Raw genomic sequence first — 116,011 nt, forward strand, 5'->3', positions numbered from 1 at the left:
GGAAAACTTATTAATTAACGGAGGGCGAATAGAAGAAGCTCACCTGGTTGCTGGATGGGAGTTGCTAGAAAAAGGGAGAGAGACGCATTCAGAACTTTTTAATCTTTTTAATAGGACTGTTTTTGACATATTTACTGTTTAATGTTTTTTGCTAAATGCTGCCCAGTCACTCCTTGTGGGTGGCCTTATAAGTTTGATAAATCAGTAAATAAAGGGCTGGAGCATTTATGGGGTCAAGCACCCATTCTACAGCCTATAATATATTGCATTAAATCCCCCCCCCTTTTTTTTCTTCCTTTGAGTCAATGTTGACTCCTGGCGACTGCCTGGACTAGTCCCTGCAGTTTCCCTGGCAAGGTTTTGGAAGGGGGTTGCCATTGCCGGCTTCCTGGGGCTGAGAGACAATGGCTGGCCCTCGGTCACCCAGGGGGCTTTGTGCCCAGGGCAAGACTGGAACTCACAGCTCCTGGTTTCTAGCCTGGTGCTTTCACCACCATCCCAAACGGGGTCTCCTGTCCCTCGTGCCCCTCCAGGAAGAAAAATGTCTCCAAACCAATTTCCCAATGAGACCCTCAGCCTTGGGATTTGGGGGCCCAAGAGGACCCACCTTGCCATCTAGATACAAGGCCTCCCCTAGATGATCCCCTCCCCATAACTCCTCACTCAGCCCCCCACGGACTCACCTTTCTTGTTCTTCAGGTAGAGGGAGAGCCCCACAGCCAGGAAGACCACCCCCAGCACGGCCCCCACGGCCCCCGTCCAGAGCTTGCTCTTGGCAGCGTTGGAGGAACGTGGCTCTGGGGAAGGAGAAGGAGCCTCGCGTGAGCAGCAGGATCAGGGCCAGCTTCCTCCGGGGGGCCATTCTGGCTTGACGCACAGGGAGGGGCTTCCCAGCCACCCCATCGATGTCCCCTTCTCCGTGCAGGATGGTGTCCCCAGACCAGGAGGGCAGGGAAGGGGAGGAAGGGAAAGGCTTACCCCACTGGACGGTGACGGGGGCCTCCAGGCTGGCGTGCCCCACCTTGCAAGCGTAGACGTCCCCACGCTGGGGCTGGGTCTCCAGCAGCACCTGGAGCTGGTAGGTCCAGTCCCCGTTCTGGAGCTCCTCCCCGAAGGCGACGCCCTCCTTCTCCGGCCGCCCGTTCTTCAGCCACTGGACGTCGATCTCCAGGGGGTAAAAGCCCGTCGCGGTGCAGAGGAGGATGGTGTTGGGGGAACCGGGGTCCATCTGGGCGGGGGAGACGGTGACGGTGGGCTTGGCTGGAGGGGAGGGAGAAGGAGGGACGTGAGAGACCCACCAGGGCCCGGGACGGAAGAGCAGGTCGGTCAGTTCAGGCCAAGGTCCGTCTTAGTCTGGGAAATGGTCTGCGTTTCAGGTCCCCTTTCCAAGAGTTTTGTTTGCAGAGAGGGAGAAAAACTCCATTTTCCTCTTTTGCAGACTTTCCTGTGCGCTGCTGGGTCGGCTAAATTTGACTCTGGACGGGATGAGAATTAAGCAGATTCGGACCAGGCTCAGAAAGGCCATCAGAAGACTAAAAGGTCAGTGATACAAGATTCCAGAAAATGAATAAAATCCCACATGAGCAGCAGAAAAAACAGAATAAGATTTAAGGGGGAAAAGTGCCAACCGCAGCGTGGCTCCAACTGGCACAACTCTTGGATGGATGAAGGGAGGGCTGGATGGGCCCCCAAAGAGAGTCCTTCAGGGCTCCCTCCAGCCGGGAAGGGGTCTCGGGAGGCGTCCGAGGATCTGTCCTGGGTCCTTGTGCCCTTCCCGTCTGGGATGATGTCAGTGGGTGAGACAAGGTTGAGTCTCTCTCCCTCCTCAGCTGCAAAAATCAAAATGTTTCTGTGTCTTCTGTGTTTTGGGGGGAGGCGAATGGCTCATAAATGGCTTCTGCGGGGGCTGCAAGGTATGTTTGGATCTGATTTTTAATCTCGATTTTTCTTCTCAGTAATTACCTATTTAGGGTCTTGTGGGAGTAGTTTGTTAATAGTCTTCCTTACTGATGAGGTTTTTTTACTAACAGTTAATAACACTTAAGACGACTCAATTTTTAAAAGTTTTGCTTATTTGCAATGAAGACCTGGGCTCTAGTCTGGTTGCCGCTCAGATAAATAATACATTTGTGGCTTTTTCTTCACAGGAAGCACATTTGTGTCTTGGAACATTAAAATCTTTGCAAAAGAGGTAAAAGGAGGCAGTTTTTTTCAAATTGAAATTCATGACAATGCCTTTTTTCTTTTTTTTACAAGAAAATTCTCCTGAATGGGAAAATACTTTTAACAAGGAAATGGAAGGAACAGATTTAAATCAGCAGAAATTCAAACTCTAAAATCTGGCAATTTTAGTGAAAACATCTTCAAAATGCATAGATTAATTTTAGTAGTTAAGGAAGGAGATCCTCAGAGGGCAGGAATCATTTTTATCGCCTCACCAAAGATAAATCTAATTATTTACAAAGCTGCCTTGCAAATATTTTAGGGGAACAATTTGATCTGACAGGAGTTGCTGGGCAGGGACTTTAATTCAGTTCTGGATCCACTGTTGGGTTGGAAGAAGATTTTTTTTTCTTTTTAAAGGCCCCCCAGAGATACCACATTCTCCATCGATCCATCCATCCATCCATGGATTTTATTTAATGGAGATATGGAGACCTCTGGATTGAAAACAGCAAGAATATAAATTTAATCTCCCCACATCACACACGTTCCAGATTCATAGAATATTCCCCAAAACAGACTCGGGAGGCATTTTCACTGAATTAAAATAACACCTTTGATGGGAGATTCCTCAGGAACAAATTGTACTAATGGCAATGAAATTCATGGTCGGTGTTTTGAATTTTGTAAAAAATTATATTCTCTGCATCTGGACGTAGCTAGTGAGCAGATAAAGGCTTCTGAAAAGGTGCCAAACCTTCCAGAAATGGTGGGCGTGCAGCCGGGAGACGCGGCCGAACCCCGAAAGTCACAAAATCTGTAATTCTGCACATCTGGAGGAACCCAGAACGGCCCCTGAGCCAGATGGAGCCACTGCAGGACGGCGTAAAAATCCAGGGAGAAAGCGCTTTGGGGGCGTTTGGGCAGCGCATCCGGCGCCGTCTCCCCGAAATCGAAAGGCAGCCTGAAGCCCCCGAAGGAGGGACCCTCGAGAGGGTTTTTGACGCCTGGAGATGCCCCACGAGGCGAACTGGGAGACTGGAGCCATTTGCAGGCCATCTCGGGGGGCTTTCGGGGGCTGTCGAAGATCGCTAGATGGATCAGCGGAAGTGACAAAGCTCTGTGGTAAATGATGTGGGAGTGGGAGTTAATATTAGGAAATATAAACTCAGTTGAAAGATGTCATTTAATTCTGTGGCAAAGCATTATTTTTGGAAAACCTGGGCTCAGAAAGGGAATAGGAACGACTGTGGAGGTTTCACCGAAGGAAGAGAGTTTCCCCGAAAGGGCTGAACTGCAACACGTGCAGCTAAAACACTCGATTTGCACAATGTTTGAGCTCTGAAACCTTATCAAGTGAGAGAGATAAATAAGTTCATCATTAGGCCAAGAATTAGAATTACAAAAACCAATTTAGGCAATTTGTAGGAAATCTGGAGCAGAGGATCGGGCCTCCTGCATTAAACCATCGATGCCTTCCGGGTCTCTTATGACCGGAAACTCCATTTTAATGGGGTTTTTTGGGCTCCATCCCAAATCCGGGACCTTCCCGGCCATGAAGACGGGGCTGAGTCTGGCGTCTGGCGAAAAGCTGGTTTCGAGGGAGGCTTTTCTGCCGGACTCCAGAAATCGCCCTAACAAGGTTTCTCAGCCTTCGAATCGGCTTTTCCACACGGCGGAGGAGGAAGCACATAAATATTTCCATACGACTGAGGTTTACGCCTTGGTTGAAACGTCGAATCACGATTAGAAATTCTAGCCTGGTTGATTGTTTGTTTTTATGTTTGTTTGTTGGATTTAGAAGCTGCCGGACCCTGAATCAAGAACAAGAATCAAAAGAGGCAAAACGCCCTTCCGATCCCTGAATCCGTATTGGGGAGGGGGAGACGGGGCTGGATTCTGCCCCCCCCGAATCCTCCCTGGGGCACGTTCTGGAGGGGATCAAAAGGATCCCTGATTCAGGGCGGGGGAAGAGTTGGGATCCTGGGAGGAAAAGAGGAATATTTCGTAGATCTGACAGCGCTGAATAATCACGGAGTAAATCTTTATAAGGGGATCCTTAACGGATTGAATGAAAGGGGGGGTCCTGGCATTCCCCCCCCAGAAGCCCCGCCCAGACTTACTTCTCCGGCCAACCACAAGCCCCGTCTTGGCCACCTCGTAGTTGTACCGGCAGAAGGAATCCACGGCGGCCCTCTCGTCCTGCAGGATCTCCTGGCGGCTGTTCCAATAGTCGGCGTCCGGCTGCCCCAACGGGGTGACGGCCACAACCTTCCCGACGTCGCTGTCGAAGCGGACGTACTCCTGCCGGTCGTAGAAGTTCCTGTACAGGTAGTGCACCTGTTGCGTCCCGTTCAAGAAATGGCACTCATGCTTAGTCTGGTACAAGAAATGGGCTGCGAGGAGGAGGGGGAGGAGGAGGGTTGTCAGGAGGGACTCCAGGGCCCATCGTTCCCAGCCGTCAGCAGAGGAGGGACCCACGCAGGAAGGGGGAGGGGGAGACCTGCTGCGGGAGACCAAGGGGGTGGCCTTTGGAGGGCCCAGCTGGAAGGGGGACCGGAGGGGCCTTTCTCTCCCCCTCCAGCTCCTTGCTGGGGCTCCCTGGGGGAGACGGGGGGGCCTGACAAGAGACCCCCACCCCAATCCACTCCATGCCCCACCATTGGGGGTGTGGGGAGGAAGGGGCCAATCCGCCCCGAGTGGGAGAAGCTCCGACGCCTTCCTTTGGCAGCAGCAGCCAACACTGCAGGGCTATTGCTCCCTCAAGACGCCCCCTGGAGGAGGGAGGGGGAGGTTTCTCGGTCCCAGTGGGGCTCCCTGGGGGGGAGGGAGAGTTGCTCGGGGTCTGGGGGGGGAGGAAAGAGGGGGAGGGGAGGAGCTTCCCCACCCTGGAGAAAGGCAGGCAGAAGGGCAAATGGTGCAGCAGAAAGCCCTACTCTCTGCAGGGAACGTTGGATCTGGGTGGGGCCTCTTTGCCCCCCAAAGGGGCAGGAAAGATGCGGGAGGGGGTGAAGAGACCCAGAGACCCTCAGGGCTGCAGTGAAAGGAAGATCCATACCTCGGTCTCCCTCTTCCTTGGTGGGGGGGAATATGGGGAGGGGGCACAGTGAGGGTGTCTGGACCGATGATCCTGGGGTCTCCCAGCCCCTCCCTCACCTGAACCCCCCACCTTCCCTGCTTTCCCCAAACTTCTCTTCTCCCCCCAACATTCAGCCCTCCTGCCTGCCTTCCTCAAGAGCCCCCAGAAGCAACTCGAAGGGGGGGCTCCACTCTCCTTCCCCCCCTCACATCCTTCCTCTTCAATTCCTCCAGTGGTTCCCCCCTCCCCTCCAGACCCTGACTCCGCTATGGGGAATTATGGGAGGGGGCTGGGTCTCCTTTCCCAATTCAGAGGCTCCCCCAACTCAATTCAACTCTTGCCTGACCTTAAAAGCCTCTAATTGGAGATTTATATTTTAAAAAGTGAAGTTTCTGAAGGTGCAAAAAGGTTTTTCCCCAATTGCATCTTTTTCTTATGCGGCTTTTCCTTGCTCGGATTTAGGACCGAAAACGCCACAATTTCCCTCTTTCTCTTTCACTTTCTTCTCCTTCCTCCTTCAAGGCGACAAACTTCGGGGACTCCGGATCCGGGTCTCGTTCGGGGCCGGAAGGTCCGACTCTGACCCAGGTCAGCGGCCTTCCCACGACCCCCTCCCCGCCTCGGCCACAGCCAGGGAAGGTGGTCCCTCTAGGTCCTCCTGGGGGGTGTGGGGAGGGAGCGGGCAGAGGCCATGCGGAGATCGAGGGTCCCGCAGGCTCCTGCCTCTCCTGCCCTTGACCCCTTCCCCAAGGTCACCCCTGGGGGTCCCAGCCCCTTTCTTCCCCCTCCCCCACCAGCATCAGGGGGTCCCTCCCAGCCCCCCTCATCCCACCTCCCACCCCCTCCTTACCTGGGGGCTCCTGCCCCCCTTCGCTTCCAGGGATCCGGGACAGCGCCCCCACCAGCAGCAGCAGCAGCAGGGGGACCCCAACAGAGCCCATGGATCCTGCCCCACAAGCAACCCCCGAGAGAGAGGAGACAGACGCAGATGCTTCCAGCCCCAGAGGCGGAATCGGTGGGTCTGGACTGGGGGCAGGAAGCGTTTTTTCTCTCAAATGTCCGCGTTGGGAGAGCCCAGAAAGCAGAGGGACCAATGGGAATTCTCCCTCCTGCAGCGTCACTGGTCTCCGGGCAGAGCCTCTCTGGATTTTGCCCCATGGAGGAGATAGTTCGCAGCAGAGAAAGAAGCTGAGAAAGTGGGAGGGGGAACCCCTTCAGTCTTGGGGGCTGCAGCTCCAGGGGGTCCCCTGCCAACTCAGAGGGGCCATCCCTTCATTTGATCTCCCCAGGACTTTCAGCCAGGGTCTCCTTTTCTCTGGGGGCCTGGAGGGGGTGGACTGGATGCCCTCTGAAGCTTCCTTAGGGCCCCTGGAGACTCCAGGCTGGGGCTGCTGGGACTCCGAAGGGGCGCCAGGTCCTTCCTGGAAAGAGCCAGGGGGACCGATCTGGGCACTTCTCTGGGCCAAAGGGGTTTCCTCCTGACCTCCGGGAGGCGAAGGGCCTGGGGATCTGGGGGTGGCAGGAATCGGCCTCTTGGGGCAGGAGGGGGTGGCTGTGGGGCTCCCAGGACCGGCTTCGTGTGGCTAAAATGCCGGGCATCTGAGCAGCTCCCTATCCTAGGCTGGAGCCGTTTCCTTTGCCAAAAGGTGACTGTGACTGGGGTGCCTGTGGGGAAACTGAGTCCTTGCAGTTCATGAACCTGGTTTGGGGGCACGAAGCAGCCCTTAATCCGGCTTTTCTGCCATCGGCCTCATTCGAGGGAGAATTCAAGAGGCTGAAAATGAAGGGGTGAATAAAGGGGGGGGGGGATGCAGCCTGGCTGCCCTCCTTCGCCCGCCTGAGCCTGTTGGCATCGCAAGTTCCCTCCGGACGGGCCTTCCTGGCCTGCAGAGCAGCTCCTCGCCAGCACCAGGAGATTTTCTGGGATTCCCACTTTTCCCAGCACTTTCCACACCGAAGGCTTTTCCATCATCAGGGGAGCGCAGACGGGCTTCTTTTGATGCTCTTTGCCTTTCTCAAGTATCCAGCCTGCCTCAGCAATGAGCATACACCAAACAACACAGCAGCAACCACACAGAGCAGGGTGCCAAGGCAGCAGGTGTCTCCTGCACCCAGAAAGAGAAGCCACAGACTGCCTGCGCCAGCCCTTGCTGCCCAGCTGAAGCCTCTGGATGCTCTCCAAGGGCAGCCCCAGGTAGAGCGCCTTGCAACAGTCCAGCGTGGGCAGGAGTGGGTGGAGACTCCTTGAGCTGCTTTTCCTTGTCTTGGCCGCCCCCCCCCCCGCCTTCGGCTCCTTCATTCCCCAACTTTTTTTTCCCCAGAGCCCCCCTTCCCCCCCCCCACTTCTGACTCCTGACATTTCCTGACATCCGTCTGGCTCCCCTTTAGATCAGGACCTCCGGCACGAGACGGTTCCCCCGCCCCAAGTCTCTCCCCCCCCACCCCCCCGTCAGGCGGATCAGAAGGTTCAAGACTCGAATTTGGGCCTTTTCCAACAATCTGGATACGGAAGAGGAAGGAATAGAGGGATCCGGAGCCTCCAGAGAGCTGGGCCTGGCTCAGTGAGCCATTCCGTAATTTCTGAGAGTTTTTGTTCCTCCCCAGAAAACTTTTCCTTCCCCCGAGCCCCACTTCCCCCCCCCCCACAAGGCCTGGTGGGTGACGGACACTGCAGGAGGGCTCCAGTTTTGCTCTCGCAGCACCAGCCGGCCCCAGCACCAGCCCCCCAGGAGCAGGCTGGGCCTCTTCACCCCACCCCTTGGAACCCCCCCCCCACGGACACACAGGTTGGCTGTGCCAAGGGTGCTTGTTCCATGAAATTACAGAGTCTGGACTGCCGTGAGGGCCTCTGGGTCACGCGATGGGCTCCCCTTGACGACCGCAATTCCCAGTTGCGAGTCCCAGTTCCCCAGGAACGTTCCCGGTCGCTGCTGCTGAACTTGCTCCGGGGTCTGAATCCCAGCCAGGAATCGGGGATGAGACGCTGCTCAGAGCTGGCAGAGGGGAGCAGCCGGTCGGCCCTGCAAGCGAGTAAACCAAGATCCGGCTGCTCTCTCTGGGCCCGATCCAGGTTGCCGAGGACACAGACGTGCCTGGAAGTCGGAGCCCAGAATGGGAGCCAATACTCCAGGTGTGCTCTGAGCGACGCGGAGCAGAGACGGACAGGGATGCCTCTGGATCCTGACGCTGGACTTCTGCTGCTGCAGCCGAGGATGTCCTGGGTCAGTCCCTTCCTCAGGACTGCAGTGAGGAGTCAGCAGACAAGCTCTCCCTGTTGGACTCTCAGGAGGCTGAGGAAGAAGAGGCAAAAGAAGCACTTCAGCCCCAGCTCTCAGCCAGCATCCGGCTGAACCTACTCGGGCCCTCGGCCCTCCGGACCGCCGTGGGGAGATGCAGGCGTCGGCCGAGGGCTGCGTGAAAGGAAGGCGACGCACTGCTGGGCTCATGGCACGCAGACAGCTGACCCAGGACGCTGAGTCTCTCCAGGATGCCCCTGACGGTCTGCCAGCTGAAGAGACACACGAGGAAGACAGAGAGCCGCTTGTGGACGCAAACTCGTGCGTTCCCGAGCCGAACTGCTGACACGCTGAATCCGACTCCTTGGCTCCTGGACCCTTCGACTGGACCCCGACTTTCTGGCCTCTGCACTCCTGACCCACGGCTTGTGTTTGGACGCAGAATCTCAGCAGCTTCTGGCCTTGCAGCTGCTGTAATCTGATCCCTGGCCAAGCCAGCACAGAGGATTGCTTTGGCCCTTTTTGCAGCTCTGTCACGCTCTTGGCTCACACTCGGCTTGTGATTTGTTGAAACTCCCCTTGCCAGTTGCTGCCCTTCATTCCAGCTGGTCAAGATCTCCCTGAATCCCGAGAGTCTTCTGAGATGATTGCTACATCCCCGTCTCCTTCCATCTGCAAATCCTGCAGCTGGGGACGCTCCTCCCCCCCTCCCGAAAGAAGGACCAGGACCCTTTTCCAAGCCCACACCTCGGTTGGCCCACCGGCAGCAGAAGCCAACCACAATCAAAGGGGCCAAATCATGGCCAAAGAATCCCCTCTAATCCAGGTGCGGCTCCGGGTGAGAGAAAGGGGGCAGGAACTGCATGTGCAGAGCTGCGAAACATGAAAAGAGACACGTACAATGGGGGCAGGTTAGGTGGTAAAAGAAATGAGGGTGGGGGGCCAGGGGTAAGAAAAGCCTCCCCCCAAAAGGCAGGGAAGGGGGTCTGGGTCGTTTCCCCAAGAGCCCCCAGCGCCCTCCAGTGGGCAGGGAAGGAACTGCACCTAGAGTCTCCCCCCCCAGGTCAGCTGCTGGGGACGCCCAGGGTGGTCCAGCTCCTCTCACAGGCGCCCCTTCCCACATGCTGGACTCCATGGACCCGCCCGTGTCCTTGCTTGGGAGCATCGGGGAAGCGGATTCACCCCGGCTTCTCTCCAGGACGGTTTTGACAGGGGACCCCAGTGCACCGAGGTGTGATTTCTGCATGGTCTCCCATCCAAGAGCAAAGCAGATCCGACACTCCTTAGCTGAGATCAGCCAGCTCTGCCACGGGATGGGAGTTTGCGCAGAGCCAGGAAATGCCAATTAATCTGCCCAGGAAAGTGTGGGTCAGCCCCTTTGCAGAGGGGACAGGTTTGCCAGAGAGAGGGAGACGTTCAGGAATCAGCCCCAGCTGGACCTCCGTCCCGCTCTCTCTCCCGCCTGGAAGGTCACAGCCGCCCGGGGTTCAAGGTGGCGGCAGAGTCCTGCAGCCTCTGTGGCTGGAAAGTCCATGGGGGGGGAGTCACTGGTGGTTTGCACCCAGCCCCCCCCCGGCCAGTCCCGAGATCCCGGTCAAAGCACCCCACAGGCCTCCCAGTTTGGGAAGGAAAATCCCCAAACTCCTGGATGTTCGTTCGATAAAGATCAGCCGACATGAGGAGGGTTCCCTGGCCGGAAGAGGAGGACAGGCGGGTGAGGGCCGCGAGAGGGAGGGGGAACAACAGGGAAGCCTTGCGAGGTGTCTGCGGCTCTCGGCTTGACCCAAAGGCCCCCAAGTTCCTGGACCCCTGCAGGGAACCCCGTGGGGAGTGAGCAAAGCAGCCCCAAAGGAGGGGATGGCCAGCTGGACTCCTTTGCGTGCCCCATGGCCCCAAACCTGAGATGGAAGGGAGGACACCAGGAGATCCCTGCTCTCTCCTGCTGGGGGACACAGATTGAGCCCCCCCATCTCCCACCTCTCTGCAACACAGAGGTTGTGGCTGCATTCCAGGCGCATCGTCCATCGACCCCTTTTCTGGGCCGGGCAATGCTTTGAATGTGCCAAGCATTGTGGCCGAAACAATATGAAGCCGATTTCCAGCGCTTTATTCCCCCCTGAGCTTGAAGATGTGATGGGGGGAGAGGTTTGGTTCCCCTCTCTGCATAATCCTGTCAAACCCAAAGGAAATATTACTGCCCCTAAATGACCCCCCACCCTCCTTTCTGATTTTACACCACCCAGAGTCGCATCACGTGAGATGGGTGTCTGTATATATGTGATCAATCAATGAATCCATCAATATTTCTCTGTCTGAAAGCCTCTGAAATGCTTCCCACTGATTTCTGCTTCCTCTCCCTTTCCGTTGTCCCCCCCCCCTTAAAAGCCTTGCCCAGCCGTGCTCTTGATTCACCAGCAGCAGAAGAAAAGCACCGGGGGGGGGGGGGTGGATTGAGTTTTCCCCCTTTGCAGCCCTCGAGGTCTATAAAGAAAAGTTAAGGAAGTACAAAGCTATATTGCTGAATGACAGTGCAGTGCACTATTAAAATGCCACGCTTTAATTTTTTTCCAAAGGTCCAATTTTTCTAATAACGATAATCTTTCAACTTCAATTTTCAGATCTTGCTACTTTGCGATCTTCCCAGTTCTTTATCTTCTCCTCTACTATCCCCCGGTATTGCCACGTCAATTACCCACACTTGCTTCTTTTCCACCACAGTGAAATCTTGTGTGTCAGGTGCCAAGACTTTATCAGTTTGTATCTGGAAATCCCACAATATTTTAACCTGCTCTGTTTGACTACTTTTTCAGCTATATGTTCCCACCAATTTTCCATTCCTGGCACATGACAATTTTTACAGAGGCTCCAGTGAATCCTTTTGGCGACTGAGTTATGTCGTCATTTATGGTCAGCGTGTGCGATCTTCTTGCGTGAGCTGAGCACTGTTTCTTCTGCTTCCTTGCACAATCTGCCCTTTGAATCATTTGATCACTGTTCAGTTCTGGCCTCGATCGCGTTGGGTGGAAGAGCCTGCCCTCGAGCACCAAGCTCAAGCCTGCCTGGACTTGGATTCTTTCACTCGTTCTGGGTCTACGGACGTAAAGTGAGCTGTGATGCCAAATGAGACCCTAATTTCATCTTCATCTATGTCTAAATCTTTGATTTTCTGGAGTTGATGGAATATTCGCTCCTCTCTGTGAGATGTCCAAGCTCTTCTGTCCGTCCTTTCGCTGTGTTGTATGTTGGAGTCCCTGGTCAGGATGCAGCTGCTTGGAGGGGGTGTCGGGGCTGTGCGTTTTGGAGCATCCACAGAAGCATGGGAGGGGGGTCCACTTTTGTGATCCGGCCCTTCTTGGTTCGGTCATTGAGGGTTCTCTTGATCAGGTTGTTGAGTTTCTGCGTTGGGTTGGCGTTAACCGGATGAGGGTTTCTTTGTCCTCTCGTAACTTTTTCTTCTTCCAGCAGACAAAAGCCGAACCACAGCTATTATGGGTAAATCACAACCCAAAGATTTGCTTTTCACCATTTGCACACAATTCTATTCCGACTCAAGTCTTACAATATTCAAAACCATAAATTCTGCGGTCTACTTTAAATCTTTCTAATAATTGTAAATAAGAGCATCATTGGCAACTATATCCCTCTCCCACCGTTCTTCTCTTGGTTTTATTTTACATTCCCCTTGACACAATTCTGGTATCTCACGATGAGGTAGCCACTGGTGTTTGCCTATGATTTCTCGTCTATGAAATGCTTCTTGTGCTGACAGCCACAAAGGTGTTTTTGGGCACAGCCTGGGCTTGTATCTATTCCGTATTCTCAATACGGCACGTCTGACATGGTGATTTTTAAAATCCACTCAAGTCGGCTTCTCTTGATGTTGCTGGAGAACCAGCTGGACAAGACCCACAGAGCAGAGCCTCCAGGCTCCTGCATCTTCCTACAGGCAAGGGCAGGAGATGGAGAAGCCGCCCTGCCGAACTCACTGGTCACTTCCGTTGGGTAGAGGCATATTCTGTCTTCTGGCCTCTCAGGAGCTTTCGCAGGGCCTCCTTGACCTCCTTATTTCGGAGGCTGCAAATTAGGGGGTTCAGCATGGGGGTAATGATGCAATAGAGGGTGGAGATCAGGGTGTCCACCCCCAAGAAGCAGCCTGCGCTGGGCCGGTTGTAATTCACAACGGCCATGCCAGAGTAGATGCTGACCACAATCAGGTGGGCAGCACAGCTGGAGAAGGCTTTGCTCCTGCCGGTATTGGAGGGGATCCGCAAGATGGCAGAGACTACATATGTGTAAGACAAGAATAAACAAGAAAGGGCTCAAGCCCATGAAGATGCTGGCCAAGTGGAGAGTGATCTCATTGATGTAGATGTCACTGCAGGCAATTTTCAGGAGGGGTGGAACGTCACAGAAGATGTGATCAATCTGGTTGGCTCCACAGAAGTCTAAATTGGTGGCCAGAGTTGTGTGAATTGATGAATCAAGAAAGCCCCAGATCCAAGAAGCAATGGCCAGAGGAATACGTACCTGACCGCTCATCAGATTATTGTAATGTAGTGGTTGGCAAATGGCAGCATAGCGGTCAAAGGCCATAACAGCCAAAAGTGCACATTCAGATCCTGCAAATGTCATCAGGAAGAACATCTGAGCCATGTGTTGGTTGTATGAAATAGTGTGTCTCTGGTGCAAAAAATTGGTCAGGATCTTGGGGACTGTGACAGATGAGTAGCAAACATCTAAGCAGGACAAATGGCTAAGGAAAAAGTCCATGGGGCTGTGAAGACGTGGGTCCAACTGGATCAGGGTGAAGATTGTGGCGTTCCCAATTATGGTCACCAAGTAGATGGCTAGGAACACTACGAAGAGGTAGATCTGGCCATGGGGAACACCTGAGAAACCAAGGAAGACAAACCCGGCCACCTGCGTATGATTCCTGGCACCCATGGGAACCACAGTGTTGATCTGTGTAGGGAAGAACAAAGGATAATGGGGTGTAGTAGCATTGCAACAAGATGGAGGTTTCTTGCATTCACAGACAGAGGAACCCATGTCTCTCGTTCTCCCTTTTCTCACGGGAATTCTGGCTTCCTCCAAAGCCATCCAGAAGTGGTTTCACCAACTTGATTACCCCAAGTCTAGGTTACTGAAGCCCAATGACTGTGTGCACAGACCGATCAGACAACTTTAGCTTAACGGGATGATAGCCCACCCTATTCCCTTGGACTGGTAGGAAGGTTTGAGTAACACTGAGAACTGACTTCTTCATTCTATCTGAGGTGAGAGAAATGCTTAGTTTCAGATTCTTACGTCTCTCTTGATTTGGGGGTGGAATTGGTGTTTACCGCTGTGTTACCCAACCCCATCTTGGGAGTCTAGCTTGAGTTTGAGGTTCTCTCTGAAGCTATGTTCTCCGCAGACATCCTCTGCTCCTACTTGCAGATGAAGAACTGCAGAGTTGTGCTGAAGTAGGTCAGGTTGCTCCTTAAGACCGAAGAGCAGACGGACCTTGCTTGAAGCGAAGAGGCAGATTCAGTGGCTCTGCTCAGGGGATCAAAGGGAATGCTGATTGTATGGGGAGAGAAGGCAGAGGGGGCAGAGGGGCCTTTTTGTGGGAACTAGAACACAAAGTTGGAGGTGCTGAGGGCCCAGGCTGCTCCCACTGTCTTTGTGGAAAGGACCCTCTCCACAAGAAGTTCCCACTCCCTGTGAAGGCCAGCTGTGGGAGAGGCGAGTCCGTGCATGAATTTTGTGTTTGAGGAAGGCTGGCTGGCTCACATCCAACCACGCAATGAGCCATGTGGGGAGGCGGGGAAGGGATTCTGCAGAGCTCCTGACCTGGGGGAGTGGGCTGCTGGTGCCTTCCTCCAGATGTGGTGATGGAGCTCACCTCTGCACTGCTCCTTTGCTGTAGGGTCAGCCTTGAACCTCTGTCTCTTCAGCTTGATTGTGGGAGCTGAGTTCCAGCATCGGTCGAGAAAGAGGAGAGCCATCAATCCGCCTGTTCGCCCTTCTGGACTCTCTGCCGTGATCCTCCTCCTCCCCTTCCCTGGAGACTGGAGTCTCCAGAGGGTCTCCCGGCCTCACAGGCAGCTGCTTCGGCCCCCGGATCATTCCAATTGTCTCTTCCTGCGCCCTTTTCTTCACCAGGTGCCAAGATCCCATTTGAGATCCCATTGCAAGAAAGAGGCATTTTGAGGATTCAGTTTCCCCCAACCGGGAGGTAAGAATGTGCGATTTAGCTTAATTCGCTTTTTATCTAACCCATCGGCCAAAAACGTTTTCCAGCTTTGCTGATATTGAAAGCTTCATCTTAAACAAGGCCAGGTCCAGACACGGAAGACTGAACTTCCTTGTGAGGAGAAGCATCTCTTCCTTGCCACCGCCCTTCTCCACGCCAAAGTGAAGTGGAAGTGGTTATTAGCGTCCCGCCCCAGATCTATGGGTCACTCCCTCAATAAGGAATAAAAGAAGTTGCCCATGCAGCTGTTCCTTTCCTGCGCAAGAGGAGGAGAAATGGAATTTAGGATCCCCTGCAGTTCCTCTGGGCCAGCAATTGTGTGCAGAAAATAGTTCTCTCTCTGCAAATAGACTCAACAGCCCAGATCAAGCCTGGTTGTCCCCACTGACCATCTCAGCTGAAAGCCTACATCACGCTAACTGTCATTTATTTTATTATTTATTTAACCCTTCTGTCTGCAGGGAACGTTGGATCCAGGGGGGCCTCTTCGCCCTCCCCAAGTGGCAGGAAATGTGGGGGGCGGGGGGTGAAGAGACCCAGAAACTCTCCGGGCTGCAGTGAAAGTGAGATCCATGCCTCAGTCTCCCTCTTCCTTGGGGGAGGATATAGGAAGGGGGCACAATGAGGAGGACTAATGATCCTGGGGTCTCCCAGCCCCTCCCTCGTCTGCCCCCTGGTGCACCTTCCCTGCTTTCCCCAAACTTCTCTTCTCCCCCACTATTCAGCCCTCCTACCTGCCTTTCCTCAAGAGCCCCCAGGAGCAGCTCAAAGGGGGGATCTCCAGTCTCCTCCCCCCCATATCCTTCCTCCTCAGTTCCCCACATGGTTCCCCCTCCCCTCCAGACCTGGATTCAGCGAAGGGGAATTGGGGGGGGACTGGGTCTCCTTTCCCAATTCAGAGGCTCCCCCAACAAGTGTTGGCCATGGGGTAACCAACTGCTTCGGACATGTTTTCACCCGGTGCAAGAGAGGGCCAAATGACGCACAGAGTCAGGGAAGGCTTTCACCCTTTATTTCTGTACGGAGCAAAGAGGGCACTCAGGACCAAATTCCAAATCGGGCGCGCAAAGGGGCCTTCTCCAAGGTCTCTATGCCTTTCGCTAAGCAGGTAACATGCATCACAATTCTTATTGGCTAAAACAAGTCCATGGGCGTGTTACATCATGCACACGCGTCCTACAACTATGTACCCCATAATAAGCCATGGGGGGGCTCATTAGCGTCTCATCTTTACTCCTAGGGGTGTGTTTTTTACTATTATAATGAGGCAAGGGGTACTATAGTTCAACTTTTAGCCAGTCACATATCTAATCGAACCAGAAGAAGCAGGAGCAACACAGGAAATTCCTAATCGTCACAGATACAAACAGCTCTCAGTACACAAACAGCCGGTCAGGACCATGGGGAAGAGGAAGGGGAGGAGGAGGGAGGTCTTTCACCTAATCCAGGGCCTTCCCACTGTGAAAATCTACCCCCACCTTCTCTTCCTCCCTAACCAAGCCTTACTCTTGTGTAGGGTGTGGGGGGGGCGCCTTTAAGGTCCAGGGGCTGCCTCTGCCCAAGGGGGAAGGGGGCAGAGGCTGGTCTTGGCAGGGATGTCTCTCCCTGGGTTTCAGGCGAGGGAGGGTTGCCCTGTCAGTTTTCATCCTTTTGAGACCGCTGGTTGCCGGCCTTTTGTCTGGGGGGGCTTCACCTGCACTGCAGAGCCTCACCCACCTCTTCCCAGCAAAGACCACAGCAGGTAGCAACCTATGCCCTCAGAAACCTGCACATTGCCCTCCCGTTAGCCAGTACGGGTTTAACCACACCAGCTGGGAATAATAGGAGTTGTAGTTACACATCACACAGTTACACGAGACCTGGCTCTGGAGAAGGCTCTAATGCTGGGAAAGGTGGAGGGAAAGAGAAGAAGAGGAGGACCAGCAGCCAGGTGGAGGGACTCAGTTACAGCTATGATGGGTGCACCGTTGGATGACCTGAAGGGCCAAGTTGGGGTCAGATCAACCTGGAGAAGGTCTGTCTATAGGGTTTCTAAGAGTCAACACCAACTTGATGGCACATAATCGATCGATCAATCAATGGGAAGGGAAGGGAAGGGAAAAGAAGAGAAGAAGAGGACGACCAGCAGCCAGGTGGGTGGACTCAGTTGCAATGGCAATGGGGATACCATTGGAAGACCTGAAGGCCAGGTTGGAGACAGACCCCCCTGCAGAAAATCTATCTATGAGGTTGCTAAGAATTGACGCCAACTTGACGGCACATGATCAATCAACAGAAATCAAACAAACCATTTCTGCAGCGCTGCCAAGAAAATTACTTGGATCAACGGGACGTGAGCACCGAAAAATGTTGTGGGAACCCAGCCATTGTTTTAGAATGGTATGCAAGCCAGGTCATCACGTTAAGCCATGAGATGGCTTATTTGTCTCAATATTGCCTGCCCTGCAGGCACAGCGGTTGTGTTTTCTTAACCCATTTTGGAGTTCTGGATGTCGTAGGGAGCCGGTCTCTGTGCCTCCCTTTCAGTTGCCAACGAAGAGGCCTCGCATTCCCACAATCTTAATCCTGGAGACGGATTCCATGGCTGACCCATTTAGCTCCGATTAAATCCCAAATCTCCCCCTCTCAGAACGGGTTGCCTGGAAGGGTCTTCAGTTAAATTCCCAAAGGGACGGACATTTCTCCTGGACAAAGAATGCATGGAAATTAGATTAGGTCGTGACATGCCAGCTGGCCCCATCCATACTGCAGAAGGGCCTTTCCAGCTAAAGATGCCTCTGAAATTCTGGAGGTGGAATGAGAAGATCTGGAGGACCCCCAGTCCTGCCTGCAACACGGCTCAATACAAGAACGTTTTGTGAATGCAGCCCTGAGAAGCCCCAGGGCCACGAACCATCCACCTGGAACCCCCCCCCCCGGACTCTGTAACTGCTTTCACGCAGCGAGATTACCAAGCTACCCATTTTCTGGGTTGACAGAACGCCCCCCGACCCTCGTTCTTGCCACCAGCTAAGCTACCGAAAACGAATCAGAGTGAAAGCGCAGGAAGACGACCCGCGCGCTACGCATCTGCGGGGGCTTTGCCTGGCTGGCTGAAGTGTGTGGGGCAAATGGGTGGGTTCTGGAGCTCAGGCTGTGAAAGTCCTCCAATCCAAGGCGCAAAAGCAAGAGGGGATGGAGGGAGCCCGGGAGAAAAAGGGGAACAGAGGCTGCTCTGCAGCTGCTGACCAACCGAGACATCCAGCAGCCGAGAGAGAAAAGGCGGTTTTCCTTCGGAGGGACTGGACAGTCCGGAGACGAAAGGGTGAAGGCCCAGGGAGGAAGCGCCCAGCGTGGGAAGGTGCGAGACTTCTACCTGCCAGCCACTGAAAGTGTTGGGGTTCGCAGATGCTAGTACCCGAAGATCCCATGCACCATTCAGCTAGTTTTAGTGGTTTACGGAGCAGAGTAGAAGCGTTCAAAAAAACTTGCACAAAGGCTTGACTAAGTTCAGTTCAAAGCAAACACTCTCTGCCCGTTAGTTAAAGGAAATAAAAGACAGCTCACGGTGTAATTTGCAGGTCTTCATACAAAGCACTTTCACAGCAGAAACAGTCCTGTGCGCGTGAGCAATACGTTCGGATGAAACCTCCATGCGAATGCAGGCAACCCGCGTGCAGGTCAGAAGGCCACGAGGAGCAGGGAGGGCTCCCCCCTCGCCTTGTGCTGGGTCAGGAGGCGGAGAGGAGGAGGGGGGGGGGACAGAAGAAGGCGGGCTCCGAGCCCCTCCCGCACAGGGCAGGGAAGCTGGGCTGCCCCAGAGCTGCCCCTCCCTTCGTGCCCAGAATTTCCAACAAGCGTTAGTACCACTCCCTTTGCTTTCTCCTTACGAAGGTAGGCTTTAATCACTTCTTTTGATGTAAAATTGGCCAGAAGTATAAAAAATAAAGTATTATCCAGAGGAGCTGTCGGGGGCTCAACTTCTCACATTGCCGCCTTAACCGGAAGCCCCAAGGGCGAGTCAGTTCACTGCTCCAGATGAAGCTCTTCCCACACTCCGTGCGTTTATACGGTTTCTCCCCTGCGTGGATCACTTTAGGGGAAGCAAGCTGATAGCTCCAGAAGAAGTTATTCCCACACTCCATCCGTTTATACGGTTTCTCCCCTGTGTGGACCCTTCTGTGGGGAGCAACCTGGCTGCAGTCCCTGAAGCTCTTCCCGCACTCGCTGCATTTATGTGGTTTCTCCCCCGTGTTGATTCCGCCACTAAGGAAGGAAGGAAAGTCCAGCTGCACCTTTTTTCTCCTTCCCTCTCTGCTCAGCCATAAACACGAGGAAGGCCAAAGGATGCTTGATTCGCTGGGAAAAGATCCTGGGGGGCAAGCAGAGTTTGGGGGAGAAGGAGAAAGTAACCTCCCGGGAAGAAAATGCCTCTCTTATCTATTGAAAAATCCTATGGTCTTTGTAGTCCAGCCCTGTGACGTCCTAGTTTCATCCTAAGGGCTCTGAGCTCATGATGTGCTGAATCCTGGTCGCTCTGTCCAATGTTCTGTGCAGGCAGCGTTGCGTCAGCCTCTTCCAAGGGGGTCTTCGGTTAACTCCCCCCCCTTGGATGGTGCTGTGGATGATGGGAGCTGGAGGATGGCCAGCTGGGGAACAAGGTCGGGATGGCCTTTGGGCCCATCTGCTTTTGCATCTCAGCTTGAAGAAGGGTTGTGGTTTGACCCTTCTGTTAACAGCTCTGTGGCAGGTAGGAATTCCACTGGTGAAGCATGACTGGTAGAGAGCCATGGGCAAAGTTTGCAGTGGGGTGGGCCAGAGGAAGGGGCTGCCGTCTGCAAGCCAGGTGCTAGAGGTGGTTCTCGACTTGTGCCATCTTTCTGGACATGCCCAAAAGCCAAAAGAAGGATCTGCCCTGCAATCGCACAGGCGACACAGACGCAGCGAACCTCCTGAGCCTGTGGCCGCCCAGCCCGGATCCTGGGTTTTGCATGCAGGTGGTGGGGCTCAGCTGGCAGGGCAGCCCACCAGGGGTCTCGGTTGCGGTTTCGGTTGGGACAGCCTTGGGCCAGGCTGGGCGCTCTGGGCACTCTGGGCACGTGCTCTGTCTCTCTCTGCAGAACAGTGGATGTATAAACTTAGAGGAGCCAAACAAGGTACACGCAGTGGGAGCGGAGAGAGGCCCCCCTTGCCCCCCAGGAAGGGCTCCCAATGCCCCCCAATACCTTTCTCCTGCTTCTTCTCTCCAGGAGTTCGAGATCCTCACCTGCTGCAACTACGCCTTGGCCCCTGACCGGGCCCTCCAGTAGTGATGTCTGGTGGGCTGGGCAGAGCCCCCTCCTCCCCACTTCCCACTCTCTGCCAGTTACTGGCCGTCCTAGCCACTGACCCACCACCGAGGGAGCACCCCCCGCCAGACCCGGCAAGCCCCCCGTGGCGATCATGCGCTGCGCAGAGTGAGGGACCGGGGGGGACGGTCTCTGGGGCCTCTGCAAAATGTGGTGGGAACAAAACACCCACAGTCTTTGTGCATTGTTGTGTTTGTGTATCACAATTTCCTGGGATGAAGTCGCACTACCGAGAGTCATTCTTTGGCCCTGGCTGCTGAGCTGTTAGGACTCTCTCAGAGCATCGTCTTGGCCTTGCACTCCCCAACTTGCTTAAACTGTTACGCATGCAAGGAGAGTGTCTCGTCCACCGCCACCTTCATAGCTTTCTTACAGTCCGGTATCCATCATTCCCTGGCCCGGGCAGGTGGAAAATTTTCATTCAAAAGGGGTTCTTTTCCCCCCACAAGCAGGCCCCAAGGGAGTCCAAGAGACAGGGTTCCTAGATCAGGCCTTTGATCCCAGCTGCTTCCTGTCCCACCCGAAAGACCTCCATTGCTTTCTCCCCCAAAGTAAATTCCTCTAACTCTCCCTGGGGGAGACCCAGAGAAGATCACCCAGCAGCTTCCTGGTCACTCGACAAGTCAAGGACACTCCCTACAACTGACAGTTGGTCCATGTCCAGTGTGTCGCAAAGGTGAAGGAAAACCCAGGTTCAAGTCCTCCCTCACCCAAAACATCCACCAACGGATGATGGGCCCCTCCTGTCTCTCAGCCCAAACAACCTCACGAGAGGATGGGACACTGAGGGGTGGGGTTCCTGGAGAGGATACACCTAGTGGACAATGGGTAGGTCCCTGGAGGCCAATGCAGAAAAGCTTTGCTTGGTCGCTCTTCAGACCTCAGGTTGGACACAGAGCTTGGCTTCCTTCTCCAAAGACGCCCCAACTGCCTGCTGGCGCTCACCAGCTTCCAAGGGACTGAACCGTGGCTGTAGACAGAGATCAGCCTGTCCATGTTTCATGCCATTGCTCTTCCACACCAGAGGAACTAGCAGGGCTCTATCCGCTCTGATGGGCAAATCAAGATATTTCTGCTTTCCCTGTCATGTCCTCCGTGATAGATTTGAGCGTGGGTGCAGCGCAGATGTTTGCTCAGCTATGCAGAGACAGAGTTGATGGTTGGATGGATGGACTGGCTGGCTGATTCGGGAACAGAAGGCTCCTACTCTGGCATTTCCGTGTTTTCTTCAAATGAAGGAAGCTGTTACTCCCAGCTAAGCCCTTAATAGCCAAAGCCACGAAGTCCTTCAGGCTAACTGATAAACATCAGCAGAGGAGACAACACTAAATTAGAAACCCACGTTTATAGGAAGACAACCCACACAATCAAGTACTCTATTACCAAAGCAACAACCCGACCTCCCACAAGAGGAGCTGTGGAAGAGGATGATTCAAGCGAGCACAAATGCATTGCAGCAGCCCACAACAGCAGAGAAAGGAAACAGACCGCCTACACAACATCTTCCAACAAAATGGATCTCCATGCAGCTTTATCAAAAAGTGCCTGGCCGCTCAATCTACTGCAATACAACCAACACAAGCTATGAAAAGGACCACACTGCCACACATCAGAAACGTCTCAGAAACCACCCACAGACTATTACAACCACATCGCATCTCCGCAGCACACAAACCAACTCAAGCCCTCCAAAACGTCCTAAGCCAACCAAAAGACCCGCTAGCCCAAGAAGGAAAAACAGGAGCCATCTACAACATGCAGTGTGAGGACTGTAACAATCACTACGTGGGACAGACAGGCAGGAGACTGGCAGGGCGCATCCACGAGCACCAACGAGCAGTCAGAAGACGCGATGGAAACGCCTTAATCTCCCAACACACGGACAGACTCAACCACAGTTTCACCTGGGAAACGGTCAGCATCTTAGACCAAGCTAAATCCAAAAATGCGAGGGAATTCCTGGAAGGTTGGTGTGCAGACAAGGCGGCCATCGACAGGCACGCAGAGATAAACAGCATCTGCACACTATTCAAAAGAGACAATAGAAAGGAAGACAAAAGACCAGAAGATCTCCTCACCAGCCATCATCAAAATAAAATGAAACTAAACCCCCAGCCTCACCAACACTGGCAGGGCAGGCCACAGCAGATAAACAGAGAGCAAACCCCTTCCCATTTTAGCACCAAAGATGTGACCTAGGCGGGTAACGAAACGTTTGCAAGAAAAGAACGAAGCTCAGAGACCCCCAAGGACTCCACAGTTCAACCCCGAGCTACCCATATTCGCCTCTAGTGGTATCCGATTTCTTCATCAGACCATTGTCTGGGTTACAGTTCTTCCTCCTGTCCCTCAAGATTATTCCTGCTGCCTGTTACACCAGGGCGGGGATGTGTAAACCAGGCCATGTACGTGTCCAGTGCTTTGGTCCATACGCAGAAAGAATCAGCGGTAGTTTTTTCCAAAGACAGACCAAAACGGAATTGTTCAGGCAGGAGAGGGGAGGGTCTGGGCCGGTGGGTGGGACACATCACGCTGGACCCTTCAGTGACTGCCCTGTCACAGAGACGAAGCAGCACATAAGCTGAGCCTCCCCATCCTTCTCATTCCAGTGTGTGTTTGCCCTTGTTCAGTTTTGCAGGTAACCACGATGCTCATATCTCTTTAATCTTGATGTAATCTTGAATATTGCCCTTGCATGTTTCTGTTGACCTCGTGCCCCGGCCAGACTCCACTGGGAATGGAGAGGCTATAAATACTGCAAAGGGAATGAGTGAACAAGTCGGCGCAAGGCCAATAGCTGGTTCAGAGGGAAGGAAAGTGTTGAGAGGACGGGTGGAGGAACAGGCAACCTGGGAGCTACCGAGGGGATGGGGGGGCGCACACCAGCCTCGTCCTGCTCGCTCTGCAAATCCCCCCCACTTTGATTTGTCCAACATTTCTGCATTTTGCTTCTGCTGAACTGTAGGCGACGCAAAAGGGTTTGACTGAATTTCCCAAAGGCAAAGACTCGTTCTAGTTCGACTGAAGAACTGAGCCCATCTAACTTGCTTTGGGGATAATTTCCTAGGGGATTTTAAAGCTTCTCAGTTTTTATGATCAGTCCAGACTTCAAACGGGTGAGGCGACCCTTCTAGCAGATTCCTCCAGGTCAGTAGTGCCCACCGAACTGCAAATGCTTCCTTCTCCCACGCCAGCCAGCGCCTCTCCGTCTCCGTAAACATCTGAGAAATGTAAGCACATGGTTGCAAAGGGCCTCAGTTCTTCGTAGCAAGACTGCTCCTACAGCAATATCCGAGGCATCCGCCTGAATTATAAAAGGCTTTTCGGGGTCAGGATGTTTGAGAATTGGCTCTGCCGTGAACAATTTTTTCAACTGCTCAAACTTCACTTGGCATTCTTCAGTCCAATTTAGAGGCGCCCCTGGCTGTTCTGCTTATGCTTTTTCTTTTCCTTTTCTCTTTAACAAGTCGGTTTTTGGCAGAGCCACCTGGGCAAAGTTGGGGATGAATTGGCAGTTAAAATTTGCAAATCCCAAGGAACTTTGTAACTGCCAGCACATTTTGGCACCTCCCATCCAATTACATCCCGCACTTTAGCTGGGTCCATTTCAATCCCTTTAGGGGAAATGCGATACCCCAGATGGTCAATTTGACTTTATGGAATTCACATTTAGAGAGCTTTGCATACAACTGGGCATCTAGCAGTTTCCGTAACACTTTTCTTACCAAATTTACATGCTCTTCCATCATTTTGGTATTGATCAGGATATCATCCAAATACGTATACCAAAACCGCCTGGTATAGAAATTCATGTAGTGCTTCATTTATCAATTGCAGAAATACCCCCAGAGCCCCCGATAAGCCAAACGGGATGACCTGATGTTGGAAACCACCCAGCAGGCAACTGAACACAGTTTTCCATTCTTCCCCCTCTCTAATCCGCACCTGGAACTAGGCGTCCCTCAAGTCCAGCTTTGAAAAAACCTTCCCTTTGACAAGTGAGTCAACAAGTCTTTCATTAAAGGGAGAGGATATTTGCTCTCCTTGCAAATGGCATTTAACCCCCTGCAGTCTGTACACAGTCTCAACGATCCATCTTTCTTTTCTCTAAATAAGACAGGCACTACCATCAGTGACTCTGATGACTTGTATGAAACCCCTCGCCAGATTTTTATCAATGAATTCTCTCAACATCCCTGGTTCCTTAGGAATCATAGAGTACATCCTTGGCTTAGGGAATTTCGACCCGGGTTCAACTTCAATGGCATAGTCCGTTGCCCTGGGGGGCGGGGGGTAGCTGGTCCGACTCTGCCTCACAGCCTCCAAATCCCTGCATTTTCTGGAATCACGTCAGGGCACTCGAACATGCCCTTCTGGGGCGCCCCTATGCTTGCAGCCACTAACGCCACTGCCAAAGCCCTGACCTCAGACTCTTTTTGAACAGTATGAGTCCCATCTTGGAAGATCATGCTACCCGATTCCCAGTCCACTTTTGGATTCCATCATTTCAACCAAGATAACCGCAGTATTAAAGGATGGGCCGCGATCAGGGCCACCAGATATTCCAAAGCCTCTCGGTGAGTCCCTACTCTCATTTCAAATTCTTCAGTGTAGAACTCTACTGGACCCCCTCCCACTGGTGACCCATCCAACTGACTAAACACAATAGGGGTCTTTAGTCTCTGCACCCTCAGTCCAAGTCCATTCACAACGACTGGATTGATTAAGCAATGGGTGCACTTCGAATCTATTAATGCGGTTACATGCGCTCTGTGGGTGGTTCTTAGGGCCTTCAACGTCATCCCGACCACCATAGGACTCACCCCACCCTCTTCCTCCTCTGACTCTGGTTTCATCTCTGCACGCCGCACTTCATCTGCCTGCCTTCGGGCGCACTGAAGATAGGCGGTTGGCATTTCCCACCACCTGATTCTCCTCTTTGGAGGAGTTGCTTTCGATCACCATGGAGCTTTGGAATTCACCTTCTGCACTCGATGCTGCAGTTCCTTTCTTTTCTGCTTTAAGACCCTTCAGAGATTTGGCGGGTGGTTTACTTTTGCTAGTCACCAGGGAGTTTGGGTTTTCGGACAACTCACCGCAAAATGCCGCTGTTCTCTGCATTTGAAGCACGTGTGACCCCCTGGCCATTGATCGGGACCGCTCTCCTTCAGTTTCCCACTTAATGTCTTGGTTAAGATGGTGGGTATCTGTGGGCTGGCACTGGGTCATCGCACAGCCATCCAATCGGCTTCCATTACCACCGCATAGATGATCCATTCCTCCACCGTCTTTGGATTACCCCTGGCCAACATCAACTCCCACAGCCCGGGCTTCAGCCCCTTCTGGAAACAACGCACCTTAACCTGTTCAGGCCAATCCCGGAGTATCCCTGCGAGTCGTCAGAACTCCAGCGCGTAGTCCAATACTGAGTGATTGCCCTGCTTTAAGTCTTCGATGGTGGACCTCGCTTTTAGAACTGCACAGGGATCCTTGAAATGTCTACGTAGAGCCCACACAAACTTGCTAAATTTGGTGAGCTCTTATGTTCTGGCTTCGTGCACTTCCACTAGCCACTCTGCTGCTTGACCTACTAGAACATAGGACACTAAGCCACTTTCTGCGCGTCATTCAGGAACAAATGACCGCGGAGGGCGGAGCTGGCGTCGCGGCGATACGGCGGGCGATCCTGGGCTCCCAGGATCGCAGCCGATATCTCCCCCCCCGGATGGTCCTGATGGACCTAAGCCGTCCCGTAGAGATGGCGATGGCAAAGGGTGTGTCCTGTGGATCTCAGGGACACCGCAAGTCCCAGATTGATCCCAGGAGAAGCTCTTGAAGTCGGCGGAGGAGAGGCAGCCATTTAATGACTGCGAAAGCCGGGACAGCTCCAAAGGAAGAAGAAAGAGAGGGGTGTCAGCCGGGTGAGATGGACCTTTACTATTCAACTATTCTTAGAGAACACCTTAAGTAACTTAAAGAGATTTTTAAAAGTGAAGAAAAGTGGATTAAGCGGCGAGATTGAGCCTTATAAAAAAAAGGGGGGAAAAAATCTTTTCTTTCTAACTTTCCCTTTTTAGTGGAATTGGCAAGATGTTTTTCTTTTAAAAAAATATATTTTTAACTGGACTGGCTTTTTCTTTTCAATACTCAATAACTCTTTATCTTAAGCCTCTTTTTTGACTAAGATTATTGTTCTAAGAAACTTATATTTTTTGATTTTGAAATGGGGAAAGTGGAGTTAAGAGAAAGTAAATGAAAGAAAGTTGCACTGCCATCTAGAGGCTCGATATAGTGTCTTTTTTTTCATTGTGACGTATGCTCAAGGACCCTGGGCTTTCTAAAAAGATAGTGGGATGTGCATGTTTATACAGGTGCCATCCGAATAACTATAAACATGAAAGCGGAGTTGAAAGCCACTTTGAAAATATTCAAGATGGAAAGTTTGAGTTAGTCACAAGAGCCTTGATTAGTGGCAGTAGCTCTTCTTTCTGCTAGAAGCTCTGCTTTGCTCTCTACTCCCCCTCCAGTTGGATTTTTAAAGAGACCTAGCCTTTCCCCTCCTCTTCTTTTTTTTTCTTTTGCTTTTTTTTCTCTTTCTCTTGGCAAGAACAAAGATAAAGAATCCTTTGACTCAATGAAGGTTTATACAAGATAATAGACTATACGAGAAACACAATGCAGAAAAAGATTTTTAAACTATCGAGGATGACTATAAAAAACTGGAAGAAGAGCTGCAGAAATTCCCGCAAAAAAAAGAAAAAAAAAGATATTAAAGCTAAAATGGACTTAATTAAACATAAAACAGGATCAATGGAAACGGAAGAAATAGCACAAGAAATCAGAAACATTAAACAGAATTATTTTGAGGCTTATAAACTGAGAATTAAAAGGGTTAATCAACTGATAAATGAAGAGGGACAGACTTGTTCTTGGTACTGAGGGTGAGAAAAAGATTATGCAAGATTATAATGGAAAATTGTACTAAGAGAATACTTAAGAAGAAGGAGTAAAACAATATTGAAAGAAACTACTCCAGATGCCTAAAGAAAAAATGAGGGGAATACAACAATGATGGAACTGACAGAAGCTTCAAAAAGCAGAATGCTTGAAAGGACATTTATTATTGCTTTCTCTTATCCAATAATATAGAAAAAGGAATAAACAGCTAGATGTTTTGGGATATTGAATGAAAAGGGTGAACTTAAAACTATGCAAGCGCTGGAATAAGGTATAAAACTGAGATATATAGTAAAGAATTGTATTTGATTGTAAATGTTTTAAGAGATTAGACTAAAATTCATACATGGTTGGATATAGTAACATATAGATTTTAAACTAGAGATATTTTTGTTGAAACATGTAGTGAAGAATTATGTTTTGATAGTGGTTAGAACTGTAACTTTTAAGAATTGGAAGAATGAAAAAGTACCTATGGATTAGGAAATTTTATAATAGAAATTTGATATTAATTATTACATATATACACATATAATCGATGGATAAAAATGTACTACTAATCCTATTGAAAGTTAAAATCTCTTGTAATAAATGATTCTATAGACTAGCTATGAATGATTAATAATTGTTAATTGATAAGTATACAAGTATATTTTGAACAGATGATATGAGAATTTAAGATTATGAAAGGGGCACCAACGAGTTGGTAACTGGTTGACACACGGTATAAAATGGAAGATTTTTTTTTTATGCCTTTGTATGTTTTTGTTTGTTTATGTATGTTTTGTGTTTGTTGTAAAGAATAAAAAATTTTATTAAAAAAAAAAAAAAAAGGAACAAATGACCGCAACTCTCCATGCAGTTTGTCACGTGCGTTAAAATGCCCACCAGTTCATTTGGGTCCCCACCATGTTTCATCTCAAGGCCCCAGCACTGGAGTGCATCCCTAGCTGTTGCACTTGCTGAACCGGAGGACCCAACGCTTCCTCATCGCTGGATGCTGCTCCTCCGCGCCTCTTGTTGCTATTCCCCAGTTCTGAAAGGAAATCTCCGGATAGCTGGTCCCAGTCTCCGCCACTCAACATTTTCCTCAGCAACTATCCCAACGACTTCAGCTCTCCTCTCACGGATGTGACTTCTGCCCGTAATTCGCCCACGGTCCCCTTCAAGGTGACGATCTTGGACTTCTATACCTCACTGACAGTCATCGACCATCGATCCAAGAAGGAGACCTCCCGGAACGCCCTGGACTCTCGGGTCTGCTTCCACACCTGACCTTGTGGCCGTCCTTTATCAGATCCCAGTGGTAGCATTGCCACAGGTCTCGACGGCCTGTCCGTCCCCTCCTCCACTCCACCACCACCTCCAAATTTGACGATCTCGTCCTCCATCATGATCGCATTCTTGCCAGCCCTGGTCAAGTTGATACGTTGGATTTTCCTCATCAAGTTTTCACTTTGCATAAAATTCAAAAGAGGAGTTTCAGTAAAATGCGATGAACTGCAGCATTCAGTCCCCCATAAACGGCTCTTGAGACTCCTCTTGAGACTCAGATAAGTTCAAAGAAAGATTCATTTATTGGGAAGTAGTACACAGTCTGCAAAGCATTGATGAAACTAAAAGCCCGTGCATGCCAAATTCTGTTTTACCCCCTTTTCCTTTCACCTCCCACCTTTCTATCCCATAGTCCTTCTTGCGCCTTCCACTGGGTCGCCCCTGGGCTCACGCTGGTACGACCTTGGGCGTTCCTGAGAGACAGACAACAGTCCATCTGTGCTCAATGGCTATTCCTCTAACCCCCTCCCCCACCTTTCTTATAATGGCAGAACCGTTTAGCAAGCTAATTAGCAAAATGTTTAGTTGACTGCGAGGCTTCTGGCAATCTGTTTTCTGCTCCATGCGTTCTTCAACCCAGCAGCGGTTTCAATAGCAAGGTGGGCCTATCAACTTTCTATAAGCCTTATGGTGCAGCTGAGGCTGAGAAGGGAGAACCCGAGCACGTGGAAGGCACTGTGGCCAAACCATGGGGTCTCTGAAATGGGCTTTTCTGGACGGTTTCAACAAAATTACTCCTCGATCCAGTGGATCAGCCCCCCCCCCCCCCCCCGCTGGTTCTAAGCTCTCCTAAACTGCCTTCAGCGTCTGCTAAGTGAAACATTAGCATGTAAAGACTTTAAGGAAAGATAGCATGGCTGGGTGGCTTGTAGGGGGCCCTTCAGAGAGCTGGTTTCCCACTTCCAGCCCAGGACTTTGTATCACTATGTCTTATAACCCTGCATTCTTGGATGCTCACTTTCCTACCTAGCAACCCACCAGGTCTCTGTGACTCGCTTCCTTCTCCAGAGATGTCCAGAGCACAAACAGGGGTCTTGCATTCTGCTCGTGTTTCTATTGCATTTTTTCGACAGTGATGTTTTGTTTCCTGCACATTCAGTAGGTTCCAATTTTCAGCTTGCATCAGGGCTTGTTCTCAGCTGTCTTTTCTGTAATCAGCCATTGCCTGTTTTCCTTCCTCGACAGTTGGCGTGACTTCAAGGAAACCTCTGCCTACATTTCTGCGAGGCAGATATAGTCTATCAGTATTACTACGGGGATGTAATGCATAATGCATTGTTCTTGTTGTTATTGTTGCTATGGCTGGTCGCACAGTCATCCAGATGTTTAGACTGGGTTTGGCATCTTTATCCAACTATCAAGTCCTTCCCAAGGACCTGGGTGGGCCAATGTTATTCTTTGATGGGGTTAAAGGTATTGTTGCAGGATGGAAGCTGTTCCAGATAAAGCTGCCTTTTGCAATGAGCTGTGGGGATTTTGTCAGTGCTGATGGTCTTCAATGGTCCTCCAGATGTTTTGGGATGGCACCCAAGGGGTCTGTTCCTATTGGGACTCTCTCTGCTTTCTTCTGCCACAGTCATTCTGCTTCTCTTTGCAGGTCTTTGTGTTTTGTGATTTTCTCCAGGTCTTTCTCTTCTCCTCTGCTGTCTCCAGGGATTGCAGTGTCTTTTTTGTCTTTCTTGTCAACAACTGTTAAGTCTGGGTGTTGTGTGGCAGGTGCTGGTCTGCTTGGATTCAAAACTCCCAGAGCCCTTTAGCGTCTTCGTTTTCTATGGCTTTGTCTGTTTTGTGGTCCCACCAGTTTTTGCTTGCAGGCAAGTTGTATTTGCAGCCAAGTGGTCCACTGTTTCTTCTTGCCAAAATTTAGCCAAAACTCTCTTGCCACTCGGATCCCAAGGATTTCCCGCCTCTCCGCCCCCAAACGCGTCCGGATCTCTGCCTTTCTCTCTCTAGGGGGGCCCTTCCTTGGACGGCAGGCACCGGGGATCCTTGCAGTGAACCCGGTTCTTCCCTTCAGCGTCTTGCTCCTGTCTTTGGCAGGAATTCCAGGTCGCAACTCGGATCAGGAACCGGCGGGAAGTCCCAGGGCCGGAGGCTGGGCTGGGAGTGCAAGCAACGCAGTACGAGCTGAGCTGGAGACCAGCACCGGGGAGAGCGGTTCTGCACCACGCCAGGGAACCGCCTTTCCCTCCTTGCAAGTCTCCAGGACAGGGTTGCTCAGCCTGGGCAACTCAGAGACGTGTGGACTGGGGAATTCTGGAGTTGAAGTCCACCCGTCTTCAAGTGGCCAGGTTGAGAAACACTGATTCAAACGTTTTAACTTGGTTCCAGGATGCCCAGCTTGTTCTGGCCAATCCCAAGCACCCCCATGGTCAACCTCTGCCTGAGTTTCGTTTGAACAACCATTACTAGCAAAGCCAGGGGGTTCCTGGCCAAGGACAATAGGAGTTGTAGTGCGGCATGTGGGAAGGGCACCTGGTGGCAAAAGGCTGGCTCCACGGGGGTTCCAAAGCCAGGATGGGGTGGAAAGTTGCACCCAGCCAGTTGCAAGGTACGTGTGGCAAACGCTCGCCTCTTGGCTCTGTGTTGGGAGCCTGGCCTGTCCTGGCCACTTTGCCCCCCCACCCCAAGCTGGACTGCTGCAAGGCGCTCTACCCGGGGCTGCCCTTGAAGAGCGTTCAGAGGCGCCAGCTGGGCAGCGAGGGCTGGCACAGGCAGTCCATGGCGTCTCTTTCTGGGCGCAGGAGATACGCTCCTGCCTTGGCTCCCACCTGCCTCCGGGGGCAATTCAGGGTGCTGGCGGTTGCCTTAAAGCTCTCCACGGATGGGGGCCAGGCCACTTATGGGACCGCCTCTCCCTGGTTGTCCCATCCGGTCTGGCAGGAGGGGCCCGTTTGGGGCCCAAGAGCCTTTTCTGCCATGTCCCCTGCCCTCTGGAAAAACAGCCCTGCGGAGATCAGACTGGCCTGACCCTGGTGGCCTTTCAAAGGGCCCCGAAGGACCCATTCTGTGCCCGAGTCTGGGGCCGCAGGTGTGCGATGGACCCCTCTGCAAAAGGGTTCCTGGCCTTTTCAAGCAATTCTTCCTGTCCCTTGTGTGTGGTTGTTGTGTTGTTATTTGGTGTGTGTTTATTGGTGATGCAGGCTGGATAATTGAGAACGGCAAAGAGTATCAAAAGAAGTCCATCCGTGCCCCCTTGATGATGGAAAGACCTTTGATTGTTCACACAACACCCGTTGCACAAGCACAGGGTCCACCTTCCGGTACAGGAAACAGCTCCAGCCCGAGATTCAGAGCTGCTCAGATCCCCGCCCGTTTTAGCCGTGCGAAGCCAGTCCTGGGACCCCCCCAGCCACCCCCCTCCTGCCACCAGAGGCCGATTCCCGCCACCCCCAGATCCCCAGGAGGCCCTTCACCTCCCGGAGGTCAGGAGGAAACCCCTTTGGCCCAGAGAAGCACCCAGATCGGTCCCCCCGGCTCTTTCCAGGAAGGACCTGGCGCCCCTTCGGAGTCCCAGCAGCCCCAGCCTGGAGTCCCCTGGGGTCCTAAGGAAGCTTCAGAGGGCATCCAGTCCACCCCCTCCAGGCCCCCAGAGAAGAGGAGAGCCCGGCTGAGAGTCCTGGGGAGGGCAAAGGAAGGGATGGCCCCTCTGAGCTGGCAGGGGACTCCTGGAGCTGCAGCCCCCAAGACTGAAGGGTCCCCCCTCCCACTGTCAAGTCCAGAAAATCCAAACTCCAATTCAGAAGAATTCTCATGAAACCAGGCCAGGTTCAGATAAATGCTCCTTTATTGGTTGGTACATGCAGCTTGAAGCAAAGCATTGCTAAAACCAGAGCCTGTGTAAAGCTCCCTCTACTTATTTCCCCCCCCCACTACATTGGCGCCAAAATCCTTTCCCACAGACCTGTGGCCTTGTGCATTCCTCCCATTGATAACACAGTTCTTCTCAGCCTTCAGACTACCCCTGTAATAGCAATAACCCAAACTCAGCTATTCCCCCTCCAGATACATTTGGCAGAAGCAAATCCCATTGACTGCTATAACTACCCATTGACTGCTGTAACTGTTTAAAATAACATTTGATTGATGCAGGTTCTGACACCCACTTTCTCCGCTGCTTTCTCTGCTCCGAACTATCTTCTGCATGGGGCGAAATCCAGAGAGGCTCTGCCCGGAGACCGATGACACGGCAGGGGGGAGAATTCCCATTGGTCCCTCTGCTTTTCCAGGCTCTCCCAACGCTGACATTTGAGAGAAAAAACGCTTCCTGCCCCCAATCCAGACCCACCGATTCCGCCTCTGGGGCTGGAAGCATCTGTGTCTGCCTCCTCATTCCCGGGGGTTGCTTGTGGGGCAGGATCCATGGGCTCTGCAGGGGTTCCCCTGCTGCTGCTCCTGGTGGGGGCCCTGTCCCGGATCCCTGGAAGTGAAGGGGGGCAGGAGCCCCCTGGTAAGGACAGGGGTGGGTGGGGGGAAGGCAGCTGGGACCCCCAGGAGTCACCTTGGGGAAGGGGTCGAGGGCAGGAAAGGCGGGAGCCCGCAGGACCCTCGATCTCCGCGTGGCCTCTGCCCCCTCCCTCCTCACCCCCCCCAGGAGGACTGAGAGGGACCCCCTTCCCTGGCTGTGGCCGAGGCGGGGAGGGGGTCGTGGGAAGGCCGCTGACCTGGGTCAGAGTCGGACCTTCCGGCCCCGAACGAGACCCGGATCCGGAGTCCCCGAAGTTTGTCGCCTTGAAGGAGGAAGGAGAAGAAAGTGAAAGAGAAAGAGGGAAATCGCGGCGTTTCCGTTCCTAAATCCACGCAACGAAAAGCCGTAGAAGAAAAAGATGCATTTGGGAAAAAACCTTTTTGCACCTTCAGAAACTTCACTTTTTCTTATGAATCTCCAATGAGAGGCTTTTCAGGTCAGGCAAGAGTTGAATTGAGATCCCTTGTTGGGGGAGCCTCTCAATTGGGAACGGAGAACCAGCCCCCCCCCTAATTCCCCATAGCGGAATCAGTGACTGGAGGGGATGGGGAAACCATGGGGGGGGGACTGAGGAGGGGGGAGGAGGGGGAAAGAGACTGGAGACCCCCTTTTCAGTTGCTCCTGGGGGCTCTTGAGGAAAGGCAGGTAGGAGGGGGAATATTTGGGGGGAGAAGTTTGGGGAAGCCAGGGAAGGTGGGGGGTTCAGGTGAGGGAAGGGCTGGGAGACCCCAGGATCATCAGTCCAGACACCCTCATTGTGCGCCCTCCCCATATTCCCCTCCCCAAGGAAGAGGGAGACCGAGGTATGGATCTTGCTTTCACTGCAGCCCTGAGAGTCTCTGGGTCTCTTCTCCCCCCACCCGCATATTTCCTGCCCTTTGGGGGGAAAAGAGGCCCCACCTGGACCCAACTTTTCCTGCTGAGGGTAGGATGTTCTGCTGCACCGTTTGAGCTTCTGCCTGCCTTTCTCCAGGGTGGGAGGACAGAGAGGGCCCACTAGGAACCTCCTCCCCCTCCCCTTCTCTCCTCCCCCCTCAATCTCCCCCAGGGAGCCACACTGGGACTGACAAACCTCCCCTTCCCTCCTCCACGGGGCGTCTTGAGGTAGCAACAGCCCTGCGGGGTTGGCTGCTGGTGCCAAAGGAAGACGATGGAGCTTCTCCCACTCTGGACAGATTGGGACCCTTCCTCCCCACACCCCCAATGGGGGGGCATGGAGTGGATTGAGCTGGGGGTCTTTTGGCAGGCCCCCCTGTCTCCCCCAGGGATCCCCAGCAAGGAACTGGAGGGGGCTGAGAAAGGGCCCCCCCGGGTCCCCCTTCCAGCTGGGCCCTCCAAAGGCCACCCCTTGGTCTCCCGCAGCAGGTCTCCCCCTCCCCCTTCCCGCATGGGTCCCTCCTCTGCTGACGGCTGGGAACGATGGGCCCTGGAGTCCCTCCTGACAGCCCTCCTCCTCCCCCTCTTCCTTGCAGCCCATTTCTTGCACCAGGCAAAGTCTGACTGCCACTTCTTCAACGGGACGCAGCGGGTCTGGTTCCTGTACAGGTTCTTCCCCGACCGGGAGGAGATTGTCCGCTTTGACAGCGACGTCGGGGAGTTCGTGGCCGTCACCCCTTTGGGGCAGCGCTCGGCCGACCAGTGGAAGAACTGCCAGGACCACCTGCAGTACGAGAGGGCCGCCGTGGACCGCTTCTGCCGAGAGGCCTGCAGGGTGGCCAGCTACGGGGCAGACAAGGCACAGCGTGTCATTGGGCGGAGAAGTGAGTCCGGGGGGGGCGTCTTCCGGGGGGGAAATGCCAGGGCCCCCCTTTCATTCAATCCATTCAGGTTCTTTATTTAACTACTAAAATTCATCTATACATTTTGAAGATGTTTTCACTAAAATTGCCAGATTTTAGAGTTTGAATTTCTGCTGGTTTAAATCTGTTCCTTCCATTTTCTTGTTAAAAGTATTTTCCCATTCAGAAGAATTTTCTTGTAAAAAAAAAGAAAAAAGCATTATCATCACTTTCAGTCTGAAAAAACTGCCTCCTTTTAGCTCTTTTGCAAAGATTTTTAATGATCCAAGATACAAATGTGCTTCCTGGGAAGGAAAAGTCACAAATGTATTATTTATCTGAGCAGCAACCAGACTAGAGGCCAGTTCTTCATTACAAAGAACCAAAATGTTTAAAAATGGAATTGTCTTAAGTGTTATTAACGGTTAGTAAAAAAACCTCATCACTAAGAAAGACTATTAACAACCTACTTACACAAAGCACAAAATAGCCAACTATTGAAAAGAAAAAAATTAAAAATAAGACCCAAACATCTCTTGCAGCCCCCCAGAAGCCGAGGCTGCCGGACGCAGCGCCAGAGACGCCTCTGGGGGGAGAAGGAGGGCGGGTGCCCCGTTTACGAGCCATTCGCCTCCCCCCAAAGTAGCAGAAGATGCAGAAGCATTTTGATTTTTGCGGCCAAAGAGGGAGAGAGACTCAGCCTCGTCTCACCCACTGATGTCTTCCTGGAAGGCCACAAGCTTCATTGCTCTCCCCCAACTCCCTGACCCAAAGGCTGAAGGGTACAAGGACCCAGGACAGACCCCGGGACGCCACCCGAGACCCCCTTCCTGGCTGGATAGAGGGCCCCGCCAGGAAGCTCCTCCCCCTCCCCCTCTTTACTGCCCCTCCAGACCCCCAGCAACTCTTCATCTGCCCCAAGGAGCCCACTGGGACCAACAAACCTCCCCCTCCCGCCTCCAGGGGGCATCTTGAGGGAGCAAAAGCCCTGCAGGGTTGGCCGCTGCTGCCGAAGGAAGGAAAGGGGGTGGAGGGGGGCTGGGCCCTCCAAAGACCACCCTTTGGTCTCCCGCAGCAGGTCTCCCCCTCCCCCTTCCCGCGTGGGTCCCTCCTCTGCTGGCAGCTGGGAGCGATGGGCCCTGGAGTCCCTCCTGATGGTCTTCCTCCTCCTCCTCCTCCTCCCTGCAGCCCATTTCCTGCTCCAGGAGAAGTCCGAGTGCCACTTCTTCAGCGGGACGCAGCGGTGCGATCCCTGTAGAGGTACTTCTACGACCGGCAGGAGTTTGTCTGCTTCGACAGTGATGCCTTCTGCTTCCCTCCGGTGGCCTCGAGGAGGAGGAGGAGGAAGAGGAGGAGGAGGAGGAGGAGGAGGAGGAGGAGGATGCCGGGAGGTTCGTGGCCGTCACCCCGTTGGGGCAGGTGGAGGCTGATTATTATAACAGCTGCCAGGACGACTTGCAGCTCATGGATTCCTTCTGCAGAACTACGAGGCGGCCAAGATGGGGTGGATGGTTGGCCAGAGAAGTGAGTCCGGGAGGGGGGCTTCCCAGGGGGAGATGTCAGGACCTCCCCTTCATTCAATCCATTCAGGTTCCCCCTTATAAAGATTTACTCTGTGATTATTACTGGGCTAAGCCTTTCCCTTCCTTCTCTTCTCTTCCCTTCCCCCTCCGCCTGGTCTGGGGACACCATCCTGCACGGAGAAGGGGTCATCAATGGGGGGCTGGAACGACCCTTCTGCTTTCTCCAGGACAGGGTTGCTCAGCCTGGGCAAGCTGAAGACGTGTGGACTTCAACCCCCAGAATTCCCCAGCCAGCCAACTGGCTCATTAAAGGGCAGGGAGTTAAAGTTAAGGAGCCCCGAAGAGGCAGCCCTCTTCCCCGCTCCCCCCACCCACCCCAGCATCTTCTGAGTGGATGTTCCTCAAGACCTTTTCCTAGGTGTGGCCCCATAAGCTGTTTGTGCATTGTTGCGTTCGTGTATCACAAATTTCCTGTCTCATTCCGGCTTGTTCTGATTTGATTTGAACGTAACGAGGACAGGAGGAAGCGTTATAATTAAGGGTGTGCCAGATGTTCCATCCCGAATCCCAAATCAAAGCCATTGCTGCCCATTGGCCCCATACTGGAGGTCTTGGCGGGGCGTCTGTAGGATGTGGTCGGAGAAGTTGAGATGGCGGATGTAACGTTGTGGTCCAAGCTCCACCTGTTTTCTGTGTGCGCCAGGTGCGTTGGACCACACCCTGCGGACCCCCCAGTCCCGCAGCAGATGCGGATTGCTCAGAAGCCCCCGGCCCTTTTGCAGAACAGACTTTCGCTCTCAGCTGCTCTGCACCCGAGGAAAGGCTCGCTGCGCAGGAGACGACCTCCAGCCGACTGCTGCCGGGACTGTGAAACGAGAGGATCGGCACCACCGGCGAGGGCACGTGTGCAGGCCGCTACCCAGACTTCTCTCTTCGTCTGGCGTTTGCTCGGGTTTTTTGACTCCTTGACTCCTTTCACGCAGCGCTTCTCGACCTCGGCAGCTTTAAGACACGCGGACCTCAACTCAGGCTGGCCGGGGAGTCCTGGGGGCTGAGGCCCACGTGTCCCAAAGCTGCCAAGGGGTTTTCCTTTTGGGTGGGTGGGTGTCCGTATTGACCTGGGATTCCCCAAAAAGGCATTGCGGAGTTTCTCCATCCGTCTCCCGGAAACTCCGAAGGCATAAGAAATCGGAGACACGGGAAGTGCCGCCTTTCCTGTTATGGCCTCTCTCTGGCGACTGAGGCTGGTCTGGTCAATCGTCCCGTGGCCTTTTGGAGACCAAGAATTGCATGGATGTTACCAATGTTTTTGTTTTATAACAATTTCCATGCAACTGATGAGCAGGTGATTTTTCCCAGTTTCTCCACTGGGTGTCACCCACTGTTTTTCGAGGAGGAGGAGGAGGAGGAGGAGGAGGAGGAGGAGGAGGAGGAGGAGGACTCCCCCGTTTCCAGTGGAGGAATATCTGCGACTCTCAGAAATCCCCCCGGATGAGGAATTCTCTCTGGGGCAGGGATGGGGTAAAAACGTCAAGATGGTGACCACCCCTACACCCTGAAAGCTCTGCTTCTCTTCACTCTGCCGCAGCCACCATCTTGACTTTTTTGACTCCTCCAAAGACACCCTGCGAGGCCAGAGACTTTCCCGGGGACTGAATGGAAGCAGGGGGGCTGAAGACCGTTGGAGAAAGAGCAGGGTGCGTCAGAGATCGGATATTCCCACACGGGGCTGGGGTTCATTGTAAATGACTGCAACAACATCCCTCCAGAGAATTTAGTCCAAATTCTCCTTTCCTTGGGAAGAAAAGTGCATTCTTTTCCACCGAAGAAGGGAACTGATACAGGAACATGAAAGAGAATATTTTTCTCCCACCAAACTCAATTCCGGCTCTCCAGGTCAAATGAGATGGACGTGCCGTAAAGCATCGCAGCCTCAATGGGTGGTCCTTCTGAACAAGCCCCCCCACCCGCTTAACGCCACACCTTGCCGGGCAGAAGACTCAGGGGTCTTGCGCTTCAGACCGCCACAGGCTCCTGGCTCTGCAGAATAAATCAGGCTACTCGTGCCAAGACAGAATTTATTCAACCTTCTGGCCCATCCGAATCAGCCACATCTCACCCGAGCTACCAAAGCGTTCCTCAAGCGTGGGGTGCAGAGCAGAGGTGTCGGCAGGCGGGGGGCTTCCTTGCTTCCCCTAGCCTTCCCAGGTGCTTCCCTCACTCTGGGGCTGGAGCGGGCACTTGCAGAGGAAAGCGCGCAGGGAATTGCAGCTCTCGTCGTTCCAGTAGATGTACCCTGGCAGCAAAAAAGGAAGTTGGATCTCCCTTTCGCAGTGGCTCCCAAGCTGTGGCACGACCCAAGGATGACCATGTTTCTGCTGCTGAAATAGCTGTCTTAAACGCCATCACACTGACAGCATGGGAGGGCCATCACTTGTCTGCTCAAGGGCAGCCGATAAGGGAACCCTTGGCTAATAAGTGAGAAACCGCAGGAATTCCACCCTCATGAAGAGTAGGCGCCACATTCGGTTCCCCTCTGCAAGAGATTCCCTGACTCAGCTAAAGCGCGGTTCCCATCTCACAATAGAAAAACTGTTTATCCCCCAGTCCGCACCTACCCAAACCTATCCTCGAATCTGATCCCTCAGATTTCCCGCCTCCCAACCTCAAAAGTGTATAAATTCTATGTTTTCCTATTATTCAGAGTCCCTCTTTCTCTGAAACAGGCACCCAACGATCGGTCATTTAATAAAGTTCAGTTCTTTTCTCCTCGGTGTTGTGCTCCTTCCTCTGCAAAATGTATACACACACACACACACACACACACACACACAAAGAACAGAAAGGTTAAGGTGGAGCTGGTTTCTTTCCTTGGGAGATGATGCTCCCGTAATGATTTCCTAGTCCCAGGTTTGCGGGAATGACGGCTTTCATTCTTCATGGTGTGTCCCCTGGACGTTTTGGGTCCTCTCGGCTGCCCAGAGGGTGGGACGGTCCGAGGGAGGAACCAGAGTTATCGGCTGCCAAGGGGAGCGTGGCAAGATGGGCCAAACTGTCCTCATGCCTTGAAGCCCACCCTCAGCCTCCCCACCACCTCAGCTTACCTGACCAGGACCACAGCTCAGCGCAGTTCTCATTGTGCAAAAAGTTGTTGGGCTCTCCCTGTTTCCAGAGTGTGTAGTCGGTTCTGGAGCCATCGCTCCACCGCCAGACCCGTTGCTGTTGAGTCAGGGAAGCCACGTTAGCCAACTGAGGAGGGGGCTTTGCCTCTGGGGGGCCCAGAGACAGGGATGAAAAGTGGGCAGGTTTCAAGGGGCCGACCAAATAGACAACTCTTCCTCTCTCTCCTTCATCTACCTAGTCAACCTCAGTGGATCTGGAACAGCTAAGCAGGGTTAAACTTGGTGAATGCTTGGATAGGTGACCATCAGGAGATCCAGAGAAAAAAGACTCCAGAAGAAAACTGCCTGGAGGTGCCCATGAAGTCACCAGCAAAGTGTGAGAGCTACTTTGCCTTACGCCCAACTTGGTGGCAGGACCCGGATCAAAGTTATTGAGTCCTTGGGTGGGGGACCACCAGCAAAACCCCAGGGCTACAGGTGGCCCTTGGGAACTGAAAAGCACCCGGGAAACTTTTCTGGAGGGGGTGGGTGGGGAAACCTCCTTCTGCGTTGTTCCCAGAAATGACATTTGTGTTCACAAAGTCGCCAGGAACTCCACTCCAGGGAAACTTCCCTTCTTCCTATAGGAGCGAGCATTTCTCAAGGATTGACAGCGCAACAGAGCACAAGAGGAAAGGCCAAAGGAGCAGAAGCTGAGTAAAATAAAGAAGGGGGAGGAAAGAATAACGCCCCCAGGCCAGCCCCGCAGCCCCCAGGTAATTGCCCACCAGAGTTTCATCAAGGTTTAGAGGCCATCCAAGGGGTCAAAAAGGGGAAGGCGGACAGAAGGCGGAGGAGCTGCAGGCGCGAGAAAGCCTTGCCCTGAGATGGAGCTCGGAGAGGATCGTCCCTTTGGGGCTCTGAAGACAGCCATCACTTCCTGCGCTGGGCAGGATAGAGAGACAGCATTGGAGTAAATCCTTCGAAAGCCCCTTAGAAAGGGTAAAAACGGGTTGATGAGCAACAGCAACAGAAAGGGACCTACTTTCTTTGGATCCCTCAGTCCGATCCAGACATTGATAAAGCTGAGATGCCGGGAGACATACTTGGCCAAATGAAGCGACTCTGCCGCATCATGGATGGAGGCCAGGTGGCAGCCCGTCTTCTGGTCCACACAGAACATCTGGAAGAGGGACAACAGAGAAAGGCGCTTGTTCAGCGGAGAAGAAACATGCGTGTGTGTTTGTGCACGTGAGAAAAGAGCAGGCGTCTGATCGCAAGATCATAGCCACCATCTTGACTTTGTTGACCTCCCGCAGACGCCCTCGCTGGTCAATGCGGCTCTTGAGCAATTCCTGACGTTGATTCACGAGTTAAAATATTTGCCCCCACAACTAAGACTCCAGACTGAACTCAGGATCAGTGATGGGCCAGTGGACTCTACGGCCCCGCTACCCCTGCTTACTGTCTATGGAGTCCTCACTGAGCAGAGGAGAGTCCTTTAAATGGGCTGCGAGGAAGAGTCCGTGGAACACTTGCCTTGGGACTATCCTAAAATCTTGGTCTCTGCTGCATCCTGATGCACCCAGTCTGGTGGCCCTCCAGGGCCCCCTTGACAGGTCTTAAGCCCACAAGAGCGGATGTGGGTGCTGGGCCAGGGCTCTGACTAGATCCTCCTCTGCCCAGGCTGGGCACGGGCACACAGCACTCCTCACCTCTGCATTGCTCCAAGTACTGACTCTCAGGAAGATCTTGTAGCAAGAATTGTTGTAGGTGAGCCAACCGGAGGAACAAGAGTTTGGAGCTCCAGTTGCTGTGTGGGAAGAGAGAAAGCCCAGTGAGAGAGTGGCGAGGAGGAGGAGGAGGAGGAGGAGGAGAGAGCTGGGTCTGCAGAACATGCCTCTCCTGCTGAGCTGCAACCCCTTTGACCACAGTAAATTGAGGCTTTCTTGGGTTTCAGAGTGTCCAAAGCTCGCTTGGGTGAGCCTCGGTTAACTTCCCTGAAGCTGCACGTCCTGTGCGAACGAGCCTGGCCGCGTCGGTCGGTTCACCCTTCAGCGAACCGTGCAAAGCCAGAAAACGGGTTCCTTCCAGAACCAGGCTGAGCCTCTTTGACCTCCGCACGGCTTCCTATGTGGGGAAGGGGCTTCTCTGGAGTGGATCCCGTGGAGAGCAATCCCTAGCAAGGGGGGTGGCGGTGGGGGGCTCACTCTACCCTTAATGATAAAAGCATGGATCTTTCACCCAGGTTTTAACTGTTTAGCCATGTCATGTTCAGCCTGAATCTGAATTTTGATTGTTTGTACTAATTTTCCTCTGTTTTATATTGTGCGAAAAGGGAGGATCTAAACTCTGCAATCAACCAAACCCGAATGAAAGCAAATTCAGCCCCTGAGGGCCAAATCAGGGAGGGGTTCAGATGCAAGAGCCTTGGCCTCGAGGGTGCAGGGACCCAACCCGAACTTACCACTTAGGGGGAGAGCCACGAGCAGCAGGCCCAGGCGCACGAAGGCGAAACGCCCCATGGTCTTCCTTCCTTTCCTGCAGAGAGGAGCAAAGAGCGGGGAACTGGAAGCGGAGCGAGGAAAGGGCCCCTCAGGAAGGAGAAGGAGGGTCCCACCTCCAGCTGGGGGCCAAGCTGGGGGTCCCACACTTTGTCTCGCCGAGCCAGACCCCGTTGCTTGATATCCGGTCCTGCGGTGGCTCTGCTGGGGTCGCAGTGGATCCTGCGCTGCTGCACAACAGCTGGGCCCTCCCTAAGAAAGGGAGGGTCTCTGGATCTCTCTCTCTCCCCCATGGGTCCCCCGAGAGATCCCTCGCTCCCTGCCCGAGGGACCCTCGTGAGATCCCCTGCTGGGCCTGGGCTTTGCCCGCAGCCGCCCTCCAGAGGACCCCTCTGGTGGAGAGAGTCAGCCGGGCTCACCTGCTGCAGGTGCCTCCCGCCAGGTCCCAGGTGGAGAGGGGCACTCCCCTGTCCCTCGGCCTCTGCGGCTGGCAACTCTGCTGCAGAGTCAATGGGGGCATTTATAGGCAGGGCGAGGGGTGGATTTCTTGGGGGGGAGGGAGGGAGAGGTTGCTTTTTGGTCTGACAACCAGGAAACGTCTTGTTTGCACAAAAGAACTGTAATCCGACTTTAATCCTCACGTTCTACGAGGATGGGGGTCATGGAGAGAATCCTGCACAGAGAAGGGTCCTCGAGGCCATCCAGCCCAGCCCAGCCCCTGTTCAGTGGAGGAATCCAGAGGAGAGCACCGAGGGACTCCTCCCCTCGAAGGCCCCAGCCAATGGGACCCCCCATCCCTCCATTGGGCCTCGGTGCTGCTGCTGACGGGCTCCCATGGTGAGCAACTTTTCCAAACTTTCGGTCAGAACTTGCACCGAAAAACAGCTCCTGGCATTCTCCTAGGCGAGGGCTTCCCTGGATTCACCCTTAAGGAGATGTGATCGTGTCTTCATCTTCATTTGTACACTCTGCGCAATTAACAGTAGGGTTTGAAGAAAGGCTGAACCCCAAACCACCCGACTCAAGGAGCGCCCCCGTCTCCCAATGGCACTTCATACGCCCCCTTCCATTTGGACCGAGGGACCCCCCCCCTTTTGGCTTGGTGCAGCTGCAGCAAGCAGACAGTCGCCCTCCTGGCTGGCTCTGCGCGACACCACGGAACAGAATTACAGCCACTGCAATGAATTACTAAGGGTTGCGGTTGTGTTAAAGCAGCTGGAGGGATTTCTTAGGGCTGATCGAGCCTGTTGCATGGATTGGGTTGATGTTTGTGGGTGTGAGAGGCTCGGCAGGGGCACTTTTCAGGGTTTAGCTCCCTTTCGAAGCCTTCATGGAAGCAGCTCATTTTATTTATTGATTTCTTACAGTTTTAAACTGCCCAATGGTTCAAGCTGGACAGCTTACAATAAAATATGCTATGAATACAATCTGAATAAAAACACAGAAGATACGGGACTCCTCCCCCACATCCTTATCTGCCACACGTACAGCATGGATGTGTCCGTCGGGACCCGCCCAGTGGCGAAACGTCCTTCACAAAAGAGACGAAGGGACGAGGGCGCTTGTAAAGCAGCCTCTTGCACCACTGCCGTTCAGCGGGACGTGGAGCTGGCTCCCCTGATTGCTTGCCCCGGGTCAGAGGCTCAGAGGCTCAGAGGCTCATAGCATTGCGGACCTGGGGTTACTGCCCATTATTCTGGAGATGGGAGGGCGGATCGGGTCCACCCTCTGCAGGGGCAGGCAAATCAGTTCGACCATCCTTGAAGCCTCTTCTGATGAACCTCCAAGGTGGAGAACCCTCCACTGCGGAGGGAGAGTCTTCCACTGTTGGACAGATCTTCCTGTCAGGGAGTATTTCCTCGTGTTGGAAAGAAATCTAAGTAGCCACCACCATTATTTCTAGTCCTAGTTGCCAGAGGAAAATGCATGCTAGGAAAACCTTCCTGACGTTGCCACCCCGGGGCCCAACTGAACTCCTTGGGGTGACAGAGGCAACTGAGATGCCATTTCTTCACAAACTTGGGCCTCCTAACCGGGATCCCCAACTCTCCCAGAGCAGCGGTTCAGCCGGTTGGTTGGCAAGCTCAGTGTCGACAACCAAAAAGAGAGAGCACTGCAGAGCATTGACACCCAGTGCCGTGAGGCAAAAGTTGCCTCCTTCCCCTTGGAAAGAAAACAGGGAAGAAGAAGAGCAGAAGGAACAAGGAAGTGAGTTCTTTAAACAATGCAAGGCTGGATCGGCTGGGTCACCAAATATCATTTGTGGCAATGACCGGCTCGAAACTCTGCCCATGCCACGTCGCAAAATGTTTTGCATAAACCCACTTATGTCACCGTATGTGTTGGCACATACAGAGATGCACACACACACACGCCAATTTATAATCCTATATCTGTCAACAGAAGAATATGCATTTATTTGTGCTTCCCGGTCTCCCAGTCCCCAAAGTGATGGAACAGACCAAGAGATGAATAATTGCAACTGAAGCCACCTTTGGCAGTGGGACCAGCTCTTCCCTAAGCTCAGACCTGAAACATGTGCACGTGATGAGTTAACCGCTTACTAGTTTACCCAACCATCTTTCATTGTGAATGCAAGAACACCCCCCCGAAAGCTTCCCCTGCTTTTTTTCTCACTGAGCATTTTCAAGGCTCCTGAGGACCTTAGATTCTCCCCCTTTCCTGCATTTGTTCAAAGCTTGATGGTTTTGATTGTCTTCTCCAAGTGGAACCTGCCCATCCTGTAAGATCTAGTAGAGGGGCTTTTTTGGATCTGGACCTGTAAGGAGTGTCAACACCAGCAAACATCCTGGATTCAACACCAGGATGAATCATAGAATGATAGAATGATAAGGCCTTGGATGTCTGCTAGTCCAGGAATCCTCACACCATCCAAGACAAAGGGCTCTCCAAGCCCTGCTTTAAAATCTCCAGTGAGGGAGCCTCCATGTCTCAAGGAGACCGGCCGGTCCACTGTTTCATAGTCCTCATAGGGTTGGAAGCCTCTGAGCCTTCTCCCTGTCAGCCCCCCTCCCCTGGAAGCCCATATCCCCAGGATAGGAGGTGCCACTTCCTTGTTATTCTTGTGGTGACCATCAAGAATTGGTGTTTGGACTTCCGGGGACGTAACAGCAGACCGTAGGTGCCTCCGCTTTTGTGGAGCTGACGACTGCAGCAACAAGTGGAGCCAGTGAATGGATCAGCTCCTTGGAACCCCCCTCCGGATCAAGGAGAGGACAAGGATCATCCATAAGTGTGCTCCATGCAAAATCTCCCTGAGAAGAGAACGTAAAATTGCGATCTCCAGCGGGTCTGAGAGTTCTTGGAGCCGGGGAAAAAACATTGTGCCCAAGCCGCAGGTTTGCGTCTTTCAAAAAGACGCTGGGTTCGCCTACTTCCTCTCTTAGTTACTTTAGGAAGCTGCTTTTTATTGATTTCTTAGAAGTTGAGAACCTTCCGAAGGGTAAGTTTTATTTTGCTGGGAGAATCTCCTTCTAGCCTAAATGAAAGAAGCTCCATCTAAGTGTGAGGATTAAAAAGAAAAGGTTTACTTTTTGGAAACAGCAAAAACGAGACTAGAATGTGGATTTTGGAAAGTTAAGGGCCTAGAATATTTCCTGTGGGGTGCTTAAAACTTTATGAAAGAATATGTGAAGTTTCTGAAATTAACGGTAAGAAATCCTCCTGTGGGAAAGTTTTGTTGACTGGAAAATAAACAGATGATAAGAGGGGACTTGAAGATTGTCTAGAGGGAACCAGAGAAAACAAAAAATTACAATTAAAGGAGAAGAGACCCATTAATACAATAGACCAATACTCTTTGACTATAGAAGAAATTAAGGCTGTTTGGGAAGAATGTACTCAGAAGTTACTTACAAGATTGTCTGATATTATAACAGAGGATATAGAAGAACAACAGATTTTACTGGACAAGACAGAGACTGAGGCTGATTTGAATGTGGATTTGGAGCTTTAAAAAATGCCAGAGTATAAGAGTGATATGGAAAAAGATGCCAAAATGGGTTTACAAATGAAACCTTCTGATGCTATAATAATTAAAGGGGACATACAAATAATAAATCAGAAGAGTGACTTGGAAAGCCTTCTTATTTTGGATTTACAAAAAGAATATGTTAAACCAAGGAAGCTGTTTCTCAGAGGAGACAAAGAGAAAATTATAAGAAATCGACTTGTGGGACATTATGTGGCAGGATTAAAAATCAAGTTTTTTAAAAGGAAACAGGAGGATTACAAAGTGAACTTATCAGACTACGGTTAAAATATATGGTGTGGTTTCTGGTAGCCACTAATGGGATTTCTTTTTGACCAGGACTGAATGACGAGGTTTTGAGGATCAGTTTATAAGTGGAGAGAGATTTCTTTTGCTTTACTTCTTAGACAAAGTGACAAGTCAGATTACAAAATGGATTTTTTTGATTAAGGCTAAAAGACATGTGTTACTATTTTCAGTAGCTCTTAATAGACTTTGTCTGATGAGGATTGAATGATGAGTTTTTATACTTGGATTACTGATGAGGGAGGAGATACGGGCAGAAGAGATCTTTTTTCTTACTGAAATATTAGAGAAGGTATTCAGTTACTGAAATTGTTTATACCTGTCCGGAGGGAGGGGCGAGTCGTCTTTTATATATTCTCTTTTTCTTTTCTTTTTTCTATCTCTTTGCACTTCTCTTTTTCTTTACTTTTTATATTTTCTTTAGTTTGTATTAGTTGTTTATCTTTGTACTTGTAAACTCTAATGAAATTATTATTTTAAAAAAAGACTTGGGTGTTTGGAAGGGCTTTGGGGGATGGCAAAGATACTCCAGTGTCTCCTGCGACTCTTGGGGTAGTAGCGGGGTTCAATAATGATTGTCCTGCCGGACCGTTCTGTTTTAATTTCAGTTGCATTGTTGACTCTTGGCCTTAATTGCGTTCGGTCCAATTATTAGATCGTGGAATGTCCACTTCTTTCATGCTATATTCTTAGATAATAAATCACGTTTAGGTAGGAAAGCTGAGCTATGTGTCAGAACAAGATGACCTTGCCTGATCTGGAAGATTAAACAGGATTTGCTCTGGTTCCTGCTGTGATGGAAAAACAAGAAAACAAAGCTGGAAACTCTGCCCCCCTCCCCCTTGCCTCTCCTGCACCGAACCCTTTCCTCCATTCTTCTGCCTCTCTGCCCCCCCTCCCAATCGCTTGCACATGTAAAACAGGACCAGCCCCAGGCCATGGCATGACCCAAGGAGGACCATATTTCTGCTGCTGAAATAGCTCTCTTAACGCCATCACACTGAAACAACGAGAGGGCCATCCCCTGTCCCGCTTAAGGATTTGTCCAAGGAGGAATCCTTTGTGGACCAGGTGAGAAACCGTAGGAATTCCCTTTGTATTAACCTTCCCTTCTCCTCAGCAATGCAACCCTTGACTCAGCTGCCTTATTACCAAAGTGAGGTGTTTGTTTCACCATAGAAAACTGCTTGTCCCCTGTTTAACACCTCTCCAAAACTTGCCCGCCACTCAGATCCCAAGGATTTCCTGCCTCTCAACCTCCAAGTATATCAGGATCTCTGCCTTTCTCTTGCTCCGCGTCCCCCTTTCCTGGAAAGCAGACACCCAGGGATCCTTGCAGTAAACCCAGTTCTTCTCCTCAGCGTTGTCCTCCTGTCTTTGGCAGAAATTCCACAACAGTTTTGGTGTCAGGAGTGGGATCCAGCGATCTACTCTGGCGAGTTCTGGCTACAGTTGAGATCGGGTTTCCATGGGATCCTCTGCCTCCCTTCCTCCCTTGGGTCAGCACTCCCCAGAGCGCCGCCTGGGTCAGCCCCTGAGGAGAAAGCCAAGAGGTTGCCAAGACAGCACCGGTAGGTAAGAATGGCGGCCGGTTCAAGTTGCCACCAGGGTCATTTTGTGCACCAGGAGCTTGTGTGCATGGTTTAGGTGGCAATTGCTGGGCCTGTCACTCCCCTTCCCAGCGGGACTCAGGCAGGGGCTGGAGGACGGTGCCAGGGTTCCCAAGGCTCTGCCGGTTCTCCTTCCAAGCAGGGCCCAGCAGGAGCAAGAGAGAAGGTTTGGGAGGAAGCAGAGCCAACCAGCTTTGTGAGGTGAGTCCAGCTGGGGTGGCTGCCCGGGCCAAAGTAGAGTAATTGGATCCAGGTTGTCCGGAGTTGTATGTGCATGTGTTGTTTGTGAGTCTGTGTGTTATTTGTGAGCTCCTTTCTTGTCTCCTTTTCTTGCTCCGTGCAGTCGCACCTGGGACTCCCCAGGTGGATTTCTTAGAAAGCAAGGGCACGGAGCAGCTCTTTCTTTCTCTCCTTTTCTCTCCCCCCAAGGAAAACCAAATAAATAAATAAATAAGAGGAGACTATGGGAAAAAGGCAGTCCAAATGAGGCAGCTGCTTTGACGGAAGCTTTTTCCACACTCCACACCCTTGTATGGTGTTTCTCCCATGTGGACCCTTCTGTGGCAAGTCAGTTCACGGCTCCCCCTTAAACCTTTTTCCACACTCGACACATTCATATGGTTTCTCCCCAGTGTGGGTCCTCCTACGGGAAGTAAGTTGATACCTCCACAAGAAACCCTTTCCACATTCCATACATTCATATGGTTTCTCCCCGGGTGGATCCTTTCATGGTAGGCAAGCTGACTGTTCCTTCTGAAGCTCTTTCCACATTTCATGCATTTATACCGTCTCTTGCCTAAGTGGACCTTTTTATGGGAACTAAGTTCACTGCTTCTCCTGAAGCTCTTCCTACACTCTACACATTTACATGGATTCTCCCCTGTGTGGACCCTTTGTTGGGAAGTCAATATTAATTTTATAGCCAAAAGGCCCCCAAACAGGTCACAAATATAATCTAGACTTGACATTGAATAAAACAATTTAACAAATAAAATATTTAATAAATATTACATGATACACTTAAAGGCCCAACTCATTGATTTGTTACTAAGAACCTTGTCTTTATAGCCACAGTTAAAAATCTGGCTGTTGCCGCTGTGATCTCAGGATTTTCATCTGCAAGTGAAATTTTTACATACTCACAAGTATCCCTTCCTGGTTTAGATTTTAAAATAGGCCAGAAGGCTTCCTGCCGAAGACTCTTATAAAATTCACAATACAGTAAAAGGTGATCCACTGTTTCCGGATCAGGATCATTACAGGGACAAAATCTTTGAGAGGTGGGAATTGTTTGAAATCTACCGTATTGCATATTTGATGGCCACGCATTTAATCTGGCTCTTGAGAAAGCCATTCTGCATTTACTTATATAGAAGCTATCCAAATATTTAGGGAGTTGAGAAATATGTCTGTAATTAATGCCAAAAGTTACAGGGGAACACGATGCTTTGGCTGTGGCCATTCATTCCTGTACTGAGTTATTCCATAATCTTTGTCTGACACAATGACATGCTGATGACATACCCCTGGAGAATAACTAATCAGGATCCATGCCAATCTGAGTTATCCTTTGAGTCACTTGTTTAAACCACATATCTACAAAAGATTCATTTGGAATTTCCTGAAGCAATACTTCCTTATTTTTAAAAACATATATTTGCAACCCAAACTTAACAGTGCTTAACCAGGCCTTTGTTTTCAAAGGGCATCGCCCAGTTTCCAAGAGAAATACAGAATTTGGCACGCAGCTTGGGACACTTAAAAGAGATCTTAAACATTCTGCCTGCAATTGTGTTATGTTATTATTGGCAAATGTGACCCAGATTGGAGCTCCATATAGGATTTGTGATGCAATTCTGGCACTGAAAACTTTTAGTGCTGTGGGAAGAAATCTTCCTCCTTTTGAGTAAACATATCGCAGCAAGGCCATCATAGTAGGTTTGGCTTTCAGAAGTATCGCCTTACAATGAAGTTGCCAGGTTAGACCATGGTTAAATAAAGTGCCCAGATAACTACAATTCTCTACTTGTGCTATTATATGATATTGAATTTTCTAGATATACTTTTTAACTTTTTTTCCAGAAACCAACATTTTAGTTTTATTGTCATTAATTTGTAATTGATTTTCTTGGCAAGACTTAGCTGGTGCCTTAAGTAGGTGCTTCGGGCCCAATCTGGTGTGTGGAAGAACAGCGTCATCTGCCTATAACAAAGCACACATTTTCCTTTTGGCTGATGGCCCTCAACCTGAAATAATGTGGTCTCCGGATCACTGAGATAGATGTTAAATAGTGCAGGGGCCAGGATGCAGCCTTGTCCCACTCCCTTCTTCATTGCAATATTGTCTGTAAGTGAACCTTTTCTGTTGCGTCGGACTTGCATTGTACTATCTTGATACAGCACCTGTATTAGGTATGTAAGACGCCTGTCAGGAACCACATTTTCTAATTTGGCCCAAAGTTTGGTCCTGTTCAGAGTCAAAAGCGGCTTTAAAGTCTACCAAAGCAGCAAAAAGTTCACCTTTCAGGAAAATGGAGTATTTTCCTGCCAGATAGGCTAATACAAAACCTTGATCGAGCGTTGACCTGTCTTTTATAAAAGCAACCTGAGTATTTGTTAAAACAGAATGCTCCTCAAGGTAAGAAATTAATTTGCCATTTGCACGAAGTTTTGCTAGAAGTTGATAGCAAACTGATAGGCCTATAACTGGCAGGATTTTCTACATCTCCCTTCTTATATGGGGGGACTGCTGTAGCCCCATTGCAGCCCGAGGGGATTGGGCCAGAGCTATCTCTTGCAGTGAATAGGGCCCCTAATCAGGGCCCCCGCCAACCTAGATTTTGTCTGAGGGGTTCAATGGGTACATTATCCTGCCCAGGAGCCTTTCTGGATTTTGCTGATATAAGGTCAAAAATCGCTTCCTCTAGCACCGGTTCCCACCGTGGAAGGGTAAGTAGCTTTAATCTAATGTCATTTGCTATTTTTGCAACAGGTTGCTCCTGCTCTGTAAACGTTGATTTAAAACATTTTTCCCAGGTTTTGGGTGGTCTAGAACAATCCAGCACAGAGGGAGCAGTGAAAGCCCCGGAAATTAATTTCCGAAAGGTTTTAGAGTCTTTATATGGAGAGGCATTCATTCATAATGACCGGGGATCTCTCTCTGCTTTCTGTTTCTTCTGACGTAACAGTATCGTACAATTTTTCTTCAACTCAGTGGGCTGTTGCAAATTAGACTTTCTGCACACTAAATGTAGAGCTGTTCATTTTTTCTCAGCTGTGACACAGGCCGCTTCGGGCCAACTGGAAGTGGTACCCAGTTGAGTATCTCTTTGCTTTGAATCTCCAGATACTAGTGTTAGGCACTCTATGCTACCCAAGTTTTTAGAGAGCCAGACAAAAACTTGAGACGAGACTTCTTTGAAAGTTAACAGATGTATTTTGATCAAGACACAGCTGGGTGCACCCAGTCAACACCATGGCAATGAATGCTGACTGAAGCCACACCCTTCCAAAACAAACATCAGAAATTTATAGACATTTACAAATGTAATCAGATAGCACATCCCCTCATACCCATACAAGGAAATGCAGGGATGGTCTAAGGAGGGGGAAAAGGTGGATCCCAGAAAGAGAAAGTCAGCTCAACTCTCTCCTCCTGTTACCAAGGAAATACCATACGTTAGCAGGTCCTTATCTCTGTGGAATTCGGAGGGCCTCTTTCTTTGCAACGTCTCAGCCTTGTCCCAAGCTAACTGTTTCTAAAGGAAATGGGGTGGGGGAACGCTGTGCTCTTTAAAAAGCACAAAGCAAGTTGGAAGTTAACCCTTATAAGATAGAGTGCACTGTTATATGTATGTTTATACATTATGTGAAATATTATTATTATTATTATTATTATTATTATTACATTCGATTTATTGTCCGCCCATCTCCCCCCAATGGGGAACTCTGGGCAGCTCACAAAGTACATAGAATACAATTATACAATTAATTGCGCTGTGTGACCGGCAGGGGTCGCTAGGGGGTCATCCGGGCCTTTCCTCCTCCGTAGATCTTCCTCGCCGCTCGCCGCTCGTGCCGGCTGCATTCGGAGTTCGGTCAGCACCGGTATTTTGCTCCCTGCGCAGCCCCGCCGGTCCCTCCCATCTAAACGGGAGTCCCCATTTATCTACTCGCAGATGGAATCGCTTTCGAATTGCTGGGCGAGCAAGGCGCTAGGACAAGGGACCGGAGCTCACCCTGTCCCGCGGAGCTGGGCTCGAACCGCTGGAGAGCCAATCATTTCTGACCGGCAACTCCCGCGTCATTAAGCCCTTGCGCCAATATATATATAGTATAAAAAATTGCGTACTAAAATAATGCCCTTCACTAGAGTTACACTGATTAGGCTTGTTGAAATGTTGAGATGAATGATTGTTTCCGTAGAACTTCCATCTGTTATTATCCATGATCTAAAATCCAAAGCCTGGGTAGAGCTTAAAACTGTAGATAAATAATTACTTAGATGTTCTGCCCAAGAAATCCTGCAGTAGGAATTGTCTTCCCGAAGAACCTCCGGGGAACATGTGGGGTTAGTCGAATGTCTTTGTCGTTGGTCTTAACACGCTTAAAACTACAGGGGGATGGTCGCTGTCTGATCTGGAGCCAGCATTGAACGGATGGCCAGGATTCGGGAAAGGACGGGTTTCCTGGGTGCGGATACTGTGAGGTAAATTGGAAGAGTGCTGAAATTACCTCAGGTTAGGCGGGAAAAACCAGGGGATATGGGTTGGGGGGCAACTGGAGGAGGGCAGCGGAGCTCATTACCCTGGCACGGTTCCCTCCCCTCTGAGGTAATTCCACGGAGACCTTGACAAGATAGGGCGGCAACGAGGGGTTGCTAGGTAACAGGCGGTTGCCCCGGGTGACTGACAGACAGTTTGCAATTTTGTTGCTCTTAGCGGTAAATGAAGGACTTTGCCACTCGCGGCGTGGGGCTCTCGCTCCTTTAGCAGCTGAGAGCATCAGGGCCCCAAAGAGGAAGGGGGGTGGGAGGCGTGGGGGGCGCTTCGCCTGGGGGGAGGAGGTGGTGGGAAGCCTCTTCCAGGATCAGCAGGGCTCTCCTGCGCAAGATGGGGCAGGGCTGTCCTCGGTTTTTTGGGAAGGACGGGAAATGGGCTCAAATCCGGGGGACGCAGATTCCAGCCGGACGCCGGGAGAACCTCTTCGTGGGAGGGACTTTGCAGGAGTGGAAGAGGCTTTCTTGAAAATGTTACAAGGGGACCCTCATTCCTTCTCTCTGCGACAGAATCGACCTGGGGGAGAACCTATAAATGCAGGGAGGGTGGGAAGAGCTTCAGGCGGAGGAACGACCTTGTTTCACTAAGAGGGGAAATTGGCTCAAAGGGTTTCGTAGTTGCCACACAATAATAGAAAACGCTTTGGCTTCAGTTCAAAATTTAGGATGATTTGCTTCAAAATCAAGGGATTTCTTCCATTGTATATTTCAGCATGCATTGCAAGGGCCCCCCCTTGCTCCCCAGACAGTTATTGAACAGGTGCAGCTTCATCTCCAGATGGTTTTTCAGTGGGGAGAAAACGCAGCTTTATTCTATGAACTGGCCAAAATGGCCAACCATGGGCACCCAGCCATGATCTGAGACTGCCTCATAATGCAGAACTAATCCGGGATTCCTCCAAGGGCGGGAGCGGGAGCCGAACTCAGCCAGGCCAAGCAGTGGATCTGGACCTTAATATTCCTAATGAGTCCCTGTCTCTTTTTCCCCAAGGGAGGGCTGTGGAGGAGAATGAGGACGAAAATGAACCTAGGGAAAGAACAGCAGAAGCAAGGAAGCCTCCCCTGAAAGGGATATTTGGAAATCAGGGGGGACCCAAATCAAGTGAAATAAAATTAGGGAAAAATTATCGCAAGGCAGTTCTTCTTCATAAAACAGGATCTCGGGAACGAGAGAGGGAAACGCCCTTCTGTGGAAAAATGCTCAGAAGAAAAGACCAGAGACGACCAACATGGGTGCTGAAAGCTTGGAAGGGATCAGGGGCTTCCTCTTAGTTTTCCTCAAAGGATCTGCATTGGAGAGAATCCGTATGAATGTAGATAGCGAGGAAGGAGCTCCAAAGGAAGAGCCCCCTTCTGGTAAGAGGAGCCACGCTGGCAAGGAGACCTATAGATGTGGGTGGGAAACCTCTCCCCTTCCGCGCAGGACCAGAAATTCAGGGGTGGAGGGAGCTGATTAAATGGCATCTGACCTGGAGAGAGACCAGACTTTTCAGGCAGCATCAACTCACATCATTCCAGGCTTTTCCTACAGGCTAAAGTTTATTGCTTTATAGCAAATAAAGGCCGAGGGAACTGACCCAGAGGAGAATAGCAAGAAGGTGAAGCTCCGGCACATTCAAAGCCTGGAGAAACAAGACGGAGAAATGACGAGGGGACCCAAGGAAGGGGAAGAGGTTGGGGCTCTGCTGGGCAGAGACCAGTTGATCCCTGAGATCACTCCTCAGGAAATGGGGATCCCAGGGTGGCTGGTGCATGTGGAGCATCTGGATCTCTCTGGATCTGGTAGCCTCCAGGCTTGGCTAAGCGCCAGACGGATTTCCGGTTAAGTGGCTGGAGGTGTGGGGGGGGGGTTGCAGCCGTTGCTCTGAAGGGGGCTCTGTGCTGAGCAGGAGAAATTGGGGGTCTGGAGCGACAGGCAGGCCAGGAGTTCCTGGGGGCAGACTGGGTGGTCTCCACCCACTCCCCGTTTCCCCCTCCCTCAAAAGACAGAGAGGCCCGGAAAGGAAGCTGGTGGGTCTCGGCAGGAGAAGGTCCAGGCTGCGATTCTCCTCCTCTCGCCAGTGTTGAAGCTGCATCCTTGGAGGGTTGCAAAAAAGGCAGAAATTCATCAGGTGCTGAAATGCTTCATCTATTTTGCATCTCAGAGCAAGAAGGGATAGCAGGATTAACTCATGAGGGCTGTGAAGGAAAGAGATGGGGAAGACAATTAAAATATACAGTAAAACCTTCAGTGTAAATAAGGGTTTTTTTGGAGAGTCTGCAGGAAACACACAGGGTGGGCTTCCCCTCCCCCTCCCTTTTGCCCCCCCCAGGCAGGCCCAACCTTCAGGGGGTGGATGATGGGCAGGGCCCGGATGAAGGGGGAATCCGCCCCTTTCAGGGAGGAAAAGGCTGCGAAGGACCAGGGATTCCTCCCCATCTCATCTCCGGGCTCGAAGGGGGTCCGGGTTCAGCTGAGGGGCTGCAAAGGGAGGCTCCAGCCTGACCTTGACAGAATCAATTTGTCCCTAATTGGCTTGATTAGAGGGTCAATCAAGAGAGGAGGCCTCCCCGCCCCCCCAGATACTTCATCCGAACCGAGAAGATGCTGCTCGGAGGGTGGAGTCAGAAATGGTGTCTGGTGTCCAGCCTGGTGTCCTTTGGCCGGAGCTTGTTGGAAGGTCAAAAGGGGGGGGCAGGAAGCACAGCCCACAAACTTGGGGTCCTCCCTCTCCCTCCCTCAATGACCTGCATGGCCCCCCCTTCCCTTCCCTTTGGCAATGTCCCGAAATGGGAAGACATCCTGGAGGAGGCTCTGGTGTTGTGTGCTGCTCTTGTGTGCAATTGCGTTACATTTTGGGGTCCCTGCAAGGAAAAGCTGCCAAAAACCTTGGAAAGGGATTTGGGGAGTCCAGAAAATCTTTGGAGGCTTTGCCGGTCCCTCAAGGCTCTTTCAGTTACTTAAGGGATATTTTTTGGGAGGAGAGAGAAAGAGTAAAACTTATTAATTAATGGAGGGGGAATAGAAGACGCTCACCTGGTTGTTGGATGGGAGTTGCTAGAAAAAGGGAGAGAGACGCATTCAGAACTTTTTTATCTTTTCAATAGGACTGTTTTTGACATATTTATTGTTTTATGTTTTTTGCTATATGCTGCCCAGTCACTTCTTGTGGGCGGCCTTATGAATTTGATAAATAAATAAATAAAGGGCTGGAGCATTTATGGGGTCAAGCTCCCATTGTATAGCCTATCATATATTGCATTAAATCCCCCCTTTTTTTCCCTTCCTTTGAGTCAAGGTTGACTCCTGGCGACTGCCTGGACTAGTCCCTGCAGTTTCCCTGGCAAGGTTTTGGAAGGGGGTTGCCATTGCCGGCTTCCTGGGGCTGAGAGACAATGGCTGGCCCTCGGTCACCCAGGGGGCTTTGTGCCCAGGGCAAGACTGGAACTCACAGCTCCTGGTTTCCAGCCTGGTGCCTTCACCACCACCCCAAATGGGGTCTCCTGTCCCTTGTGCCCCTCCAGGAGGAAAAATGTCTCCAAACCAATTTCCCAATGAGACCCTCAGCCTTGGGATTCGGGGGCCCAAGAGGACCCACCTTGCCATCTAGATGCAAGGCCTCCCCTAGATGATCCCCTCCCCATAGCTTCTCACCCAGCCTCCCCACAGACTCACCTTTCTTGTTCTTCAGGTAGAGGGAGAGCCCCACAGCCAGGAAGACCACCCCCAGCACGGCCCCCACGGCCCCCGTCCAGAGCTTGCTCTTGGCAGCGTTGGAGGAACGTGGCTCTGGGGAAGGAGAAGGAGCCTCGCGTGAGCAGCAGGATCAGGGCCAGCTTCCTCCGGGGGGCCATTCTGGCTCAACACACAGGGAGGGTCTTTCCAGCCCCCCATCCATGACCCCTTCTCTGTGCAGGATGGTGTCCCCAGACCAGGAGGGCAGGGAAGGGGAGGAAGGGAAAGGCTTACCCCACTGGACGGTGACGGGGGCCTCCAGGCTGGCGTGCCCCACCTTGCAAGCGTAGACGTCCCCACGCTGGGGCTGGGTCTCCAGCAGCACCTGGAGCTGGTAGGTCCAGTCCCCGTTCTGGAGCTCCTCCCCGAAGGCGACGCCCTCCTTCTCCGGCCGCCCGTTCTTCAGCCACTGGACGTCGATCTCCAGGGGGTAGAAGCCGGTCGCGGTGCAGAGGAGGATGGTGTTGGGGGAACCGGGGTCCGTCTGGGCGGGGGAGACGGTGACGGTGGGCTTGGCTGGAGGGGAGGGAGAAGGAGGGACGTGAGGGACCCAACAGGGCCCAGGACGGAAGAGCAGTTCAGGCCAAGGTCCGTGTTAGTCTGGGAAATGTTCTGCGTTTCAAATCCCGTTTCCAAGAGTTTTATTTGGAGAGAGGGAGAAAAACTCTACTTTCCTCTTTTGCAGACTTTCCTGTGGGCTGCTGGGTCGGCTAAATTTGACTCTGGATGGGATAAGAATTAAGCAGATTCGGAGCAGGCTCAAAAAGGCCGTCAGATGAGTAAAAAGTCAGGGATACAAGATTCCAGAAAAGGAATAAAATCTCGTAAACGGGGCACCCACCCTCCTTCTCCCCCCAGAGGCGTCTCTGGTGCTGCGTCCGGCAGCCTCGGCTTCTGGGGGGTTGCAAGGCATGTTTGGGTCTGATGTTTAATTTTTATTCTTTTCAATAGTTGGCTATCTTGTGTGTTGTATAAGTAGGTTCTTAAGAGTCTTTCTTACTGATGAGGGGGTTTTGTACTAACCGTTATTAACACTTAAGTCAATTCCATTTGTAAATGTTTTGGTTATTTGCAATGAAGACCTGGGATCTTGTCTTTTTGCCACTCAGATAAATAATATATCTGTGGCTTTTTCTTCACAGGAAGCTCATTTGTATCTTGCAACATTGAAAATCTTTGCAAAAGAGCTAAAAGGAGGCAGTTTTTTCAAACTGAAATTCATGACACTACCATTTTCTTTTTTTTTTACAAGAAAATTCTCCTGAATGGGAAAATATTTTTAACAAGAAAATGGAAGGAAAAGAGTTAAATCAGCAGAAATTCAAAATTTAAAATTTGACAGTTTTAGTGAAAACATCTTCAAAATGTATAGATTAATTTTAGTAGTTAAATAAAGAACCTGAGTGGATTGAATGAAAGGGGGGGTCCTGGCATCTCCCCCCTGGAAGACCCCCCCGGACTCACTACTCCGGCCAATCACACGCCGTGTCTTGTCTGCCCTGTAGCTGGCCACCCTGTAGGCCTCTCGGCAGAAGTGATCCATGGCGGCCCTCTCGTACTGCAGGAGGTCCTGGCGGCGGTTCCACTGGTCAACATCCCCCTGCCCGAACTCGGTGACAGCCACGAACTTCCCAACGTTACTGTCAAAGCGGGCAGTCTCCTGCCTGTCGTAGATGTACCTGAACAGGAACCGCACCTGCTGCGTCCCGTTGAAGAAGTGGCAGTTGCACTTCTGCTGGTGCAAGAAATGGGCTGCGAGGAGGAAGAGGAGGAGGAGGAGGAGGAAGGACATCAGGTGGCACTCCAGGGCCCATCGCTCCCAACTGCCAGCAGAGGAGGGACCCATGCAGGAGGGGGGAGGGGGAGATCTGCTGTGGGAGACTGAGGGGTGGCCTTTGGCGGGACCATTTCTCAGCCCCCCTCCACTCCAGCTCTGATGACTTCCTTCGGCAGCAGTGGCCAACCCCGCAGGGCTGTCGCTCCCTCAAGACTCCTCCTGGAGGAGGGAGGGGGAGGTTAGTCAGTCCCAGTGGGGCTCCCTGGGGAGATGGAGAGTTGCTGGGGGTCTGGCGGGGGAGGAAAGAGGAGGAGGGGGAGGAGCTTCCTGGTGGGCCCCCCCATCCTCCCATCCTGGAGAAAGGCAGGCAGAAGCTCAACTGGTGCAGCAGAATGCCCTACTCTCTGCAGGGAATGTTGGATCTAGGTGGGGCCTCTTTGCCCCCCAAAGCGGCAGGGAATATGGGGGAGGTGGGTGAAGAGACCCAGAAACTCTCCGGGCTGCAGTGAAAGTGAGATCCATACTTCGGTCTCCCTCTTCCTTGGGGGAGGATATGGGGAGGGGGCACAATGAAGGTGTCTGGACCGATGATCCTGGGATCTCCCAGCCCTTCCCTCGCCTGAAGCCCCCACCTTCCCTGCTTTCCCCAAACTTCTCTTCTCCCCCCAAGATTCAGCCCTCCTACCTGCCTTTCCTCAAGACCCCTCAGGAGCAACTCAAAGGGGGGGTCTCCAGCTGCCTCCCCCCACATCCTTCCTCCTCAGTCCCCCCCCATGGTTCCCCCATCCCCTCCAGTCACTGACTCCGCTATGAGGAATTGTGTGGGGGGGGGCTGGGTCTCCTTTCCTAATTTAGAGGCTCCCCCAACAAGGGAATTCAACTCTTGCCTGACCTTAAAAGCCTCTAAGTGGAGATTCGTAAGAAAAACTGAAGTTCGGGGCCAGAAGGTCCGACTCTGACCCCGGGCCGCCTGCCTTCCCAAGACCCCCTCCCCACCTCCCAAGACCCCCCTCCCCACCTCCCCACAGCCAGGGAAGGGGGTCCCCCTCAGTCCTCCCGGGGGAGGTGTGGGGAGGGAGGGGGCAGAGGCCACGCGGAGATTGAGGCTCCTCCAGGTTCCCGCCTCTCCTCCCCTTGACCCCTTCCCCAAGGTGACTCCTGGGGGTCCCAGCTGCCTTCCCCCCACCCACCCCTGTCCTTACCAGGGGGCTCCTGCCCCCCTTCACTTCCAGGGATCCGGGACAGGGCCCCCACCAGGAGCAGCAGCAGGGGGACCCCAGCAGAGCCCATGGAGGCTGCCCCACAAGCAACCCCCGAGAGAGAGGAGACAGACCCAGATGCTTCCAGCCCCAGAGGTGGAATTGGTGGGTCTGGATTGGGGGCAGGGAGCATTTTTTCTCTCAAATGTCCGCGTTGGGAAAGCCCAGAAAAGCAGAAGGGCCAATGGGAATTCTCCCTCCTGCAGCGTCATCGGTCTCTGGGCAGAGCTTCTCTGGATTTCGCCCCATGGAGGAGATAGTTCGGAGCAGAGAAAGAAGTGGAGAAACTGGGAGGGGGAATCCGCTCAGTCTTGGGGGGCTGCAGCTCCAGGGGGTCCCCTGCCAGCTCAGAGGGGACCCTCCCCTTCCTTTGCCCTCCCAAGGACTCTCAGCCGGGCTCTCCTTTTCTCTGGGGGCCTGGAGGGGGTGGACTGGATGCCCTCTGAAGCTTCCTTAGGGCCCCTGGGGACTCCAGGCTGGGGGTGCTGGGACTCCAAAGGGGCACTGTGTCCTTCCTGGAAAAAGCTGAGGGGACCTATCTGGGCGCTTCTCTGGGCCAAGGAGTTTCCTCCTGACCTCCGGGAGGCGAAGGGCCTGGGGATCTGGGGGTGGCAGGAATCAGCCTCTGGTGGCAGGAGGGGGGTGGTCGTGGGGGTCCCAGGACCGGCTTCGCGTGGCTAAAACGGCCGGGCATCTGAGCAGCTCCATATCCTGGGCTGGAGCTGTTTCCTTTGCCAGAAGGGGACCCTCTGCTTATGCGTCGGGGGTTGTGTGAACTCAGCCCTTGCAGTTCATCAACCTGGTTTGGGGGCACAAATCAGCCCTCCAGTCTGGCTTGTCTGCCATCAGCCTTGTTCCAGGGAGAATTGAAGGGGCTGCCAACGAAGGGTTGAATAAAGGGGGCGAAGCAGCCTAGCAGCCCTCCTGCGCCCACCTGAGCCCGTTGGCATCGCGAGTTCCCTCCGGATGGGCCTTCCTGGCCTGCAGAGAAGCTCCTCGCGAGCACCAGGAGATCTTCTGGGATCCCCGCTTTTCTCACAATTTCCACACCGAAGGCTTTTCCATCATCAAGGGAGCGCAGACGGACTTCTTTTGATGCTCTTTGCCTTTCTCAATTATCCAGCCTGCATCAGCAATGAGCACACACACCAAACAACAACACAGCAGCAACCACACAGAGCGGGGCGCCGAGGCAGCAGCGGGTCTCCTGCGCCCAGAAAGAGACGCCACGGACTGCCTGCGCCAGCCCTTGCTGCCCAGCTGAAGCCTCTGAACGCTCTCCAAGGGCAGCCCCAGGGAGAGCACCCTGCAGCGGTCCAGCCTGGGGGGGAGTGGGTGGAAACTCCTTGAGCTGCATTTCTTTCTCTTGGTCGTCCCCCCCCCCCCGCCTTCGGCTCCTTCGCTCCCCATTTCTGACTCCTGTCATTTCCTGACATCCGTCTGGCTCCCCTTCAGATCAGGAACTCCGGCATGAGACGGTCCCCCCCTCAAGCCTCTCCTTCTCCCCCCCTCAGGCGGATCGGAAGGTTCAAGACTCGAATTTGGGCCTTTTCCAACAAACTGGATGCAGTAGAGGAAGGAAAAGGCGGATCCGGAGCCGCCAGAGAGCTGGGCCTGGCTCAATGAGCCGTTCCATAATTTCCAAGAGTTTTTGGTCCCCCCCAAAAACCTTTTCGTTCCCAGAGCCCCCCTTCCCCCCCCCCACAAGGCCTGGCGGGTGATGGGCGCTGCAGGAAGGCTCCACTTTCGCTCCCGCAGCACCAGCCGGCCCCGGACTGTGGCCCCCCAGGAGCAGGCTGAGCCTCCTCACCCCACCCCTTGGAAACCCCCCCCCCCACACACACACGCACACACAGTTTGGCTGTGCCAAGCGTGCTCGTTCCACCAAATTAGGGAGTCTGGACTGCCATGAGCGCCTCCCGGTCAAGCGATGGGCTCCCCTGGATGACCGCAATTCCCAGTTGCGCGTCCCAGTTCCCCAGGAACATTCCCAGTCGCTGCTGGTGAACTTGCTCCAGGGTCTGAATCCCAGCCGGGAATCGGGGCCCAGACGCCACTCAGATCTGGCAAAGGGGAGCAGCCGGTCGGCCCTGCGAGCGAGTAAACCAACATCCGGCTGCTCTCCTCCGGGCCCGATCCAGGTTGTCGAGGACACGGACGTGCCTGGAAGTCGGAGTCCAGAACGGGAGCCGATACTCCAGGTGTGCTCTGAGCAACGCAGAGCAGAGATGAACTCTTGATCTTGATGCTGGATTTTGCTGCACCCAAGGATTGTATTGGCCTTTTTTGCAGCTCTGTCACGCTCTTGGCTCACACTCAGCTTGTGATCTCCCCAGGTTACTTTCTGCTTATCCTGCTGCCCTGTATGCCCCCCCCCCCACCATCCACTATTCATGCATTTGAGTTTTCTTGTCTGAATGCAGAACTTCTGCTGAAATGCCCCAGGCTGGTTGCTGCCCTTCGTTCCAGCTTGCCGAGATCTTCCTGAATCTCGAGAGTCTTCTGAGATGCCTCCTCCATCCCCATTTTCTTCCATCTGCAAATCCTGGCAGCTGGAGACGCTCCTCACCCCCGAAAGATGGACCAGAGCCAATGCTGAGCCAACATCTGGGTTGGCCCAGCTGCAGCAGAAGCCAAGCATGATCAAGGGGGCCAAATCATGGCCAAAGAATCTGCTGTAGCCCAGAGGCGGCTCCGGGTGAGAGAAAGGGGGCAAGAACCACATGTGCAGAGCTGTGAAACATGCCTAGAAAGGGATGTGTGAAATGTGGGGCAGGCTAAGCAGTAAGAGAAATGAGGGTGGGGGCCCTCGGGGGTAAGAAAAGCCCCCCCAAAAGGCAGGGAAGGGGGTCTGGGCCGTTTCCCAAAGAGCCCCCCAGCGCCCTCTGGTGGGCACAGGAGGAATGACACCAAGGAACGGCTCAGCTGCTGGGAGGATCCAGGGTGGTCCAGCTCCTCCCGCAGGCGCCCCTTCCCACATGCTGGAGAGGGACTCTGTGGACCCGCCCGTGTCCTTCCTTGGGAGCATCAGGGAAGCGGATTCACCCTGGCTTCTCTCCAGGATGGTTTTTGACGGGGGAGCCCAGTGCCCGGAGGTGCAAAGTAACCTTTCTGGTTATCCTGCTGCCCTGTTTGCCCCCCTCATCCGATATTCATGTCTTTCCGGACCCTCAGCTCATTAACATGGCAAGTTTCCCTCCCCTGGTGAGGTAATTCCACACCCTGGGGCGGAGATAAGGCGGCAACGAGGCATTGCTAGGTGACAGGCGGTTGCTGCACTGGCTGACAGAAAGTTTGCAATTCTGTCACTCTTAGCGGTAAATGAAGGGCTTTGCCGCTCCAGGGAGCCCTTTTTGCCAAGGGGCTTCCCGGAAAAGTTTCATTGGGCTCGCACATCAGGATAGCGCCACCTTGTGGCCGACAAAATAATCTGACATGGGGAAATAAATTGCTCGATGTTAAACAATAATCTGTCACACTTGCCCCCCATCCATAAGTAAGTGTGAACTCACCAGGATAATCGTGTGCCACTGAACCGTTGAAAATGGTTAAATTTAACTTCTTGCGAAGCCTGGCTAGACAAGATCCTGCATAGTTCACATTCTGATCTTTAGACTGTCTGTCGTGTAACCCGCTTTCCCGAGGTCGGACAGATAAATGAGGAGACTTGGCTGCCAATGCTTCGTCATTAGGGCCAATCCTGGCAGTTAAATCACCCAGGATCACCAACTGTGTACGGGGGAATTTTAAAGGAAGACCGTATATGTATTGTTCCAATTCTGTCCAAATATGTGTAGTTCGGAATCGTGCTTCAGCTGGGGGAAGATAAATGTTTGTGATCATTAAATCAAAATGTTTTAATTGTAAATGTGCTGTAATAGCGTCTTGCTCATGGTGCCCTGCTAAGGTGGCCCCCGCCCTTAAAGCACTTGGGACCAGCATTGCTAAGCCTGCGTTGTTGCGCCCTTTGGGGAGTTCTGGAAGCCTTTGCGATCCGTGGGGGAAAGCCCCGGAGACAAAGAGAACGGGGCACCCAAGTTTGTTCCAGGAAATTATTGTCAGAGTACCAATAGAAGCGGATATGTGCAGCTCAGGGTTGAACTGTGGAGTCCTTGGGAGTCTCTGAGTTTGGTTCTTTTCTTGCAAATGTTTCGTTACCCAGCTAGGTCACGTCTTCGGTGCTGGAATGGGACGAGGTTTGCTCTCTGTCTATATACTGTTTACACACCAAGATCACCACCAGGCACACAACCAAGCAGTGAGCAATGCCCTAATCAAGCAGCTACCAGGGGAGCAAAGCAAAACCCCAGCCCCAGCGACACTGGCAGGGCACGCCACAGTATATATACAGGGGTCGTTGCGCTCGTTGGGCTCTTCTTCTGCAGGCTGAGCCGGGAGTTCTCAATCGTGCGTGGATCACTGCACTTCCCTTTGTCTGCAGTGCTTAAGGGAAGCCGGCGCTGGTACAAAGTATCCGCCTGCGGTTTGAGTTCAGCGGCGCCACCCGTCGGCAATCAGTTCGCGGTTTCACTTCCCCTTTTCCTCCACTAGCGCCCGGGCGGTGAAATTGACCAGGGGCGGCGAAACTGAGCGGCAGTGTCTGCTGTGCCGCGCCGGCTGAATCTGACAACTGTGACTTCAGTATCCTCGGTCAAGCTTTGGCTACTTGCAGTCTCTTGAGAAGTAAAATAATCAGTAATTTTCAACTCCCTCTGTTGTAAGTTGTTTAGTCCAGCTTCCTGTGTTAGAGGTTGCAAGCCACGTTGTGCATAGCCTCTGCGAGTGAGAACCATTATATATAGTAGCTTGTGATTCTATCTCTTCATTTATTTTAGCATCTACATGCAAAATGACCATTAATAATTTCCAAGGCTTTATAAACTTTCATCAGTATTTACCGCTGGCACCCTAATGTTTGTTGTAGTAACGGCGTTATCTTCTAAGGTCAGGGTTAGTACGACTCCCTTTGCTTTCTACTTACTAAAGTAGCCTTAATCACTTCTTTTGATGTAAAATTGGCCAGAAGTATAAAAAATAAAGTATTATCCAGAGGAGCTGTTGCGGGCTCAGCTTCTCACATTGCCGCCTTAACCGGAAGCCCCAAGGGCGAGTCAGTTCACTGCTCCAGATGAAGCTCTTCCCACACTCCCGTGCATTTATACGGTTTCTCCCCTGCGTGGATCACTTTAGGGGAAGCAAGCTGATAGCTCCAGAAGAAGTTATTCCCACACTCCATCCGTTTATACGGTTTCTCCCCTGTGCCGACCCTTCTGTGGGGAGCAACCTGGCTGCAGTCCCTGAAGCTCTTCCCGCACTCGCTGCATTTATGTGGTTTCTCCCCCTAAGTCACTAAGGAAGGAAGGAAAGTCCAGCTGCACCTTTTTTCTCCTTCCCTGCCCTGGTCCTCTTCTTCTTTAGTGTCGGTTTGATGGTGTGCATTTTAATCTAAATTTCCCCTGAAGACTTTTCCTCCTCTTCCCCTGGGGAACTGGCAGGGCTGCTCCCCCTCCAACTCCATCGCACCCAAAGGCGGAACGGGTCTTGCTGCCCTCCTTTGCCTGGTTCCTCTTGCGGGTCTTTGCTCCGTTTGACCCGCAAACGTCCCTCTTCCTTCTCTGCGCCTGAGAGCTTCTAAGAGTTCCCAGCAATTCACGTCCTCCTGCCCAACAGAGAGAGAGAAAGAAGTGCGTGTTTACGCGAGGAGAAGGAAGTGAAACATCAGAATATGGGATGGGACTGTGAATTTCCTCCCCAAAGACTGCAAAAACTGAAAGGCGAAAGGCTATTCTGCCCCACCTAAAATAAGCTCATGTAGAGCTTATCGAATCTGGACTCCGGATGCAGGTTCTTACCGATTTCATCTGCATGAAATTGCATGGGATGGAAATTGATCTTTTATGGGCAGAAGAAACCATTTTAAACAGCCGTTCATCAAAAATAACTCTGGACTTTGGGTTATTATAATGTTTCTCGCTTGCTATCCCTGATTTTCTATTTATTCCGGACTGCATAGCCTTTCCCATTCATTCTCCTCTTACCCCCAAGCCCTTGGTTTCAGATGAGAAAAACCTGCATATTTCACCTATTAAGTTAAACTCACATGCCTGTATGGAGAACAACTGCCGCAGCTGGTCCAGAGTTCCTCGCAATCGCAGAGGAAAAGCCTCGAAGGGAAGGAAGGAGGACGTTAAACGAACAGCCTGTCCGACGTTACGCAGAGAGTTCGCAGGGCAAACGAGGCTGGCTGAGGGACCGAGATACGGGCGGTTGTCGAGGTGGGAACCAGGGTTAGTCTAGGCCGAGGTATCAGGTGAGAGTGCTGGAGATCTGGGGGCAAATCCAGGAGCCCCCGACTCAAATCCATCTTCCCAGGGAAGGCCAAGCACCGGCTCCGTACAGGGTGTCCAGTCGGCCTTTGCCCGTTCCCAGAAACACTTTTCCAGGGAAATGAAAACTTTTGGCTCAGCCATAAACACCACGAAGGCCAAAGGATGCTTCATCCGCTGGGAAAAAATCCTGGGAGTGTTCTTGACATACTTATTCTTTTATATCTTTTACTAAATGCTACCCAGTCACTTCTTGTGGGCGGCCTTATGAATTTGATAAATAAATAAATAAAGGGCTGGAGCATTTATGGGGTCAAGCTCCCATTGTATAGCCTATCATATATTGCATTAAATCCCCCCTTTTTTTCCCTTCCTTTGAGTCAAGGTTGACTCCTGGCGACTGCCTGGACTAGTCCCTGCAGTTTCCCTGGCAAGGTTTTGGAAGGGGGTTGCCATTGCCGGCTTCCTGGGGCTGAGGGACAATGGCTGGCCCTCGGTCACCCAGGGGGCTTTGTGCCCAGGGCAAGACTGGAACTCACAGCTCCTGGTTTCTAGCCTGGTTCCTTCGCCACTACCCGAAATGGGGTCTCCTATCCCTTATGCCCCTCCAGGAGGAAAAATGTCTCCAAACCAATTTCCCAATGAGACCCTCAGCCTTGGGATTCAGGGGCCCAAGAGGACCCACCTTGCCATCTAGATGCAAGGCCTCCCCTAGATGATCCCCTCCCCATAGCTTCTCACCCAGCCTCCCCACAGACTCACCTTTCTTGTTCTTCAGGTAGAGGGAGAGCCCCACAGCCAGGAAGACCACCCCCAGCACGGCCCCCACGGCCCCCGTCCAGAGCTTGCTCTTGGCAGCGTTGGAGGAACGTGGCTCTGGGGAAGGAGAAGGAGCCTCGCGTGAGCAGCAGGATCAGGGCCAGCTTCCTCCGGGGGGCCATTCTGGCTCAACACACAGGGAGGGGCTTCCCAGCCCCCCCATCGATGACCCCTTCTCCGTGCAGGATGGTGTCCCCAGACCAGGAGGGCAGGGAAGGGGAGGAAGGGAAAGGCTTACCCCACTGGACAGTGATGGGGGCCTCCAGGCTGGCGTGCCCCACCTTGCAGGCGTAGACGTCCCCACGCTGGGGCTGGGTCTCCAGCAGCACCTGGAGCTGGTAGGTCCAGTCCCCGTTCTGGAGCTCCTCCCCGAAGGCGACGCCCTCCTTCTCCGGCCGCCCGTTCTTCAGCCACTGGACGTCGATCTCCAGGGGGTAAAAGCCGGTCGCGGTGCAGAGGAGGATGGTGTTGGGGGAACCGGGGTCCGTCTGGGCGGGGGAGACGGTGACGGTGGGCTTGGCTGGAGGGGAGGGAGAAGGAGGGACGTGAGGGACCCAACAGGGCCCAGGACGGAAGAGCAGTTCAGGCCAAGGTCCGTGTTAGTCTGGGAAATGTTCTGCGTTTCAAATCCCGTTTCCAAGAGTTTTATTTGGAGAGAAGGAGAAAAACTCTACTTTCCTCTTTTGCAGACTTTCCTGTGGGCTGCTGGGTCGGCTAAATTTGACTCTGGATGGGATAAGAATTAAGCAGATTCGGAGCAGGCTCAAAAAGGCCGTCAGATGAGTAAAAAGTCAGGGATACAAGATTCCAGAAAAGGAATAAAATCTCGTAAACGGGGCACCCACCCTCCTTCTCCCCCCAGAGGCGTCTCTGGTGCTGCGTCCGGCAGCCTCGGCTTCTGGGGGGTTGCAAGGCATGTTTGGGTCTGATGTTTAATTTTTATTCTTTTCAATAGTTGGCTATCTTGTGTGTTGTATAAGTAGGTTCTTAAGAGTCTTTCTTACTGATGAGGGGGTTTTGTACTAACCGTTATTAACACTTAAGTCAATTCCATTTGTAAATGTTTTGGTTATTTGCAATGAAGACCTGGGATCTTGTCTTTTTGCCACTCAGATAAATAATATATCTGTGGCTTTTTCTTCACAGGAAGCTCATTTGTATCTTGCAACATTGAAAATCTTTGCAAAAGAGCTAAAAGGAGGCAGTTTTTTCAAACTGAAATTCATGACACTACCATTTTCTTTTTTTTTTACAAGAAAATTCTCCTGAATGGGAAAATATTTTTAACAAGAAAATGGAAGGAAAAGAGTTAAATCAGCAGAAATTCAAAATTTAAAATTTGACAGTTTTAGTGAAAACATCTTCAAAATGTATAGATCAATTTTAGTAGTTAAATAAAGAACCTTAATGGGTTGAATGAAAGCAGAGGGGCCGGCATTCCCCCCCCCCCCGGACTCACTTCTCCGGCCAATCACATGCCGTGTCTTGTCTGCCCTGTAGCTGCCCACCCTGTAGGCCTCTCGGCAGAAGCGGTCCACGGCGGCCCTCTCGTACTGCAGGAGGTCCTGGCAGAGGTTCCAATTGTCGGCCGAGCGCTGCCCCAACGGGGTGACGGCCACGAACCTCCCGACGTCGCTGTTGAAGCGGACAAACTCCTGCCGGTCGTAGAAGTACCTGGCCAGGAACCGCACCCGCTGCGTCCCGTTGAAGAAGTGGCAGTCGGACTTCGTCTGATGCAAGAAATGGGCTGCGAGGAGGAGGAGGGCCATCAGGAGGGACTGCAGGGCCCATCACTCTCAGCCGCCAGCAGAGGAGGGACCCACGCAGGAAGAGGGAGGGTGAGACCTGCTGCAGGAGACCGAGGGGTGGCCTTTGGAGGGCCCAGCTGGAAGGGGCACCGGGGGCGCCTTCCTCAGCCCCTCTCCACCTCCTTTCCTTCCTTTGGCAGCAGTGGCCAACCCCGCAGGGTTGTCACTCCCTCAAGACACCCCATGGAGGAAGGAGGGGGAGGTGTGTCGGTCCCAGTGGGGCTCCCTGGGGGGGAGGGAGAGTTGCTGGGGGTCTGGAGGGGTAGGAAAGAGGGGGAGGGGAGGAGCTTCCTGTTGTGCCCCCTCCATCCTCCCACCCTGGAGAAAAGTAGGCAGAAGTGCAAATGGTGTAGCAGACCGCCCTACTCTCTGCAGGAAACGTTGGATCTGGGTGGGGCCTCTTTGTCCCCCAAAATGGCACGAAAAATGGAGGGAGGGGGGTGAAGAGACCCAGAAATTCTCAGGGCTGCAGCGAAAGTAAGATCCATACCTCGGTCTCCCTCTTCCTGGGGGGGGGGGAATATGGGGAGTGGGCACAATGAGGGTGTCTGGACTGATGATCCTGGGGTCTCCCAGCCCCTCCCTCGCCTGAACCCCCCACCTTCCCTGCTTTCCTGAAACTTCTCTTCTCCCCCCAAAATTCAGCCCTCCTACCTGACTTTCCTCAAGACCCCTCAGGAGCAACTCAAAGGGGGGGTCTCCAGTCTCCTCCCCCCCAAATCCTTCCTTCTCAGTCCCCCCCCATGGTTCCCGCTCCCCTCCAGTCCCTGACTCCGCTATGGCGAATTATGGGGGGGCTGGGTCTCCTTTCCCAATTCAGAGGCCCCCCCAAAAAGGGATCTCAATTTAACTCTTGCCTGACCTCAAAAGCCTCTAATTAGAGATTTATATTAAAAAAAGTGAAGTTTCTGAAGGTGCAAAAAGGTTTTTTCCCAAATGCATCTTTTTCTTATGCGGCTTTTCGTTGCTCGGATTTAGGACCGAAAACGCCCCAATTTCCCTCTTTCTCTTTCACTTTCTTCTCCTTCCTGCTTCAAGGCGACGAACTTTGGGGGCTCCGGATCCGGGTCTCGTTCAGGACCGGAAGATCCGGCTCTGACCCCGAGTCGGCTGCTTCCCAGGACCCCCTCCCCGCCTCGGCCACAGCCAGGGAAGGGGGTCCCTCTCGGTCCTCCCGGGGGAGGTGTGGGGAGGGAGGGGGCAGAGGCCACGCGGAGATTGAGGGTCCTGCGGGCTCCCGCCTCTCTTGCCCTCGACCCCTTCCCCAAGGTCACTCCATTCTTTCCCCCTCCGCAACAAGCATCGGGGGTCCCTCCCAGCCCTCCTCCCCCCGTCCACCCCCCTCCTTACCGGGGGGCTCCTGCCCCCCTTCGCTTCCAGGGATCCGGGGCAGAGCCCCCACCAGCAGCAGCAGCAGGGGGACCGCAGGAAAGCCCATAGATCCTGCCCCACAGCAACCCCCAAGAGAGAGGAGACAGAGGCAGATGCTTCCAGCCCCAGAGGCAGAATCGGTGGGTCTGGATTGGGGGCAGGAAGCGGTTTTCTCAGAATTTGGAGTTGGGAGAGCACAGAAGAGCAGAAGGACCAATGGGAATTCTCCCTTCTGCAGTGTCATCAGTCTCCGGGCAGAGGCTCTCTGGATTTCGCCCCATGGAGGAGATAGTTCGGAGCAGAGAAAGCAGCAGAGAAACTGGGAGGGGGAATCCTCTCAGTCTTGGGGGGCTGCAGCTCCAGGGTTCTCCTGCCAGCTCAGAGGGGACCCTCCCCTTCCTTTGCCCTCCCAGAACTCTCAGCCGGGCTCTCCTTTCTCTGTGGGCCTGGAGGGAGTGGACTGGATGCCCTCTGAAGCTTCCTTAGGACCCTGTCGGGGGGGTTCCAGGCTGGGGCTCAGCAGGGGCACTGGGTCCTTCCTGGAAAAAGCCGGGGGGAGGACCGATCTGGGCAGCTCTGTGGGCCAAAGGGGGTTTCTTCCTGATCTCTGGGAGGTGAAAGGCCTGGGGATCTGGGGGTGGCGGGATTCAGCCTCTGGTGGCAGAAGGGTGGTGGTGGCTGTGGGGGTCCCAGGACCACTTTGTGTGGCTGAAATGAGGGTGGGCTAAAATCCCCGGGCTGGAGCTGTTTCCTTTGCCAGAAGGGGACCCTCTGCTTGTGCCTTGGGAGTCGTGTGAACTCAGCCCCTGCAGTTCATGAACCTGCTTTGGGGGCACGAAGCAGCCCTTAGTCCGGCTTGTCTGCCATCGGCCTCATTCGAGGGAGAGTTCAAGGGGCTGCAAATGAAGGGGGGCATAAAGGGGGGGGATGCAGCCTGGCTGCCCTCCTTCGCCCGCCTGGAGCTTGTCGGCATCGCGGGTTCCCTCCGGACGGGCCTTCCTGGCCTGCAGAGAAGCTCCTCGCGAGCACCAGGAGATCTTCTGGGATTCCTGCTTTTCTCACAATTTCCACAACCGGAAGCTTTTCCATCTTCAGGGGAGCGCAGACGGACTTCTTTTGATGCTCTTGCCTTTGACGGCTCATACCAAGGGAGCCCTTGCAGGGCTCTCAGCCCCTCCACCGTGGGCCACCCTCCCGCCCGCCTGTACCATCTGATGCGCGACGTGTTCCTCCGCCCCAGCATGGGAGACCTCCGGACCCTCCTCCGGGACGTCTGCCAGGAAGTCGTCACAGCCCTCCCCATTGTCGCCCGTGGGGTTTGCTGCTCCTGCTGAGGGGGCACCAGGGAGGAAAGAGGGAATTAAGGGTTCAGCCCTGCACAGCTCAGGGCGACTACCTGCGGCTGCCTGCTTCCCCCTGTAATGGGAAGAAGGAGTGGCCTTGAGGGACAGGAGGAAGAGCCACAACCAAGACAATGGACGGATAAAAGAAACCTGAGTCCGGGCCAGAACTGTAACCAGAGTAAGCGTCTCCGACAAGATCAGACAAGATCTCCCCTGCGCGGGTGGGTTGGGGGAATCGGAAACGGGTAAAAGAGAACCGTTGCAGGGGCTTTGGAGGTCATCCGGCCAAGCCCCTGCCAGGGTCACAGGGCCTGCGCTCTGGAAGGCCCTGCCCCTGCGGTTCCTCCGGTTTGCATCCCGGCCCTCTTGCAATCAGCCCTCCAAGCTGGCTGGTCCCCAGGCCCAGGCCTGGAGGGGTGTCACCGTCTCGTTCATAAAGCATGGCTGGCATTTTCCGGAGTTGTGTTCACTTTTTGGTGTGTTTTCCCTGCGTTTTTCTTGTCAGCCACGCAGACGGCCACCTGCTTTTCAGGAACGAATGAAGAAACAAATAAATAAGAATCCACCCCCCCAGCCCCTGTTGAGTGGGAAGGGGTTTGCTCTGTCTATACACTGCTTACCCACCAAGATCACCACCAGGCACACGACCAAGCAGTGAGCAATGCCCTAATCGAGGAGCTACCAGAGGAGCAAAGCAGAACCCCAGCCCCACCGACCCTGGCAGGGCAGGCCACAGCGCATACACAGAGAGCAAACCCCAGCCTTTCCAGCACGGAAGAGTGACCTAGCCGGGCAACGAGGCGTTTGCAAGGAAAGAGCCAAGCTCGGAGACCCCCGAGGGCCCCGTGTCAAGGGCTGTTTTCGAAAACACCTTTTCGCTGGGCATTATTAATTCACACCCATGTTTAGACCGCCTTTGGCCAGAGGCTTTTCTTTTACGGACTCCAACGAAAGCCGGAATAAATTCTGGCTTCCTGGCGGCCCCACTGCCGGCTGAATCAAGCCAGGGCAGCAGAGCGGGACAGGCTGTACTTCAGAGCCGGGAGATCCACGGGAACCGCTCGTCCAGCGAGCCCGAGAAGCGCGGCGGACCCAACTCCGCGCGCGACCCAGAGCCGGCTCCCCGCCCGGCCCGGCTGCGCGCAGCCACCGAGCGCCCCCTGCCGGCCGCCTCCCTCCCTCTCGGCAGGGCTGCGCCGGTGCGGGACTTGGAGGAGGAGGAGGAGGAGCGGCGGCAGCGGCGCACTTAGCGCGCATGCGCGGGAGGAGCGGCGCGGCCCGGCGCCCCGGCAGCTGGCGGACGAGGACGCGGAAGTGAGCGGGGAAGCACGTGGCTGGTTGGGGCGCTCTGGGGCCTCGGGGGGCGCGGTGCCATGCTGGAAGGGGTCCGGCGCTGGGGGGCGCGGAGCGGCGCTGGGGGCGGGGTCCCGCTCGCCCGCCCGGGTACGCCGCCCAGGAGGGGGCAGAGCCGGGGAGCCCCCTGCCCCAGGCGCCCCCAGCCTGGGCGCCCGGCACTCGGCGGGCTTGGCGCGGAGCTGCCGGGACCCCCCAGCTCCCCGGGGTCCGGGTCCGCGCGGCCCCTGCAGCTGCCAGCAGGAGGCGGGCACGAAGCATCTCTGCCAGGGCCAGGGGCGCGGGCCCCGCTCGACCCCGACGGAGGGGAGATCGGCCGTTTTGAGACGGGTGGGCTTCAGCTTGGCTGGCTGGGGAATTCTGGGAGTTGAAGCCCCCCACCCCTAAAGCGGCCACGGTTGAGGAACGCTGCTCTAGCCTTCCCCTGCCCTGCGAAGGAGGGCAGCGCTTTCCTGCTGCGATGGAGAAAGGCAGCCAACTGGCGCCCCCCCCCCCCGCCATTTCCTCTTTGCGCTGAGCACTGCTTTTTCCTTTCCTTCCAGCGCCTTTGGGGATGTTTCGGTCCTCGGGCAGCCTGAGGCCTTGGCGCGTGGGACCCTGCTCCGCCCGCTGGGGGAGATGCCAGGCCGGCAGGACCCGCCCCCAGCCTCTCCGCCTTAGCCAGCCGGCCGCCTTGGGGCACGGCCCAGGCCGGCAGCCGTCTCGACTGGGGATCTGGAAGGTGGGCGGCCTCCGCGTCCCTGCCCCCGCTGGGCCGCCCACCTTTCCTGGAGGAGGGGCGGCTGGGGGCTGGATCCAGACCGCCGGGAGAGCTTTCTCCCAAGGGACCTCGCAGAGCCCCGGATCGGAGCCCCGGTATTCCCTGAGGACTCGGCTGCTGGTGGTGGCCGTCGTCAGCCTGCAGCTTCTTCTGGGCTGGCTGTATCTCCGCTCGGAGAAGGAGAAGCAGGAGAGGCAGAAACGCATCGAGGAGCTGAGGAAGGTGGCCATCGGGCAGGGCGACTTCCAGCTGGTGGACCACACCGGGCGCCCCTGCTCCAAGGGGGACCTCAGGGGCAGCTGGGTCCTCCTCTACTTTGGGTTCACCCACTGCCCCGACATCTGTCCGGAGGAGCTGGAGAAGATGAGCCGGGTGGTGGACCTGCTGGACCGAGACCCCCGGCTGCCCCGCCTCCAGCCGGTCTTCATCACGGTGGACCCCGAGCGGGACACCGTGGCGGCCGTGGCCAAGTACGTGAAGGAATTCCACCCGCGGCTCCGGGGGCTGACCGGCACCCCCGAACAAGTGCGAGAGGCTGGCCGGGCCTACCGCGTCTACTACAGCACCGGCCCCAAGGACCAGGACGACGACTACCTGGTGGATCACACGGTCATCCTGTACCTGCTCAGCCCCGACGGGCTCTTCATGGACTATTACAACCGGTACAAGACGGACACCAAGATCGCTCAGAGCATCAAGGGACACATGACAACCTACAGGAGCCCCTTCGGCTGAGCCAGGACTGGCGGGGGCCAGATGCCCGGAGGCCACACGGCTAGTTTTGGATGCCCGGCTGAACGGGCCCACCCTTGTGAGAAGGCAGGCTGTGGAGCGTGGGAGTGTGTGCGTGCGTGCACGTGTGTACCATTTTGGAGTGACGATTTCTACAGGGATTGTCAAGGGAAAAATGATCATGCTCTGAAATGGTATTTCATGCTGCACACGCATTTGACTCTTGCTTCCTTTTTTATTTGCACTCAGGCGGTGTTTGTACAACACGCTTAATGCAGATCAGTTCCAAACTGAGTGGTTGCATTCTTCCAACGTCTTAACTCGGTTATTATTATTTTGGCTTAGCGTGACCCCAACTTTTTAGTAGCTGTATTGTTTTATAGCAGGAGCCTCCAGCAAAGCCATTACAGTAACCCGTTTTCAGATCGAGCTACACATTAGGTTTTGGAAGCGAGAAGCTTTGGGGTCCAGGTGCCTTTGCAGTGAGGTGCCTCAACGGGGCAAGGATCCGGGTATGGGTTTCCAGGTGTGGGCTTCATTTACGTGCAAGTGAGAACCATATTTGGCACTGCACTGCTGTCACTTTCTGCTTTGGGAAAGGCCACCATGTAAACGATCTGTCCTTGGAGGGAAACCTGGTCACCCTTCCTATTTTCCACTTACCACTGCAGAACCCTCCCACCCCCCAAGTTGGAACGGCATCCTGAGACTGTTTGCCCCAAGGGTCTGGGAGGGAAGTCTGGCCTTTGCTTCCTCTGCCCGCTAAGTTACATGGGGGGCCTCCCCACCTCTAAAGCAAGAGGCTTTCCGGATGCAGGACGTGAAAGCCTTCCTCTTGCAGGCCACAACTCGGGGGCAGCCATGGGGCATGGAGGCACACTTGGGGCCACACCTTGCCTACGTCCTCTTTCTGGAGCAGGCAGCACGGAAGGGGAGGGGTCCTGTGCATCTGCCATTCAAGGAGGAAAGCGAATCGCATCTCCAGGAGGCCCCCTTTATTGTGGGAAAGCAGAGACAGAAGCCTTAGCAAGGACCCCACTGGGGAGGGAGCAGGGGGTGGGCTGAAAGGGTGGGGGAAGCTATACAGATACCACACATTTACATATATGCAGATATAATATATACAGACACAGACACAGCCCGGAGCAGAGGAGAGCCATCACTGCTGGCTGAGCGAGGGAGCCGTGTACGTGTGAAAGCGCCGATGGGCCCTTTCCTGGGTCAAGAGGCGCAGCCCCATGGTGTCGACTGCCTCCTCCAGGCCTGGCTGTTGGGAGATTTCCACAGCGTAGTCATTTGCCTGGAGGAACACAAACGTTTCAGGGCTGAAAGAATCCAATTTGGCAAAGAAACGGGCGGGGAAGGTCCTAGAATCCTAGACTTAGAACAGTTGCTCAGGGAGGGTCCCCTAGAGCAGCGTTTCTCGGTCTTGGCAGCTTTTTATGGACTTTAAGTGCCAGAACTCCTCAGCCTGCCAACTGCCCACGTTGAGAGATGCTGCCCTGGTGCATCTCCAACGGATGATCATCCAGCCCACGAAGACTTGCCATGCAGGATGGCTCTCCGCTTCGTTCTGTACAGTCAGGATGTTTCTAATCCTGCTGGTTTAGTTTTAACCCACTGGTTCTGGTCCTGCCCTGTGGGGCAACAGCCAGGCTCCTTGGCCTCCGAGCCCCTCCAACTTTGCAGGCGCCTCACCAGCTGCAGGGAGGCCAGCATGCAACGGCAGACCTCGAAGGCCGGCTGCTCTGCCACCAGGCTGGCAAACGAATGCCATTCACCCACATGGCCGAACCGGGACACCAGCTGGTCTCCGTAGTCGTGGATGTCAAAGGCAGCACGGGCTTCCTGTGCAGACAGAGGCGTGGTCAGACCCTGGACCCCGTGCATCGCCTGCCCCTGCGTGAGTTCTCCATCCCTGACCTCACCTGGTCCTCAAGCTGTGGGCCGATCATCTCCTCCCAGTCGCGGACACGCCGGGACAGCACCGTCTCTCGGGCGTACTTCTGGGAGTGCGCCATGAACAGCTCCTGAAATCAGCAAGAAGGAAGAGCATCTCTTGCAGCGGAGGAGAGGACCAGCAGCTCGGCTTAGATGCCCCCCTCTCTCGGCCCCAGCTCAGCCGCTGCGGGAGGGGAGCCCTGTTAGCCTATGGTAGGTGTCTGGCAGCCCCCTAACAAACTTTATTTAAAAGCATCAGCTTTCGTGAGCTGCAGCTCGCTTCATCAGAGGCAAATTTCCTTGAAAGGCATCGGCTGGTGGGAGCTACCAAGCCACCAAGGGGAAGAATAGGGGAAGAATGGCTTTGGAGTTGGGTGGCCTTAGCAAATCCAATTAAAATTAACAACAGTCATCCAAATGGCTTCTCAGTGGGATACGTACCACGTTCTTCCTCACCAGCTCCTCGTAGCTAAGGGAAGAGGGGATTTCACCGGGGTCTGAAATGAAATTGAGAAGTTGAGAGCTCCCCCCAAGCCTCTTACAGCGGCCGTGCCTCGTATTTCTTTCCCCACCTCCAATGATGGCTGGCTGGCTGGAGCTGAAGTGGGAAACGCGTAGCAAAAACAGCCAGTGCGCCCTCCCCTGCCTGTTAGCGAGCCGCCACCTTTGTGTCTGCGGCTCCGTCAGTTCAGCCTTTTTTCCGGCACTCTCCCTTTTCACGTTCGCTGATGAAGAGAGCTGGCAAACCTTGTGCCGCCAGCCTCACTCCTCAGCACGGTCAGGAGGCCAGTGCTGCAGAAAAACATCCCTGCCGTACAGGAGGGGGCCAGTTCGTCCGGCCGTTACCTGCCACGCCGCCTGGGGCTTCCAACGGGGGAATGTTGTCGTGTTCCAGGAAGTCCTCTGTGGAAGGAGAAGATGCTCCAGCAAAACCAGGCACAAGAAAAGGACGTTCTTTGGCAGCGTCACTAAAGAAGGGAAAGGCGCCCGCTAGGAGGGCTCTGGGTCTTCCGTAAGCTCTACGCACGGCTTCCCCGCTTGCCGAGGCCGCAGGTGACAACCGGTCGCTAAACTGCCTCTATGTATTTCAGGGAGAATAAACTTTACTACCTTTGCTGGGGCTTTAGTTCTCTCTTGCCCAGAAGGCCTTTAATCAAGCCGAAATGCACAGGCCCTGCTGCTAAACAGAGACCACCTTTTTTAAAAAAAATCTTTGATGGGATGCTGCCCAACCTCCTCTGAAGTTTACGGGGCGAGTCTTAATCCTGCTCCAGCTGTCACAACCCAAATGAACGGGAGTTGAGGGAGCGAGGGAAGAAGGTCCCAGCTCTCGGAGCAGGTGGGGAGGTTGGAAGGGACGGATGCGGGTGGGGGGCTTTCCCCCTGCCTGGAGAGAGGGCCATCCTCTGGCCCAGCGCCCAGGCAGCGCAGAAGAGATACCTGGCCCGTCGTCAGCCGCCTCGCCCAGGTTGTCCTCCTCCCGTTCCACCTCCAGAGCATCCGGCTCCTCGAACCGTGTCTCCAGCAGCGGACCCTGGTTTGGGGGGGGTAAGAAGTGGGTTGCTCTTCCTTCTGTCTTAGGTCTGCCATTCCTGCATTTATGTATGAGGTTTCCAGGTCATGGCCAAGCAGAAAAGAACCCGCTGCTTTTCAGCCTTGGAAGCCGCCTGCTGTACTTAAACAGACGCCTGTTTCAGCATCACGTCACTCGAGAGGCCGCTTTTTCAGGCTCGGACAGACAGGAAGAGCCCCTCGCTGCCCGCAGGAGACCAGGATTCTGAGCTGGAGAGGCTGGAGGAAGCTTCCCCTTCTCCAGGACGTCGCCTCTGCAGCGTCCTGCTTCCTCCCAGCTGCACCACCCGCCCCTTTTGTGGGCGAATCAAGCAAGCCAACCCGTGTTTCAACGATCCGCTCTGCCTCTTCAGTCCCCGTTCTCTTCTGCAGCTTCCTCTGGGCCGCCAGACGCTCCTTCACGTGTTTCCAGTACAGAACTTCAAGATCTGCTCCGAAATGAAAGAAACTGTGCTGGGGGCCCAAGGACCAGGCCTGTCCCTGGCCCCAAGGACCTCTGCCTGCCCCCCACCTGTCACCTTGCTGCTGCTTCTCGGCCCTTCCTACTGCTTCCCCAGCCCCAAAGGAAGTCAGCCCGCCGGCCGGGGTCCTCTCTCCCAACGAGTCACGCCCACTCACCGGCAAATGTGGGGCCTTTCCTCCTGCTTCTGTGGCTGCCAGCTCGGTCAGGCTCTGCAAAGCAAGTGAGGCAGGCCGTCTGCTGAGCCAGGGGGCGGGGGGGCACAAGAGGCTCCTTGGGCAGAGCAGCCCTTCGGTCTGTTCCCCTCCACCCCGTGGCACAGAAAGGACGTTCGGGCCCCAAGGCCAAAAGCAGAAGCAATGCAGAAAGAGAGGGAGGGGTGGTAGGGAGGGGTTCGGTCCCCAGAAGCAGCCATCTCTGGCTTACGGGAGGGAATGAAGCCCTGGCTTCTGGCTCCACCAGAACAGCCACTGTCTGGCAGGTTGGGAGAACCCGTTAATGGTGAGCCATGATACGGTTCCTTTGTTGGGGCATCACGTGTTATGTGGACACAGCAAGGGTGTTTTTAATCCTGGGTAGGGGGAAGAGGGCGGTGTGAACACAGCTGCAGTGGGCTTGAACCAGGAGCCTCCTGGACACAGCGAGGGAAGGGTGACCTCCACGGTCACCTCCAAGCCAAGCCAAATCAACCCAAAGCCAGGGAGCTCACCGGTGGATGAAAACCACGATGCAAATTCCTGCAACTTGCTGGACAGCCGCCTCTTCCGCTTGGTGCCGGGCAAATCATCCAGGCCGCGGGGCACTGCGAAGGGTCTGCCTGAAGCCAGGGAGGGAGGAGTGTGGGTGGAACTAAGGAGGCTGCAAGGACCCCCTTCTGATCCTGACCACGCGGCCGGTTCTCAAGAAGATTGCAAAAAGGCGCAGGCAGGGTTGGAAGTCTCCCCCCATTCCCTTACAATCCAACCTGCCCCGATATGTTGGACTACAGCTCCCATAACTTCCACCCAGCACGGGAGTTACGATCCACGCCAGGCTGTCCACAGAGCACGGTCCAAAAGTAAAGACGGCAGCCGTGACCGCGCAGCTGAAGCTCCGCTTGCTTTTCATGTGCGTGGCCCTCTTGACTTTTGGACCGCGCCCTGCGGACACCCTGGTCTGCATGCAGAGGCTTCCGGGCTGAAGGTGGCTGGTCCAGGCCCGCCGATCTGCCTGGGGCCCCCGCACCTTTCTTCAAGGGCTTGTCCTCTGAGGAGCTGAAGGGGTCGAGGCTGCGCCAGGGGTCCGCTGCTTCCTGGAAGGGAAGGAGAAGCAGCCGGTGGGCCTCTTCATGTCCGGAGACAGAGGCCAGCTGCGAGGGCTGCTGGGGGTGCAGGGCTGGCCTCGCCACCACGTGCTTGGCGGACCCAAAGGAGCCTGGGCCGGATCAGCCAAAGATGTGGCTCAGCCTGGCCCGTTCCCATCTCTGGGAGCTCCTCTAGAGCAGAGGGGAGCCGCTGTCCCTCAGGAGTCTCTCGCATCTGGGCTCCACTCTGATGCCAAAGGAGCACCTAAAGCTTCATGGCTAACAGCTGCTGGGAGACACCTCCTCCCTGAAGTTGTTTAACCTTTGGTTACCACCGCCAGCTAATGGCCACCACCACAGCTTGTGGCGGAGAGTTCCAAACGAGACGAGGGCCGTGACTGGAGATTCCTAACGCACAGTAACATCTGGATACTACTGACGGAAGTCAACATGCTTGGCTGGCGCTGGGCTCCGGTTTCTTCTGACATACACGGAACACGTACAAGATGCTCTTCAACCCCGCTAAAAATAACACAAGGGTCCTGAAGGGCCACTGGCCAGGTGTGGCTGCTGTACGGGATGCTCCTTACCTTGAGGTGGGCATTTGCATCCAGGGCAGGGGGTCTCTCCCGCAACATGTATCCTTTCCTCCGGGGGGCGCTCTAGGAGACAGAGGAGGTGGCTGCCAGATACCCGGCTCATACCAAGGGAGCCCTTGCAGGGCCCTCAGCCCCTCCACCATGGGCCACCCTCCCGCCCGCCTGTACCATCTGATGCGCGACGTGTTCCTCTGCCCCAGCATGGGAGACCTCCGGACCCTCCTCCGGGACGTCTGCCAGGAAGTCGTCACAGCCCTCCCCATTGTCGCCCGTGGGGTTTGCTGCTCCTGCTGAGGGGGCACCAGGGAGGAAAGAGGGAATTAAGGGTTCAGCCCTGCACAGCTCAGGGCGACTACCTGCGGCTGCCTGCTTCCCCCTGTAATGGGAAGAAGGAGTGGCCTTGAGGGACAGGAGGAAGAGCCACAACCAAGACAATGGACGGATAAAAGAAACCTGAGTCCGGGCCAGAACTGTAACCAGAGTAAGCGTCTCAGACAAGATCAGACAAGATCTCCCCTGCGCGGGTGGGTTGGGGGAATCGGAAACGGGTAAAAGAGAACCGTTGCAGGGGCTTTGGAGGTCATCCGGCCAAGCCCCTGCCAGGGTCACAGGGCCTGCGCTCTGGAAGGCCCTGCCCCTGCAGTTCCTCCGGTTTGCATCCCGGCCCTCTTGCAATCAGCCCTCCAAGCTGGCTGGTCCCCAGGCCCAGGCCTGGAGGGGTGTCATGGTCTCGTTCATAAATCATGGCTGGGGTTTTCTGGAGTTGTGATCACTTTTTGGTGTGTTTTCCCTGTATTTTTCTTGTAAGCCACCCAGACTGTACCTGACTGAGGCAACCTGCGTTTCAGGAATGAATGAAGAAACAAATAAACAAACACACACACACCCCATTCAGACTTGCAAGATTTTGTTCCTAAAACTTTATAACAAAAGTAGTAGTAGCTTGCATGTCTTTGGCTTCCGAGTTTGGTCTCCCTTGGAGGGCTGACATTACTCTTGCAAGTCTCAGTGCGCTTCCCCCCGCTCACTTTCCTATCTACCAACCCACCAGGTCTCTGACTCACTTCCTTCTCCAGAGAAGTCCAGAGCAAGAACAGGGGTCTCGCACATACTGACATCCACGGGCGTGGAGCCAGCCGCTGGAGCAAGGCTCTGAACTCCTGCACAGAAGCAAAAAGAGTGTGAGTGCACATTCCGCAACCTCCGCTTCTCCACTTCCAATTCACCACAGTGATACATGGCACCCCGTGAAGAGGGAAGGCCCCAGAGGACCTCCTGAGTCCATGGCAGAAGCTCCTTACGGAACCCGTCTAGAATTGCTGGGCGTTGAACAAACACCTCCATCCTGCCAAGCTGTAAAAGGCACACTACTGGAGGGAACAAATTCAAAGAAGTGTCATTTGCCACCTCCATCAGTCCAATTTTCTTTATGTGTTACAAGTCTTTTGCAACTGCTTTATAAGCGTGGGACCTTCCCAAGCTCTCTGGGAAACAAAATGGAGAGCTAGAAGGAGCTGCGTCTGCTGCTTCTCTTAAATTTCTATCTGGTTCCTCACTAAATGTGACCCCACTTGGGAAGAACAGTTCTGAATCCAGCGGTACCCATGGGATTGCCGCGGCCCCAGTCGCAGTTCCTCCCAGCCTGACACTGCATCGGTGACCGTCCTGCCAGTTCCAGCATGAATAAGCCATTGCTGTGCGGGGTGCAGGTGTTCATGCGGAAATCCTTCCGGCTGGCCAAGATCTCTCCCTTTTGGCTGCAAGGAGACATGCTGAGATCAGCTGGAGAAACACAGGAAATGCCTCTCTTCCGACCCCAGTGCTGGAGAACTAGGGGGCCCAAGAAGACCCACCGATAGCCTCTTACCTAAAGAGGGGGTTGTCCTTCTTTTCAGCCTCCTCGGGTGGAACCAGGGCCATTGGCGTCAAGGGGACGATATTGACTGTCTGGAAAAACAAACAGGGAAATCTTCCAGAGCTGGAGAAAGGAAGTAGGGCGTGGCAGGGGTGGGGTGGGGTGGGCAGGGAAGGCAAGGAGTTCAGGAAGAGTCGTCTGTTATCCCAGCCCTGACCTGGGGGCAAGACAGGTAGTGGATAACTACAGCCCACCAGCCCCACTGCCTGTTTACTAAGCTGACAGCACCAAAGGTCCCTCAAAAGTGCAGGTTTCCTGAAGAAACACCATTTGCATGTTTCTTGGCGAAAGCTTCTTGCCAGCCATGAAGGACCCAGAAATACTATTATTTTATGGGTCTCACAGCTACCCTTTGACAATCCTAATGTGAACAAGCAAGTTATTTCTTGAGAAGTGTTTGAGGCTGACTTAAAACAGAAATATTGGAGTGTGTAAAGAGTGTGTCTCTTCATCCTTTTTTCTTAAATTAAAGTATGAACTGGAATTTTTCCAAACCATCATTTGCCGCAGAAAGCTTAGATATGCTTGGCTGCTACGCTGCCATGCACAGACACTGAACTCCCTGTGGTTAAATCAACACCCGCCAATCTTGTACAAAAAAGGCTTTTTTTGCACAAATCCCATCTCCAGCATCTTAAAAAAAAAGTATCCTGCTACCTCAGCCTTGGCACAGGGATGGGTGAAAGCAAGTAATACCGCCAAATTATTTATTTATTGCGAGCTGTGTGTGGCTTACAGAAGCCTATTTAAGGACCTCAAGCGGAAGCAGTAATAAAAGCATTCCTAAAAACAAGGACTATAAAACCTTTTAAATGCTAAATCAACAAATATTTAACACTGAAACCTTAAAAGACCTAGGAGAATATGTCTTAGCTGCCTCCTAAACTGTCAGGTGCAACGGGTGGGCTTTAACTGGCGTGGCCATCTGTGGCTTGGAGAGGCAGGAAAACGAACTGCGGGTGGACCATGACAACTGTTCCCCAGTGACTAAAACTGCAATATGTGGGGCGGGGGTGGTGGTCCTGCAGTCCTGGGAGCAGACAGAGCTGAAGCTGTCCAAGGCTTTATATACGTCCCGGTCCGTTCAGAGGCTAACAAGGAGAGTAGCGAAATCACTAACATTGTGCTGTTGGTCGTCCCGCAAGTCCATGTTTGCTCTGCTGGTGTCCTGGATGTCATCCAAAGAGAGGAACTGTGCAGAGAAACAGACGCTCCGTCACAAAGAAACCAAAACAGCCACCTGGGCCAGAAAGTGCCTCTGCCCCACCTGGCCAGGTGGAATGAAAGGTGACCGAAGTACGAGCAGGATGTGGGAAATGGCCAGGCTCCCTGCTTGCCATTCGCTTACAACTGACACACAGGTAGTCCTCATTTAGCAACTGCCTCGAACAGCGACTGAGCATTTGAATATAGGGCAGTAATAAATAAAAAATTCATTTTCCACCAACCTGGGCATTTAGGACAACAAAAGCCTTCAGTGTGAAACTGACTAAGGTCTGGTCAGTTTCAGGCAGCAGTTGGCCCAGAGGTTCTAATCAACTAATTAAGGTCACAGAGGAGCTTGTTAACTTGCTATTAGCACTTTTTAGGGAGGTGCTGTTCTGCCCAGAAAAGCAGCTCAGGAAAAGATAGCTTGTTTAAGCAATCTCCCCACCCTGCAAGGAAACGAAAAAAGAAAAGAAAAAAAAAAACCAGGCCAGGCACAGGACACTGCAGGAGAACTTTCTCTGAATGAGTGGGCAGCAACCAGCAATCTGTGAGACTCTCTCTCTGTCACACAGTTCACTTAGTGACCATTTCACTGGAACCAACTGCAGTCACTAAACAAGGACTACCTGTATTCCTCATCCTTTGGACTCAGGCTATACCACAGTTATAAAACCAGGAATCAGACATATCTGCATAACATATAGAGAGATAATTAGGCCATCGCTGTTCTTTGTACCTGCTCCAGTTTATCCAAATCTTTCTAAGAGCATTGTGACTCCACAGCTCCAGAACGGGAAAAGGCATTTGCAAAGTCTTCTTCTGGCTACTGCTCCATTTATGCATTACCTTTCAAAAAATAGTCTACAGCTTCCTGCCTCCTTTCTGGAAAAGACCAATCCGAATCTTGCTTTGGTATTTCCCAGACCATACCCACTTCTTGTCAGTTCCTATCATGGCCTGTTCAGTCAAGAGCACAGGTTGGCCTACTGAAAGGAAGAAATCAAGCATGCTTCTGCATTATGTTCACCCCGGATCTCACCTCCTCTTCTTCTGCTCCTGGTCCAGCACTGACATCTCCATCAGCACCATCCACACCGACTGATGCAGGCTGTTTCTCACGCCTAATTTGGAGCAGCGTTACGACAAAGAGACCCAGAAGGGAAACAAGCACGGTTTATTCCCCAAAAATATTTTCAATCATGTAATATCTTTAGCAGTTCTAAGGCAATGCTCTCCCATGGGAAGAAACTAAAATAAGATATTTTCCCAGATTGGCCTCAAAAGAGATGAAGAGCTATTTGAGCAGTAAGTAACAGTGGCAGGCCAGGGACTCGCTCAGGAGAATGGGAAAGAGCCTCAAGAGGAAGACACTGATTTCCTTCCTTCCTATCCAAAAAGGGGTTTACTCACTTCTTATTGGAGATAAAATCAAGTGCCTGGTACACCAGCGAGTAAAGATATTCCACCTGAGAAAACAAATACAATAGATTAGAGCAGTGTTTCTCAGCCTTGGCCCCTTGAAGATGTGTGGACTTGGACTCCCAGAATTCCCCAGCCAGCAGGCTGGCTGGGGAATTCTGGGAGTCCAAGTCCACACATCTTCAAGGGGCCAAGGCTGAGAAACACTGGATTAGAGAATGAAATGTGGAATAGAAACCGTTCCCAAGGAATTTGCTCCAAAAATTCTGAAAATGAAAACTACGCCAGAACCTTCACAGTTCGATGGAGCTCAGACAGACATTCGGGGCGGGGGGGGAGGACCACCATCTCCTGCTGCTGGGTGCCAAATCACCCAGTTAGTCCCCCTGAGGCCTTAGACTCCATTCCGGGGTCCCCAATTAAAACGACCCCTCGCGATAATGGGTATAAGTAACCGACCACTTGAAGATGGGTGGAGATGCTGGCAGGGGAGCCCTGGGGGGTGGTGAAGTCCACCCATCTTCAGGTGCCCGAGGTTGAGACACACACACCGGGGATCGAAGGCCGGGCGGGCAAACGCCTTCTGCTACAGTCAGTTGCCCTGCTTTTGGTGCAGCTCCTGATTGTGTGAATCTGGACTGCGCCCAAGCTGGGGGGGGGGGGGCGGGGGGGGCTCGGGCCGAGATGAGCGCCCAAAACGAGCGCTCAGGCTCGTCTCAGCAAAGGCTTCCAAAGCCCACCCGGGGGCCGTCTCCTCCCTCCCCCCGGCCGCTCTTCAGGCGCCAGGGCCGAACCCTTCGCTGGGGGACCCCCGCCCGGCCACGCCCCCACCTTCTTGCTGTAGATGCAGGCGGACCCCTGGATGAGCAGCGCCGCCTCGATGAAGTTCATGGTGGTCTTCCCGCCGTCGAAGGAGATGCAGATCTGGTCCAGCTGCAGGGGGGAGACGCGGGGCGGTCACGGCCGGCCTCGGACCCGGGAGGCCCACGGCGCGGGGGGGGCAATCCCTCCCTCTCCCTCACTTCCTCTCCATCTCTCCCTGACCTGCCTTACGGGGCTGCTGCGGGAGGAACGACGTGCGCCCAGCCAGCCCGGACCCCCGCCCCCAGCCCCCAGCCCCCCGCCCGCCTCCTACCTCCTCCAGGTACTCCCCCAGCTGCGTGGCCACGTCCACCTCCCAGTTCTTGGTGAGGTCCCGGATGGGCTGCAGAAAGTGCAGGAAGCGCGACTCCACGTCCTCCATGGCGAGGGGGGCTCCTGGGCATGGACAGAGGGCCGGGCGGCGGCCGCGGCGGCCGTTTCGTTTTTCCCGCCTGGGCGCCGGGCGGTGACGCCATCAGCGGGCGCCGCGGGCGAGAGCGATGACGCGCGCCGCGCCCCGGCCCCGCCCCCGCCCCGCCCCCCGCGGCTACATTGTAGCGAGCCAGGAGCCAGCCGGGGCGGCCGGACTGCGCGCGCCATGGCCGCCGAGGCGCCCCGCCTGGCCCGGCAGCTCTTCCTGCGCGGCCTGGCCGCCGCCTTCCTGGCCGCCTTCGCCTCCCTCTACGTCCAGGCGCCCGGTGAGCCTCGCCGGCGGCGCGCGCGGGGGGGCTCTTTGCACATGCTCGGGGGCGCCCTCGGCCTCCCCGTCTGCGCCAGAGGAAGCCTGGCAGCGGCGTCCGGGGTCCCGTGCCGCGGTCGGCGCCCGGGGCTCCGCGGCTCTCGGCGGCGTTCGGGCCGAACGCGGCCGTCGGGCTTGGCGGGGCCGCTCCGCGCAACGGCCCTTTCGGCAACCCGTCGCTGCGTTGCGGGGATGCGGCGGCCGCTGTTCTTCCAGCTTCCTGCGTGGCGGGTTCCTGCGCTGCGCGAAGGCGGCTGAGGTCCGGGCCGCGGCTTGGGCCCGATGTCGATGGCGGGCGGGGTGTCCCTTCCTTGGCAGGCCGGTCCGGATCCGGGCAGGCCGCCTGCCGCAGCTTCTGCCCGGCCTGGCGCCGTCCGCGTGTCTCGCGTGGGACGGACCTGCCTCGCGCCCTGCCCGGGAACGCGCCTGCAGGCCTCCGGCCAGCGGGCTGGCAGCCTCGGAAGTCCCCGGCGAGCAGCTGGGCGCCCTGCAGCGGGCGGGGCTTCCGGGCGGTCAGAGACGAGGAGCGGGGGGCGCCCGTTCGAAGTCCGGGGGGCAAATGTCTGCTGGGCCTTTGGGCAGCGGCAGAGCTGGGCCGGGCGGGGGCTGCGTCCCAACGTGCACGTCTGACCTCGGACTCCTGTTTCAGAGCCCGGTCGCAGCAGACGTTAACCTTTCCTCCTCCTGCTTTGCATCCCCCGAAGGAGCTCGCTGCCCCCCTCCCAAAAGCTGGGCTGAAACAGGCCGTGGTGGGTGGGCCTTATCTTCTGTGGGATTCCCCCCCCCCCGCAAGACGTCGTGGTGGCCACTCGCTTGGGTGACTTTAAAGTGGGGGGCCGATAAATTTTGGGGGGATGGGTCCGTCCTGGGCTCTCTGTCTCCTGCGTGTGACCCCCCTCCCCTTTTCTCGTCAGCCCCTGGGAGAAGCCAAGTGCTGGAAGTTGGGCCCTGGCCAGACCAGCCGGCTGGTCCTCTGTTCTTGCGGCCGAGGTGCGTTTTCCTCTCTCTGCATAAAGGAGAGAATCTTTGGACATTGCCCGGTTCCGCCTCCCCCCCCCCCCCGCCCCTGCTCCGTGGCTGCTGCTGCTGCTGCTGCTGCTTGCTGTAGGCCGGCCCCCTTTTCCAGGACTGAATATCCTGTTGGAAGTTTTTGCCTGAGCCCCCCTCCCGCATCTGTCCCCAGATGGATCTCCACGTGGCAGTCGTGCAAATGGGCTCCCAGGTGGGGCATGTGGGATTTGCAGCCCAGCTGCCCTCCCCGTTTTGCTCAGCCCTCGGTGGCTGCTTCAGGCCTGGGGTTCGGCCCCAACCTGCCTTCCCTTCGTTCTGCTGCTGTTGAAAAGGACGTTTCCTTCCCCGGTCTCCTGCGAGCGTCCCCCTCCGGAAGCAGGGCCGCCCCGGCGTCTCCCCCCCCCTCATCCCAAGGTGGCGTGGCAGTCTGGGGCCGCAAGTGGCCCTTTTGCTTCAAGGCGGTTTCCCTTTTGCCTCAAACCCGCTGCTGGCATCCTGTGGGCCGAGAGGGGCGGTTCTGGGGCGGGGTGGGGTGGCCCCTCCCCTGCTTCTCCAGAGCCAGGGAGGCCTGCTTTGTAAGGGGGACTGTGAAGCCTTCCTGGAGTCGAGTCTTCCTTCTGGCAGCTTCACGGGAGACATCCGTGCAGTTTTCTCAGCACGAACCAGCGTGCTGCTTCTTTCTGGGACCTTTTCTGGTTTCCCACTTTAGCTTTCTTGGCATCTCCCACCCAAGAACTAACCCACGTGTGCTTTGGGGTTCAGATAAGGGGGCCCAGATGCTGCCAACATTTCCCTGTTTGCTAGAACCCCCCTTTTATCTCTAGCTGTAAAGGAGTCAGCTGTGTTGGATTACAAGCCCCATGAGTCTCTCTCTCACACGCGCACACACACCCCTAAGCCACTGACGCTGCTTCCCTTTCCTGTGTGGGTGCGGGGGGTCGCTCCTGATCCAAACACTTTGCTGTTTGGATCAGGAGCAGATCTTCCAAGTCCATGTGCAGGAAGCCTCTCTGTGTAGCTGGACTACATCTCCCAGCGTCCTTCATTCCAACCAGTCCGGGTGGGGCAGCGAAGACCCAGGAGAGGGCCTTTGAAATCAGTATAGATGCCGCTGTGATAAAGAAGTTGGAAAAGCTGTGGGACCGTGGAAGAGGAGCGAGGCAGCAGGGCTAGACGTGGAGAAATGCTAAAGTAAGGGTGTGGTTTGCTGTACAACGTGCATAAAGTAGAAGATTGCCGCCGTTCTTTTGGCGTACAAAGAGGGAGTGCAGAAACGACCGGGGTGAAGTGTGTCTCAGAAGGTGTTTGGCAGAATTCTGACCAAAAGGTTTGGAGAGGCGAAAACAGGCGGCGTGTGGGAAGGGCAGTGTGACTTTCTGCTGGGCGCGGGTGTGCATCCGGGACCAGGCTAGCTGTGTTTGACAGGGAAGAAGGAGCGAACAATGCGAGTTATCCATAAATGGCAAAAAAACCAGAGCGAGTAGGTGAGCTGGTAAACAGGGGAAAGTGGAGATGGAAGAAAATAGCCATTAATCTTTTGCGAGGAATGAGTATTGAAAAAGTGAAACTGGCTGGGTATAAGGGAGCTTTGTGCTCTCCGTTGTGTGGAACCGAGAGCTGAGTATGTCAGGAGCAGCTTCAGAGCAAGCTGCAGCAGAAAAAGAAAAGAAAGATCAGGGAGGGTCTGGGAGCACCACTTTTGCTCCCAGTTTTATTGAAAGGCATCCGTGGGCCCCCGTGGGCTAGCAGGGCTCTCCTCTGACACCGTCTGCAGTAAAAGAAGAAGAGCAGAGGACCCACAATGGGCAGGCCCTGAAGGAATACAAAACTATCGAAAAGTGCGCTGAGGTGGCTGGGTGTCCTAGCAGGATGGATCACACCTCAGAGCCAAGGGAAGACGGAGAAAGTCACGGTTAGGTGATGAAGAGAGCCCCCCTCGAAGAGAGGGGTGAGAAGTTTGAAGAACAGAAGGGAGGAACCGGGAGAGGAGTGAGTTGCCGAGATAGGAAGATACGGAGGAGTAGAGCGATGGGATTAATGCAAGCTAATGTTAGCTATTTTTCCTCACCTTATTTGTTCTTCCACTTCCCTTGCTTACTGTTTCTTACTCCTTTTCCGGGCTCTGCATAATCTGGCTTATCCTGAAGGGGAATCGTGATGGGCGATGATGACGATGGGCCATCAGGTCAACAGGGTTCCTCCATGACGATCTGCTGCTGAGATGGAACCCATCCACCTTGCTGCTGGTCGTCCTCTTCTTTTTCCTTCCAGCTTTCTCAGCATTACTCTCTTGACTTCTCAGGAGAGCCCTGTCTTCATGCTGACTAATTATATACCATCGAGTCAGAGCTGACTCTTAGCGACATATAGATAGATTTTCTCTATGACAATCTGTCCCCAACCTGGTCTTTTGGGCCTTCCAAGGGTGCCCCCATCACCACTCTAACGGAGTCCACCCCCCTTGCTGCTGGTCATCCTCTTTTCTTCCACCTTTCCCAGCATCAGCTCCTTCTCCAGAGAGCTGGGTCTTGGCATAACGTGTCCAAAGTAGGACCATTTGAGCCTGGTCATTTGTGCCTCCAGCGCATTGATCTGTTCGATGATCCATCAGTTTGTTTTCTCGGCTGTCCACGATATTCTCAGGAGTCTTCTCCAACAGCAAAGTTCAAAAGTGCCAATACTCCTCCTGTCCTTCAAAGTCCAACGTTCACTTCTGTGGAGCAAGGAACACCTGTGTGTTCTGTATGATTCTGATCTTTGTAGGTATAGACGCATCACGGCATCTGAAGATCTTTTCCGGGGCCTTTGTGGCTGCTCTACCAAGATCTCGTTGCCAGTGTATTCCTTGACTGCTTGTTCCTTTACTATTGGGGGTTGATCCTTAAAGGCAGAAGCCATCCCCCATTTTGACATTTTCACTGCCAGTTCTAAGGCTGGTCATTGTACCTGTTCTTACTTTGGTCTACTTTATATTTAATTTTAGTCCCATTTTTTCGCTGTGTTCCTTGACTTTTATCAGAAAGGGTATAGTACAGGATGTGTACATTTGGCATTAGATAAGCCCTGACTTGTGAAAAAAAAACACACGACGTTACTGAGAAGGGCATAGGAGAGGCAGCAGCCGGCTTGCACGCGTGCAGGCTGGAGGCTGCTCTGTTGGCACAGAGCGCTCTCTGATGTGCGCAGAATTTGTTTTCGGCAGGGGTTAGGTTCACCCAAAGACTGCCTGCAGATGTACGAACTTCATTTGGGATGATGAAGTTGGCATGTGAGAGCAGGGATGTTCTCCTTGGCAAAAGGGGTTTGGGGAGAGAATGGGGAATTCTGAGTTGGGGCGAGGAGAAGAACGGGAGGAGCAAGGAATGAAGGGCAGTCCTACGCTTGGAAGGTGTAATGTGGATTCGGATGGTGCGCCTATTGTTGTTGTTATTTACCTTTTTTATTAAGGATCAAGCCTTCCTAGAGTCAAACTCAACTCCTGATACAAAATGTATTGGCCTTTTTTAAAAGCTTGCCAGTCTAGCTGCAGCCCTGGGATCTCCTAGTGGTCTCCCATCCAAATATTAACCAGGCCCCACCCTGCTTAGCCAGTGTTGCCTGGGTGCTGCCCCTTTTCACATCATCATTACTTTAGTTTCTGTATTGCTTCCTGCCCACTCCCCCCCGCCGGAACCCAAAGTGGTTTACAGTAAAGAGAGAGTGAAATTAAAAAAAAACCTCCTGGTAAAAATGCTTCAAACCAGCAAACACCGACGTTAAAGCAGAGCTGGTGTAGGAAGGAAGGGAATAGTACGGGGGGTGGGTGGGGGTTGAAAAGAACCCTTCTGCTTCCTCTGGCCAGCAGTGGCTGGATGAATGTTTGTTTCTCAGGTTGTTCCCAGGGCTTGTAAGGCCACCACTATGCCCCCCCCCCCAGTTTTATTTCCCTGGGGGACAGGGCATGGCGGGCACATGTCTCAGCCGCTTTCCTCTCGCCTTCGGGTTGGACACGCGTGTTGGAAGCACGCTGGCACCCTCTCCTCTTGCAGCAGCCATTCCGCTGGGCAGGGGCTGCGCTGTGCTGTTCCCCCTGCCCAGACCTCCCTTTCTGCCTCTGCAGCACCCGGCAGCCCCGGGTCCCAGACGGATGAGTCTGGGCCTTCCCTTGGCAGGGAGGGGGGCTTGCCGCGGGCTGTGCCCCCAGGGCAGGGCGCGCTCCTCCAGTCACTGAGTCTCTGCGTCCCCTTCCAGGCCTCTACGGGAAGGATGGCATCCTGCCGGCACGGAAGATGCTTCGCTTCACAGGCAAGGGCTTCTGGGAGCAGCTGCGGGACTCCCCCACTCTGCTGTGGCTGGGCCCCCACCTGGGGCTGGACACGGAGCAGGGCCTGGAGCTGCTGTGCCTGCTGGGGACGCTGCTCTCCTTCGGGGCCCTGGTGCTGGAGCCCCTGCGAGACAGCCTGGTCTTCCTGGCCCTCTGGGCGCTCTACCTGTCGCTCTACCAGGTATGGGGTAGGGACAGAACGCAGACCCCCCTCCTTCCGGGGGGAGGGTCTGCCTGCAAGACGGGGCTGCTGTTGCCACGGGGGTTCCTCCCCAAAATGAAGCACTGTGCGCTGCACCTATATAAAGTGGGGGGGCGCAGTGGGAGGAGAAAGTGGCCACCTCTAGCTATCGGCATTTCCACCGTGAGGATGAACCAGTGCCAGGCTGATGGCACGTAAACTCTAGCCAGAGTTTTTCAACCTTGGCCACTTTAAGCTGGGTGCGCTTCAACTCCCAGAATTGCAGCTTGCCAGCCAGCCAGGGAATGTGGAGCAGGGGTGCTCCCTCCCACTTGCTAGGAACCCTTTTGGTGCGCGTTTCTGGGTGAGGAGGGCTCCCTCTTCCCCAATTCTGGTCCTGCCTGGCTCAGGAGCACATGTGCGTCTGCCCCTGGCTCTGTGCACCCTCCAGAGCTGCTGTGATCACAGGTCAAGGACCCCTGTTGGACCTACTGGCCACAAAGGTCCTCTTGCCGCCCAGGGAAGATCCTCTCCCCTTCTCAGAAACATCCCACAAACTCCTCGAGACCAAGTGGGGACTGAGCTGAACTGGGAGAAGGGGAGTCCCGTCCTCTCCTGAATGATTGTGCCGCTGGGATTGGGCTCAGGAATAGCGCTCCCTGATCCCTTGTAAGAACCGTTGTAAGGCAGCTGGCCTTGGCCCCAAGGAGCTGCGGCCGGCCCGCGCTTCCTCCTCCCGGGTGGTGGGGGATGGAGACCTTTGCAGGTAGATTCAGTAGGTGGGATGTCATTTGTTACCTCAGGAAAACCAATCTCAACTCAGAAGGCACCTGATGGGCCACTGCTGCTGCTGCTGATTTGACTTTTCTTCCCTTTTTTTTAACTCCCTGCAGGTGGGACAGGTGTTCCTGTACTTCCAGTGGTAAGTGGTCCTGCACTGGTACAACCCTCCAAGGTAGATGTACGGTGCGTAATTGTAAGGGAAGGTATCTGCGAGGAGGAGACTGGTATGGGAGGTCAAGGCTATCGGGGGGAGGTAGTGCATTCCAGGAAGGGGGATGAGGCAGGCGCTTTCTCAGTCCGCAGCAAGACTGTGAGAAGAAAAAGAGGTTTAGACGAGCCCCTCCCTAGAGTATCACAGGGTATGTCCACTAGTTGCTGTAGTATAGAGTTAGTCTGGCGAGATTCTGTCTAGAGGGTGTAAGCAAATAAAGGCACTGGACTGGACTGGTCTGTTTCATCGCCGTTCCTGGGCTGAGCCTGACAATCGTAGGAGTTCCTGGGCTGCAAGCAGTGAAAATAATAACAAAGACTGGGTGCGTGGCACGGTCTCTGTGTTTCTTTTGTTCAAAGGAGACTGCATTTTGGGCAGTAGTGTGGTGGGGACAGAAGGAAAATGTGGGGACTTCAGCTCTCTGGGTCCCTGTACCTCCTGGCCCCTTTACCATGCCTGTGTTTCCCCAGGACAGAATCTGACTTCTGGGTCACAGGGAGTGCCGAATAACCCCCGCGAGTGTTGGCGCAAGAGGGGGACCATCCCAGTGCAGTCCATCCCTGCCCATTTGACCCTTGTTTTCCTACACTAGGGACAGCCTTTTGCTGGAGACAGGCTTCCTGGCTGTGCTAGTGGCCCCCCTGCATCTGCTGAAGTGGCGCTCAACAGCCTGGAGGGCGCACGATGGGATGACCTTCTGGCTGGTGCGCTGGCTGCTTTTCCGGTTGATGTTTGCCTCGGGGGTGGTGAAGCTGACCAGCCGCTGCCCCACCTGGTGGGGGCTCACAGGTGAGTGAACCAGCAAGCAAGCAGAGAGGGCTCTGCACGCTTTTGCAGATACACGCATTGCTAGCTACCAAAACGGACCGCGGGCAGTTGCCCCGGGGGAAATGGAAATCACTTGCTGCTTCATTCTAGAAAGTCTCTCGCTGGATTTATGTATTAAATTGGATGCATCGCCAGCTACTGAACCTTACAACAGAACGCAAAGCCACAGTTAAAACAAGAGATGTTAAAATCAGTTGAAACGATAACCATCAGAACCAATGGGGTCGGACAAATGGCTTCGGTGGCCCTGCACAACTCCTTGAATCTGTGTGTCCCTCTAATACAGTGTTTCTCAACCTTGGCCACTTTAAGATGCGTAGACTTCAATTCCCAGAATTCCCCAGCCAGCCTTGCTGGCTGGGGGATTCTGGGAGTTGAAGTCCACGCATCTTAAAATGGCCAAGATTGAGAGACACTGCTCTAATAGCAGACTTGGTGCTTCCAAGCTGATGGACCCAGGGCCAAGCAGAATCACTTAAAAAAGAAAGGAGTGACTTACTGGAGAGAATAAGGAAGATCACCTTGGCAGAGACGGGCCAAACCTGTGACTAAGGCAACAAGGGGAAAAACGTGGCTTAAGTCCAAAATGAGAAGAAGACGTGTGCAAAAGACTCAGGCAGAGACCTCCCTAATTCACAGCAGTATAAGGGGAGGGGGAGGAGTAAAGCACAGCCAGACTTGCAGGATTCTGTAACTAATATTGATCGAGGACGTTTTAGTTTTCATGCCGAGTTGATTTTTTTATTTATCTACCTAGCGGGGCGGACCCCGACTCACAAGGGCTTGCAAACGTAAATAGGAGCCGCTGCAAAAGATTTGGCAGAATTCAGAAGAAGAGAAAAGCGGGGGATGAATTCGTTGCTTCAGCCCTCCAAAGCAGCATCGTCTGAGAAGGCGTGGCTGGCTGCGATGCCAAGCATAAGCTCCTTTGGCGAGGGAGGGAGTCTGTGTCCTCGCGCTTCCGAGCAGAGCTCATGCGCCTCCTCTGTTCTGGGCTTGATGCGCTTGGCCTCTGCTGTGGTCCCACCCTCCTCTCTCTCTCTCTCTCTCTCTCTCTCTCTCTCACACCAGCCTTGACTTACCACTACGAGACCCAGTGCATTCCCACCCCAGCCGCGTGGTTTGCCCACCAGTTGCCGTTCTGGTTCCAGAAATTCAGCGTGGTGGCCACCTACGTGATCGAGATCGCCATCCCGCCCCTGTTCTTTGTGCCGCTGCGTCGCCTCCGCCTGTTTGCCTTCTACACCCAGGTACGGCCGGGCACTGGGGATGCCAGGCTGGTGAGAGCTGGGGGAGGCCTGGTGCCTGTCCAGGGGTGCTGAGCTCCAGCCAGGGCCTGAACACTCCCCAGAGACTTAGCAAGGCTGGGAGGAAAGATGTGGATGGCCGCTGCTACGGCGGACCCTTTTTCAGCGACAGAGTGCAGGGAGGAAACGGGATGCGCGCTTTGTACGTCATAACGGTTGCTCAGCCGGACAACCTGCTTTCAGCTCTAAGGCCATTTGCCAGCTCCTCCCAGAATAGTTTCCCCTATCAGCAGTCGGAGAAACCCCGGTAGGGTTAGACGGACCTGGCAGGCTGGGGGGAACTGATCCTTGCTCTTCCATCCCCTTTGAGCATGAGTAGGGGGAGCACAGTGTCCTGTGCACCATAGTGAAATTGCACAAGGATGGCGATTATGTCGTCTCTGCAATGACACCCTGCTGCGTACGGTGCCATCGTGGCTTTACCTCCTCGCCACGGGCTGCCCTGCCCGCCTGTGACCCTCAAACCTTCTGTGTGCATTTTAAACACAGGAGAGTTTTACTTAAAACTAAACGCGTTCCAGGTCTTCCTGCAAGTCCTGATCATCCTCACCGGCAACTACAATTTTTTCAACATGCTGACGGTAGTGCTGAGCTTCTCCCTGCTGGATGACGAGCACGTGGGGCTGTGGCTGGGCCACGGCCGGAAGAAAGCAAGCGGTGGTGAGTCCCCTAGGCCACAAGGGGCTTTGTTTGTAAATTGGGCTCAGTGCTGCAATTCATTTCTCTTTGTTCCTTAGTTCTCCTCCCCTTGTTCTCCCTCCAGAATGCCAACCTGCAAAGATAAATTGGTCAAGCCCCTGTCTCCTAGCCCAGAATCACCCAGGAACTGGTTGACCTGGGTCTCTCGGGTCCCAGCCCACTCCCCTAACCACTGCACCAGGCGGAAGAGGCCGCAGGGTTGCAAGATCCGGTCCCCAGGGGCCTGCTCAGCCTTGAGGCCAAGTCCTTCCCCAGAATGAAGATCAGTGGGTGAATGTTTGGGCTGGCCTGTTGCCCCAGTTATCCTTAGACACTCCCCCATGGCAGAGGAGCCCAAGGGCCTTCCGTCTCTAGGAACATGCCAGCATGCACGCCAGGAGCATTGCAGAATGGTAGGGATGGGGGTCAGCACTGTGCTCTCTCTGGCATCCCTGATGGCCTGGAGCTGGAGATTCTGGGTGTTGCGGGCCCAGATCTCGTGGAGGGGAAGGCGGTTTGGGGCAGACGAACACAGACGAGCAACAAGCATGGATGCTGGATGCTGTTATCTGCCCCCGCCCCCCAGACAAAGCAATGGGACTTACGGGAGTTGCGGTCCAGCCACCCCTGCAGGGCCCAAGTCTGTGTCCTCAGCTTGATCTGCAGCTGCGTTTGGGGCTGCCCGCAGTAAGCCATCCATGCGGCTTGAGTTGACCCCTCCCATTGCCACATCTCTCTTCTGCAGCCTGGCCCTCGCGGTTGGCTGTCCTGCTGGCAGAGCTGGGGGTCTACGGCTTCTTGGTCTACTGGACCACCCGGTCCTTCGGGCTGACGATCAACTGGGAGAAGAGACTCCTTGAGTCCAAGACAGGTACTTCTGGGGTGGGGGGAGCCGGCAGCAGGGGACGCTGCGGCGTCGGGGGTTCCGGGATCCCCCGAGCTGGGGTGGGACGACAGTGGGGAGCGTTTTCTCCGTTTCACCACGTGAGACTGAATGCCAGTTAGATGGGGCCAGCCCTGATCCAGCAGGGCTGTTCTCACATTCTTAGACCCAGACAAGGATTGACCCCTCCCCTCACCCCCCGCATGCTGTGCGTGCGTAGGATTTATCCCAGATGCTCTACTTGTAACTCCTCCTAGTCAAGTGGGGCTTGGACTCTGAAATGCACATTTCACACTTGGTCCCTGGCCCCTTGTAGTCGCCCCCCTGATGTTTTAGTCCTGGAAGTACAACTCGGCTGGAGGAATTGCGATCCTCACCTATTTGAAGAAGTTGCATTGGTTGCGTGTGAACACAGCCGCACATGTGAACTTTTTGGATTTGGGGTGAAGCCCAGTGAGTTTTCCAGTCGGGTGCCAGTTACGCGGACGGGGACGGGCAGCTCCCGACCTTTCCTGGCTGCCGTTCTTCCTTTCACCCACCCTCAACGTGGTCTCTCCCCAGCGTTCACCTATCATGAGTTCATGCAGTGGCTGAAGATGGTGACCCTTCCTTTGGTGGCCCTGGGGTTTCTCTCCCTGCTGTGGGAGGTCCTTCAGGCCGGATACAGGTGAGTGGAGCGTCGCTGTGGAGGGGAGCCCCGAGATGACCTTGGGGTGGGAACGCAGCGGCTGTCAGCCTAACATGATTTGAGCCCTGGGAGACAAGCGAACGTTAGAAAGACTTAACCGGCTCTGTTGTTACAGCTTAAATCAGTGTTTCTCAAACTTGGCCACTTTAAGATGTGTGGACTTCAACTCCCAGGATTCCCCAGCCAGCTTGCAAAGGATTCCCCAGCCAGCTTGCAAAAAATCCTGGGAGTTGAAGTCCACACATCTTAAAGTGGCCAAGTTTGAGAAACACTGGGCTAGAGTAACAGAAGTCTGGTGCCTTGTTGCTCAGTGGAGAACCAGCTTTGCACCTTTGCGTCCCCCAATATTTCGGGAGGTCCCCCAGGAGCTGCTGTCTCGGGTTCTCCTGCCTGATGCCTCTTCCCCTCCCTCCCTCCTTCCTCTAGGAGCGCCTGCGTCCGGGGCTTTTTCTGGAAACTCTGGGCCGCCCTGCAGTGGGCCATTTTCACCACTGCAGCCTTAGGGATGTTCACTATCAGCCTGGTGAGTCCTGAGATGTGGGGTCTGGTGGAGATGGGGTCAGCCTGAGCATATCTGGGGGGATTGTGCCAGGAGGGGTTGGTAGGGTCTCTGCGGGATGTGGACGGGCTTCTTTTGGGCTTAGGAAGGGGGGGTGAATCCTGCCAGCCTGCTGGCAGAGGAAGGTTTGGGGCAGCCCCAGGGGATCCCATAGCAGTTAACCCCTGGAATTCCCAAATAAGTCAGCACAATTAAGGATCCTGCCTCGCTTTCCCATCTAGGCTGTGTCAGCTCAGTTTGGCCACCCAGGTGGGCAGTGCAGTCTTTTCTGAACTGAGCTTGATTTCCAAGGCGTTTTGCTTTTCAGAAGTGGGTTTGCTGTTCCCGTTTTTTCCCAGGGAAATATTTTAGTTTTCCAGTCTTGCCCCAATCCTGGCTTTTCCTAGCGGTCTCCCATCCGAGCACAAACCAGCCTGACGCGTCTTAGCCTTTCGATATCAGCCAAGGTTGCTTTGGGGCCACTGCTGAACTGGGGGGCTGGGGAGGAGCCCCAGATCAGAGGATCCAGGCTGAGATTGGGTCAGACCGGCTGGGCTCCCTCGAGGGCACTGCTGCTCTCCGGGAGATGTCGAAGGTCCAGAGGAGAGTCCCCTTTTCCCCCGCAGGTCCCCTTCACATACATAGAGTACGAGTCCAACGGAAAGCTCTGGCCGGGCATCCATCACCTCTTTGGGGCCGTCGACCGCTACCAGCTGGCCAATTCCTACGGGCTCTTTCGGCGGATGACGGGAGTTGCGGGGCGGCCAGAGGTGGTGGTGGAAGGCAGCTACGACAAGGAGACGTGGACGGTGAGTGGCTTCGGGGTGGGGGGGAAGGGGGGCTGGGGGGAGCTGCTCTTCCTCGGCATTGCTGGTGGCCCCCCAAGGGCTTGAGGCCGCCCAGAATTGCAGAGCAGAGCCAGGGCCACAGCTTGGCGCTGGAGAGGGAAGCGGGACGGCAGGGCCGGGAAGGCCGGGAAGACGTTTGCACAGTTTGGGAGAGACGGGAGTTCGAAGGGCCGTTCACAGGGATAGCTGAGGGTGGAAGCCAGTTTAGGGAGCTGCGCCATCTGGTCAGACCCCCCCTGGGATTCTGGGGGACCCTCCTTGGCTGGCTTGCTGTGGTTGGTTGGTCCCAGTCCCAATCCAGGGCTGAACCTGGAGAAAAGCGGCTGAGGAGAGCATCTTACTAGAACCGTGGGGTCCTGTGGTGGCAGAGCATGGTGTGTGGAGATCGGTGCCAGAAGAGCATGGGTGCGAGAGGTGGGGAGGATGGATGTGGGCAAGACGCGGGTGCAGATGGCCAAGCTGTCATGGACTAGGGTAGGATGGGGGGCGGGGGCAAAATGCGTGTGAGGGGTGGTCATCCTGGCAGAGAAGAGGAGACGGGGGCTTTGGGACAAGAGTAAAGGGGGTGGGGGGGCTATGTTGGGCAGCTGGGAAACGATGCCAAGCCGTGGGGGTCCCTTGCAGAGCAGCTCCGACAATAATGGGGCTGCGCAGCTGTTGGGTTGTCTGGACAGAGGTTCTTTCCACCCCCAGGAGATAGAGTTCATGTACAAACCGGGCAACGTCAGCGCTCCGCCGCCCATCGTGGCCCCGCACCAGCCCCGCCTGGACTGGCAGATGTGGTTCGCTGCTCTGGGCCACCACACGCACAGCCCCTGGTTCACCAGCTTCGTCTACCGCCTCCTGCAGGGCAAGAAGGAAGGTGAGCCTGGGACCCCCCCTCCCCCCCAGGTCCCAAAGCGACACTGGATCAAAGGGGCAGAACAGTCCGGAGATGGGAAACCAGGAGGGAGAGGATGCGATGAACGTTCCGGAAAACTGGGTCCGGTTGGAGCTGTTGGAGGGGGAAAGCAGGGGTCCTCTGGGCTGGGTGGGCACCAGTGGGGCTGTCCACCTGAGGCCCTGGGGTCCAGCCAGATTAGAGCCTCTCTGGGGCATCCCACATCCCTCACCAGGATTCAGCCAGATTGTCAGTGGTGAGGAGGAGGTGGGCAGCAATGCAGGGGCTGAGTGCGGGTGATCCCTGGCTTGCCCCCCCAGCCCACCGACCGACTGACTGACCTCCTCCTCCCTTCCCCTGCAGTGATCCACCTTGTGCAGGTGGACGACTCCAAGTACCCCTTCCGGTCCCAGCCCCCAGCCTACATCCGGGCCCAGCTGTACAAATACTGGTTCACCGAAGCTGGGAAGGATGGGTGAGTGAACGGCAGTAGCCGGGGGGGCTGCAGGGAGGGGCGGAAATCATTAATCTAGGGAAATGGTTTTGCTTCCATTGGGATCAGCCGCCTAACTTTTATTTTAGTTATTTATTCTATTTACGTAGCCGCCCATCTCTCATATGTGACTGGGCAGCTCACACAATCGAATAACCAAAAACAGTGAAAAATAAACAGCTAGGATGAAAAACCATTAAAACAGTTAAACCATAAAACGTTGTCTGTGCCTCAACCAGAAGGACTTGCCCCCCCCCCACCAAGGCCCTGGGAAGAACTGGTTGCCCCAAGAGCCAGCAGTTGCTGGGGGCAGGGGAGAAGGCAGCCATATGGGCTGAGAAAGGATCCAGTTTCACGCCCCCCCCCCCGTTCCCCTGCAGGACCCTTCCTCAGAAATGGTGGAGGCGCCAGCGGATTGAGGAATTCTACCCGGTGGTCTTCCTGGGTGACCCCAACCTAGAAGCTCAGTTGGCCCAGCACGGGCTTAAGGTGAGGGGCATGGGTCCTGTGGTCCAGGAGAAGCAGCCAGGTTGAGGGAGGGGGTGCATCAGGAGTGGGGCTGAGTCTGGGGTGCAAAGGGGGCGGTTTTGCAGAGCAAACCTTGCCTGCTTTCCGAATCCATGCATTCCCCAATTAATCTGAACTCGGCCTGGGCCGCCTCCCTCCACCATGATCGCCCAGGTAAGACGCACCCAGATCTCAAAAAAGCCTGGGGAGGTGGGGGGCCTGTCCAACCGTGGCTTCCCTCTCCCTTCCAGGACAAGCCTCCCCTGAAGCGCCCTCCGGATGCCCTCCTCCCAAGCCTGCTGCAGCGAGTGCGAGAGCGCCTCCGTCCCTACACCGGCCCGGCGGTCATCTGGTCCCTGTATCTCACCGCAGCGGCCATTGGCTTCCTGCGGGGACTGGGCAGCCGTCTGCCGGTGGGAGGGGTCCCCGGCGGCGGGAAGCACAAGCAGGTCCGGCCGGCCAGCGCAGTGGCAGATGTCAGCGGCGGAGGGGACCAGGCCAGCAGTGAGAAGAACGGGCAGCTGAGGAAGAAGGAGGAGAAGGCCAGGGCTGCCGGCGACGCCCCCTCCAACGGGCTCCGGCACGCGAAGAAGAAGAAATAAGCCGGGATGCAGCGCCGGGCCCCCGCCCAGCCTGCCCCAGACCTCTGCAAGACGCTGCTGCAGCGCTCGTGGGCAGCGGGCCAGGCGGAACTGAGCGGGTGGGAAGAGCCTTTGCGTCCCCTCGGAGCTGGTCATCCCCCCCGGTGCGCGGTGGGGTGGAAGCCCGTTTGAACACCTCCCCCAGTCGAAGGTCTTCCCTGTCGGGCGAGGCTCGCTTTCTTCCTCCTCGGGTTGAGGAGGAAGCCGTTTGTCCAAGCCTGCGGCCCACTTGCTCTTCCCCGATTCCTGCTCCTCTGCCCCCTCTTAGCACGGTGACTGAACGTGGCGGGGTGGCCCAGCCTCTGTGCTTGGCTCTCTCCAGCCATCTGGCCACCCTGCTTCAGTTTCCAAGGGTCTCCTGCGTTTGGGGTAGGGGACTGGGGAGCGCTTCCTGAAGGCTGGGGAGCCCCCGTTGCTTCTTTGGGGATCGCCAGGTGACCTGCCCTTCCTGGCATCGTTGGATCGTCGGCAGGCTGCGTGGGATGCGAAGCTCAGCCGCTAGGGTTGAAGTGAGTCTCAGGAATCCCTTCCCTTCCCTTCCCAGCTCCCCGTATCCCATCTGGGTGCAGAACCAGATGTGGGGAGACGTGGCTGAGACGTAGTTTCAGCCGCTGCTGGTTTTGAAGCAGTAGCACCTCTGCTTTATGTGCACCCGGAATGGTTTGCCAGCCCAGACCTCCTTGTTTCTCCACTCCCGGCCATCCCTTGACCTGCTGAGCCTTGTGGTGGAGGGCCAGGGAAGTTCTCTGCTCTCTGTGCTGCACCCTGGAGGCTGCGGGGCAGCAGGTGCCCTTGTGGGGCCTGTCACTTATGCCCTTAAGGAACAGAGTTGGCGTTTGTCCTGCACAGGACCCAAGAAAGATGGCTCTGATTTTCTAAATAAACCCTGTACATTCCAGCCTTGTGTGTGCGTGTGGACATTGCATTCATTGAACTGTCTTAGCCTTTTTGAGAGCCCTCTGCTCCAGTTCGGACAGATCCTTTTGGGGGCTGCTTGCAATCAGTCCTTGATTTATCCCTCTAGACCGGTGTTTCTCAACCTTGTCAACTTTGAGATGTGTGGAATTCTTACCTTACTCATAAATGGAGAATTAGGGCTGAACCCTGAAATGGCCAGGTTCCTTGATGACATCAGATGGTTTAGCGTAGCGTTTCTCTAAGATGTGTGGATTTCCAGAATACCCCAGCCAGCATGGGAGTGGAAGTCCACACATCTTCGACTCTAAACCATGTGATGTCATCAGGGAACCTGGCCATTTCAGGGCTCAGCCCTATGAGTAAGGTAGAGCATTGCTCCTTGGGAGGATCAGCCTTGACAGTCCTTTAGAAAGTGGCACATGGAGGCCTCGGTCAAAGGACCACTTAAGAGGCTTTTCCACCAGCACTTCCGTGACTGGGTTTGTACAGCATGCTGGACTAGAATGATGAAGCTGGGTAGTTTATGGGTGATCTATTATGAGAACATGGGCACTCAACTTGCTATTACCATGAGTGTAGAGGGTGGACAAGGGAGGTTGCAGACTTCATAGTGGCTTGTTAGGGTGTCTGTGGCTGTACTAAGGTTTATATGGTTGTGCAGCTTGTAATAAGAACCTTGCAATTTGGATTCTGGGAACCGAACCCTTAGGCTTTAAAGTGCCACTTTTCCAATCCTGGATGCCAGCCTGCGAAAAATCAACCAACCCCAAAAAAGATCTCTATGAACTTTGAGTAGCATTTTATTAATGTTAAGGTAACACTCTTGGGTCAGCATGAATAAAATTCACTAAAAGCTGTGTAGAAATGGCAATTCTGCCAGTGGTCCTTGGCTGCCCCACAACACTCTTGAGACTGTGAGCCAAAAAGCTGAAGTTCCATGTAACACAGAGAGAAGCCCTCTCCTTCCCAAGTGGGGATGATGGAAGTAGATGTCCAACACATCTGGAGGACAGCAGCTGCTGCTGGGAGATTGCCAAGGAAGACGGAGCAGTGAGCCAAAAGCAGTTGTGGTCCAGAGCGTCACCAGGACAGTTGGCCTGGACAGTACTTGGCAATGAGACTTTCATAGTAGGGTTTGAGCTTCTGTGGATCAGGAAGCTCTTCACACTTGGTGTAGAGGTCAAACTTGCTGCAACGGGAACAGAGAGGTGGGGTGATTTTCCGGCCCCCTTGGGGGCTTCCTGCCCTCCTGAAGCCACCGTGGTGCTGGCTGTTTTCTGAGCAGGACTTGACCAAGCCAGAAGGAACCCAGCTTCTTGCTCCAGGTGTCTCCAGCGCTTCCTAGGCCACCCACGGGGGGAAGGCTAGGACAGGGTGCAAAGCCTTCTCTAGGGGAGGGGAGGGTTTGTCACGGGCCACCAGCTGGGTGGGAGGGAGGCTGCAGCAGGCAAGCAAGCTAACAAATATTAAACCAGCAAGAAATCCCATTTTTAATCATTATTGAAAATGAATGTTAAAGCTGCCTGCTTGCTTGCTTGCTAAGCCAACAAGCTTACATCTACAGTATTGCTGCTGAGGTACCTCCTTTAAGGCGCAAGACTTCCTAGACTTTAAGACGTCTAGACTTCCTTTAAGATGTCTAGACTTCCTCCTCTTCCCCCCGCCCGCCGCCCCCCCCCCCCCGCCATGGCTGGAAGCTCCTTACTTGAACTCTTTCACCCAGGGCAGCATCTGGAGGTCCTTGGCATTGCACAGATGCATGTAATCCCCTCCAGTGTGCCAGGGGTAGAACGAGTGGAACCGGATCATGTAGAAGGCCTGCAGGCAACAGAGGGATGTTGCGGTCACTGGTGCAGCAGCTGGGCCACCAGCAAGGAGACTGGCCACCATCACCCCCACATTCCATGGGGCCCCTGGTGGCAGATGGCTGGGCCTCCCTCAGGGCCTGGCCCAGAGGGGGGTTTGCCATCGGACCCATCCCCACCTCCTGGTCCACCTTGGTCAGCAAGCTTATCTTTGCTCCTGTGGGGGAGTTTTGCCCAAGAGAGGGAGGAAGGAGAAGAAACCACAGCATTTGCACTTTGGGAACCATGTTGGGGACAACATGTACTTAAAAAATAGATTAACCCGGAATAAACACTGCCTATGGTAGCCCTACTCCTTAGAACGTCTGACTATCCTCTTCAATTGTGCATTGAAACAGCCGAGGTGGTCCATATTTCTACAGCCCTCCAGCCACCCGGGCTTTGCATAAACCGCTCCAAGTCCCACTTGTTTCTTCTTGCATGCACATTTTCCCTGCCCTACGTGGATTCCTTGTTCGTTTTCTGTTCCTGGCCGTTGGTTAAGCGACGATGGCTCTGCTGCTGAACGACGTTTCAGCAAAGGGCTGTAACTCAAGGCAGCTGCTTTTCCAGTCCTTCCTTGCTTCTGCACGGGAACATCTGCCCAAGTGCATGGGAGCCGTTATGGGTAGCACCGTGCGCCACGGAGGAATTTCTTGCTGAAGTGTGGCTCTAGTGCAGTGTTTCTCAACCTTGGCAGCTTTCAGATGGGTGGACTTCAACTCCCAGAATTCCCCAGCCAGCTTGCTGGCTGGGGAATTCTGGGAGTTGAAGTCCACCCATCTGAAAGCTGTCAAGGTTGAGAAACACTGCTCTAGTGAGGTTGAAAGAGCTGGAAGCCACTGAGCAGCAGAACATGGTTTTTCTTGGGAACAGAGGGCATCTCTGTGGCATCATTTTACAGAAAAAGTTGGGATGCATTTGCACCACCCCAACCGTTGCACCGAGAATTGCTGCGTGGGCCATGTCCTGTCCCCTTGGTCCTGGAGCCGTACTTCACCTTTGCATCTCACCGTCTTCTGAAACCTGCCGTGACTTCCAAAGCACTCTGGATTTCGTTCCTGCATAAAGCAGGAAGGGGTGGGATGCCAAGGCCCACCTTGGAGATTGGTGGAGTTTTACAGCGCTGATTCAAATAGTCCACTTTGAAGAAGGTTTAACTCCCGTTTCCATCTTGCTCTAAGAGCTGGGATTTAAGACGCCTTGGCATTCAGTTTCGGGGTGAGATAAAAGGAACCTATCAGTCCTACGTGGACTGGGAGGGGGATAAATCTCCAAAAACACACCTTCACAGTCCCCCACCACTAGCTAGGTGAGTCAATTCCAGGGAAGATTGTGAAGAACTCAAATTGCACCCGTAAAACCCTCCAACAGAAAACAGAAGTGGTGGTTTGCCTCCCCATCCACCACCCCAAGGACAAAGAGGAACTAGACGCTTCTTCTCAATCACTTACCTCCTCCGGAAGGGCAAATTTATTCTTCTTCATCACTTTGTACATATACTCTGGAACAGGTAGAAAAAAGGAAATGGTAGAGAGTTATTCCTGGAATTACACATCATATCCAGGTAGGCTGGACTTCAACTCCCTTAATTCCTCTGGTTCTGTTGGGAGCCACGATGTGGTAGGAGGAGAGCACCAGGTTGGAGAAGACAGAAGCTGCAATTTAGGTTCAACTGCTTCCTTCATTGGTCATCCATTCTTCCTCTACTTTGCAGCATATACTTTATTAGATACTGAGACAGAACCAAAGTCCTCTAGCTCCTTTCTGAAATGGTAGCAATAGGATTCACCATGGGGCCTGGGGAGGCTCAGAGGTCTTCTTCCCCCATTGCACTTAATTGGGGGGGGGGGTGTTGTGTGAGAAACCAAGAAGAGAGTGACCCAGTCAAGAAGTTGAACCCCAAAGAGGCTCTGTGTCATGCACAGGATGTAACTAATTCTACTCAGTCTTGGAGGGACACCTGAACCTGGTCAATTGTCCTGCCTTGCCTTCCTAGTCTTGCATGAAGAATAGAATCTCAGCATCTGGCAAGGCTCAGCAGCAGAGATGGTGACTTGCTACAGCAGTCAAGCCACACCTAGCGTGGCCTCCTAGACACCCAGGAAGCAGCTAGTAATGGACAATGGCCAGGAGTTTTCTTGCAGAAGGTGGGTGGAGACCGTATTCCTCAAACAGTGGTTTTGACCCAGTTAGTGTGGCCATTTGCCACCAGAACCACCAATATGGAAGTTTGGTGCAGTTACATGTGTCATGGGAAAAATCCAGGCTTAAGCTTAAAGGAAAGTGAAAAAGAAACATCAGGAATACAGAAGGTTTTAAACTCAGTCAGAACTGCTGGGTTTGGTGAAATAGAAAATCCAGAGATAGAAGAATGACTTTAGCAATTTTAAGCAGAAGTTTGATCAATGTCTAAAATCACAACTTCCTGAAATTTGGGGATGGGATTTGGAAGGATAGGAATTCATTTTGGTTCTCACTTGGGGAGGGGGCGTGTGCTGGGTTTTCTCTTGGAAGCTGCAGGTGTGCACTGGAGCACTTACCATCATGGCCCCATGACATCAGGACATTTTCCAAGCCACAGTGGGGCTGATAAATCCCATACTTGGTTCTGAGGAGGTAAAAAGGGAGAACGTCTGATCTGCCAAATTCTTTGGTTTGGAAGCTTTAGCAAGAGGGAAGAAGTGAGAACAACCAGTATTTTCTCTGGCGTTTTGAAGAAAGCGACAAGGATCTGGAGCATCAAATACAGGTGGGACATCAGGCACTGACCAAGCCTTTGGTATTGTCCTCTATGCCTCTGGTTGCAAAGGAGAAGTGATGGGGCCAGGTTATAGGTCCAGGGAGAAGCAGCGGGAGGGGCAATCCCTAGCAGCCCTCAGCACATGAAGTTCTTCCATCAGAGATGGAGAGGCAGCGGTGGAAGCAGGACCAGGGAGACTAGGATCCAAACTGCTGCTGACCTCGGCTTTGCAAGCCCTACATTTTAGACCTGTGTATCCTCCCACCGGTGGCCTCCCCTTGCTACAAAGCAAGGCCAGGTGGGTGCAGAAGCAAGAGCTTACGTATACAGAGGATTCCTCGTGTCGGGGTTGTCATGGAAGGTGGAGTCCTTGAAGATGATGGAGTCCTGGAGCTTGCAACCCACTGGAAAGGTGTCTCCCACAACAGCCCACTGTAGGAATAACCAAGGTAGAACAGAACAGAACAGAACAGAATAGAACAGAACAAGAACACACCACTTCAGTTCCTCTTTATTTGATAGCATCGTTTCTTGGCCCGAACCCCTTTTTCAACCCTCAGCCTTGGCAAGTGGGCAGTAAACACACCATTTACTTGTATTCCTTAATGTGTGAGGATTAGAGATGCTGAGCCTTTAGGTATTTCACAAATCCACGGGCATAATCCTCATTTTTCTGCCCCATAATGCAAACACTGGGCATTGGGTAGCAGGACTTGGGAAGGTTGACCCCTCCTGTGCCCTTTGCTCTTCGTCTCACCTGCGGTTCACCAGCCAGGGCCAAAATCTTCCCCAAATCATGGAGCAGTCCAACCAGGTGGAACCAATCTAGGGCAGGACCAGAGAAAGCGAATGTCTGTTTCTGTCCCTTGCCAGGTCCCTCTGTCCCCAGCTGGCGCATCAGCTTAGAGGCAGTGCAACATGGAACCTGTTGATGCAAGGATCAGAGAGGGGCCTAGCTATGTGGCAGGCCTGGGGGGTGGGGGGAAGGGGGCTGCACGCAGAAAGGCCCAGATGTGAGCATTGTCCTCTCCTGGTGATAACAAGAGGTGCCGATGGCCTGCTGGAAAACATCCCTTTTCTGCTTGAGGCCTCAGTGCCCCCAGAGCACCCCCTGCCATGCTAGATGGGGAATTATGGGAGAGGGGCTCCATCATCTCTGGGAACACTGCTTCGTGCACAGCTGTATTAGATACGGCCTGACATCAGAATAGCCTAGTTTGACGCTTCTAATTCTGCAGGACTCTGAATAGCCTCCTGCAATTGTCATCTTCTGCACCCAGGTGGAAGTGGAGGGAGCCTCTTGTCCCTCTTGGAAATATAGGTCCAGTCAGGGGCTCACCTTTCTCAGGGTGTTTCTCCCGAATGCCCTCTGCTGTCTGGTAGGCATGGTAGGAGTTGGGGAAGTCAACATCTGGGTCCGATTCATCCACCACATTGTCCAGCAACTCCAGGGCCTCCATGATGGTCATCTGACGGAGGTTGCAGCCACCGTATTCTTCATTCTAGGGAGAGGGAACTGTGAGGACACTATTATTGACCAGAGGTAGGGCATCCCCTTGGAATTATTTAGACAAATCTTACAAGTAAGGTCTTAAGAAGACCCAGCCATTTCAGACTAGCTAAGTAGGAAACCCAGCAGGTATAGAGGGAAAATTGGGGGGGGGGGGCAGGGGGTAACAGACTTTGATGGGCCTCTTGCTGGCAACCCTTGGAAACCAATAGAACCCCAAAGAACTGGAGATACACCTGGCTTGGCACCAATATCCCCTGGATGTGTTGAGCCTTCCTCGGACACCCTTCCAGAGGAGAGATGGGGTCTGCTGGGGCAAACCCACCTTCTTCTGCACAAATTCCACTGTCTGGTTGGTGTGCATAAGCAGGTAAGTGTGGTGCACTCGGTCGATCAGCGGCCCCTCCTGAAAAGACAGTCCGGGAGTCCTCTTTGGAAGCATTGCAGCAGTGAGTGACAATGATTGATGTAAGGTAGTGTTTTTCAAACTTGGCCACTTGAAGATGGGTGGACTTCAACTCCCAGAATTCCCCAGCCAGCTGGCTGGGGAATTCTAGGAGTTGAAGTCCACCCATCTTCAAGTGGCCAAGTTTGAAAAACACTAAGTTGTTCCTGCCCAAGGCAACCCCAGCCCGACTTCACAGGGGGCTTCGTTCTCTGAGGGCCACTGATGCTGCCATGAGCATGCCCTAATCTCACCCAACAGAGTAGGAGGTAGGGCCTTTTTGCCTCTGCCCCAGTTTGCATGTGTTCCTTTCCCCGGGCATCTTTGCCTTGGGGAATTAGGGGGCCCTGGACAATCTGCCCCACAGATACTGTGCCTGTCTCTCCCTAAATGCCGGGCACTTTTCTCTCCAACACAGCCCCATACCCCCAGGAGAGTACCATCTCTCCGCCACTATTCTGAGGCAAGGAGCTTTTACAGTTTTCTATTTGTAATTGTTTTTATCTAGGTCTTCTTTTTAATTGTTGTACGCCGCCCAGAGTCACTTTGTGCTATATAAATATGATTGACAAATAAAAAAATAAAATAAAATAAAATAAAATCCCAGCTTCCAGGACTGCTACTCCCCCTTCTCCTCCATCAGCCCACCCATCCAGGTCTCTCAACCTGCGCGTGGACAGTAAAGGAGGTGCAAACAGCCCTGCACAGACCCCAAGAGCTTCCTCCAGTATGGAAGGAAGAAGTCCTGTGGCGTCATAAAACCTCACAAGCTTTTCGACGAAGTGGAGGGCCACCCGGTTCAGCCTCCAAGGGGCTGTGAAATCCTCACTCGTTTCGACAAACTGGCGTCTCCTGTTGCAAATCTCTCTCCGGCCTCAGTTGCCTTTGCCCCAACCACTGCTGGTCCCTCCCACAACTTCTCGCAGACTTTACACCCGTGTTTCTTTGGCACTAGTACCACTAGGTCATGAAGAGTCTTCGCTCTTTTGAAATATATTCTTATTTTTAATCCCAATCTCCTAGCCGGCATTCATGCCTTTCCTGGAGAATCGGTGGATTTTTCTGGGGTTTAAGGGTGGACCTGTTTCTCTGGAACTGTTGCAGTAGGACAAAATAGAGGCATCTTGTATGGAAGGCTGGTGCAGCTGAAAGTAAATCCTGTGCGCTGCTGACCTTGAAATTCCTGAAGTTTTCTTTGGACTTTGTGTTCTCCAGATTTCCATCAGGCTGGGGAATCTCAGAAGATCGACTTGCCTGAGGAAAGAAGGTCTCTGAGAGGTTAGCTGGGCCAGCACATCCTTGTTTTGCTCTAATACACATGATTTTTTTTAATTTCTAAATTTCAATAGCAAAAAAGAAAAAGAGGAAGCCCAAAGACAATAATGATGGAGACACATGCATTGTCAAAAAGAGGAGAAGAAGAAGGGGGGGAAAACCACATAAAAAGTGCTTTAACAAAAAAGTGAAATACAACAAAGAGAAAAACATGATAATATGTCACTGTAACAGCAAACAATTACAATTCTGTATATACTTATCTAATGGAAATATTATTCAAGTATGTATATATTTCTAACACATTTATATGACTATGATTTTCTTTAACCTAATGAATTTTGTATAAACAAGTCCCATATTTCAGTATACTTATCCATACAAAGTCTACGTCTATAGCAGTGTTTCTCAACCTCAGCAACTTTAAGATGGGCGGACTTCAACTCCCAGAATTCCACAGCCAACTGGGGAATTCTGGGAGTTGACGTCCGCCCATCTTAAAGTTGCTGAGGTTGAGAAACACTGGTCTGTAGGCAATCCGCTCATAAGAAGCAAGCGCAATCAGGTTTTCAGTCCATTGAATGAATGGGGCCCTACGTCTATCTTCCCAATGCTGCAATGTCTGTCTTTTGGCCACAGGAAGGGCATGGAGAATCCATTCATGTTGTCCAGTTGTCAAGTACACAGATGACACGTTGTGATGGAGACAGTTTGCCAGCCACACCAGGCAGAAAAGTTTTTACATGGCATTTTGGACTAGACACAAAGGAGGAGACGAAAGCTGAGTTGGGGTGATGTGCTATGGACCCCACCATGCTGCTCTGTCCCCACAGACCTGGGCAGACTGTCAGGCCTAGCCCAAGGAACTCCAAGAGACAATGCCAATTCAGTCCAGCTATGTTTATTAGCTACAACCTCTAGCAAGAATCTTCCCAGACTAAAACCCCAGTTCCCAAAGTCTTCCAGCCACAACAGTGTGAATTCCTCAGGGAGGTGCCAGTCTCATCCTCTTGTAACTCCCACGCTCCTCTGGCGAACTAGGAAAATGTTTATCTCCCTGAGCCTGGCCTTCATAATTCCATCCCATCACAGTTCTTGCAGAAAAGAGGAGATGGGAAGGGGTGATGTGAAAAAGACGGTTTCACTGCATGGGAAAGAGCCTGGACTGGTCTCAAAAGAGGACATGAATTTGGGGAGGGGGCAGTATCTGAAGCTGAATCACCTTCACGTACAACCATGTCAGGTGGGATTGAGCAGGGTTTGCTCTGGATCCCACACAGGGCCAGCAAGGAGGTGCCTGGACGCCCCAGATGAGCATGGAGTTCATCTGACTGTCCTGTGAACCGCTGCGTTCCCCAGAGCAGAAAATTTTGAGCTCCATCTTAGCAGAAGCAATGCAAACAAAACGAACACCAACCGAAAGAAAAATAAATGAAAAGAAACATCTCCTGCTTATTGTTCCTAAATGGAAAATATTACCTCGGGTGTTCCTGCCTTTATGGGGCTGTCAAAGGTCTCCTGGTATCATGAGGGATAACTCGGAGGCCCTCTGGAATCCCTGAACATGTTCAGATTCATGAGTTCCATGAATGTTGGGCAGTTTGGACCATGGATGGGATGGACCAGTTTTTCCAGCCCATGAGGCTATTCCCTGCTTCTTCTCTCTTGAATAAAAGGCTTGAACTGGTTACTAATTTAACCCATCCTCTGGGATTGCGCAATCCAGTGAGTCGTAGACAAACCCAACCCTCTGGGTTCACACAACACTCTATGCCACAAAAAATCTAAGCCAGGATAAAATTCACTGAGTGTAGCAAGCTGTGTGGCCCAGCATGTTGCATGAATGCAACCCCCTTGTTACACAACGGGGAGCCTCCCTGTCCTCTTACCTTGGCTTCCCCTTCGCCAGAGACTTTGCTTGGCCGGGTTTGTGTGGGAGTCTGCGTGTGCCACTTACCAGGCTAACCACCTCCATCCTTGCAGCTGCAGGAGAGCAGAGGCACAAGAAGCCGAAGAGGTCTGCCTGCCTGCCTGCCTGCCTGCCTGCTTCTCCAGGGTTTATAACACCTGGTTTATGCAAGAGAAGCCAGCACTGACCGGGGACAATAAGTCATCCGTTAACCCATCAGGGCCAAACTCCTCTCCAGCCTGGGCACCTGAGCAAACCATTAATGTCTGAGGAGGAGAAGAAACTCTATAGCTTTGAGGTGTGTGGCCAGACAACAGCAACCCTGTCTCCTTTTGAAGACAAGGAAAACAATCTTGAGATTTAAAGATCAGACTTACGAGAGATAGCCAAGAGCAAAAGCCAGACTTTCTTTTAGATTGGGGTAGCCAAACGCCCCAAACGCTACACATAATAAAGCATTTGGCACTGATAAAAATACAGGCAGCGTCTCAAACTGCCACAGAGTGCTATGGGGCATCTGGGCCACAGAGCTGATGGGAGGGATATGGCCTCAACTAACTTAGATGGTACAAGACGAAAAACAGTCAAAGTCTGTCACAAAAACCAGGGGCAAATTCCTTGAAACAAATACCATAGTCTGTACAGCGGACAAGCCAAGCTTGCCACAGACTTTGGAAGTTGTACTGTTTTCTTTAGAGGCTTCCCAACCGCCTCAGTCTGGGAACCTGGGCCCTCTATATACCGGCACGGCCAGAGCTGCAGGGTGTTGTTCAGCACCATCTGGAGGGCCGCAGGTTCCCCACCCCTGACATAAGCCGAGCCTTTGGGCGAACAGGTGTGGGAAAGGTGAAGGCTCCTTCAAGTGAGCTCGGACCCTGATGACTACATGGACACACCCGTGCAGTTTTCTTGGCCATAATGCAGAAGAGCTTTGCTCTTGCTTCCTTGCAGGATGCATGGTGGACTCCTCAGCCCAGCTTACACTTCTGGAGTTCCAGAAGGACTCCCATCCTTTGGTAACCAGGCTTGATCCCGCTCAACTTCCTAGTCCAGCAAAGTCCTGTGATACCTTTTCCCATTTGGACCTTAGGCTCGCTTGTGGGGAAGGCTGGTCACAAACACCATGGACCTTGGCTGATGCACAGATATGGGGTTTGGGGTTTTCTACTGGAGAGGACCCCCTCCCACCCCAGCATCTGGGATGGCCTCTAGGGTCCTGAGCACATGCTGTGAAATATGGTAGCCGTCCACTGAACGATGGCGTCACAATTTCTCCTATCTTTTTGTTGAGGACACCAAATATAACTAACATTTACCTTCCTGTTGATGCTTCTGTCAAAGGTGTAGGTGGCTGTTCCAAGCCAGAATGTTCAGAGTTCAGGTTATGAACCTGATGCAGTTTGTTCCAGACTTTCCTTCTTTGGATTAGAATTTTCCTCGCTAGCTTCCTGACCCTGCAATGAACCCTCTGAAAGAAGGACCTGTACCTTCTTGTCTTTTCCTGTGCCAGCCAAGGCCTTTTGAGATGCAAAAACACCACTATATTTTGATAAACACCTGGATTTTCTCCAAGAGGCATCCAACCAGTGGGAGCAAAGGACGTGGTGAAGAGAAAGACGGAGGGCTCCTGGCTCTGGAAACAGCTCTTTAGTTGGCCCTCTCTGAAGTCCACTTTAGCAGTAAGTGGAACTTAGCAGGACCAAGGATCCCCAGACTGCCGTCTTAGAACATCTAGATCAGTGTTTTTCAGACTTGGCTATTTTAAGATGTGGGTGCTTCAGCTCCCAGAATTCCCCAGCCAGCATCTTAAAGTCTCCAAGTTTGAAAAACACCGATCTAGAGAATCCTCAGGTTGGCTCTTTCAAAGGCTTCTTTGGTCCAACGTGGCCAGTCAGATGTCCTGATGGGATTAAGGCTCCAAGCAGCACCGAAGCGAGCTTTGGCTCCCCAGAAGTTAAGTTCAAGATCAGCTGCCTCCAGTCCTGGGACTATATGGCCATTGTGACTAGCAGCCACCAAATGCCTTCTTTTCCATGAATTGGTCTAAGGCTCTTTCAACATCCTCTAACCAGGTTCCACCATCCTTAGGTCTGAAATAAAGCACATCTAGAAAGCCTGTTTCCCCTGTGATGCTCTGCTTCTGGGCTCTGGGGACGCCACGGACTAGAGAAGCCTCAGATCAAGAGATGACGCGAGAAGGGCTAGCTGCATGAGAGTACCCGGAAGAGGAGAAAGGTGATCTTGGCCCTTGCACCCAAGGAGACTTCATGCACTCCCTGCCGTTGAATTTCCATGCCCACATCCTGAGGTGAGAGTTGCGTGACTGTAATCTCTCCAGGTCAATGTAATCCACCAAAAACCTGGTCACCCCACGCTTATGTTTCCATTGCTTGTTTTATATGTGACGTTAAAATATGTCCTATCACGGCAAGAATGTGGGGTCCTATACAGCTAAATGAATCTGATACCCCAATTTGTTAACAGGGCATATTTGCCCTCAGTGGTGGTGCCTACAATGCCTTCAACTGGCATCGTGACCGACTCCACAGGAGGACTAAATCTATACTTTACTGAAACAGGCTATAAAAACAGAATCGTGCAAGTCTGCCCTCCCCCTTATATCCAGGGAGTTGGGGGTGGGGGAGGGAGGGGAAGCTAATCTGAATGTCTCCTGCCTTTCTGGACTTAGCACATGTTTCTTCTGCTCCTGATGTTTCCCTAATGGCCTCTGGAATCCTTCCCCAAAGTCATCTCCCTGGATCCCAACAGATGAGGAGATACTTGGCCCCTTTCTCCTCCCTACTTGCAGGTCCACATCCTCTCGGGGTCATGTTCAAGAGATGGAAAGAAGGTGGATGTTCTGAGGATCATCGCCATCGCCATCACCATCACCATCACCATCACCATCACCATCACCATCGTCTCCTGAAGACCCCAGGTAGCACGGAGAGGGGATAGTGTTGATGGAGCTGGAAACATTGTTTGGGTGGCCATACTTGGAAGTAAATTAAGGCATTTGGCTTCATCCAGGCAATCCGTCTGGGGACCATAAAATCCAGGGTGGGATGGAGATGCAGCTGACAGGTTGCCCATCCTGGCTTCAGCCATTTCCAGCCAGGCTCTTTCAGGCATGATTGGGCTGGGAGGAATGTGGTAGAGCAAGTCAGTTGAAACGAAGGAAGTGAAATCACTCTCTATCCAAAGAGGATTTCCCCAAAGATCAGAATCTAAACCCATGCTGGCTGGGGAATTCTGGGAGTTGAAGTCCACACATTTTAGAGTGGCCCAGGTTGAGAAACACTGCCCTAGAGAGTTTTATTCAGATTTGAGACACTCAGATTGCATTGCTTGTGCCTCTACTCACAGCCTGGCACCCTGGCTGAATTCACACAACACCCTAGGCAAAAATGTAGGTGTATAGTTCAACATTCGGTGTGCGGGGTGAACCCCTCTGTTGCACGGTCATAGTGGTAAGTTGAATGTGGTATATATTTGGACAGAAAATTCATAAGAATTCAGCAATAATGTTTTGCTGACCCAGGTTTAGGTTAGGTGAGTTGTGTGAACTCAGCCAAAGAATCAAGCACCTGTAAAAGGGGATTCAGCATAGCACCATCAAGCTTTTCACAGACAAGAGCTCCTGAGAGGCTACGACCAAGCCCTCCGCGTTCAAACTCCCTTGCGCACTCTGGCTGCGTTTACCCAACACATTTAACCAAGTCAATAAAAAAAACCTAGCAGCTCCATGTGTCCAACATGGTAATTTTGGTTAATTTTAACCTTGTTTGAGCTTTGGTTTGTTTATTTAATATTGGTTTCGCATGCAATATGCGCTTAGCCAAGGTATGACTCCCTGGATTGTGTGAACCCAGAAAACGGGATAATTCAGGGACCGGGTTAAGGGTGTGTTGTATGAAGGCAGCTTCGGGGAATCCCAGAGGCGCCCTGGGAGAGTTTAGCCTTGAAGAGCAGCGGCTGAAGGGCGGAAGAAGCAGGCAGGGGTCTACCCCGAGTTGCGCTCTTCTTCTGCTCCTTCCCGAAGTCGCTTTTTTTCTTAAAACAGCAGAATCCAGACACCGGGTCTTCCGTGCGTGGGCACGGCATGCCTAGCCACCCCGGCGTTGTTTTGCTGCAAACGCAGGGACCCAGAGAGCGAAAGGCGCAGCAGCATTTTAACCAGTAACCCGCATTTCCCCTTTTCTCGGTTCAGCTCTGGCTAAAGTTCAGTGGACGGGGCAAAGTGACACAGTCCACGGGAATTTGGTCCCAGTCTAGTTCTGAGCAGAGAGGCAGGCTGGAACTGGCCTCCTTGCCCTGGGGAGCCCACGTCTGCCTCCTCTGCTGCTCCGCCATCTCCGCCTGCCCTTATCCCACCCCCACCCCCCCGCTGAATTTCTCTCCAGTCCAAACTTCCTTTCCTCTGATTTTAATGTTAAATGTTTAAACCGGTGTTTTGCAAACCTGGCCACTTTAAGATGGGCGGACTTCAACTCCCAGAATTCCCCAGCCAGCATGCTTTTCTGCTTTTCTACTTTTAGGCAGAACCACTGCCAATCTTTTCAAAGGAGGTAGTCCTTTTTTGGGAGGGGCATTTTTAGAAGAGTGCTCTAGCTAGGAGAGAAAAATGTGCTTATAACGTGGGAGAGTTTACTTGTCTTGAAATGTTCTATTTATGCGGTGATTAGAGCCCGTTTTAGCTGATTCTTTAATTCTGGTGGATCAGCTTGTTTGAGGAGAGCCCAGTTTATCCCCAAGGGGTCTCAGTTTGCCAGCTGGCTTCTGGATCAAACCTTCAGAGTTCAAAGAACTGCTTGAATTCACACGCCATCAGTGGCCCAGAGGGATTTCTCGTGCCAGTAGGGGATTTCCAACTTTTGCTGGTTCTCCAACTGATCCCTCCCGCTCTCCTAGCTGGTTTTGGTTCTCCATTGTAA

The 116,011-nt window shown here is 53.5% G+C and overlaps 9 protein-coding genes and 1 pseudogene across 14 annotated transcripts in view; 3 read left to right on the forward strand and 7 right to left on the reverse strand.

The window, feature by feature from the left end:
* LOC148213982 (H-2 class II histocompatibility antigen, E-S beta chain-like) overlaps window positions 1-6,303 on the reverse strand; it is a 9,201-nt gene extending 2,898 nt beyond the window's left edge. The window contains exons 1-5 of the mRNA XM_088129132.1: window positions 6,093-6,303; window positions 4,287-4,559; window positions 979-1,260; window positions 684-797; window positions 44-64 (exon numbers count right to left, since the gene is read on the reverse strand). Of these exons, the coding sequence (XP_087985258.1) occupies window positions 44-64; window positions 684-797; window positions 979-1,260; window positions 4,287-4,559; window positions 6,093-6,183 (781 nt within the window). The 5' untranslated portion in view covers window positions 6,184-6,303. The remainder of the gene's footprint in view (window positions 1-43; window positions 65-683; window positions 798-978; window positions 1,261-4,286; window positions 4,560-6,092) is intronic.
* Window positions 6,304-12,467: 6,164 nt separating this feature from the next.
* LOC148213983 (olfactory receptor 5T17-like) lies at window positions 12,468-13,422 on the reverse strand (annotated as a pseudogene).
* Window positions 13,423-33,108: 19,686 nt separating this feature from the next.
* Window positions 33,109-37,480, forward strand: LOC148213984 (uncharacterized). Its single transcript, XM_088129032.1, has 3 exons — window positions 33,109-33,239; window positions 34,276-34,563; window positions 35,770-37,480. The coding sequence occupies exons 1-3, from the start codon at window positions 33,224-33,226 to the stop codon at window positions 36,009-36,011; spliced, it is 546 nt and encodes a 181-aa protein (XP_087985158.1). The 5' UTR covers window positions 33,109-33,223; the 3' UTR covers window positions 36,012-37,480.
* A 469-nt stretch (window positions 37,481-37,949) lies between these two features.
* On the reverse strand, window positions 37,950-41,730 carry LOC148213985 (C-type lectin lectoxin-Thr1-like). The gene is made up of 5 exons (XM_088129018.1): window positions 41,673-41,730; window positions 40,921-41,018; window positions 40,251-40,388; window positions 39,209-39,323; window positions 37,950-38,400 (listed from the first exon to the last, which is right to left on the reverse strand). Exons 1-5 carry the CDS (start codon window positions 41,728-41,730, stop codon window positions 38,300-38,302), a joined length of 510 nt encoding a protein of 169 aa, XP_087985144.1. The 3' UTR covers window positions 37,950-38,299.
* A 12,175-nt stretch (window positions 41,731-53,905) lies between these two features.
* LOC103052349 (H-2 class II histocompatibility antigen, E-S beta chain-like) lies at window positions 53,906-59,296 on the reverse strand. 3 transcript variants are annotated; one of them, XM_088129129.1, is made up of 6 exons: window positions 59,088-59,275; window positions 57,573-57,860; window positions 56,343-56,624; window positions 56,049-56,162; window positions 55,410-55,430; window positions 53,906-54,571 (listed from the first exon to the last, which is right to left on the reverse strand). In XM_088129129.1, exons 1-6 carry the CDS (start codon window positions 59,173-59,175, stop codon window positions 54,558-54,560), a joined length of 807 nt encoding a protein of 268 aa, XP_087985255.1. In that variant the 5' UTR covers window positions 59,176-59,275; the 3' UTR covers window positions 53,906-54,557. The 3 variants fall into 3 exon arrangements, with proteins under 3 accessions (XP_087985255.1, XP_087985256.1, XP_087985257.1); XM_088129130.1 differs by lacking the exon at window positions 59,088-59,275 and having other exon boundaries at window positions 57,573-59,062; XM_088129131.1 differs by lacking the exons at window positions 53,906-54,571; window positions 55,410-55,430; window positions 56,049-56,162 and having other exon boundaries at window positions 56,374-56,624; window positions 57,508-57,860; window positions 59,088-59,296.
* Window positions 59,297-61,095: 1,799 nt separating this feature from the next.
* Window positions 61,096-69,636, reverse strand: LOC103054712 (H-2 class II histocompatibility antigen, E-S beta chain-like). 2 transcript variants are annotated; one of them, XM_088129041.1, is made up of 6 exons: window positions 69,448-69,636; window positions 67,749-68,036; window positions 66,528-66,809; window positions 66,233-66,346; window positions 65,245-65,308; window positions 61,096-64,803 (listed from the first exon to the last, which is right to left on the reverse strand). In XM_088129041.1, the coding sequence occupies exons 1-6, from the start codon at window positions 69,533-69,535 to the stop codon at window positions 64,794-64,796; spliced, it is 846 nt and encodes a 281-aa protein (XP_087985167.1). In that variant the 5' UTR covers window positions 69,536-69,636; the 3' UTR covers window positions 61,096-64,793. The 2 variants fall into 2 exon arrangements, with proteins under 2 accessions (XP_087985167.1, XP_087985166.1); XM_088129040.1 differs by lacking the exon at window positions 69,448-69,636 and having other exon boundaries at window positions 67,798-69,404.
* Window positions 69,637-72,020: 2,384 nt separating this feature from the next.
* On the forward strand, window positions 72,021-73,924 carry SCO2 (synthesis of cytochrome C oxidase 2). Its single transcript, XM_088129137.1, has 2 exons — window positions 72,021-72,125; window positions 72,707-73,924. Exon 2 carries the CDS (start codon window positions 72,718-72,720, stop codon window positions 73,657-73,659), a length of 942 nt encoding a protein of 313 aa, XP_087985263.1. The 5' UTR covers window positions 72,021-72,125; window positions 72,707-72,717; the 3' UTR covers window positions 73,660-73,924.
* A 72-nt stretch (window positions 73,925-73,996) lies between these two features.
* NCAPH2 (non-SMC condensin II complex subunit H2) lies at window positions 73,997-85,460 on the reverse strand. 3 transcript variants are annotated; one of them, XM_088129136.1, is made up of 20 exons: window positions 85,189-85,460; window positions 84,885-84,986; window positions 84,045-84,100; window positions 83,674-83,755; window positions 82,546-82,617; window positions 81,378-81,457; window positions 81,113-81,267; window positions 80,575-80,670; window positions 79,679-79,797; window positions 79,502-79,573; window positions 78,854-78,920; window positions 78,339-78,446; window positions 77,788-77,841; window positions 77,491-77,597; window positions 77,038-77,131; window positions 76,444-76,500; window positions 76,039-76,094; window positions 75,585-75,686; window positions 75,355-75,504; window positions 73,997-74,956 (listed from the first exon to the last, which is right to left on the reverse strand). In XM_088129136.1, the coding sequence occupies exons 1-20, from the start codon at window positions 85,294-85,296 to the stop codon at window positions 74,816-74,818; spliced, it is 1,878 nt and encodes a 625-aa protein (XP_087985262.1). In that variant the 5' UTR covers window positions 85,297-85,460; the 3' UTR covers window positions 73,997-74,815. The 3 variants fall into 3 exon arrangements, 2 of the variants coding, with proteins under 2 accessions (XP_087985262.1, XP_087985260.1); XM_088129134.1 differs by having other exon boundaries at window positions 79,679-79,800; XR_015793580.1 differs by lacking the exon at window positions 73,997-74,956 and having other exon boundaries at window positions 75,467-75,504; window positions 76,444-76,565; window positions 79,679-79,800.
* Window positions 85,461-85,477: 17 nt separating this feature from the next.
* LMF2 (lipase maturation factor 2) lies at window positions 85,478-101,337 on the forward strand. Its single transcript, XM_088129133.1, has 14 exons — window positions 85,478-85,612; window positions 90,895-91,148; window positions 92,042-92,070; window positions 92,735-92,931; window positions 94,042-94,220; window positions 94,799-94,937; window positions 95,701-95,826; window positions 96,400-96,505; window positions 96,953-97,049; window positions 97,691-97,873; window positions 98,606-98,774; window positions 99,156-99,267; window positions 99,666-99,774; window positions 100,044-101,337. The coding sequence occupies exons 1-14, from the start codon at window positions 85,513-85,515 to the stop codon at window positions 100,392-100,394; spliced, it is 2,151 nt and encodes a 716-aa protein (XP_087985259.1). The 5' UTR covers window positions 85,478-85,512; the 3' UTR covers window positions 100,395-101,337.
* Window positions 101,338-102,079: 742 nt separating this feature from the next.
* Window positions 102,080-111,203, reverse strand: MIOX (myo-inositol oxygenase). Its single transcript, XM_088129037.1, has 10 exons — window positions 111,126-111,203; window positions 109,067-109,147; window positions 107,774-107,854; window positions 107,278-107,440; window positions 106,696-106,763; window positions 106,261-106,370; window positions 105,739-105,806; window positions 104,650-104,699; window positions 103,057-103,169; window positions 102,080-102,540 (listed from the first exon to the last, which is right to left on the reverse strand). The coding sequence occupies exons 1-10, from the start codon at window positions 111,141-111,143 to the stop codon at window positions 102,432-102,434; spliced, it is 861 nt and encodes a 286-aa protein (XP_087985163.1). The 5' UTR covers window positions 111,144-111,203; the 3' UTR covers window positions 102,080-102,431.
* Window positions 111,204-116,011: the final 4,808 nt, after the last annotated feature.

This window comes from Python bivittatus, unplaced genomic scaffold (assembly GCF_059951505.1).
Source record: "Python bivittatus isolate LINGU-HERP-01145 unplaced genomic scaffold, Pbiv_v1 ctg000730_np1212, whole genome shotgun sequence".
Taxonomy (NCBI): domain Eukaryota; kingdom Metazoa; phylum Chordata; class Lepidosauria; order Squamata; family Pythonidae; genus Python; species Python bivittatus.

Excerpts from the sequence above, each read along its gene's own strand:
- LOC148213984 (XM_088129032.1), top strand. Across the intron at positions 34,564-35,769 it reads GCGTGTCATTGGGCGGAGAA|CCCATTTCCTGCTCCAGGAG; the intron begins GTGAGTCCGGGG and ends TCCTCCCTGCAG.
- LOC148213985 (XM_088129018.1), bottom strand. The coding sequence starts at position 41,730 with ATGGGGCGTTTCGCCTTCGTGCGCCTGGGCCTGCTGCTCGTGGCTCTC. Across the intron at positions 40,389-40,920 it reads GTACTTGGAGCAATGCAGAG|ATGTTCTGTGTGGACCAGAA; the intron begins GTGAGGAGTGCT and ends TCCCTCTTCCAG. Across the intron at positions 39,324-40,250 it reads GACTGAGGGATCCAAAGAAA|CAACGGGTCTGGCGGTGGAG; the intron begins GTAGGTCCCTTT and ends CTGACTCAACAG.
- LOC103052349 (XM_088129130.1), bottom strand. The coding sequence starts at position 57,954 with ATGGGTCCCTCCTCTGCTGGCAGTTGGGAGCGATGGGCCCTGGAGTGC. Across the intron at positions 56,625-57,572 it reads GCGTGTGATTGGCCGGAGTA|CCAAGCCCACCGTCACCGTC; the intron begins GTGAGTCCGGGG and ends CCTCCCCTCCAG. Across the intron at positions 55,431-56,048 it reads CTACCTGAAGAACAAGAAAG|CAACTCCCATCCAACAACCA; the intron begins GTGAGTCTGTGG and ends CCCTTTTTCTAG.
- LOC103054712 (XM_088129041.1), bottom strand. The coding sequence starts at position 69,535 with ATGGGCTTTCCTGCGGTCCCCCTGCTGCTGCTGCTGGTGGGGGCTCTG. Across the intron at positions 68,037-69,447 it reads AGGGGGGCAGGAGCCCCCCG|CCCATTTCTTGCATCAGACG; the intron begins GTAAGGAGGGGG and ends TCCTCCTCGCAG. Across the intron at positions 65,309-66,232 it reads CTACCTGAAGAACAAGAAAG|GCTTTTCCTCTGCGATTGCG; the intron begins GTGAGTCTGTGG and ends CTTCCCTTCGAG.
- SCO2 (XM_088129137.1), top strand. The coding sequence starts at position 72,718 with ATGTTTCGGTCCTCGGGCAGCCTGAGGCCTTGGCGCGTGGGACCCTGC.
- NCAPH2 (XM_088129134.1), bottom strand. The coding sequence starts at position 85,296 with ATGGAGGACGTGGAGTCGCGCTTCCTGCACTTTCTGCAGCCCATCCGG. Across the intron at positions 81,458-82,545 it reads GGGACGACCAACAGCACAAT|ACAGTCAATATCGTCCCCTT; the intron begins GTTAGTGATTTC and ends TTGTTTTTCCAG. Across the intron at positions 76,095-76,443 it reads AGCCCCAGGCGGCGTGGCAG|ACCCCGGTGAAATCCCCTCT; the intron begins GTAACGGCCGGA and ends ATTTCATTTCAG.
- LMF2 (XM_088129133.1), top strand. The coding sequence starts at position 85,513 with ATGGCCGCCGAGGCGCCCCGCCTGGCCCGGCAGCTCTTCCTGCGCGGC. Across the intron at positions 94,221-94,798 it reads TGTTTGCCTTCTACACCCAG|GTCTTCCTGCAAGTCCTGAT; the intron begins GTACGGCCGGGC and ends AACGCGTTCCAG. Across the intron at positions 99,775-100,043 it reads TGGCCCAGCACGGGCTTAAG|GACAAGCCTCCCCTGAAGCG; the intron begins GTGAGGGGCATG and ends TCTCCCTTCCAG.
- MIOX (XM_088129037.1), bottom strand. Across the intron at positions 107,855-109,066 it reads AAAACTTCAGGAATTTCAAG|GAGGGGCCGCTGATCGACCG; the intron begins GTCAGCAGCGCA and ends CTGTCTTTTCAG. Across the intron at positions 107,441-107,773 it reads TGGAATTTGTGCAGAAGAAG|AATGAAGAATACGGTGGCTG; the intron begins GTGGGTTTGCCC and ends CCCTCTCCCTAG.